The 114,436-nt window shown below is 53.3% G+C and overlaps 5 protein-coding genes across 8 annotated transcripts; 4 read left to right on the top strand and 1 right to left on the bottom strand.

The window, feature by feature from the left end:
• The first annotated feature begins 31,062 nt into the window (after window positions 1–31,062).
• Window positions 31,063–34,158, top strand: FXYD3 (FXYD domain containing ion transport regulator 3). Its single transcript, XM_056136569.1, has 7 exons — window positions 31,063–31,102; window positions 32,090–32,122; window positions 32,226–32,249; window positions 32,870–32,944; window positions 33,023–33,059; window positions 33,319–33,356; window positions 34,051–34,158. The coding sequence occupies exons 1-7, from the start codon at window positions 31,063–31,065 to the stop codon at window positions 34,068–34,070; spliced, it is 267 nt and encodes an 88-aa protein (XP_055992544.1). The 3' UTR covers window positions 34,071–34,158.
• A 1,611-nt stretch (window positions 34,159–35,769) lies between these two features.
• LGI4 (leucine rich repeat LGI family member 4) lies at window positions 35,770–43,007 on the bottom strand. Of its 2 annotated transcripts, none has more exons than XM_056136492.1 (9): window positions 42,650–43,007; window positions 42,232–42,363; window positions 41,821–41,892; window positions 40,362–40,433; window positions 40,187–40,258; window positions 39,793–39,962; window positions 37,768–37,932; window positions 37,153–37,658; window positions 35,770–36,381 (listed from the first exon to the last, which is right to left on the bottom strand). In XM_056136492.1, exons 1-9 carry the CDS (start codon window positions 42,811–42,813, stop codon window positions 36,067–36,069), a joined length of 1,668 nt encoding a protein of 555 aa, XP_055992467.1. In that variant the 5' UTR covers window positions 42,814–43,007; the 3' UTR covers window positions 35,770–36,066. The 2 variants fall into 2 exon arrangements, with proteins under 2 accessions (XP_055992467.1, XP_055992468.1); XM_056136493.1 differs by having other exon boundaries at window positions 42,232–42,303; window positions 42,650–43,005.
• A 3,409-nt stretch (window positions 43,008–46,416) lies between these two features.
• FXYD1 (FXYD domain containing ion transport regulator 1) lies at window positions 46,417–51,010 on the top strand. Of its 2 annotated transcripts, none has more exons than XM_056136565.1 (7): window positions 46,417–46,518; window positions 48,097–48,158; window positions 48,530–48,562; window positions 49,170–49,244; window positions 49,589–49,625; window positions 50,524–50,573; window positions 50,763–51,010. In XM_056136565.1, the coding sequence occupies exons 2-7, from the start codon at window positions 48,101–48,103 to the stop codon at window positions 50,783–50,785; spliced, it is 276 nt and encodes a 91-aa protein (XP_055992540.1). In that variant the 5' UTR covers window positions 46,417–46,518; window positions 48,097–48,100; the 3' UTR covers window positions 50,786–51,010. The 2 variants fall into 2 exon arrangements, with proteins under 2 accessions (XP_055992540.1, XP_055992539.1); XM_056136564.1 differs by lacking the exon at window positions 46,417–46,518 and adding an exon at window positions 47,621–47,711.
• A 127-nt stretch (window positions 51,011–51,137) lies between these two features.
• Window positions 51,138–61,243, top strand: FXYD7 (FXYD domain containing ion transport regulator 7). 2 transcript variants are annotated; one of them, XM_056136572.1, is made up of 6 exons: window positions 51,138–51,326; window positions 56,357–56,386; window positions 58,561–58,635; window positions 58,757–58,790; window positions 58,945–58,985; window positions 61,034–61,243. In XM_056136572.1, the coding sequence occupies exons 1-6, from the start codon at window positions 51,296–51,298 to the stop codon at window positions 61,054–61,056; spliced, it is 234 nt and encodes a 77-aa protein (XP_055992547.1). In that variant the 5' UTR covers window positions 51,138–51,295; the 3' UTR covers window positions 61,057–61,243. The 2 variants fall into 2 exon arrangements, with proteins under 2 accessions (XP_055992547.1, XP_055992546.1); XM_056136571.1 differs by having other exon boundaries at window positions 58,757–58,799.
• Window positions 61,244–61,685: 442 nt separating this feature from the next.
• On the top strand, window positions 61,686–77,417 carry FXYD5 (FXYD domain containing ion transport regulator 5). The gene is made up of 9 exons (XM_056136558.1): window positions 61,686–61,778; window positions 62,432–62,492; window positions 64,591–64,668; window positions 65,328–65,384; window positions 68,485–68,565; window positions 71,895–71,963; window positions 73,174–73,212; window positions 73,322–73,396; window positions 77,115–77,417. Exons 2-9 carry the CDS (start codon window positions 62,432–62,434, stop codon window positions 77,162–77,164), a joined length of 510 nt encoding a protein of 169 aa, XP_055992533.1. The 5' UTR covers window positions 61,686–61,778; the 3' UTR covers window positions 77,165–77,417.
• The last annotated feature ends 37,019 nt before the right edge of the window (window positions 77,418–114,436 follow it).

Genomic DNA, 114,436 nt, shown 5'->3' with positions numbered 1-114,436 from the left:
GCGTTCACCTTACAAGCGGCCAACATGGCCGACCCGAGTTCGATTCCTCCGCCCCTCTCGGAGAGCCCGCAAGCTACCAAGAGTATTCGATATGCCAGACACAGTAACAACAAAGTCTCCAATGGAGACGTTACTGGGCCCGCTCGAGCAAATCTACGATCAACGGGAGGGCCTTTACCTTTTCTTTACCTTTTTGGGGCCACACTTGGCGATGCTTCAGGGTTACATCTGGCTCTGCACTCAGGAATCACTCCTGGTGGTGTTCAGGGAACCATAGGGAATGCCAGGGATCGAACCCTGGTGCACCACATACAAGGCAAGCGCCCTACCACACATCTCTCAGGTCCTGATGTACCAGAAGTTAAAGCCAATTGGGAACACCAGGGGGCGCCTTGATGTTGTTTTTACTTTCGGGGTGACACCCGGCAATGCTCAGAGATTACTCCTGGCAGTGCTCAGGGACCATATGAGATGCCAGAGATTGAACCCGGGTCGGCTGTGTGCAAGGCAAACGCCCTCCCTGCCGTACTATTGCTCCAACCCAGGGGGATTGCCTTGAGTTCTGACGGCGTCATTCCCTCTTGGAGAAGGAGGAATGGAGAGTTCACCAGGTTCTCCTGTTGGCAAGAGCTGGGTCAGCCTCACTTTCTCCTCCACCAGCCTTGCCCCCACTTCCCCAAGAAGCTGCCTGCATTAGAGAAACCCTAGTACCGCTCACCAAGTTGCTTTGGAGACCAGCTGGGTACTGGGGCATCAGAAAGGCTGAATAGAAAAGCTGAACTTGGACCCACTGCATTTCCACTACTGGGTTTCATCCAAGTCTCACCCCCCCCCCCCCCCGGCTGGGACACAGATTCTGGCCCATAGCGAGTTGTCGATATTGGGGCTGTCACTCTGTCACAGAGAAGCCTTGGGGGGTGTTTGGAAGGGAATGCCCCGTGGGGGGCGGTCAGCACCCCTGTCCCATGTGGATAAAGGGCTCTCTTCCATCACACTAGTTGTGCTACGGGTGGGAGACCACAGGGACGGTGAGGCCCTTCACTTCCTATTCAGAAATAGGATGGGGAATGTTCAAAGGGAAAAGGCAGACAATGGGGTTTGGGTCCTGCAGGCAAAAGCACTCTGGCCATGAGTGGGTAGCAGTTTGGTGGCATCTACTGCCCAGCGAGCTGCCCTGAGCCTGGTCTGAGAACTGGCACATGACTTAATGGTGAAGCTGCAGGGAGGTGCAGCTCTGGGCCACGTGTCTGCCTTGGGTTAGGGGGAGCCAGAACAGAGCCTTGGGGACCCCCACGTTGAAGATGGAGCCTCCTCTGCCTCATGTGCATCTCCTCTGCCAGGGAGCCCCCCTCAACGCCACAGTGCTCAGTCAGCCCTCTGGTCTAATTCCTCCAGAAGCTCTCTGCCTGGTCCTGCTCCCTAGCGGCCCTTCCAAGTCCACCTCTTCCCTATGCGGGGACACCCGCAGCCATCCATTCAGCATCCCTCTGCCCGTGCTGACTGAGGCCCAGGAGACTGGAAATTCATCTCAGGCAGCAGGGAGCCAAGGGACAGAACCAAGGACAGGCCCTGTCACCGGCCCCTGCCCTGCCTGTGAGAGGCCCCTCCCACCCAGACACAACTCCACCCACTGTAGGCATGTCCCGCCCACCTCATGTACTGCCCCGCCCACCACAGGTATGACCCTGCCCCCGCAGGCCTTGCACAGATGGTTGACTGTGAGCAAGCCAAGCGCCTTCCCCACAGTACTAGCCCTCTAGCCCTCCTGTGGACCCTCCTTTTTTTTAATTATTATTTTATTTTATTTTTATGAAGTTGTTCACAATAGTTCATTACAGCTAATATTCAAACACCAATCCCACCACCATGCACCTTCCCACCACCATAAGAGGAAAGTGTGTGGAGATTGTTGTGTTTCATCCTGGAGCCACTTAAGCCCTTACAGAAGAGATTACAAGTGTGTATGTTAAAACCAAATATGTGCTATTTTTGGTACATCAGTGGGATAGAGTGTAAGAGGTTGTGTGCTCCAGGATGTTCTATGTTGCTCTCTTCCGGAAGCTTTATTTCTGAGTCTCTGGATCTTGGTATTGATGAGATTACATGGCGCCTGGGGAAGTTTGTGGGTGTGATTGCCAAGCTACTGGAAAACTGGAGTGCTGGCGGGGAGGCCCATTCCCTCCCCAAACGAGCTTGGAGATCTCAGTAATGGGTCCCACATACCTGGGTTTTTCTGCAGGTTCCCTCACAGGTGAGGCTCGTCCCAGCCTGTGGAGAGCAGCCTTGAGCGTGGCTGCGTGGTTGGGTTCTGGAGGTTTTCAGCTGTGGCATTCTGCTGGGGCAGGGAGGGAAACTCAACCTGCATCCCCCCTCCAAGTTGCCCTGGTAAAGACAACCTGGCATGGGGTCAGGGTATTCTATATCTGCAGGCCCTCTTGTTAGGCTTTTGTTCCCATTCATGCCACCACATTCATTCTTTTTTCAGAAGGGGTGTGGGTTGGGCCATGACCTATGGTGGTGCTCAGGGATCACCCCTGGTGGGGCTCAAGGGAACATATTGGGTGCTGGAGATCCAACCAGGATTGGTCATGGGCAAGGCAAGTGCCCATCTGCTACACTATCTCTCGGGGCCCCAAACTTACTCTTGATGAGGTTCGCGTCACGGACCCTCACCCCCTGCAGATTATGGCTGCTCTGATTCCGCCCCTGCGCCAGGCCCTTTCTCTCAGGCCCTTGATCTTCCTCCCTCCTCACCAGCCCACCCCCAGATCCAGCCACCAGATCTCCCCCATGTCTGGCCTCCTGTCGGGCTCCCCGCCTCACTACCATGAACAACACCCCAGGCCCATCAGAGCTGAGCCTCTCGGACCCACAGTCAGCCCACAGCCTCCCCGTCTGCAGGCCTGTCCTGTCCCCACAGGCTTCCCTCTACTCCTGAGACCAGACTGGGCATCTGGAACTCACAGTACCAGAAGTGGGCATCACCAGGGGCCCTTGTGGGCCTGAGGCCTGGGCCCACACAGGAGTTCCAGCCTTTCCCGAGCAACTGTCACCCAGAATAGCCTCTGGGGCACAGGCTGGGAGCCCAGGGACTGTGAGAGGATCTCAGACCCCTTTGGGGGTGTCCTGTGCCAGATCCACCCTGTGGGCACATGCTGGGGATCTGGGAGGCCTGTGGCTGCCTTTGCTGGCCTCTGAACAATGATGTGCTAGGGGTCACGGGGTGTGCGCTGGATTCTTTGGGGGTTACTGAGAGAAAGTAGCAAGGAATCAGGGCCCTGTCTCCCTGTGGGGCCTGTGGACCCCCAAGTGGGCTGCCCTGGTGATGACAGGATGAGTCTCAGGGCTCAGACATTGCTCCACCCCTTCCCCCCACAACTCACTGGGAGCCTGGTCAACTCACTGCTTAGCTGCCGTGATGAATGGCTTCAGAGCCCAGACTGTGCTACCTGCCTGGCTCCAAAGTCCTGTCCAGAAAGATTCACCCAGGAGGCCCACAGAGCCTGGGTGAGTGCGTGCCAGAAACCCCCTCTAGGACTGTGACTTTCCTTGAAAAGTCACACTCCATGTCCTCAGCTCGTGTGCAGGATCTTGCCCTGGCTGGCTCGGCTCAGATTGTCAACCCCCACTCCAGGTGTGATCTCGGGTGACTAATGCATCACCAGCCCCTGGGAGGGACATGGCCATAGCAGATGCTCAAAGAGGACCCCAGCAGTGCTTGGGTGGGGGCCCAGTGCATGTTCATGTTCTTTCCGCAGTGCTCCCCGAGGATTGAGGGTCTCGTGTGCAGGGCACCGCAGGCAGTGGGGAAGGAAACGGCCCCAGCTCCTCCCACAGCCGCTGTGTGCTCTGACTCCTGTCCCGGCCACACTGCAGGGGGTCAAGAGGCTCCCTGGGAGACAGGTCCGTGCTGCTGACTGTCACCCCTTGAAGCGTGGTCACACTGGCCTGGGAGGATTTCTGGGCTGGGAGTACTGAAGCAATTCGGTCCTGTGAGTCTTCATGGCACAAATGCACTCCTCCTCCCACAGTGCTCCCCCTCCCACACGTGCTCCCCTCCTCCTACACGTGCTCCCCTCCTCCCACAATGCACCTCTCCTCCCACATGTCCTCTCCTCCTCCCATAATGCTCCCCTCCTCCTACAATGCTCCCCTCCTCCAAGTCGTGGTCCCTTCCTCCCACCCGTGCCCCTCTGCTCCAGAACAGGACAGAGGTGTCGGATCCAGACATACACCTTTAGGAGCTGCTCACTCTGCTCTGCCCTGGTACTTGCTCCTCAGACCTCAGTGTAGGGCAGAGAGTTCTCAGGTGAAGTCCAGGCCCTTCGGTCCTCTGACTTTTTGCAAGGAAGAGGGGCAAAGCAGGCAGGGCCATCATCTCAAAGGTACCAGGTAAGGAAATCAGAGTCCACCGGGTGGAGCTTTGAAGATGTGAAGCTTTGGGGTCATGGGGCCTCAGGAATGTTAGTCCCTCACTGAAACCCACAGCACTAAGAGAAAACTGTTGGGGTCAGAGGGATTGTATAGAGGGAGGGCGTTTGTCTTGCATGTGGTCAACCATCAAGCTGGGTTTAATCCCCAGCATCCCATATGGTCCCCTGAGCACTTCCAGGAGTGATTCCTGAATGCAGACCCAGGAGTAACCCCTGAGTATCGCAGGGTGTTACACGCCCTCCTCAGCAAAAAAAAAAAAAAAGTAATGTTTTCCCTCTTGTGTCCACACTTTTACCTTAATTTCCTGATTATGGAATTCTGATTCCTGCCTATAGCTATTGGAACACTTCGACGTAAAATAGCAGAAACGTGTATTGATCCAGTTTAAGGAATAAAGAGAAATATTCAACTTTGTGAACATCAATATTTAGGATCCTACTGAATGGGGCAAGGAGGCCAGAGAGAGGTGAGCTCAGACCAGCGGGCTGCGTTATAGGGTGAGGCTGTTTTCTACTCCAACAGAATGGGGTCCTGCAGAGGTTATCTTGGGTTTGTTAGAATCGGATTAGGAGAGGTGCACCCGGATAGCCTCATGAACTCATGTTCCAATCTAGAGTCTTTTCTGCTGGGGCTGGAGCGATAGCACAGCGGGTAGGGCGTCTGCCTTGCATGCAGCCAACATGGCCGACCCGAGTTCGATTCCTCCGCCCCTCTCGGAGAGCCCGGCAAGCTACCGAGAGTATTCGATATGCCAGACACAGTAACAACAAAAGTCTCCAATGGAGACGTTACTGGGCCCGCTTGAGCAAATCGATGATCAACAGGAGGGCCTTTACTTTTACTTTACTGATTAGACCCGTGTTGTTATTGGGATAGCTGATAGCTTTTGTTTGTAGTCAAGTTTATATGATAAATGTAAAGTCTCTAGCTTCAGGTATAGCTGGGTCCAGGTGCTCAAGCAAGATGTCCAGAATTTGTCCCCCTTTGTGAGCTATTTGTTCTTACCTGGCGACTTCCTGCATAATGAAGAAAGTGATGACTGCCCACTTAGCAAATATACTAGACAGAGAGCCCTTCCTGAGAGGTCCCAGGCTGTCTGTCAGTGGCCCACCTTGCATTCTTCCCATGACTAAAGCCAGCATCAGAGCTCATTAACTGGCTGCCCCAGGGAGGACACACTTCAAACTCTTAGGAAGCAGGAAGACTGAGATTGGAGAAGAAAGAAATCCCAAGCGAGATAAATAAGAAATATTTGCTATTCTAATAGTCTTCACTTATCGCTTTAAAATGTATATATGGAGGTGGAATGATAGCACAGCTGGTAGGGAGTTTGCCTTGCATGTGGCTGACCTTGGTTCGATCCCCAGAATCCCATATGGTCCCCCGAGCACCTCCAGGAGTAATTCCTGAGTGAGGAGCCAGGAGTAACTCTTATGCATCCCTGGGTGTGACCCAAAAAGCAAACAAAAATAAAGAAATAAAATAAAATATAATATACATTTGGTTTTTGGACCACCCCCTGCAGTGCTCAGAGGTTACACCTGGTTCTGTGTTCAGGAATTACTCCTGAAGGTGACCAGGGGACCACACAGGATGCTGGAGATCAAACCCAGCTCAGCTGCACGTAAGACAACCCCTAACTCCTGTGCTATCTTCTCAGCCCCGTCAAAATATTTTACACGGGGCCAAAGTAATAGTACCGTAAGCAGGGCATTTGCCTTGCATTAGGCTGACCTGAGTTTGGTCCTCGGCATCCCATATGATCCTCTCGGGCCACCAGAAGTGATCCCTGAGCACAGAGCCAGGAGTAAGCCCTGAGCACTGCCAGGTATGGCCACAAAAATTAATTAAGTAATATATATGTACATATATATATATATATACAATTTTTTACAGGAAGTTGAACACCTGCTATGTGCCGAGCAGTGCTGAGCCGAACATGGGCTCCTTCTCCTGTTCCCTGCTTTATTCTCTCTGCAGCTTACGTGGCTGCAAGCCAGGAGTCCTTCGTGCGAGCTTGACTGGGCAGACCCAGCCTGTCTGTGAGCTGCAGTTGGCTCTGGCTTGGGACGGCCCCGCCTGCACCAGCCCTGACGAGTCTCACCCCCGAGGGCTCTGCCTTCAGCATCGGGCACAGGCTGTTACCCTGTGACAAAGAAGCTCAAAGCTCGTGGGGTGCACAGCCTGTAGTGACCCAGGGCAGCCGGTCAGGGGTGCTGGTACCATCAGGACCCCCCAGGCAGGGTGAAATCCACCTAGACCCATCCGTATCCAGCTGTATGTGTTTGGAGATATGTCACAGACATGTCTTGCCTGGGAACAGTGGCCCTGTCCTTTTCTTGGCCCCCCCAAAATATGCCCCAGTCTGCCAGAGGCAAACAGCAGCCCTGGGCACTGGTAGAATCCTCCTTCGGCAGTGAGTCATGGTTGAGCAGGGCAGGCCTCACCCGGAGCTCCAGGGACAGACATGGGCTCTGTACTGCTGTGCACCCCGCCCCCCCCCCCCCCCCCCCAGTCTGCCAGGGAGAGGCTCCGGCGGTGCGTGCCGACTGGCCCGCAGTCTTCATTCTCCCGCTGCCATGCTGCCATGTTTACCGCCACCCGAGGCCTCTGGCTCCTGGTGCCGTTCCCTGCTCCCTGCCAAGTGGACTGGCTGTCCTCTCCTTGCCCAGAGCTTGGCCCGAGATGCCCAACTCTCTTTTCTTTCTTTCTTTCTTTCTTTCTTTCTTTCTTTCTTTCTTCCTTCCTTCCTTCCTTCCTTCCTTTCTTCCTTCCTTCCTCCCTTTCTTTCCTTCTTTCTTTTTCTCTTTCTTTTTTTCATTTCTTCCTTCCTTTCTCTTTTTTCCTCCTCTCATTCCTTCACTCTTTTCGTTCTCTCCTTCCTTCCTTCCTTCCTTCCTTCCTTCCTTCCTTTCTTCCTTCCTTTCTCTCCTTCCTTCCTTCCTTCATTCCTTCCTTTCTTACTTTCTTTTCTTCTCTCCTTCCTTCCTTTACTCCTTTCTTTCTCTCTTCCTTCCTCCCTCCCTCCCTTCCTCCCTCCCTCCTTCCCCCTTCCTTCCTTCTTTCCTTCCTTCCTTCTTTCCTTTCTCTCTCTCTCTCTCTTTCTTTTTCTTTCTCCTTTTTTTCTTCATAAGCTGTGCTCATAAGACCTGGGGAGCCCCTGTCGGCAATTCTCCATGAACCGGGTCAGCGACTCAGTACCCTGAGAATGCGGTGCTGTACAGGCTCTGCAGTGCCACGAATACCTGATGCTTTGGGCCCTATACAGGCACACCCAGTGGTGCCCAAAGGCCTCAGGACTGCATCCAGAGATGTTCAGGGGGAACATGTAGTGGGAGTTTGAACTGAGCCCAGGAACCAGACAGGCAAGTGCCTTCACCCTTGCACTAGCTCTCTGCCTGCACCCCCCCCCCACCCTCACCACTACCCAGTTTCCATCTTCAGGAGATGCCAGCATACCCATCCCCACAACTGCCCATACTCACTGAGCACCCACACTGTGCTGACCCGCGGCTCTGGGATCTCCACATCTATTAGACGATCTCTCTAGAGTGAGAGACATGACTATTTCATCCCCATTTTGCAGCTGGGAAAACAGACTCATAGACACTCGACCACAGCTAAGACAGGGCAGAGTTGAGACCTGCACCCACAATTTTCTTTCTCTGAGTACGTAAGAAACTTCATGATAGCATTATTATTTCATTCTTTCTTATTTATTTATTGAGGGTGTCCATACCCAGGGTGCTTAGGGCGTACTCTTGGCTCTGTGTTCAGGGATCAGTCTTGGTGGACTCGGGAGACCATATGAGGTGCAGGGATCAAACCCAGGTTGGCCGTGTGCAAGGTAAACACTCTACTCTCCTGTACTATTGCTCCGACCCCTCATTCTCTCTCTCTCTCTTTTTTTTTTTTTTTTGCTTTTTGGGTCACACCTGATGGTATACTCAGGGGTTATTCCTGGCTTTGTACTCAGGAATTACTCCTGGCAATGCTCGGGGGACCATATGGGATGCTGGGGATCAAACCCAGGTTGGCCACGTGCAAGGCAAATGCCCTATCCGCTGTATTATAGCTCCAGCCCTCCCATTCTTATTTAAACTCTTTATTATAGGACATTTCAAACCTAAACAAAAGTAATTAAAGAGTCTGGCGGCTACTCTTGTACCCAGAATACGATCTGATCTTACGGTGGGGCACTGAGGTCCGCCTGGTTTTAGCCTCCCCTTAAAGGGAATGACTATGGGGATAACAAGGATTATTAATAAATAAATACTTTGTGGGCCAGAACACAGATCAACAAGCTGGAGCAGATGCTTTGAGTCTCTGCCCTGCATGGTCCCCTGGGCACCACCAGGAGAAACCCCGAGCATTGATCTGGAAGTCCCAATCCACTGCAGAATGTGCTCCCCGCCCCAATAAATACTCAGTTACCTTTTTGTGGGGAGAGGCACAACAGGTGGTACTCAGGAGTCCACACAGTGCGAGAGCTGGAATGTGGGGTCTAGTATGCAAAACATACACTCCTGCCCTCTGACATCTCCCCAGCCCTTACTGTGTTACTTTTAGATTACTTATAAAATAGCAATATTCACAGATTACTTAATAACTCCTTTTGTTTTCTTTCTGTAAAGGAAATCCAGGCACCCTGGATTTCCTTTACAAACCCGTAAGTTTTCTTTACAAACCTATAAATGCTTTGGCAGACTCCCTAACAGGACTTTAAACAAACAAAACAAGCCATGATGTGTTAACCCTGAACAATTCTAGGACAGCCTGGAAAACCCAGTGACTGTCCCCACAAATGTTCTGCTCTCATCTCTGCACCCCATCTTTTTTGGCCACACCCAAGAGATGCTCAAGGGATACTCCTAGCTCTGCACTCAGGAATTATTCCTGGCATTGCCTGGGGATACCAGATGGGATACTGGGGATCGAATCCGGGTATCTGTGTGCCAGGCAAGCACCCTCTGGGCTGAGCTGTCTCTCTGGCTCCTGCACCCCTTTCTTTGGTGGTTCCCAGTTGCTGGGATGTCACAGAATCTGAACATGCTCTCCCAGGTCCTTGCTGCAGGCACTAGAAGCTCCAGGGCATGAGAACCCCTTGACACCAGCCTGGTCTCCACTGTCTGTCTGTCTGTCTGTCCAAAAGTGCATGGACTTGCAGGCAGCAGGGGGCCCTCAAAGACTGGACTCAGAGCCGAGTCGGCAATGGTGGCGGCTAGAGGCAGGGCCTGAAGTCAAACGCTCAGAATCCCCAGAAACGGAGCCCCTTTTAGGGCAGGAGGGAGCTGAACGGTCTGGGGATCGTGTTCTGCCTGCGGCTACTCCCTTCCCAGGAGCATTGCATGGGCTGCCTAGCACCGCCCGGAGCAAGCCCAGAGCACTAGGTCACGAGCCGTCCCTGCTTGGCTACTCGGGTGTGGCCAAAACACAGTGGAGGCAAGAGCCTGGACCCAGTGCTCTGGTGTGGGAGTGGAACCCCCGGTGTGCACGCCCTAGACCTCCTTCCACCCCCTTTTCTCTGCCCTACTCAGCCAGGACCCACACCCCAGCACAGCAGTTACCTGCATGTTACAGCAGTGCCATGCTGTGCCAGCCAGGTGCCAGGGCCCACTGAGGCTGTAGGGCAGCCCAATCTAGCAAGGTGTGTGGGAGGGGGCCCGGCCAGGCGGGGTGCCCCTTAGGTAGGGTGCTGGGGATCAGGAATCCCCAAATTTGCCAAGGTCTCCAGCCTAGGCTACTGTCTTCAACTGCACATTAGGGGTTTCTAACGTCCTAAGCCTAGAATTCTGCAATCACCCATCTGTGTGACGAGCTAATATTATTAATTGTTGTTCCTAGTTATTGGTAGTCGCGGTTCTATTTTTATTTGCCATCTTTTATTGAGTGCCTACCAGGCCACAGTTAAACATTCTGGTAATTATATCACTAATAACGATAATTGAAGTTGAATTATTTAGCTTTAATAAAATCAAGTCTCTGTATCATGCCCTATCACTATTGCTTTCATTTTAATTAAAGCTTATTTAATTTTGGTTTACGGCTGGCAGCGCTCAGGACTTTCTATTCCTTGGCTCTGTGCTCAGAGATCACACCTGGCAGTGCTCAGGGGGACTATATGTAGTGCTGGGGGGGCTGGGGCCACACCAGGGTCCATCATGTGCAAGGCAAGCGCCTTGCCTTCTGGATTATTTCCCAGTCTGTTTTCATGTTGTTTTAATGGCCAGTATCTGAGCCCTAGCCATATGCCAGGTTCTACGCTCCGACTAAAAATGATCAGAAGATATTAGGCACTTTCTGTGGGGGAGTTTGGGCCACACCCAGCTAGGCTTACTTTTGGCTCTGCACTCAGGAGTTACTCCTGGCAGTGCTCAGAAGACCACTGAGGATGCTGGGGATAAAACTTGTGTCGGCCACGTGCAAGGCAAATGCCCTTGCTGAACCACCCCTTGGCCCTGGGTATTTGTGATTTTTTTGTGTTTTTTTTCTTTTTTTGTGGGGGGGGTCACACCTGGCGATGCTCAGGGGTTACTCCTGGCTTTGCACTCAGGAATCAGTCCTGGCAGTGCTCGGGGGACCGTAAGGGATGCTGGGAATCGAATCCGGGTAGGCCACATGCAAGGCAAATGCCTTACCTGCTGTGCTATTGCTCCAGCCCCTTTGGATATTTTTTTTTAAAGTCTAATCCAAGCTTAAGGGTTTTAATAATAACAGTAAATATTGCTTAGTTATGTAATATTAGGTTCTAACCAGAACTAGAAACATTTTAAAGCAAGGTCATATCAATATGACTGATAAATGCTAATAGTTACTGTGTGATCAATAGCAGCATGGGCAACGTATTTGGGCCATTTGCTGTGTGCTGTGTGTGAGATGGTGAAGACCCTACAGTGCTCGTGCTCGAGGCGTGTGGGGCGCTTGCTGTGTCCCTGGGCTAAGGGTCTCACGGTACGTCATAATAGCATTGGTGGGCCTGTGCGGTGGTCGACACTGTGTAAGAACAGGAGCGGGCAATATCTGTGGAGCTCTCATTCTGCGCGAAGCACCGCTTTGAGAGCACCTTCATGCGTGCTCTATCTTGAGCGTCTTTGGAGAAGCTGGGCACTGTGGTGCTGTGGTGGTCAGCCAGGTATCACCCACCTAGAGTGAGCTGAGGCACAGACAAGGTACACACGGAAAGAACCATTGCGACTTCATTTTGGAAAGTCAGAATACTTTTTTTTGGGGGGGGGGTCACACTCGGCGATGCACAGGAGTTACTCCTGGCTCATGCACTCAGGAATGACTCCTGGTGATGCTCAGGGGACCATATGGGATGTTGGGAATTGAACCCCGGTCAGCCACATGCAAGGCAAACGCCCTACCCGCTGTGCTATTGTTCCAGCCCCCAGACTCCATTTTGTGCCTCAGAGTCATGAGTTTACAACCTTGGAAGAAAAAACATGCCAGACCCCAAGAGCCTACCTAGACATAAAGGCCCTGACATCTGACCGCAGATAACAAGGATGATTCCAGTCCGTGTAAGAAGACGTGGAAACCGCTCTGTTTCACTTCTTACTCCATTTGCGGGCTCAAGGCTGTGAGAATGCGCCTGGCAGGGGGCATCCAGACACGCAGGCAGGCACCAGGGCACAGAGACAGGAAGGCATAGGGCATCGGGCCTTAAAATCCTCCCGCTGAGGGCAATCAGAACTCTCTTGGGCTTGTGAACCCTCAGCGCTGAGTCCCGTGTGTAAGTGTGTTTCAGTGTGTGAATAAAACTTAGAAATATCTGTCCTGTCTCTGTGTGTCTCAGTCAGCGGTTGAGCTCAGGCTTGTGGCCACTTAACACAGACAAGGTTCCCAGGGCTCTCAAGGGACAGAGCTCAGTCTGGATCCTGGGGCTCACCTACCCCGAAATGTGCTTGTACTTATATGGGTGAGCCCAGCCCCTGTGCTCTTCTCCCCCACCCTTGTTGAGTCTGAGCTGGAACCTGGCCTTTGGGGACTCCCTTATGCTGAGCTGACGCGTGGCCTTGTCTGGCCTCCAACACTGCTCTGGCTGGGCTGGGCTTAGTGACCAATGACTCTGCACCCCCGGCCTTGCTTCCTAGGGGGATGCCTGGTGGGACTAAACTGAGGCGCTGCTCCAGATGGGACAACTGGGGCATTTTTTGCAGAGGCCTCTCCGCTGGACACCCCAGGAAACTGTGTCCCTACACACACTCCAAAAATCCTCCTCAGGTAACACAAAGGCCCCTCAAGAGGCCCGTTTGTCAAGAGGTAAAGTGAAATGGGTCTCAAAGAAGCCAAGAGCCGCCTTAAAAATGTAAAACAGGCAGCTCTGGGGAGGGGATGGGCTTCCTCCTTGTCTTGTCCTTCTCCCCAAAGCCCAAGATAAGGTTGTTCTGAGCCATGACTCAGAAACCTTTGTGCAGGTGTGCAGATAAGGTGGGGGTCAGCCCGAGGGGTTGGAGAGATAGTACAGCAGGTAGGGTGCTTGCCTTGCATGCGGCCCATCCCTGGCACTACATAGAGGGTCTCAAGCAACACCCCTGAGCACAGAGGCAGGAGTCAGCCCTGAGCACCGCTGGGTGTGGCCAAAAAACAAACTGAAAAAAAAAAAACAATGGGATCACCAACCCCATAAAAAGAAAAGACAAATATTGGGGACTAGAGCCATAGTACCACAGGTAAAGTGCTTGTCTTGCATGCAGCTGACCTGGGTTCAATCCCCAGCATCCCACAGGGTCCCCTAAGCACTGCCAGGAGTGATTCCTGAGTGCACAGGCAGGAGTAAGCCCTGGCTGCTGCTGGGTCTGGCCCCAGAACAAAACCAAAATAAAAAAATCAGTGGGGTTCAACTCTTAAGGGACGATATAGTCCACTCTGTCACGCATCATTCTGCAAGAACCCCTGCCACCAAAAATGTGTGTGTGCTGTTTATCCCCATCCTGTGGACTCCACCGGCACTCCGCGTATTACCGGAGACCGTGACTACCCAGACTACATTTGAGCATCCTTGGGGGGACATTACTGTTACCAGAGCACATTGATCATGTCTGGTTGGAAGCAGGAAGCCTGGGGGGCGGGAGGGGGACCACCTTGATCCAGCAGGTGGCTGGCAGCTGTCAAATCTGGCGGGATAGGGGCCAGAGTGATAGTACAGCAGGTAGAGCGTTTGTCTTGCATGTGGCCGACCTGGGTTCAATCCCCGGCATCCCATATGGTCCCCCAAGCACCTGAATGTAGAGCCAGGAGTAACCTCTGAGCATCGCTGGGTATGACCCCAGAAGAGAAAAAAAAACATGGTATAGATTGGGGTGCCTCTCTAGCCTCTTTCAGTTCTGGTCCTGGGGTTCAGGCAACCCTTCACACTACCAGCCACAGCTGCCCCCTCAGCAGCGGGCACTGTTCCTTAGGGTGGCAGAGCTCCCTGCCAGCCTGCACAGGCAGCAGCAAACTCCCCTATGCCCCCTCCCATGGCTGCAGAGTCTGAGGCAGTGCCCAGCCTCGGGGCCTGCATTGCTCCAAATCCTCTCCTGGGTCCTTGCAGGAGCCGGGACCCCTGTAGAGGCCCTGTCTAAGCCACCCTGTGGTCTGGACCTGTCCCAGCTTTGCTCTCATGGAAGCGGCCCCATGACATATGTACCCCAGCCTCGTTGCTGGGGGGGGCATGCAGACCCCTGGTGAGTGGACCTGAAAATACAGGGGTGCTTCTCTCTGTGCCTCACTTTTTGTCCAGGAACTCTGAGGAGGCTCAGGACCCTCTGGGTGTTAGGAAGGTTTAGGTCAGAGCATCAGAACGAACTCATGGGCAGGTTGAGCTCGGACTCTTAGACAGGGGGCTTCTGAGGTGTGTGTGTGTGTGTGTGTGTGTGTGTGTGTGTGTGTGTGTGTGTGTGTGTGTGTGAGTGAATGTTTTGGGGGGATACTCCCAGGGATGCTCAGGGCTTACTCCTGGCTCTGCACTCAGGGATCACTCCTGGCAGTGCTCAGGGGACCATATGGGGGGTTCTGGAGATCGAGCCCGGGTTGCCTGTGCAAGGCAAATCATTCCTGGAGGGCTTCAGGGGGGTCCCATGGGGTACAAGGGATCAACCCTGGGTTGCTCGTGTGCAAGGCTCAGCCGGTGGTACTCACTCTGGCAACCCCCATTTGTACTTTTGCCTGTGCCCTCGAGTGGGGGGGACAAATCAGTGTGTGCCACTGGGGTGCCAGGTGGGTGAGCAATGTGGTGAGGCTATAATGTGGGCCCCGAGGCAAGGGGTTGAATCCCGTGGGATATTTCCTGGCTGCTGGCCATGGCCACTAGGCCGTGGCCGTGGGTCTGACTCGACTCCTCCACCTGTAAAATGAGGCTTAGAGGTGGGGTTTTTATATTTTGTGGGAGGGGAAGGGTCTTTGTCTTCCTTCTGCTGTTCTCTGCTTGAGGTACTTCTGGGGGTCTAAGGTGTGGGATTTCTGCTCCTGACCCCCTCCCAGTTCTCAGGGGGCGCCTTCCAGTTCCGCTCATTGTTGTCCTGTGCACCCCGGCAGCATCCCAGCCCTTGGAAGGTGTCAGTTCCTCAAGGCCACCCCCACAACAGATGTCAGTCTTGGTTACCTACATTTCTTTCTTTCTTTTTTTTTCCCTGTTTTTTTGCACCACACCAGGTGCTCAGGGCTTAGTCTTGGTTTTGCACTCCTGGATCACTCTTGGGGAGCTCAGGGCAGCAGTTAGGTTGCTGGGAATCAAACCCAGGTGGGCCACATTCAGGGCAAGCCCCCTACCCATGGTACTATTGTTCTGGTCCCAGCAGTGACTAATTTTTCTATCTGATGGGGACATCAGCAGCCCCCACAGCCACTCACAGAGCTCAGGTGGCCCCTCAGGGGCTGGTTCCAACACTCTGACAAGGAGGTCTGTGAGCAGCCGGCTGAGGGGTACCCCGCTATTAGAGTCAGGTGCAATGGCTCCCAGCCGTGGAGGTGCTCACCAGCCTGAGGCGGGGCGTGTGTTTGTGGGGTCCCTCACACAGGCATGCCTGTTGTACACTTGGCTTCCCGGAGCCTACAGGCGGAATGGAAAGTTCCAGGCTTCTCCGGAGTGCGGGGAACAGCCCTCACTCAGAGGCGCCTTGTCACAGGAAATTCCGAGGGTTTTAGGAGCTCCGTGTCCCAGGCCTTGGGTCAAGGTTCACAGGCTGGAGCCAAAGAAGCTCCTGGGTGTCCTTCACTTAACACTCCTGGGGTCACTGGGGAAATTCCAGGGTTCAGGAGTTGTGTGCTGGAAACGGCTGAAACGGAGTGTCTGTTTCTCCCTGTGAGTGAGGATTAGGGTCACAATAGCCAGGCAAGGCTTGTAAAAAGGGCAGAGGAGGGTTGGCTTAAGAACAAAGCAAGTGGGACTGGAGCGATAGGATAGTGGGGAGGGTGTTTGCCTTGCACGCGGCCAACCTGAGTTTGCTCCTCAGCACCCCATAGGGTCCCTCGAGCACCGCCAGGAGTCTTTCCTGAGCGCAGAGCCAGGAGTCACCCCTGAGCATCGCCAAGTATGACGATAAAAAGCAAAAAAAAAAAAGAAAGAAAGAAAGTGACCACAAAGTCAAACTGCTGTGACCCTTCAAGCAGGCAGCGTACAGTCACTGTTTTTATTTATTCCGTTATTTTTATTATTTATTTGTTTGGGGCCCTAACCTGGCAGTACTTAGGGGTTACTCTTGGCTCTGCACTCAGGGATCACTTCTGGCAGCAGTGGTTGGGGGACCGACCACATGGGATGCCGGGGATTGAATTTAGGTTGGCCCGTGCAAAGCAAATAAAAACCCTCCCCTCTGCATTACTGCTCTGGCCCACATGCCATTGTGAAAGACCCTCCTCTGCACACAGTGCTCCTAGCTCAAAGCCCTACTATGGCCCCATTTTCTCTATAGAAAACTGTGACCCACAAAACAAGTCTCTACCTTCCCACCCACTTCCTCACTCCTCTCCTCCACCCCCTTCTGTTCCCACAAAGCCCCACGCTGGCTCCCACCCAGGGCCTTTATACCAGCCGTTCTCCCTTCAGCCTGGAAGGGAGCTGGTCTCATAACTGAGGACACCCACTTATTGTTTGGATCTCAGCCCAGGGGTCACCGCCTCTGTGAAGCCCTCCCTGAACACCCCTCCCAGCCTCTTTATTTCCAGCCCCTTTTTCCTTTTCCCCTTCAAAGCATTTGCTAGCATCTTAAATCCTCTTCGAGTCACGCCTGTGTCTTGTCTGTCTGCCTCTCGACAGAATAGTTCCCCAGCATGAGGGACTTAAATTGTACTGGCCAACAGACAAAACCTCCTTTTGGAGAAAGACCGTCAGCCCTTGCTGAAGCACGCCTCTGCCAGCAGATGGGACAGTGTGTTCTGGAGAAGAGTAAAGCAGGAAGGAGGCAAGGAAGGGTGGCGGCAGCATCGCACCTGGGACAAGAGAACAGGCAGGTGTGGGCATGAGGCCCGGGGGCGGGTGGAGGCCCCACAGAAGGGAGCCTCTGGGCTGAGGCATGTGGCAGGAGCCAGGAGGGATGGCGTTGGCGGGAGAAGGGGAGGGGGGGGGGGTAGGAGGGGAAGACAGAGAGGGGAGGAAGGCCGATTTGGAGGGGCTCCTCAGGCTGGGGTGGGAATCCGGACTTTACCCGGGTGTGCCAAAGCAGCATTTCCTAAATAGATATTCCAAGCTGGCCACAGGCAATAAAACTCACATCCGGGTCTGGAGCAATAGTACAGTGGGTATGGCGTTTGCCTTGCACGCGGCCGACTCAGATTCAACTCCCAGCATCCCATATGGTCCCCCCAGCATGCCAGGAGTAATTCCTGAGTGTAGAGCCAGGAGGAACCCCTGTGCATCGCCGGGTATGACCCAAAGAGAAAAAAAACCTCACATCCATGGGAGCCATGGTAGGCATAGGATTAGGGCTCCATGCAGGAGAGGGGGATGGGCGGGAAAGAGGCAGGGGTGCAGCTCTCGGGAGCCCCAGGGGGAGTCTGGGGCCAAGGAGAGGGGCTGGTTGGCAAGAGAGGCTCAGGGTACAGGCCTGTGGGTCTCCTGCCACAGCCGGGGCGTCTGGAGTCCAGGCCGGCCTGCCCCACCCCACCTGTCACAGCTGGGGACATGTTCCAGGGTCTCTGGTCTCCTTAGTCAGCTCAGTTCAGACAGCTCCTGGCATCTGAAAGAACTCATGGACCGACCCTGTGTCCTCTGGTGGTAGTTCCAAGGCCTTCGTGCCCATGCCCAGCCTTGTCCCCATCATCACTGTGACCCAGTGTCACCATCCCTGCCACCACCATCTCCATCACCTTGTATCCTTGTCACCGTGACCCACCGTCACCACCTTGGGCACGGCATTCTTCACCGTGTCCACCACCACCGTCTCCATCACCATCACCCCCGTCACCATGGTGACACCCTCCTCCCGTCCCCACGACCACCATCTCGCTTTCTGCCATCACCGTCAAGCCGCCTTCCTACACCTCCTTCCTACACCTCCCCCTTTCCCCCTCTGGCCTACCATTGGGTCCTTTGGCCCCTTGTTCCTCCTCTGGTTGGGAACGCTCCAAGAGTCCCACTTGCCTAATGCCTAAGCCCCTCAGTCTGTCCCCTAGGCTGGTCTGCCTGGGATAGCCCTCTGGGAGCTCTGTGGCACTTTGGGTTCCAGTTTCCATGCCAGACCTGCCCTGCCCCTTGGCTATGCCAGGCCATGCCGGGGGCTGCCAGTGCCCCCTCAGCTCCATGACTGCCTGCATCTTGTCCAGTGTGCTGATAGGAGGTTGGTGGGGGGCAGATGCCAACTAGGCAGGGAGGCCTTCTGGGCTGAGAGCACTCAAGCAATTAGTATTATTATTATCTCCTGTCCCTGCGCCTGGCTGTCCTCACCGGGGCCCCTTGGAGGGGATGGGTTGAGTTTCCCTCCCCCCACCCCCCAGCAGAGCCCCAGCATCTGAGGACCTCCAGACTCCGGAGCCAGCCACGGCCATGCTGGGACCACTCTCCACACGTACAGACAAGACTCATGCATGAAAGAACTGGCAGAGGAACCCAGGCATGCGGGTCCCGGGGCTGAGATCTCCAAGCCTGCTCGGATTGGTACTGGGCCTTCTCCACCGAGACCCCCATCTTCCAGTAGGTAGGTGTCACACCCACCAGCTGCTGCCAGCGCCAGGTTGGTCCCATCAATGGCCAAGACACAGAGACTATAAAACCCAGCTCCCGGAAGACATCTTATTATCTCATTTTTCCTTTGGAGAACCTGGCAGGCTACCAAAAGTATCCTGCCCGCACGGCAGAGTCTGGCAAACTTCCCGTGTCATATTCAATATGCCAAATACCGGTAACAATGATGGGTTTCATTCTCCTAACCCTGAAAGAGCCTTGAAATGGTTCTTTTAAAATCTCAGGGCTAGGAAGAAGGAGACGTTACTGGTGCCTGCTCAAGGCAATCAACGAACAACAGGATGATCGTGATCATGATCGTAATCGTGATTATTATTAACTTTTTATTGAGTCACCATAAGATACAGAGTTACAAAGGTGATCATGGTCAGGTTTCAGTCATAGAAACTGTCAGTCAGTCAGGTTTCAGTCATGGTCAGGTTTTCAGTCCCAGCACCCATCCCTCCACCAGTGCACATTGCCCACCACTAATGTACCCAGCTTCCCTCCTGCCACCATCCCACCAGCCTGTCTCTATGGCAGACACTTTTCTTCTATCTCTCTTTGTGTGTCTATCTGTCTGTCTCTCTGTCTCTGTCTCTCTCTGTCTCTCTGTCTCTCTGTCTCTCTCTCTCTCTCTCTCTTTCTCCCTCCCTCCCTCTTTCTCTCTCCCCTTTGGGGCATTATGGCTTGCAGTACTGGTTATGCAATATATAATCATGTTTGATCCTTTTCCTATTTTCAGCATTCAGCTCTTCTCCAGAGTGATAATTTCCCACCATCTTTGTCATGGTGGCCCCTTCTCTATCCCAACTGTCTTCTCCTACAGCGTTTGAGGTAGACACGGAAGCAATTTTGCCACTTCTCATCTTCCTTCCGTCCAGTCCACATTCTGCCCCTCCTCCAGCACACCTTGGCACAAGTGCAGGTAGGATCCTGTCTTTGAGTGCCCCCCCTCACTCTCCCTTGGCACCTGCCAGGCAGCTGGGCACTCACACACCAGCACCTTCGGTGGGAAGGCAGTTCTCAAGTCCTATTTGTTTGTCTTGGCTGCGTGCGATGGCTTCCCTGGCTCATGACCTTTCTAAGGTGGAGCTTCAGAAGGAGACAGGACCCAGATTTGTCCACCCGGATTGGGCCTCGGCTGTGCAGAGGTGAGCACTCCTGAACCTCTGAGATTCTTGGACAGAGCGACGCTAAAAGAAATGCAGTGACGGAGCCAGAGAAAATAGTACAGCCGGTTAGGGGCTTGTCTGTGACCCCGCACATGGCCTGACCCAGGTTTGATCCCCTGAGCACTACCAGCAGTAATTCCTGAGTGCAGAGCCAAGAATAACCCCTGAACATTGCCAGGTGTGGCCAAAAAAACCAACAAAACAACACAAGAAATGTATTGACTGGAAGTAAGTGAAAATGAGGTGACATTATTCCCATCAAAATGCAGTGATTCTGGGTCGACAAAATTTCTCGGTGCACCAGCTTAGTTGTTCTTGGTTACAAATAACAAGCGACTTTGTTAAAAGTAATTCTAATAGATCAGGTTTTTAGATAACATAACTAGAAATGTCAGAGGGAGATCAGGAATGGGTTGGTTAGGTGCTGACTCTCTCAGCCTTCCTCTTGGTCCCTACAAGGGTTTACTTTGTCTTCAATTTGATTTTTTTTTTTCTGGTGGAAAAATGACTGCCACTTCCAGGCATAAAAAGTGCATTTCTTGGGGCCAGAGTGATAGTACAGTGGGTAGGGTGTTTGCCTTACATGCATGCAGCCCACCCGGGTTCAATCTCCGGCCTCCCATAGGGTCCCCCAAGCACTGCCAGGAGTAATTCCTGAGTGCAGAATCAGGAGTAACCTGTGAGCATCGCTGGGTTAAAAAAAAAAAAGACATTTCCCACCATCCGGAGCACAACCTATACCTTTCCTTCCCCACTTTTGTTTTGTACAAAATTCCTGTGCACTGCTTGGATTACTCCCCAGTGAACCAGTTGCTGTGGCCCAGAGATTAGCATCGCCTTATCTGGTCCTCACCTCTGGAACAGAGTGGGGAAACTCCCTCATCATCTGGATGTAGGGAGATGCTGCAGCCACCCCCCCACCCCCCACCCCCACCCAGTGAACTCTCCATCCCCAAACTAGTATATCTTCTTGCAACAATCTTCAAAGACTATAAGCGCATGGAAAGCGTCTCCTCTGAGACCTGAGACGTTTGTGTGGCTGCCACAGGAGTGGGTGTGTTTTCCCCGCCCGAGGGCCCCTGCCCACAGAGTCCCATTGTTGGCAGTTGGAAAACACACAGCCAGCCCTTCCCTTCCAGGAAGGGAAGCAGCTTTCAGAATTAGTCACGCTGTCAACATCCCACACAACAACCCCATTGAATCCAAAGGGCAGAGTGAGAGCTATTCTTATCTCCGTTGTACAGATGGAGAAACTGAGGCCTGAGGAGGAGGGAGCCTTGTTTGCCTGAAGTCACACAGTGGAGCTAGGATTCGAACCTGGGCTTGCTTCTCTTGCATGAGCCCCTAAGGGAACCCAACAGACTTATGGAGCTTGGGGTCAGGGCTTGGTTTGTGACAGAGTCTGAACCATAGTAACTCCTAGCAGAGTTTGCTCCTTTCTTTAATTGAGTATTTCCTGAGCACCTACTATGTGCCAGGAGGGGAGGAGCACAGACTTCTCCTTCTGGAGCTGCCATCCTGGAAGGAAGGTGCAGAACCTCCAGGTGCGAAATTGCCCCGATGTCTGGGAGGGATGGGACTGGGGTTGGAATAACCGGGGCAGCGGGAGGGGGCTCCTGCAGGGGCGGGGGGTGGAGAGAGGGGCATTTCCAGGTGGAGGATGTGGTTTGGAAGCGGCTGGCCTGGGTGACTGGTTTAGAAGGGGACGTGCCAGGCCAGCAGTGCCGGTGCAGCCCTGGCACCTGTTTTGCGAGTTGCAATGTGGGCAGGAGGGACTCCTGAGGAGGAAGAGGTGAGGGGTGAGCAAAGCCCTGGGGGAGCTGGGAAGAGTGCACGGGTGGGAGGGGGCATGCAGAGGGGACCCCCAGAGGAGTGCCCAGAGGTCTGAGTCAGGAGGGTAGAGGGATGGGTGGGGACAAGGATGGAGGAAGGGGTGGCAGGGTCTGTGGGGACAGAGGGCACCTGCTGGTGCTGAGGCTGTGAGCTGGAGAGAGGAGGATCTCAGGGACCGTCTCGGAGTCCCCCAAAGTCCTGGTCTGACTCAGGGGCTCACAGGCTCTGAGGGCGGGCGGGAGAGGTGAGGGTTGGGTGGGTGTGATGTGGTCAGCTCTGGAAATGCTCTCAGAAGGGGGCTGGGAGGAGGGGTCTCCATTCCCAGGATCTCCATGTGGACCTTAGAATTTCAATTCTGACCCTTCTCATTGTGACGCTTGTGGAGGTAGCACCCCTGAGGGTCCCCAAGTCCTCCCCACACCCCCACCCACCCCCTCCACATGCTCTGCTCTGTCTTAGCTGAACCCAGAGACCCTTAGCGTGGAGGGAAAGAAAGGGGTCGTGCCAGCTGCAGGAGGCACAGGAGGAAAGGGACCAGCGCCGCGAGCCAGGGAGCAGCCAGCAACGGCTGCTGGTCGGCGCCTCCCCGGCCTGCCTGCCAGGCTCTTAGAACTGCAGACTCATGCCCCTGCCATAGCCGCCAGGCCAGGCTGGAGTCTGCCAGTCCTGCACCACTATGCCCCTCCCCCAGTCCCCCCCCCCCCCCGGGAGTGAGACACCAACACCCCAGCAAGGGTGGAGCAGAGCTGGGCACCTTGGGGCCAGGGACCGTGAACCCATCCACGAGGAAGGAAAGGAGGATGGGACGTGCAAGAAAACATGGGCTTTTAATAGGTGCCTCACCCAAGTGCTCGGGGGCGGGGGCCGCCCCATCCCTCCTGGCGACCCTCCCCCCACCCCCACCAGCACGCATACCTGACGGTGAGAACACTGGCTTTTACATAAGAACACGTGCTGTGTGGACTTCCACATAGATTGTCTTTATATGCACATCTGTGTGTGAACGTTCCATAAATACACAATTTCCTCGGTTCTGACTGAACTCATCAGCCCATCCTGAATGTACTTCTTCCCCATTCTTTTTTTTTTTTTCTGTAGTTATCTTGTGCTTGGTTATTTTGTGTTGACTGGCGTTTAGAAATTTCTTCTAAGCTTTCCCCAACTTTCAGTGCCATTTGTTTTTACAGAAAAGTTATGTAAATGGTATGGAGAACTTTCTCGGGGCTACCCCAGTTCTTTGATTTGTTTTGTTTGGGGATATTGCTGGTGGCATTTAGGGAACCACATGGGGTGCCGGGTATCTAACTGGGGTCCAAGCACCTTCACCCCTGTATTATCTCCCTGACCTTTCTTAACCTTTCCCTGCTGGCTTGATCTCTCTGCTGCCCTACAGTTAGCCTTGTAAGAGCTCTGACCTCCCAGGAAGCCACTCTTCCTGCGGGTCTGTGGAGACTCTCCACTAGCTGCCCCTGAAGGTCAAGCTCATCCGTCCTGGTGCCCTTGCCCCTGACGTTTGGCCCAAGGAGGATGCAGCCCCAGGATCCTCCTGCAAAAAACCGCGTTCTTCCCTCCCTGCCATGGGCTCCTTCAGGGAAGAGGGGTGGGGTCTGACTGTCTGCGAGGGTCAGTGATCACAGTGCCCTGCGGAGGGCAAGGGTCTGCCTCTCCTTCCACCCCCATAAAGCCTCACGCCAAGGCACTGGGGTTCACCGCCCAACAACGCCCCGTGGGCCAGGCCCTGTCTTCCAAGCTACGCTGGAAATGCAGCTTGAGGTGGGAAACGGGCCGGGTTTAAACGCTCTGTCTCTTCATCTCAGCTTCACTTCAGAACCAAAGGGGACATGCTCGACAGTTGGGTTTGTACCGGGGCTGAGAATCTCCTCTTAGGGCCTCGAGCCGGCTGGGAGAAAGCTTGACCCCCCCTCTCCCCACCTGACCTCTCCTGCTGCCCACTCGGCCCTCAGCTAGTCCAGGCCAGTCCCCAGACCTGGTCCTCTGGGCCCAGCCATCCCCTTCAGGTGGCACTGCCCACACCACCCCACACACACTGCTGACCCTTTCAGGCCTCAGGACCTGGCCTTGTCTTCCTCGGCAGAAGCATCCAGGGCTTGGCTCTAGTTCTGTCGGAGACCTCAGGTTCCAGCCCCGCGGCACCTCTGAGCCCCAAATTCTTGGGAGGAGCTGACACGATGATGAGGGGGGCAGTGGGAAGTAATTTCCAACAGCAGAGAGAATTTTCTAGAACGTGCTCTGAAGAGCGTGGTCACGGGGGAAAGAAGGGGTGAAGGGCGGGGTGTGACTGTCAGCAGGGAGGTCTGAGAGAGCCACAGAGTAGGGCCCTGGGAGCCAGGCCGTGAAGAAGGCAGGCTGGGTGCTGCCTGTGCAGGAAAGACTCCCCAAGGCAAATAGCCACACCACGGGTGCAAGACAGTGGGCCAGGAGGTGAGGGAGAGGGAGGCCCAGGGTGGAGCAGAATGACAGCGGACACTCTGTTTGGTCTTATGTTGGGGCCACACCCAGAGGCACTTGGGGGCTCTGCCAAGCTCTTTGCTCAGGGACTCAGTCCTGGTGGTGCTTGGGGGACCATGGGCTGCTTGGGATGTTCAAACCAGAGTTGGCTGCACTCACTCAAGGCAAGGGCCTTAACCCCGAAACTCTCTCTCTGACCCGTTATGTGAAAATGATTTTTATTTATTTTTTGATGGTGGATCACTTTTTTTTTTAATTCGGAGGCCCTACCCAGCAGTGCTCAGGAGTGACCCTTGGTGCTGCTCAGAGGGATCCTACGTGGTGCCAGGGATTCAAACCAGGGTTGGTGGGACACAAAACAAGTGCTTTACCCCTGTACTAACACTCCAGCCAGGCAATGAGTCACTCTCCAAGGGCTTAAACACCCCGCCAGCCTGCCCAGGCCCTGAGAGGGGGGATCCCAGCGGGGTTTCCAGGCCTTCTCCGACCTGGGACACACTTCATTTGCTCCACACTGTCATGAAGTCATGACAGTGAGGACACATGAGAGATGGGAGTTCTCTTCAGAAGAATCAACGTTCCCATCCCTCCTTGTGGGTGGCAACATCAGAGCAGCACAGCAGGCAGATGGGGGTTGGGGGCTGGGACCCCCTCAGTCTCCCTTTGTGGTATGTCCCAGCATTCCTAGGAACCAGGCAGACAGCGACAACAATGTGCCAAAGGGGCCCATCACCCAGCGTGGCAGGAGAGGGGGAGGGCTGCTGCCAGCTCCCCGACTCACCTCACTTTCAGTTCTGCGCCCCTGGGTGCCCCGGGGGACCGTGAGGAGCAGCAACTCTCAGCTGTCAGCCCCTCAGGCCCACCACAGGCCTCTGGAGGGGCCAGTGTCGGGAGCCTGTGGAAACAGTGGACAGACCGGCCCCTGGACAGCAGAGCCAAAGCTGTCAGTGGTGCCTGAGTGTCCCGGGACACTCTCCATGTCCTGAAGACTGTGCGGCGATGCTCAGAGAGCAACCCGTGAGTTTGCCTTTCCTCACCATGAGATCCCCAGGACTCTTCAGGGACAAAGGATTTCAAGCGTGAAACATAAGGGGGGCAATGCAAGGGACGCATTGTCTTTATCAAATAAAGAATCCATGGCCCCGAGAGATAGTACTGGGGGTATGGCGCTTGTTGGATCCCCGGCACCCCATATGGTTCCCCAAGCCCCACCAGGAGTGACCCCGAACACAGAGCTAGGAATAAGCCCTGAGCACTGCTGGGTGTGGCCCCCTCCCCAAAACGAATCTTGTGACATACTTTATTTGTCACTGTCACTGTCACTGTCCTCCCATTGTTCATCGATTTGCTTGCGCTGGCCCAGTAACGTCTCCATTGGAGACTTTGTTGTTACTGTGTTTGGCATATTGAATATATCACGGGGAGCTTGCCAGGCTCTGCCGTGCGGGCGAGATACTCTCGGTAGCTTGCCGGGCTCTCCGTGAGGGGCGGAGGAATCGAACTCGGGTCGGCCATGTTGGCTGCGTGCAAGGCAAACGCCCTACCGCTGTGCTATCGCTCCAGCCCCATACTTTATTTATTGACCACAATACATACATATGGAAATATAACACAATGTATAAGTTAATATAAGTAGCTAAGTTATGGAGTAAATTAATGATACATCTGCATCTTTAAAAATACCTATGTGTTAGTGAGCACACTTTACATCTGACTAAAGTCAAACTTGGCCTGGGAGAGTCACCCAAAAGAGCCGCACCCACCCCGGAGAGGAGGTGAGGTAGACCCCCTGCCCCCACAGAGGTCCCCCAGGCCCCTGTCCCACAGAGAGGTCTGGACCCCTGATGGCCTCTCCTGCTCACCACACCGTTGTTCAGGTGCTTTCTCTCCAGCTTCCGGCATCCGTACCCACGTGCCCTCCATTGCACCCCCCACGTGCCCTCCATTGCCTGCTCCCCGTCCAGCATCCAGCCAGAAGTAGCCCCCGAGCATGGAGCTGGGTATGGCCCTAAAAGAAAAAATCCCCAAAGAGTCTGCGCTGCTCGGTATAGCCAATTCCACAGAATGATTTGAGTTTCTGACAGCAGCTGAAAATGCAGCAGCACTGGTGGAGAGCTTATTTCTTAATCTTTGGATTAACTATATTCATCAAGGTAGGATATTTTCAGGATAGAAAATGAGAGAGGGGGGCCAGAGCGATAGCACAGCGGGTAGGGTGTTTGCCTTGCACACGACTGACCTGGATTCAATTCCCGGCATCCCATATGGTTCCCTGAGCACCACCAGGAGTAATTCCTGAGTGAAGAGTCAGGAGTAATTCCTGAGCATCGGTGGATGTGACTCAAAAAGCAGAAGCAGAAAAAAAAAAGAGAGAGAGAGATTGCCAGAGAGACAGGAGAGGGGTTAAGACTCTTGCCTTGCACAATGCAGAGCCCAGTTTGATCCCTGGAAACACACGGGGTCTCCTGAGCACCAGCAGGAGTGATCCCTGAGAGCAGAATCTAGAGTAAGCCCTGAGCACTGCTGGGTGAGACCCAAAATCCAGAGAAGGAGAGGAGAGAGGGGAGGGTGGTAGGGAGAGAGAGAAAGAGAGGGAAAGAGAAAGAGAGAGAGAGGGAGGGAAGGGAGAGGAGGGGAGAGAAAGAGGAGAGAAGAGAGAGAAGAGGGGTGTATGGTGACAAATGAGCCCCTGTCCTCCTGAAAGTGCCCTTGGGAAGCCAACACGGGGCCAGTCCCCAGGCTCCCACTCCTGGTGAGGCCGTGCACACACATTCCTACCCTCGCTTCTCTCTGTCTTGCTCGTTTCCTATAGCGAGGCCCCTGGCAGAAGCTTTCTGCCCACCGCGTGGATCCGTTGCAGGGTTCGGATTCTTCGGCTCATGGAAGTACTGTCCATCCCAGCTCCCGCCCAACTCGCTGTGGTCAGCGGGGCGAGGTGTCCCCAGAGGTGAGAGCAGGCTTCTCCCCAGGGCTCCAGTGGACCAGGGGACTGATGTGTGGAGGCCAGTGGGCTTCCGGAGGCTCGGGACACCACTGCCTTGGAGAGCGAAGACCTCTGGGCTTTGGGGCAGCCCCAGCTGTCACCTCTCCCTTGGAGAAAGCTGTCACATGAAAAGTGCATGGTGGCCCAGAGTCCAGCGTCTCCGTGTTTGTCCCGAGTCATCTTTTCCTCAGCACGTGAGACCCTGTCCTCTCTCCTGGACACCGGTGTCCCCTCGTCCATTCACTGGCCCAAGAGTACACAGACTTGGGGCTGGAGAGTCAGCAGGTCGGGCATTTGCCTTGCACACAGCCACCCCAGCTTCGATCCCCGGCATCCCATGAAGCCTTCCAAGCACGAATGCAGACAGGAGCGTCCTTGAGTACTGCCCAAACCAGCACCACCACCACCAACAACAACAATGACAACAACAACCGCTAAACCCAGCCCCTCAGCCTGTCCCAGGCACTCTAGAACTTCTAACCATGGAATCCCTCCACACACATATGGTCCAATTGGGTCTTTTGGTTCTTACTGTAGCTTGATCCACCCACCACAGAGACCCCAGAGAAGCACCCCCCACGTGCCCTCCATTTGCCCCTTTGACCCCTAGTGGCAGACTCAGTCCGGTGAAGGTCAGAACAAACCCTCTTCCTGGACACATGGCTTCCTCTCCGATGCATGTAATTCCTGGACCACGCACCAGGGGGCGACACCACCCCATTCCCAAGACCACCAAAGGGGCTTCCCAAGGGCTTGGCTCTCTGGAAGTCTGGGCTAGAGATGCTACCTGCCTAGAAAGGGAGGCTCCCAAGACCCCCGGGGCTGGACAGCCACCATCCTCTCCTCCCCAGGCCTCTCCTTCCGCTGTTTCTGTGTTCCCCTCCTCATCCTGAGTGCCGCACCATTGCGAGGAGGGAGGCGGTGTTGTCTCAGTCTGGGGCCTAGATGAAGAGTGGCCCCCGGGGCCGCATAGAGAAGCACGTCTCCGGGCCAACATAGGGGTTCCCTGTGCGGCCCTGCTATGAAATGGGGGTCCTTTCTCCCTGCTCCCTGCTGGCCGCCCAGCAGAGCCTGGACCCCTCGAACCTCCTGGCCCCGTCCAAGTGAAACCCTGGCCCTCTCCTGCATCCTGCACCCCCTACGGTGTTGGGGGTCGCCTGGAGAGCAGCTGGTGGCCCGCGCACAGCCACCTCTTTCTGGCCCTGCCCCTCCCCGTGACCCCAATCCTCCGCCAGCCGCTCAAAGGCGCCTTGTTCTGCATCCAGCCCCCAGACAAAAGTCCCTCTGTCTAAAACGGCGGAATTGGGGGGAGGGGGCACCCCAAGGGGAACCATGTGGGGGCCTGCACAGACCCCGGCCGGAAGGAATGTCATGAGGAGGAGGGGCAGGGGGAGGGGAGGACGGAGGTTTGCACGGGGCCTTATCCTTACTGGGGGTGGGGGCCACCCCCCCACATGCCCAGGGCAGGGCCAGGAGCTCCGACTCTCTAGGGTCCATGGTGTTGGGCTAAGGTTCAGCACCACCACCAGGATCCCAACTTTTGGCCTGAGGGGGGGGTGCTTCCAGCAGATCCTGAGGAGCATGTCCTCCACAGCCCCTGGTCCCGAAGGGCCCGAAGGGCCCGAGTCACTGAAATCCGTGTCCTGTCCCCAGCTCAGATACAGTTGGGACGTGGAGGCACAGGCCTGCCCCACAAGAGGGAACTCTTTCCCTCACGAGAGAACCCGAGTTCCTACTTGTCCTGCTCCCCGCCGCTATTCACTTTACCTGTGCACCCCCTCCTCTTCTTCACTCCGTCTGTCCCCCTCCTCCCCCCAGCTTGGAAGTCCCCAGCAAGCTCCTGCCATGAGAGGCTGGGCTGAGGAGCTGTCTCTTTAAGAGCAGACCTGGCGAGGGAGCCCCCAGCTTCGGGAGGGAGGGAGACTTGCTCTCTACCTGCCCAGGTTTGCACAGGGCGTGGCCCTGCCGGATAAAGACAGGCCCCGGGCCCAGCAGCCCACTCGCTCTGGAACCTCCCGACAGCTCAGTGAGCCACACAGGTGAGTGGCTGGGACCCTCTCGTTGGGACCCTGAACTGTCCCTGCCTCTCTGCTGTGGATGTGAAAGGCTCTAGAACCCTCCACTCTAAAGCGGCGCCCCCTCCCCCGCTGGGTGAGTCACTGGGTGCCTGGTGAAAGGCAGGGCCGAGGAACAGGGTGTCTGCAGAGGCTGGCTACAGGGAGACCAGGGCTGTGGGAAGGACGTGGGGTTCCACCTAGGTCTGGGGGTTCACCATATGCAAAACGTGGGGTGTCAAAGGATTGGCCATATGTGGGTCCTGGGAGCCTCAAGGGAAGTGGGGCCGGAAGCTTCCAGGGGGGAAGCTGTGAAATGGGGAGTCAGGAGGCCGCAGGGGAGGCGGAGGCGGGCAGTGTGGGTAGGCCGGGGGCTGTGCTGGTACTCAGGGCCAGGAAGGAACGGGGCGGGGTGGCAGACTCTCCCCCCCCCCCCCCATCCCGGCTGTCCCCTTACCCAGGGGAGCAGGTAGGGGTGCAGCCAAGACCTGGCTGTGGAGACCTGGCTGTCAGTGCCTGGACAGAGGCTGCGGGGGGTGGGGGCGGGGGTGGAGGTGCAGCCCCAGGGACGGGGGGCCAGAGCCGCAGCACAGAGTGGGGAGCTCATCCTCAGCCGACTCCACTAGGAGCCACGATTCCCTCAGCGGCCAGGCTGGGGGCTGAGGACAGGCGAGAGCTGCTCCTCTGGGTGGGGGGTCCCGTGCCTCTGCCATCCTGCCTACACCTCCTCATTCGGACTGTGGGATCCCTCTGCCCCGGGGCCCGGCCCTGCCCAGTGGCAGCCCGCTCTGGCTGTGGGGACTGACTGGGTGGTGGCCCCCAGCATACGAGCCCAGCATGCGGCCTCCGAAGGGAGGATCTGGGGGCCCAGGGAGGCGAGGGGGATCTGTGAGAATGTGTAAGGAACAAAGCTGGGGTGTGGATCCCATGGAAGACAGGAGAAACAGACCAGGCACGCTCCCGGCTGCTGGCAGGAGGGATGCAGAGGAGGAGGGGGCATGGATTCTGTTAGCCGTGAGATAAACCGGGGTGCAGCAGATGGCCTTCGGCCCAGGTGGGGGTGACTCAAGGAAGTAGTGTCCAGCACGGTGGGGGCGGGTGTGCCCGCTCTCACTATCGGGGCTGGGAGAGGACGTGGTGGCACGGACGGAGGCTGGAGCAGGCGGAGGACGGAGGTTCTCCATGGAGTCGGCGGTCGCGGGCAGGAGTGTGGCATGGCTCGGGGTATGGGGAGGAGATGCCCCAACAGCTGGCGCCAGACCCTCGTTCCTCCTCTCCCAGGTCTGACCACCCCGGCCGGCCCTGGAGGAGGGTGGAGGCCTGGGGCTAAGCCCGGGTCAGCTATGCCTAGGCAGGTCTTGGCAGAGCGGGCAGGCCAGGAGCTGCTGAGGGGAGACACTCCCAGACTCCCAGACCTCCTGCCACCTGGCTCCCAGCACCCCTTTTCAAAACACCCCGAGGCTCCGAGAGGCCTGAGTTAGGAGCAGACATGGCAAATCCTGGCGCCGACCTGGCTTGCTGGCAAGGTGACCCCGGGCCCCTGCATTGGCCTCTCAGAGCCTCAGTGTCCCCATCTGTAAGAGGTGGTGTCCTGGAGCTGGAACAATAGCACAGTGGGTAGGGCGTTTGCCTTGCATGTCGCCGACCCGGGTTCGATTCCCAGCATCCCATATGGTCCCCTGAACACCGCCAGGAGTAATTCCTGATGCATGAGCCAGGAGTAACCCCTGTGCATCGCTGGGTGTGACCCAAAAACCAAAAAAAAAAGAGGGGGTGTTCTCCTGGGGCTGCCAGGGAGATCTACTGGATGCCCATGGGGAGTGACCAGTCAATCTCTCAGCATCCCTTCCCCATGCTTCTTCCATCTGCCCCTTTCTTCTCCTGCCCTGGGGCGGGCCGTGTCCTGGGTGGTGTGGGAGTGGGAGGGACCTGGGAACTGAGGCCTCCCCTTCCTCCAGGCCCTGCTCCAACATGCAAGAGGTCGCTCTGCCCCTGCTGGTGCTCCTGGTGGGTGAGTGTTGCCCCAGACCACCCCGTGCCTGCAGCCCCCCTCGCTGAGTGGTAGCACCCAAACCGGGCAGGGTTCCTCTTGCTCCCTAATTGCTGCCTCCTCCTGGGGTGGTGAGTACCTAAGTGTAGGCAGTGTCACCCTGGCTGTTCCGGGACACACTTAACAGTGGTCACATGCGGTTACACATCTTGATGTCCTCAATGACATCAAGGAGAAGGTCGGGTCTTGAACTACCCTCCTACCCCCCAGGGAAATGAGGGTGATTAGGAAGCAAGTTATGCACCCCCTGTGCTCAGTTTCCCCACCTGTCAATCGAAGACAATAGCTCTGGTCCGGGTAGAGTAGTTATGAGGGTTAAACTAATGGATCTGGATCTGCAAAGCTTTTTAGAACAGAGCCCGGTGCCGAGTAAGCGGGCTATGCGTGGGCTTGACGTTTAATTAAAAATTATTAATCTCCCTCGAACCGGGAAAGAACAGAGCTAAAGCGCCCCCAGCTGAGACAGCCCCGGCTTCCAGCCAGGCTTTAATCCTCATCTCTCTGGTGGATTAAATCCCTCATCAATTCTTCTCGAGGCCGGGATTCCTTCCACGAGGCATAGACTCAAAGCACGGGGGTGCAGCGCGCAGGTGAGGTGGGGTGGGGTGTGGCTGCAGCAAGCCACAAGCGGGAACATCCGTCTTCTTGGGCACCCCTGTGCCATGGGAAATGCCAACGGCTCCTCCGCCAGTCTGGATCTGCCAGGTCCCTAGACACAATGGGACTCAGTTCACCCAAACTGAAACCACCTCCAAGTGTCACAATGCTGGCGGGGCTCCAAGTTGTGGGGCTGAGCGGGTGTGCGTAGAGGCAGCGAGGCTGGGTGCCCCGGTCGGAAGGAATGAGGAGCAATATTAGGGGCCCTCGGGAGTCCCCGAGATTACATACCCCTGTCTGCCATCTGGCTCAGGTGCCCCAATCCTCTTTCTCCCCCACCCTCCCCACCAGGCCTTCCTGCCTTGAACGCCAACGATCCTGAAGGTAAGTTGAGCCGGGTGCCCCTGCACCCCTCCCGTTCCCTAGCCCTGCCTCCCAGCTGTTGTCCCATCTGACTCACATCCTTCTTTCTTTCCTCTGTTTGCAGATAAAAACAGTCCTTTCTACTACGGTGAGAACTGCACCCCCCATCCTTTGCGTGTCTCTATGCCCCCATGTGCCATTTTGTGCCTGGGCTCCAAGCAGGGCAGGATGAGACAGGAAGGGGCTAGATGAGGGCTCTCGCCAGGCAAGGCAGTGAGTCAAATCATCGAGTCCCACGCCCATCAGGCACAAGGGAAGCCAGTAAGGGCACATTGGCAGAAGCCCTGTTGACAAGGTTCAGGCCATCATCTGCTGGAGAAGGCTCCCCTGGGGGCAGGAGCTTTTTGGGCCCAAATCCTCCTGCCACACGTCTGCCCCTGCTCTCCCCGCCTTCCCGGCCGCCCTGCTTCAGGACCTGAGGGTCCTTGCACCTTTCGATTCCCCTGCCATCCTCACTCCTCCTCTCCATTCCCCTCCCACTTCAGGCCCTTCCCAAATCCCCCCACCCCCACTCCATCCCCTGACTCTCTGCCCCGGGACCCTTGCTCTCCACCAGCCCTGTTAAGTCTTACACAGACTAGAAAGCTCAGAGACACGGGGGGGGGGGCGGGGGGGGGGGCGGGTAGGGGGTTGGGGGATGCTCCTAACCCCGAAACCCCAACGCTGGAGGGCACAGGCTGGTACTGAGGGCCTCTGGCTTTCTCCTAGACTGGCACAGCCTCCGGGTCGGCGGGCTCATCTGCGCAGGGGTCCTGTGCGCCGTGGGCATTATCGTCCTCCTGAGTGAGTGGAGGGGCAGGTGGGGTGCGGCGGGGTGGGGCGGTGGGTCGCACCTCTGACCTTTCCCCTCTCCTCCCTCAGGTGGGAAATGCAAATGCAGGTTCAACCAGAAGCACAGGTGCGAGGGGATGGGCAAGGGGGTCCCAGCTACATGGAAGGGAGGGCGGGGGGCAGGGATATTCAGTCACTGGGAGTCCCAGGTTCACTCCAGAGCTGATTGGTCTCAGAGCCCCAAATCCTGGAGTGCTCTGGTTCCCGGGAAGCTTCGGTCCTTTCAAGGATGGAGAACTAGTGGGGCAGCTTGCTGGGCAGGCTGAGAATCCTCTAGCCGGGAGAGGGGAGACGGAGCATCAGGCTCACTACCTCTGTTTTCCCAGCCACCGTCCAGGGGAAGCCCCGCCACTCATCACTCCAGGTAAGAGGGGGCAGAGTGGGCCCAAGGGGGGACACAGGGGGACACAGATGTGCAGTGCTATGGTGTGTGTGTACGTGTGTGTATGTGGAAGATGTGGCCCATGGTGTGTATGTAGTGGTGAGTGTGGTATATGCTATGTACGTGGTGAGTTTGCTGTGGGAGTGTGGTCTGTGTATGTGGTGTGTATGATGTATATGCGGTTCGTGTGTAGTGTGTACAAAGAATGTATGTGGTGTGTGGTGCATGTGTGGTGTGTGCGGGTGTGGTATGTGTGGAATATGTGTTTGATGTATATGTGGCATGTATATGGTACGTGTGTGTTATGTATGTGACATGTATGGCATATACATGGTGGCCGTGGAATGTATGTAGAGTGTGTGTGGTGTATATATGGTATGTGTCGCATGTGTGTGGTGTGTATGTGATGTGTATATGCTGTGTGTGGCATATGTGTGGTGTGGGGCATGTCTGTGCTGTGTATGTGTGGTGTGTATGTGCTCTGTGCTGTTTGTGGCATGTGTGGTGTATGGCACACATGTGATGTGTTGTGGTGTGTGTGAGCTGTGTCTGTGGTTTGCACGTGGCATGTATGTGGTGTGTATGCGGTGATGTGGGAAGTGCCTATGTGTGCAAACCCGTGCCCTGGAGAGACAGAGCTTGATCTAGTCTAACCAGCCGATCTCATCTCCTCCAGGCTCTGCTCATAACTGTTGAGAACCGAACAAGGGGCAGAGCACATAGCTCCTCCCTCTCCCCAAGCCCCAAGCTCGTGAGAAGCCCTGACCCCAGCACAGCCTCTCCCACCGCGCCTCTGACTGCCAAGCTGGGCCCTCAACACCTTGCATTTCTGGGAGTCTCTGTTTTACTTTGACCCTAAAACGGCCTGGCCTCCTTCCTGAAGAGTCTTAAGACTTCCTCTGTGTATGCTGGGCTGGGATTGGGGGGGTGAGGAGGCTGTGCTCCGGGGCTGCCACAGAAGCTGCCAGCTGGATCTCCATTGGGACTCCCCACCCCCCCGCCCCGCCTCGACTCTCATTACATGGTATGTATCGTGAGATCTTCCCTCAGCCTCCCTGATCACCATGGTCACCAGGAGGAACCACCAATGAATAAATTTAAAACTGTGTAAAAGGGCCAGAGCAATAGTACAGCGGGGAGGGCATTTGCCTTGCACGCGGCAGGCCCGGGTTCAATTTCCGGCTTCCCATATGGTCCCCTGAGTACCTCCAGGAGTAATTTCTGAGTGCAGCACCAGGAGTAACCCCTGAGCATTGCTGGGTGTTCCCTGAACATTGCTGGGTGTGACCCCAAAAGCAAACAAACAAAAATGAAAACTGTAACAGCCATGGCCACAAGGAAAATATGTCTTTGAGTGAACACTGTGAGCAGGTGGGTTGCTGGAACCCTGGGGCCGATTCAGGAAAAAAGGAAGGTGTAATCATTTCACCCTGACATGAGTGCCCAGATAGTTTGAATGTACAGTGACACCCTCCCGCTCACCCCATGACTCCGTTTTATTATAGAAGGTCCCTTCTAAAACTCAAATGTCCTGGTGTTGGGCCAGAGAAGTAGTTCCGCGGGCAGGGTGCTTGTCTTGCATACAGTAAACCTTGGTTGGATTTCCGGCACCATGGATGACACCCAGCCCTGCCAGGAGTGGTCCCCTGAGTGCTGAGCCAGGAATAAACCCTGAGCATGACTGGGTGTGGGCCCCCAAACAAAACAAAACAAAACAAAATTCCAAAAGTCCTAGTGGGACCTTTAAGTAAACAGACTTAGACTTCCTTGAAATTTTCCCAATATTCCATAAAGCCTCCCAAGTATTCTCATGAGTCACTCCATAAAATACCCGAAATTCTTCAAAATATCTCTGCGTGCAAGGACAAGACACCCCTCCCCGCCAAGAGACCCGCAAGAAATCTGTGTCCTGTCCCTGAATGATGCTTGTGCATGCCTGGAACAGCCCGTTCGGCACCCCATACTCCTGAGACCCCGCACCCCGCTGCCCCCACCCTCCACCTCCCAGTGATCCCACAGAAGTAGTGGGCGGCTCCTTTATTGAACTCAGACACTCTCAGCCGCGGCCCAGCCCTCCGTGGGCTCCTCACAACACATGCGCTTTTCTCGCCTCGTCCCTTGCACAATCGCCTCACACGGGAGGAAAGGAAGGGTCCCCCAGTCTGTGCAGCAAGCACACATGCGCACAAAGCATCCTCACGCGCTGGGAAACCGGCCCAGCCACTGGTGACGTCATGGGGCGGGCCCCGAAGGTGATTGGCCCGACTGATTGGAGCATGGAATTGTCTCTGCTCAGAATTTTCATTGCAAGCCAGAGGGGAAGGAGCTGGCCCGGGGGTGGTGGGACCAAGGTGGGGTGATGGGGTGAGAGATGGGGAGGAGGGGCAGAGAGGGGCGGAGGGAGTGTGGAGAGGGGAGACGGGAGCTTCTGTGCATCACACACCCCCCGTGACTTGTGCATCTGGGCACTGGACAGTGTCCCAGCCTGAGTCACCCTTGGTGGGGACATCTGCTCCAGCCAAGATGTTGCTTAAGACCGGAAGGGACGTTCTTGTCCGGGGCTTGTCCAGTGGCCAGTATCTCGCCCAACCACCTGTCACCGCTCGGGGTCAGGCGGCCGTTAAGGCGACAGCCAGAGACCCAGGCCTCCCTGCCAGCCCCGTGCCCTCAGTGCCCAGGGTCCCCACTGGTCTCAGGCGCTGAGATCTAACTCGTGGTGCTGGTAGATCTGGGTGGGGCCCTTGAAGCAAGCAGCAAAGAGGAAGCGTCTGCCCGCCACTGCAATGTGGGCGAACGCTCTGGGGGCCACCAAGGCCGGAGGCCCCAGCTCCTGCAGCGGTTCTAGGAGGCCCTTGTCGGGCTCCAGGCGGTAGATCCGGCTGAAGGCGAAGTCACTGCCCAGAATAGCTAGCTGGTCCCGGGCGATGAGCAGCGGCTGGAAGACGTGCGTGCCGCGGGAGCGGAGCTGCTGCAGTGGGCGGAACATAGAGCCATCCCAGCGCATGACCTGCAAAGTGGCCACCGGTCAGCTGGGGCCAGGCCTCCCTGGGCTCCAGGCCACCTGAGTGGCTTGGAAACTGCAGCCCCTAAGTCCCCAAAACACCGCAGATCTGTACCTCCGTGAACGTCACCTCCCACCAGCACATAAACTTGGAAGCTATTCTTGTTATTTTTTGTTTGGCTTGTGTTTTGGGCCACATCTGGCAGTGCTCAGGGGTTGCTCCCAGTTCTGCATGCAGGAATCCCCCCTGGCGGTGCTCAGGGAACCAGGTGGGATGTCAGGAATTGAACCCGGGGTTGGCTGCATGTAAAGCCCAGGCTCTCCTGCTGGAGTATTGCTCTGGCCAGGAGTTATTTTGACTCTCCTTTCTCCTCAGGTAGTCAGTGTGGCCTCGGGAAGTAAACCTTCACCCCCTCTCTGGCTCACCATGACAAACACACACACACACACACACACACACACACGCTGTGAACCTGAGTCAGTGATTTTTGGCTCAGAACGCCCAGCCCCCCCACATACACACATCTCCCGCAGGAAAGTGGGTATCAGAGCGGCAAGCAGGACCAGTGCTGGGGTTAGAGCCAGAATCTGGGAGCCAGTATCGGGAGACGGGGAGTTGGGGAGGGTCCCCCTTACACAGCGAGGCCAAAGTGCAAAGAGCGGCACATGAGGCAGCGTTCTGAGGCCAGTGTGCTGGCAGGGTCTGCGTGGAAAGGGGTTCCCGTGGGAGGCACAACTATCCCCGCGTGCCCGTCCCCACCTGGGTCCTAGCCTCACCATGGAGTCCCCAATGTAGCGCGTCAGGCACAGAAACACGTCCCCGGCCGCCTGGAAGTGGTGGGTGGCGTAGACGTCCTCGGCCTCAGGGATGTCGGTGCGCCTCTCGAAGTGGCCCCCTACCCACTGGAAGAGCACGGGGCGCTGCGAGGCTGAGGCCAGCAGCAGGTGTGGCCGGCCGTCCAGCTCCAGGGCCTCGGCGTCCGTGTCTCGGTGCCAGGCGTGCAGGCTCTGGCGCGGGTAGAAGCCGGGGCCCTCGCGGCACAGCAGCGTGGTGCTGCCCGCCTTGGATGCGTCGGCCACCACGAAGCAGGGCTGCCCGTCCAGCCACAGCAGCTCGGCGTCGTTGGGCCTCAGCAGCTGCCGTGGGGCCAGGGTCTGCGTGGCGGCCAGGCGCAGGCCGGGGCTGGGCCGTGCCCACAGCTGCGAGCCCCCCCACAGCCGGGCAGCCAGCACAAAGAGGCTGGGGCCCAGCACCAGGGGCTGGCAAGACACCACCGAGGGCGCTGAGGAGAGGCGGGACCACAGGGCAGGTCAGGTTCACGCACGAGGCAGACCGCACGAGGGGGGTCCCGGGGGGCCAGCAGTGGGGTCCGGGATGGGTCTGGTGCTCACCCGCCAGCTCCTCCTCAGGCCGGAAGCGCTGCAGGCTGTAGTCCCAGGCGAGGATCAGGCATCGTCCAGCGAAGGGCTGGGCCAGGACCATGTAGGGCTCCCCCTGGTAGGAGAAAGACTCCACATCCAGCGCTGACTCCCCAACAGTCTGGAACCAGGACAGTTCTGGTGGTGGGGGCGATAGGGGAGACTCAGGCAGGCCTGGGGCACCCCGGGCCGCCCCAACCCCCCCCACCTCCACTCTGAGCCTCAGTCTGCCAGTCTCTGAAAGGAGAGCCACTCTGCCGTTCACTCAGACACGCTGAACCCCGGCTTTACCACAGAAACCTCTCTTCCCTCCACATCATCCTCTCGGGGCCAGGAAGTCTCCCTCCCCGTCCAGCCAGCCCTGACGTGCGCCCTGGGCGGGGTACTGTCCCTGCAGGGGACTAAGGCTAAGCAGGAGTCAGTACCCTTCCCGCTTTCCACGCTGACCAAGCAGACTGGGCACAAAGGTCCCCAGCTCCAAGTCCAAGTCACATTACTACAGCCCCAGGTCCCGGCCTGCCGCCACCCGGAGTCAGGGGTGGCGTGTGCAGACTGTGTTCCAAAGAGGGGTCCACCATGCTCTGCCGGCTGGGCCCCAGTGGGTTCCTGACTTCCTCTCGCTTCCCTCCTTTCCAGAAATCTTCTTGCCTGGCTGCCCCGCACTTTCGGGAGATGGGGGGAAGCTACTAGAAGGCTGCTGAGCCCCAGGACACTTGTTTGACCATCTTTGCAGGTGGCAGAGTTGAAGCAGGAGCCCAACCACCAAGATTTCCCCTTGTCCCCTGCCCTCCCCCCGCCCCCCCAAAAAAGGTGAGCATTTGAGAAATGCCATCCAGGGGCTGGAACAATAGTACAGTGGGTAGGGCATTTGGGCGTTTGCCTTGCACGCGACCCAGGTTCGGTTCCCAGCATCCCATATGGTCCCCCATGTACCACCAGGAGTAATTCCTGAGTGCAGAGCCAGGAGGTAACCCCTGTGCACTGCCAGGTGTGACCCAAAAAGGAAAGAGAGAGAGAGAGAGAGAGAGAGAGAGAGAGAGAGAGAGAGAGAGAGAGAGAGAAATGCTATCCAGTCTTGTCTCTTCCCTGCTCAGACCCCACCCCAGCTCCCATCCTGAGCTCTCAGGTCTGGCCACCCCTACCTCACCTGTCCTTCCTTACACCCTCCACCTGCTCTGCACTGGTCTCCTCTGAGTGGCACGTCCTTGGGGCTACAGGATGCCCCCCCCCCCGAGTCCTTCAGCTGATTCCATCCAGTTCAGAAATGGGGAGCCTCTTCAGAGATATCTCCCCTGATGGGCAGGACCCAACCCAGCCTCCCCCATCCCTCCCTGTCTCTCCAGAACAACCACTACACCTTAGTCACTCGCCCAGGGCAGACTGGATCCCCGGGAATGATGGATAAAGAGGGTGTCCTCAGTTAAACGCCCTGTTCCAGGAGCCGGTGATGACAGCGATGATGGTGGTGACTATGCTCCAATGTTCTCCTGTCCAGGAGCCTGTCCAGTCCCTCTCTGACTCTGGGCTCCCCGCCCTTGTCCCCCTCTTTCTGGGCATCGCTGTCTGAGCCGTCATTCCCTGCTGTCCGCTGGACGGCAGGATCTGTGAGGGCGAGGTACCCGCCGCCCCAAACACTGTCTGCCTGCATGGCTCTATGCCCGCAGAGCACTGCCAAGACTGATGCACGAAGAAGCAAAATGCGGGCGGAAGCCTCAGCCGCCAGGGCCACAGCGAGTGTGAGTGTGGACAAGGCGTGGCCACATCACGGAATTCTCACACAAGCCTCTGTGACTGTTTATTGTGCTCATTTTACAGATGAGAAAACGGAGGCTCGGGGGAGGTGCTGCTGGCTCCGGTTCTCAGAGCCCAGAGGAGGCAGGTCGGTCAGGGTGCTGAGGGAGAAGCCTCTCAGCCCTGCTCTCCATTCTCCCCCACCCCGATCTCCCACCTTCTCCTGAGAACCCCGCATCCCTCCCCTCCCACCAGGAAAGCCCCCACCTGTGGCTCTGCACTTGAATATCTTGGGGTCCAGGTGGTGAAGCTGCATGTGGGCCAGGGCAGCTGGGTCAGCACAGGCCCCGGTGCCCACACTGGCATTCACGGTGGGCAGCCACTGCAGCAGCCAGAGGACACGGCAGTCACACTGGAATGGGTTCCCTCGGAGGTCCCTGGGACAAGAGGTCGGAGCCGCTGTGACAGGCGTCCCGGCCCCGAAGGCCACACTCTCCCTGCCGCCTCCCCAGGCCGGCAGCGCAGTGCCCCAGGGTGGGTGGAAAACGTGTGCGAACTTTGCAGCTGCACTCGCTGGGCGGAGCCGTAGTGGGCACAGGTCCCTTGCAAATATATCCAAGTTCTATCCCCCTCCCCCACCGGTCCCCCAGTAGAGCCTCACACGTGAGTCAGAGTCTCCAGGCCTCGGAACAGGAACCTGGGGAGGGTCTCGAGGTGGTTATTGGCCAGGCTCCTGGTGGAGGGAGAGGGGGCATCAGGCTCTGGGGGGGAGGGGGAGGAGGGTGCCTGTGGGGAGGGCTGAGATGGGCCAGGGCCTGGCCCTCCCGGTCACGCACAGGTGTGTGAGAGAGCGCAGTCCGCGAAGGGCGTTCTTAGAGATGGAGCCGATCTTATTGTCCTCGATGAAGCTGCAGAGAGAAAGGGGGAGTGAGGGGGCCCTGGCTTCCTGCGGAGGTCCCCTCGACATGAGGGACCTCACACCACAGGTGCCAGGGGCCCGCTAGATCTCTCCCCTTCCAACATCTGTCCAACCCCTGTGAAGATTCCCCAGAATCCTCTCCTGGCCAAGGTCCCCGTCTGAAGTCACAGGAGCCAAGAACGTGGCCCAGTGGCCAACTGTCACCCTCCTCCTGAGCGCCATGAGCGCCACTCGCAGCATCACCCATCCCCCCCCCACACACACACAGTCCCTCTAAGCAGTGTCCACTCTGGATCTGCACCATCACCAATGACATCAAAGCCCCAATCACCACCCACAGTATTCCCGCTGCCATCGCTCACCCTGCAACACGGACATGTGTCACCAACGAACAAGGCCCTCGTAGTGGACACCCCCTCCCCCCACCTCCGCTGGTATCACCAGCAGCGGCGCCAGCCCCAGCACGGCCCACGCTTTCCTCCTCATCCAGCCCCTGCCTCTACCCACAGCACCACCTGCACTGTCCCAGCCAAACCCCATCCTCACGACCCCGCCACGACCCCGACATTCACATCCTACCCGCATCCATCACCACCATCAACGCCAACCCTGCCATCAGCCACACCCACAACTCTGACATTATCACAGACAGAGACCGCCATTCCCACTGCGGACCAGGAGCACCAACTTGGGCTTTGTTATCCGTAATACTAACGGCACCGTCACCGTTGGGTCCTCTGTGAATTTAGGATCGTCATCCCAGTCCGTTGTTCTCAATATTGCCACTTCCCTCCCTGTGAGCATCAGCAGTGGGACTCCTGCCACCATGGTTCTCAGCACCTATGCCGGAGGCTGCTGGAGGCTCATCACCTAACTTGTTCAAAATCTTTCTGCCTCTGAGGTGCGAGCCATAGTACAGCGGGTGGGACATTGCCTTGCATGCTGCTGACCTGGGTTCGATGCCTGGTCCTCCATATGGTTCCCCCAAGTGATCTCTGAGTACAGAGCCAGGTTACTAAACCCTGATCACCAATGGGTGTGGCCCCCAAACCAAAACTAACATTCTTGTTCCCTTGCTCCCCACCCTGAGCTCTACAGGGCAGGGAAGGTTTGAGCACTCTGGGCTGTCCAGGCCCTTTGTGGGGGGGAGGGGTCAAAGTACGGCGAGGTGAAGTGAGCAGGCTGCCATCAGGAACCCAGACTCCGAGGGTTCTTGCCTCACCAGGAGAGAGTCTTGTCCGGTGCAACCAAGTCCCTCCCCGCGTACTCAGTGAAAGAGTTGGTTCCCTCTTTCTCCTCCCAGGACCCCCACTTCCTGCCCCGGGTCACCACCTCCCCCCCACCCCCCACCTCCGCCAGCTCCTGGCCTCACTCACAGGTACTGCAGGTGGGACAAGCCGGCAAATGCATCATCCTCGATCACAGAGAAGGAGTTGGACGTGAAGAGGCTGGCGAGGGAGTGACAATGAGACGCCTGCAGAGTCCCTGGCCCTGTCTGAGATGGGCACACCCCACCCCGCTGCCGATCCCAGGAGCATGTGCCCCGGGAGGGGGAGTGTGCACGTGGCGCGTGAACGGAGGGTCGCGCGCATGTGAATGGAGGGTCACGTGTGCATGAACAGGGGGGTCGCGTGCGCGTGCACAGGAGGGTCACGTGCGCAAGAATAGAAGGTCGCGTGCGCATAAACAGAGGGTCGTGCGCGTGAACGGAGGGTCCAGTGCACGTGCACAGGAGAGTCGCCTGCGCACCCCACCCTCCCTCCCTCTTTTCCCACGGCTCCACTCACAGCAGGTGCAGCGAGGGCAGCTTCAGGAAGCCCCCGGCCTTCAGCTGGGTGACTCCAGTCCTGACCAGCGAGCTGGGGACACACGCAGGGGTGGCTGGGAGCAAGCCACCAGAACCCACGCCAGAGCCACTCCTGTCTGGGAGGCCTTGGCTTGTCACCCCCACCCTGGGTGCATTTCCCCACACCCCAGGGGGCCCAGGCCTTTGCCCTCCTGGTGGTAAGGATCCTGGCATCCCTCAGCCCACCTGTGGGGGCGGGGGTCCCCGCCTCTCACTCCTTTTTGAATCCCAGGGCTCCCAGCATCCTTTGCTGCCCACCTCTCCAGCTGTGGCCGGCCCCTACCCCCAGTCCCAGGGCCCCCCTTCCCCCCCCACTTCCCCGCCCCCTTCCCCAGGCCCAGGGAGGGCCTGACACTCACAGTGACAGCAGAGTTGGGGAGAAGCTCTCTGGCAGGTCTGGGGACCCCTCGCACAGGGCACTGTCCTTGGAGCAGGAGCAGCTGGGAGGACACTTCCCCTTCGGGGGTCTCCAGGCGGTGGCCCCGGCCAGCAGCAGCAGCAGCAGCATGCCTGCCCCTCCCATGCCCCCTCACCCCCGGCGGAGGCACCCGCTTCGCTCTGCCCACCCAGCTCGGCAACCTGCTGCCGCTACATGGCCCATGCCAGGCGGCCCTCCATCCCGCCAGCTGGCACGCGCCCCCCGGGCTCTCGCCTCCTTGCCGGCTCCCTTTCAGCCTGTCCTTCCGCTCGGGGCGCTCGGCTTGTGTCTCGCTCCCTGTCTCGCCGTCTCTGGTCTCTCTCTCCCGTCTCTCTCCGTCTCTTTGTCTGTCTCGGTCTGTTTCTCGGGTTCCCGGGGCTGCCAGCCTCGCTTTCTGAGTGTGCCCCTCTGCCTGCGTCTCCCTCTGTTCTGGTGTCTTTATTTCTTGCCTCCCTACCCCCCTCCCCAGCTCCTTGTCAGTTTCTTCCCCTCCTCCCACGCCCCTTTTCCCCGGAGGTTTGGGAAAGGGGCTCACTGGGCACCGGCTGGGCCCAGTGACACAGGGGTCAGAGGCCATATAGGGAGAGTGTCCTGGGCAGAGGCATGGAGGGCCACAGGGGAGGGGAGGGTCCGCCCCCCCGTCCCCCCCCCCCGTCCCCGTGGACCCCCCTCCCTCCATTCCCCACACCACCCCATTCACTGCTTCAGAGGAGGCTGTCACTAGGGTGGGGACCGGATGACTCTGCGGGCAGGAGGGGGGAGGGGAGGACAGACCACTGGAGGCTGGGGCCCATCTGGCCACTCCCCAGCCGGCCCCCTCCTCTGCCCCCAGGAGGGTGTGGTGGGCGCCAACTCAGACTTGGAGGGGGCCAGCTCAGATGCAGCTGCTCCCTCTGGTGGCGGGACTCCGCACGCCAGGCCTGCCCCGAACCCACACCCTTCCTCGACACCCCGGAAGTTAACCCTTTGTGAGCCTCCCATCCACTGGGGCTAGGGAGTCAACCCAAGAAATAATGACCATGGGGTGCCACTCCCTTCTTCCATGCTGGCTCTGCCCCCAGAGTGTCCTAGAATTGGCGCCGTCGATGAGCTCATCCTGACCTCACCCCAGCCCCTGCAGCCTGCGCTCTGCTGCGGCTGTTTTACAGATGGAGGGGCGCTGAGGGGAAAGGTCAAGTAATTTGAGGTCTAGGTTATGCAGCTGGGCAAAGGCAGGGCTCTGACTCCAGAGCCTCTCTCTGATTTTGCATTTTCTCACTGGAGATCTAAAGCCACGGATATTGATCATTTTCATTTGGACTAGGAGTTTGGCAATTTGGATGGATTCTGGCCATGAAATAAGATAAATCATACCCCCTCATCCCAGACATACATGCGCATGCGCGCGCGCACACACACACACACAGAGTGTTTGTTCCCCTGCCTGAAATAGTAGCATCAGGCACACTGAGCACTCCCTGTGGGTCAGCCTTTATGTGGCCCTGCTCAGTCCTCACAATAATCCCCTAAAGGGAACAGAATCACTGACCTCCACAAGCAGGAAAACTGAGGCATGGGAAGGTGCAGTGATTTGTTTCCTGGTTCCAGGCAGATCAGAACACAGTCACTGGTCTGTACTACTGCAGCAGAAGCCAGCCGGACACGTGGATGGGAGAACAAGAGGCTTCCCAGCCCTACATGGGCAGACAGGGTCCTGCGGAGCTGAGCTCCACGGCCTTCTGCTACCCCAACCCTCAGTTTCCCATAAGCCAAGTGGAGCCAGGGCAGCGCCACTTGCCAGGGCTGCAGGCTGCTCAGTGAGCCGATGGGGGCAACCTCCCCTGAGGTGCAGGCTCTTGTCCTGTCTTTGTCACGGAAGGGAACCCCAGCCTGGGGGACTGGCCAGTGTCAGACTGACCAACATCATTCACAGGAAAGTGACTGAGTCACTTGCTCTGCAGGTGCCTGGAGCTGTCCCATGAGGGAGGAAGCTGGGGACAGAGTAAAACAGGCCTGGGGGGCTGCTCCGTCAGCTCCCTCTGCCTCCCTTTGCCCCACTTCCTGGCACTGCATAAACACAGGGGTTATCATTAACTTGGGCCTGCTGGTGGCCCTGGGGTGCAGAGACTCTAGCGCAAACAGGCCTCCGGGAGCCTTTTGCAGGTGTCTGCATCCTTTGAGGCTACGGGCATGCTTGTGCGTGCATACACTCACGTGTGCGCCCATGAGCATACCTGCCTGTATCAATGCACGGGTGGGGTGTGTGCAAATGAGGGTGTTTTTCCCTGAGGGTGTGTCCGCTGCACTCCTCTCTGGTCCCTCAGAGCTGGCCCTGGGCTCTTGCCTCTGATGGTTGACATTTTCTGCCCCTGACCACCAGGGGGACCTGGGGCAACGGCCACTCCACTTCCCCCTTCCTCCCTCTGTTTTCCTGTCTCTAAAATGGAATTGATAAGACAAGCAGGGTCAGAGGCCCAGTCCAGTAGTCCCATGACCTAGTGATTTATCCTTTTTATAGGATGGGAACTGGGTGCTGAGAGGCTGCCCCAGATCACAACCGGCAAAGCCCACACCTGGTGCCAGGCTTCTGTGGCACTGGAGCCTCTGAACCAGGCCTGACCGTGAGGACAGCAATATGATGGCCTCTGGAGAGAAGGGGACACGGAGGTCATGGGAGGCCAGGGAGGAGAGGCTGGTGAGGGCCTGGGCCTGTGTGTCATGACTGGGTTCCTAGACATAGGGGTCTCTGCCGTGGCTGAATGGGGCTGTGTCCTGAGCGTTCAGCCTCAGTGTGTGCCCATAAACTCGAGCAGGGTCTGAGGGCGCCATGAGGCCTTCGTGTGTGGGTCTGTGTGTTTGTGCCTCTGAGTGGATTTCTGGGCGATTCAGGGATTTCATGTGCACATTCGTGAGTATGGGAGCACACCTCTTTGTGGCCGCCCGTAACGGTGGAAAGTCTCAGCGTCTCCATTAGTCATCTGAAGGGGTGGTTTGTCTCTGTTTTGCGATGGGCTGAGAGTGTTGGTTGCAGGGCCGGAGTGATAGTACAGCAGGCAGGACATTTGCCTTGCACGCAGCCAACTTGGGTTCGATCCCTGGCATTCCATAAGGTCCCTTGAGCCCTCATGACGATCCCTGAGTGCAGAGCCAGAAATAAGCCTTGAGTGCCACCGGGTGTGGCCCTAGAACAACAATAACAACAGAGAATGCTGGTTGCATCCCTCTTTGGGTCTCCTGAGACTTATATGTGCATCAGATGTGAGCTTGGGCCTGTCTCTACCTGGGTTTTCATGTATTCCCCTCGGCCCCCTCACTTGCAGCAGACCCTACACATGCCCCCGCCTCCCAACCAGCCTGGGGTGCTAGAGCTCCATGGATACTGGGGTCGGAGGTCAGTGAGCCCCTAGGCACTGAGTGAACACAGATCCTGGGCCTGATTCCTAGGGAGCAGAGGCAGGTCCCTGACACTCCTCTCTGACCTCACTTCTCCGGGGGCTCTCGGAAGCAGACCCAAGGGGCACAGGCCTGTACCGGCATACGTATGTCTACAATCCATCTCTCCTTTCTACCAAGCCAGCTGCCTTCTGCGCTGAGAGAGTTAACCTAGCGGGCCAGGGCAGTCTGGGCTGGGGGCCGCCCCCTGGCCCCCCTCCAGCCCCGGCTCCAGTTACAGCTGCTGGTTGGGGCGGGCAAGGCTGGGTGGGGCTGGAAGGGGAGACCGCGGGGGGCGGGGCATCCAGCTCTGGGCCAGGGGGTCCAAAGTGCCTGGCCAGGGGCACAGCAGACGTTTGGGGGGCCCGCTTTCTTTCAGCAGGGGACTACTTGATTGGGGTGAGCGTCCCCGCCCGTCCTTTCCAGGCCTTAGCCCTTGCCTGGCTGGGCTGCCTATTCTGGGAGCAGGAGTGGCCAGCCCAGGCAGGCCAGACCCGAGGGGAAAAGACGCTGTGGGGTGGGGACAGCCGGGTTCCCTCTGGGGTGGGAATGTGGGTGCCACTCCTCCACCCCCCGTGGCTGCGTGTGTACCCTGGCTAGGTGTGGGTGTGGGACACGCACAAGTGTAGGCTGGGTTTCATCACTGTTTGCGGGTACCGGAAGCCCAGAGAGAAGTGAAGTGGCTGAGCCCCGTCTGACTCCAAACCAAAAGCAGAAGTTTGGGTGTTGTCTCCAGCCCAGTCCCACATCTTGCATGTGTGCATGCGTGCATGCGTGCATGCGTGTCTGTGAGAGTGTGTGTGTGTGTGTGTGTGTGTCTGTGTGTGTTTCTGTGTGTCTCTGTGAGTCTGTGTGTGATTGTGTGTATGAATCTGTGTGTGTTTGTGTATGTGTCTCTGTGTGTGGTCTGTGAGTCTGTGTATGTTTGTGTGTGTCTGTGTGAATCTGTGTGTGTGTTTGTGTATGTTCTGTATTTGTGTGTGTTTGTGTATCTCTGTGTGGGTCTGTGAGAGTCTGTGTGTGTTTGTGCGTGTCTGTATGTATTTGTGTGTGTGAATCTGTGTGTGTTTGTGTGTGTGTGATCTGTGTGTGTGTCTTTGTGTGTGGGTCTGTGCGTCTGTGTGTGTCTGTGTGTGAATCTGTGTGTTTGTGTATGTGTATCTGTGTGTATTTGTGTGTGTGAATCTGTTTGTGTGTGTCTGTGTGTATTTGTGTATGTGTGTGTGTGTGTGTGTGTTTGCACTTGCGCCTGCCACACCGGCCTGGCCTTCAGGTCACCCCCAGGCAAACATGTCCCCCAGCCAAGGGCAGAGGGGATGCTTTTCTTTTCTCTCCTGGCCTGGAGGGCAGAGAGGGGGTGGCCTTTTGGTGAGAGGGTGCTGTGGGGCTCCAGCCGCTGGCCCTCACTGGGCTGTGCTTGACCCCCGAGGGGGGAGGAAGGCTGTTTCCATGGCGGCCTGTGGAGGCAAATTCCTCCAGGGTGAAGTGGGAGATATTTATACCCAGGGTCAGGCGAGAGCGGGCCGGCTGCCGAGGGCAAGCGAGCGGGGCTGCTCCGACGAAGGGAGGCCGAGGCTGTGGCGTGTGGGCAGGTGGGCCCTGGGGCGTGTCCTGCCAAGGTCTCGAGTGGGTGGCTGTGTCTGCTCTCTTGGGGTGGGCCAAGCATCCTGCTCTCCTGCAAGGTAGGGGTGGGGGACCTGGGGCCGCCTTTGGGGAGCCTGCGGCCTGCGGACGGCATCTCCTCCTGCCTTCTGTGCTGCTTTGCTCTGGGACCTTCCTCCCCACCCCACCCCCCACACACCGTGTGGGTTGTTTTGTTGCCACTGTGACCCCAGGAAGCAGGGGGTGCTCCTGGTTTCCCCAGGGTGGCCACACTGGCGCTTGGGGAATCAAGTCTCTGGATTTAACCACTTAGGTTCAGGTTCACCAGGTGGGGGGCACAAGGGTCCATGTTCGCTGACTCTTGGTGCCCCCCAGGACAATGGCATCGCTGGGCCACATCTTGGTTCTCTGTGTGGGGCTCACCGTGGCCAGTGCAGGTGAGTCTTGGGAGGCAGCCCCTCCTAGCTCACCTCGCCCTGGGGAGGAGCTGGGGAGGTTGTTCATGAGGACCCGGCTGCAGGAGCGAGACAGAACTAAATTAGTTGGGGCGCCAGGAAAATGGGTCTTATGTGAGTCAGGCGGCACAGGCTGGCATTCTGGCAGGGGAGAAGATGCCCCAGGTCAGACAAAGGGTGTTTAGGGGTGCTTCCGGTGGACAGTGGCCCCACCCAGCACAGTACCAGGATGGGGCTGGAGTCCAGAGAGCTCAGGGTCCAGCTGATCCCAGACTCAGAGCAGGAAGACAAAGGCCCCAAAGGGTCCAGGGCCCGGGGAAGCACCATAAGCTGAATTCTCTATCTCTTTCCAGAAGCTCCCCCGGAACATGACCCATTCACATATGGTGAGGCAGAGAGAGGCATCTGCCTTGGGAAGGGGGTCCGGGTTTGCCTGTCCTCACTTCTCCCGCTGTCTCTTTAGCTCTCTGACTTCCGCGCTGACTCGTCTCTGCAATGTATTTCTCTTGGTCTGGCTCGCAGGCTTGGTCTTCATTTCCCTGGCTGCTTCTCTCTCTCCATTAACTCTCTCCGACACTTTTTTGGCTTGTTTATTGGGGGGCAGGGGTGTGCAGAGTACCAGTGGTACTCTGGGCAGTGATGGGGATTGGGTGGTGACTGGTTCTGACCTGGGCCTTGCATGCAAAACATGTACTCTATCCCTCTGAGTCATCTCTCCACCCTGCCTGTCAGCATCTGAGCCCACCCTCTGCTGCCGGGTGCCCATTCTCCCCTCTCCTGTTCCCCTCATCCTCCTTCCTCCCTGCTCTCAACCCTGCCCCCACCCCTCCTTTAGACACTCATCTCTTCCGAATCACGCTCCTTCCCTCACTGCTCCTTCCTCCCCTCTCATTCATCTTTCGCCTTTCCTTTCCTACCTCCCACCCCCTCCTCCCAATTCTGCCTCTCTCCTATCTGTCCATCTTCCCTCCCTGCCTTCCCCGCGGCCCGCAGACTACCAATCGCTGAGAATCGGGGGCCTCACTATCGCCGGGATCCTCTTTACCTTGGGCATCTTCATCATCCTGAGTGAGTACCCGGCCCCACCTTCAGTCGCGCTACTGCGAATTTTGCACTCCAGGCTCGAGTTCTGGGTCCGCCTCCCGTCCACCCTCGGCCCTGCCCCTGTTCTTACCCCGTCCATGCCCCGCCTTCCCCGGCCATGCCCCGCCCCCGCCGTCTTTGCCACGCCCCCGCTTCGCCTCGGCCACGCCCTCTCCAGTCATACCACGCCCCCACCGACCCTGCCACGCCCATGCCACGCCCCCGCCGGCTCTGCCACGCCCTCACTCCCCGCCCCGCCCCGCCCCGCGCCCTCCTCCATCGGCATCTCAGCCCACCCTCGCTCTTCCCCATCCCTCCCCCTCCTGCAGGCCGAAGGTGCCGGTGCAAATTCAACCAGCAGCAGAGGTAAGAGGCCTCATTCATCCACTCCCGTTCTAGAGGTGCGCGGGGAGCGAGGCTGGAAGTCCACCCAAGCCGCAGCCCGTGTTAAGCACTTACTCCGGCCAAGCCCCAAGTCCGTCCCTGGGGACCAAGCGGTGAAGCAACGGTCCTCCCTGCCTGGCAGAGCTCCCAGCCCGGTGCGGGAGGCGGCAGTTGTGTTCCCAGAGCCCCATAAATGTAAAATCGCAAAGCGTGGAGAGTGTGTTTGTGTGTGTGTGTGTGTGTGTGTGTGTGAGAGAGAGAGAGAGAGAGAGAGAGAGAGAGAGAGAGAGAGAGAGAGAGAGAGAGAGATGCTGCGAAATGAGATCACCTCTGGGCGGCCCACTTTAGCGGCGGGTCCCGGTTCCTGGCTCTTGGCTTCATCTTTACATAAAGACTACGGCGCAGGCAGCACCTTCTCCTGCTTCCCGGGAGAGCTCGTCTCGTCAGCCCTTATTATAAATAATAGCTCGTGTTCACTGGGCGTGTCCCATGTGCCGCGTTACCTTTGGTGGTATTTGTCCCTCATCTCTGTCCGGGGGAGGGGGAGGCCCCCCGCTGTTCTCAGCCCTCCTTTTGCAGAGGAGGAAACGGAGGCTCGGGGAGGTAAGCCCCCTTGCCCACACCGACCCTCCTGGAGATGGAGGTTCGCCCTGCGCTTCGTTCAGGTTCTCTGAGCCAGACCTCGCGCACCGATACTCGGGGAGCTCCTCACTGGCCCCCCCGCTTTGCAGCGCCTCCAGACAAACTGCTCCTGGGGGCGCCCGTCTTGCCTCCGGGGCTCCTACACCCCGCCATGAAATGAGGGGCTGCAGGCGTTCCTGGGAGCGCTCTCTCCCTGCATGTCCCCCGCCCCACGTTCCTCCTGCCTTTCCTTTCCCAGGACCGGGGAGCCTGATGAGGAAGAGGGAACTTTCCGCAGCTCCATCCGTCGTGAGTTCGGGGAGTGTGTGGGGTGCTGGTTCCAAGAACCCCTTTCCTGGACGGGTGGAGGAAGGGACTTGACTTAAACAACCCCCTCCCACCTCCCGGGCGAAGAGCTCTCCTACCGCCATCCCCTACCCCCCTCTTTGCCGGAGCCAGAGGCGCTCCTGACCCCAGACTCTGTGTGTCCACCCCCAGGCCTGTCGAGTCGCCGGCGATAGAAGCACCTGGCGCGCTGGAGCCGGCCGGGGGCTGCGGCCGCACTGGCTGCGGGCGCAGGTGCCGGGCTGGGGGGCTCTCCCGCTCCTCGGCCCCCAGTCTCCTGCGCGCAGGATTCGCCAGCACCTGACACCGCCCACCCGCGCCCCGCGCCCACCGCCAACCCAGCCGCCTCCTGCCCGTTTCCTGCCCCCCGACTCCCAATAAAACGAGCTCTTCTCTCTTGACCGCGCTTGGTGGCTCCACCAGTCCCTCGGCGTGCGCCGGGCGCCCCCTCGGCCGGCAGGAGGCGCCCCCACCCTTGGGGAAGGGGCGGGACGTCGGCAGTGGGCGGGGGCGGGGTGGGGGTGGCCTGCACGGGGGCGGGCTCTCCGGGCCCCCATTGGCTACGGGGCCCCCCCAACACCAGGGCTCTCCCCCATCTCCCCCCGACACCAGTCCGTCCGCTTCCAGCTGCTGCGGCCGCGCCTGCACCATCTCGGCATCTAGTCGCCCCCCTGCTCCAGCCCAGCATGGCGACCCCGACCCAGGTCCCCACAATGGGTGAGCGTCGCCTGGGGAGAGGGCCTGGGGGTGGGGATGCTCTGGGATTTAGGTCTTAGGTGCGAGCATCTGGGCAGATTCCAGCATTGGAAAGAGAGAGGTGCGGGGAGGCGGGGGTGGGGGTGGGGGTGGGCTATTTCACCTATGGGCAGAGGCTAGGCAGGGCACCCCTTGGTGGCCCTCGGGGACTCTTGGACACCCCCTCCCGGTGGTACGGTTCCTCAGCCCGGGGTTGGAGAGCAGCAGTCCCGGGAGGAAGGATGCGCCGACAGTAGCTATGGCAACCGGGTGACTGGTCCATCGCCGCGGTGGCAGCAGCAGGAGAGGGGCTTGCAGGGTGGGAGGTGGGACTGCGCCAAAGAGGGTCTCCAGCCCCTAGGGTGGGCGTGGGGAGGGGGTATAGCACCGCCCCCGTTTTTCCTCCTGTTCCCGCTCCCAGGGTGGGTATTTCCTGAAATCACTGTCAGTTTCAGCAGGAAGGGGGTGAAACAGGGAAGGGAAACCCAGCAGGGAAACGCTAGAAAGATGGAGAGAATAAGACAGAAGCAGACAGATAGCGATGTCGAGAACCAGAGGGATGGAGACAGGGTGTCCGATCCTGGCGGGGAGAGAACCCGAGACGTAGAGAGCGAGGATCTGAGGTGGGGAGCGCAAATGCAGACACCCAGAGAAAATCAGAGCCACCAACCCAGCCCGGGAGGAGAGTGACGGAGAGAGACACCAGGGGGAGATATGGCCCCACGGAGAGAGGGAAGAGAGCTGGGGAGAAGGTGGCTTGGGGTGGGGCAGCCACTGCAGTGAGCCCCTTGGCTGGCAGCCGAGCAATGGCTGGACCCACCTTCCCAGCCACCTCCTGGGACTGGGCTGGTTCAGGAGGCTGTGTTGGGTGCACCCACCCCCCTTCCCCTGAAGCCTCACATCGATTTACATTTCATACCTATTAACCTAGTTATGCACCCACTTACACGCTCACCCCCCGCATAGCCCCCTTTCCTAAAACGGTCCCAGCAGAGGAGCAAAGAGGAGGGTATCTAATGTGTAAGGCAGGTGGGGGAGTGGGCAGGCCGGGGGGTGGGGGGCGGCTCCCAGCACTGAGAGAGGGCAGAGCTGGGGAGAGAGAGGAGCTGCTGGTGGCGAAGAAGACCCCACTTCCACCAGAGCCCTCCTTCCCTGCCCCCTTTCCCGGCAGGCAGACGGGGCGCAGCACTGAGCCATATCTGCAGAATTCAAAGCAGGGCGGGGGGGGGGGGGGGGGGGAGGGGGGGGGGCTGCAGAGGCTGGAAGCCACCCTAGGGAGGGGGGCAGGGCTGAGGCAGCAGGCCTGGCGGGAGCCCAGTGCTTCTTTTTGCAGAGATGATGGTTAGCAGGATCGATGGCAGCAGACGGGAAGAGGCGGGAGGACAGATGCCTCCGCCCCTCCCCCACCCTCCCCCAGCGCCATCCGGGCTGGAGAGGAGACCTCGGGTCTGGGGGAATCCCCAGAGGGAAAAGCAACTTGTGCTTTGCAGCAGGATTTAAGGAAATGAATTAAAAAGAAATTGTGGGGCAGAGAAGGAGGAGGGAGAGAAAGGGGCGAAAAGGGGCCAGGGCCCATACAACATAGGCCTGGGTCCCTGTCCCAAAGAAGGTTCCCGACTTCTTGGCCTTCCTGGTCAGTTCTGCAGGGGCAAAGGAAACTGAAGAGCCCAGATGGGTCCAGAAGCGCCATTTCCCAGACCCCTCACAAGACACCGCTCAGCCTCAGTGGGGATGCTCGCCACTTTTAATTTTTTTTAAAGCCTCTCATGATGCCCTAATTACCATAGCAACCACCACCTTGCTGAGGTCCTCCTGGCAACTGGCCAGCACTGGGGCACGTTCCTTTTCCTGCCCGGAGGCACCACTCTTAGCCTGACCTCACCTCACCACCAAAACTGCTGGGGCAGCAGGTTCAGAAGAGGCGCGTGTGTGTATGGGGCGGGGTGCAGAGGGCCACCGCAGCAGGAGGTGTGTGAGCACAGGTGAGCCCCAGAGCGGCACCTCTGGGGCCACCTCAGCAGCCTTGCAAGGGGCTCGCAGCCACCTTCCATTCATTTCAGAAAACTTCTTTGAGAGACTTTGGTAAATGCCAGCGTGAACAGTTGCAATGAGTCAAACAAATGTGCTCCCCATCTGCTGGGGGAGCTTAGACAGAGCACAGATGACTAAAATAATGTTTCCCCATCTTGAGGCCTTTGAGTTGAAAACCACCTTGGTAATTTTCACCCGATCCAAATGTCCCTCACACTGCTATTTCTTGAATATTTCCCCTTTAAGAAATTGACTTCTTAAAAAAAAATTCCTTTCGATCACCACCACAAATAGGAAAAGCAGAGGTATTGGCCTTAAATTGGAGGCAAGTAGAAAAACAGTCTTACAGAGACCCAGGGAAACAGCCCACACGGTTGGAGCACATGCCTGGCCGGCACAAGGCCTCGGGTTCGATCCCAGGCTGCACACAGCCTCCCTGTACTGCTGGATAGCATCCTGATGGCAGAGGGCCCCCAAATAATAATCTTTTTTTTTGGGGGGGGTGCACATCCAGTTGTGCTCAGGGCTTACTCCTGGCTCTGTGCTCAGGGAGATTCACTCCTGGAAGGATTTGGAGACCATATGTGGTGCTAAGGATTGAACCTAAGGGCTGCATGCAAGGCAAACGCTTTACCCACTGAACGACCCACACCCTCCCCCGTAATAATCTTAACAAGTGACTTCACTCTTCTGGCTCAGTGAGCGCGCGCTCCTTTTTCGTGAACTGAAGTGAAGATAGCACCTCTATCAGGGACCTGCCACGGGTCTGAGATGTGGTCATAGCCACACGGCCACTTAGAAGAGAGTGTGGGCTCAGGGCCAGTGCTGTCAGCTGGTGAGATAAACAAATAAGGAAGCAAACCAAACCATGTCGTGGAATTCAACCCGGTTATCATCACCAACCGCAGAAGGTTTGGAGCCCAGGGCCTGTTTTCTACCTTGGGGAAAAGGTGGAGCTTAGCAAGGATTGGGAGGCGTGAAACACACATGGGGGCTGGCACCACCCACACTTCCTCTTTGAAGACAGTGTGAGGGTCCTGTTATTCCAGGCCTTGTCTGCTAGCAATCAGTCTAGGCAAGAGTCTGCTAGGGTAATCAGCGCACTCCCTAGGATCACCCTCAGCGTTACCAGTCTCTCGCCCTCTGTCCATCACACATCAGCCAGGGGACTCTTCTTACCAAGGAAAAGTGACGTGGTCACCAGCTCATGTGTGCCTGTCCCAAAGCAAAGGTGAAGGAGAGTTTGGCATGTGTACTTACTTCTCTAATCAGAAAGTGCAGTGACACATCTCTTTACAGTTCATTGGCCAGAATTGATCACCTGGCCCTACTCAAAAGCAACTCTCCATTCGTGAGCCCAGAGGAGTGCCACCTGATGGCCACTCTTGCCACCCCTCTGGTTCTCCTGGTGTGCTCACCTAGTGGCTCTGGCTTTGCAAAATTCTGCTCTGGACAAGAGAGAATGTTCTAGAGTTATTGAAAGCATCAGGGAGTCATCAGGATGGGCTTCGGAAGGCTAGTGGATAAAGCTGTCCTGAAGAGCATAATTGGGGGTACGAGGACAAGTGACTCCATACATGTGCTAACGTGTGACATCGGGGTGAGCTTTCTACTAGAGGGGTGTGCTTCACATGGAAGAGCTGAGTACATGCAGACCCATGTACTGAAAAGCACAACAGCAATTTTGAAATCTTAAATTTGGAAATATCTTTTAAAACCCCCTCAGAGAGCCCGGCAAACTACCGAAAGTATCCTGCCTGCACGGCAGAGCCTGGCAAGTTACCCGTGGCGTACTTGATATGCCAAAAACAATAATAGTGATGGTCCTCATTCCCTTGACCCTGAAAGAGCCCCCAAGATGCCATTGGGCTACACTAGCATGCGACAGGGACGAATGGATATGTTACTGGTGCCCACTCGAGCAAATCAATAAACAATGGGATGAGAGTGATATAAGTAAGTAAAGTAAGTAAAGGCCCTCCCGTTGATCATCGATTTGCTCGAGCGGGGCCCAGTAACGTCTCTATTGGAGACTTTGTTGTTACTGTGTCTGGCATATCGAATACGTCACGGGGAGCTTGCCAGGCTCTGCCGTGGGGGCGAGATACTCTCGGTAGCTTGCCGGGTTCTCCGAGAAGGGCGGAGGAATCGAACTCGGGTCGGCCATGTCGGCTGCATGCAAGGCAAACGCCCTACCGCTGTGCTGTAGGGAGTTTGCCTTGCGCGCAGCCAGCCTGGCCAAGCCAGGTTCGATTCCTCCGCCCCTCTCGGACAGCCTGGCAAGCTACCGAGAGTATTCAATATGCCAAACACAGTAACAAGAAGTCTCATAATGGAGACGTTACTGGGCCTGCTAGAGAGTGATATAGTGATCTTTTAAAAAATCAATGTATTAGAAATAATAATGGTTTTATGCAACATAAGATGGTGTTTATCATATATAATAAAGTTAAAGGAGGGCGCCTCTGTGTTGGAATTGTGGTAGGTAGGAGTGAGTAGGTGAGAGGAACAGACATATCTACAGCTTTTGGGGAAAAGAAAAGGCAAAATGTGCCTTTTAGAACATTCAGATGATGAGAAGTTTTAGGGGGGAGATGATACACTTAGCAGTCTACTAGTGAAACTGGAGTCTCTTAACCCCTGGCAACATTTGCAAATGTACATATTTTTGCAGGAACTGAGTCCTTGGGTTGCCTCAGACCCAAACTGTCATGCACAGATGGATTGGTTGTGCACTGCACAAAGTAAGGTACCAAGCTGTGGAGAGCGGGAGGTGGGGTTGGAATCTAGACTCTGGGCTACTCTTCACTCCTGTGCCCGCCAAGAGGCAGGGTCATCTGGATTCTAGCTGCTAGAGCAAAGGGCTTCTTTATCTAACTTTTCCTCAGAAACCATTGGTACGGCGGCCCCATCTGGGACCCTCATTAAGAAACCAGTACTGAAATCTTTTACTTTCTCTTTCTCTGCCTGCCTTCCCACAGTTTCTCAGGAGACCGACCCATTTCACTATGGTAAGTGGTGAGTTTTGTGATGAGAAATTGGGGTTTAGTGGCGGCCGGCTGCAGATCCCTGTGTCCCAGCTGAAGGGGCCTGGGACTATGGGCAGAGGAGACCTTGCGGATACAGTTCCCATCAGCCGGGCCTGAGGAGGGTGGAGTTAGATTTGGGGGTGGAGGGGTTACCCTTCAGGGTGCCAGGACTCTGGGCTGTTATATAGGGGTGATCAAAGAATTAGTCTAGTACACGACAGGGATGATTGGAGACATTGCTGGCACCTGCTTGAGCAAATGGATGAGCAATGGGATGACAAGTGATACAAGTGACAAGTGAGCCCGGGCAGCCTGGATTTGAATCCTGTCTGACCATGCTGTAGCTGGCTTGGGCAAGCAACAGCTTCTCGGAATCCTGGAAATAAGAGAGAGCTAACAGCTTCCACCTACGAGAATTGTGGAGGCAACTTATCTAGAAAATGCCATTCAATTGGCTTCACAGTTCTGATGCTCCAAGAAACTGGTCCTTTTCCAGTGTTCTGTCCCCCACAAGCCACCCCAGTTCCTCCTGTTAACATTCCTGATTCAATCACACTGTTCCTCAATGGACTGGGTCCTGTCCTACCCCAGGGCCTTTGTGTCTGCCGCTTCTGCCAAGAAGACCCTCCTCTAGTTCCCCACACAGCCAATCCAGGTTCCTTTTCTCCTTCTGGCCTCAAATCAAATACCAGCAGCCAAAACAATAGAGTGAAGCAGGTAGAGCGTTTATTTGTCTTGTGCATGGCCGACCTGGGTTTGATCACTGGCACCCCATATGGTCCCCCATACCCCGCCAGGAGTGATTCCTGAGTGCAGAGCCAGGGCTAATTCCTGAGTGTCACTGAGCAGGGGGCCCCAACTCCCCCCCCAAAAAAAAGAAAGAAAAGAAAAAGAAACAAATTAAATCAAATACCAACCACTCTGCTCTGTTAGGAGAGGCCTTCCCATGGGGTCCAAGGGATGTACAGCAGGTAAGGCAGCTGATGAAGGTTCAATCCTCACCATCCCATATGGTCCCCCAAGCCTGCCAGGAGTGATCCTTGAGCACAGGGGCAGGAAAGAGTAAGTTCTGAGCACCATAGGGTGTGACCCTGAAACAAAGAACACACACACACACAGAAGGAGGGAGGGGGAGTGAGGGGGGAGGAGGAAGAGTGGAGGGGGAGAGAGAGAGAGAGAAAGGGGAGAGAGAGGAGGGAGAGAGAGAAGGAGGGAGGGAGGGAGAGAGAGTGTATGTATGTGAGAGAGAGAGAGAGAGAGTGAGAGAGCTCTTCCCTGATTCCCAGTGGGAGGAGTTCACCCACAGACATGGACATATGACTTTGATTGGTTTTAGGTTTTATTTTGCTTAGTTCTTCTTCAGGTATGGGTGCTGGGTATGGGGGACCATATGGGGTGCTGGAGATCAAACCCAGGTTGGCCATGCACAATGCAAATTCAGCTCTATCAGGGCAGAGGCCTTTGTTGGTGCAGAGCAAATGCTCCAAAATTTGCATTTCAACAAATATTCCCCATAGGGCACTAGACACTAGACGAGATTCTGAGGAAGGAAAATGAAGGGGAAAAAATGAGATTAGAAAATGTTGAGAAAAGAGGAAAAGTCCAAATAGGACATCCAGAGAAGGTGTAGGGAGGGACGGGGATGTTTAGGGGAAGGGCTGTCAGGCAGAGAGAAGAGCCAGTGCAAAGGCCCTGTGGCAGAACCAGCTCCTCACAGGCTCCAGGAGCAACAGGAGAGAACATGGCTAAAAGGCAGGTGCTGAGCGGGAAAGGGGAGGGATGTGTGTGTAGAGACTTTGCGGCTTTGTGGGCTTATGCTGGGGACCTTGGCTTTTACTCTGATTATAATCAGATGCTGGGGTATCTCTGAGGGATCACAGACTTGGCTGGGCAACATGGGAGGGTCCAGATGATCCGCTGTGGGGGTAGGAGCAGGGACACAGAAAGGGGGGTCCTGGGTCTCCTCCAGGGTGGAGATGATGGTAGTGAGAGAGGCCCGGGGGGCTTGTAAGTAGTCATCCACAGAGGGGGGTCACTTCAGCCCTGCAGCATCCCTGAATCCTGGACCCCCGCAGTGTGGAAGTCAGACAGAGGCTGGGGGATGGGCAGAGGGGCAGAGGTGTACCCCACCATGGTGCCCCCTGTTCTCCCCCCAGACTATGACACCGTGCAGACTATAGGCCTGACCCTGGCTACCATAATGTTCGTGCTGGGCATCATCATCATCCTCAGTAAGTGTCACCCCTCGGGGGAAAAGAGGGTGGCCCAGGGCCCCAAATCACCCACAGATCCCCCGTGGCCTGGTGTCCAGACCCTCAAGTCCTGTGTCCTTGTGTCTCTCTCTGCTGACAGGCAAGAAGGTGAAGTGCAGGAAGGCTGACTCCAGGTCTGAGAGGTGCGGCGGCAGCAGTGGGAGGATGGGGCGGGGGGTGGGATGCTGGGATGCAGGGGGGAGGGGGGCCTAACAGAAGGGCATCCATCCCCCCAGGGTCCTATAAAGCCCGGGGAACTTCTGTGCTATCTCTGTCTTTGTTCCACAGCCCGACGTGCAAATCCTGTAAGTCAGAGCTTCCCTCCTCAGGTGAGAGAAAACTAGAAGTTTTCGGGGGAGACAGTGAGGACAGAGAGGGGGTCCTTAGAGGGGAGACCACCAGGGGGTCCTTAGAGCAGGACCACCATGATGGCGGACACGGGAGGTACCGGGACAACCCCAAAGAATTCAGAGAGTCTGTGGCCTGTGAGAGCACTGGAAGCTTCTGGAAGCTGGGACATAGCTGAGGAAAGGCAGAAGAGAGGCAATAGGAGGGTATCACAGAGGAGATAGTCACAGCCCCTGAGTGGGCCCCAGAAAGATGCCTGCCCCTCCCCTCAGCCTGGGAGAGAAGGCAGCTGGGTGGCCACACTTCCCGGGGTGGGGGGTGGGGGGGGCGAGGGAACCAAAGAAAAGATGCACAGAAGACAGGTGTGACAGGCAGGAAAGGGTGAGAGGGGTGTCTGTGAGGAGGGGTGTGGGGAGAAAGGGGTGTGGGGTGAGGAGGGATGTGGGTGAGGAGGGTGTGAGGTGAGGAGGGGTGAGGGGTGAGGAGGGGTATGGGTGAGAGGAGTGTGGGGTGAGGAGGGGTGGGTTGAGGAGGTGTGGGGGGTGAGAAGGGATGTGGGTGAGGAGGGTGTGAGGTGAGCAGGGATGAGGGGTGAGGAGGGTTATGGGTGAGAGGGGTGTGGGGTGAGGAGGGGTGGGTGAGGAGGTGTGGGGGGGTGAGAAGGGATGTGGGTGAGGAGGGATATGAGATGAGGAGGGGTGTGGGGTGAGAAGGGGTATAAGGTGAGGAGAGGTGTGGGTGAAGAGGGTGTGAGGTGAGAAAGGTGTGGCAGGAGGAGGGTGTGGAGTGAGGAGATAGTGTGGGGGAGGATATGGGTGAGGAGGGATGTGGGGTGAGGAGGGTGTGAGGTGAGGAGGGTTGTGGGTAAGGAGGGATGTGGATGTGGGTGAGGAGGGTTGTGGGTGAGGAGGGGTGAGGGGTGAGGATTGTAGGTGAGGAGGGGTGTGGGTAAGGAAGGGTGAGGAATGAGGAGGATTGTGGGTGAGGAGGGTTGTGGGTGAGGAGGGGTGAGGAGGATTGTGGGTAAGGAAGGGTGTGGGGTGGGGAGGGTGTGGGGGGAAGAAGGATGCGGGTGAGGAGGGTGTGATGGGGTGTAAGAGGGGGTTGGACTAGAATGAATAGTTGGTGCAGGCGGAGGAAAGGTCGAGGGGAGTAGAGGAGAGATGGAGATTTTGGGGGCAAGCTGACCCTTGGGGCGTCCTTTTCACTGTGTAAATATGTCTCCACCTGTTTGGGGTGGAGCTATGGCCTTGCTGGGCTTTAGTTCTCTAATGCCCAGGGCTGGGAATGTCCCTTACTAGAGCAGCGGGCCAGGGCTTCTCAGCAGTGGGTGTTTGGGTGGGATTTCAGGCCCTGTGTTATTTCTCTTTTCGACATGTACAGTGGTTAGTGGCCTAGGGCTGATGCGCCCAGCCAGGCCCCACCCAGACCCTCACCCACCCGCCAGGCCAGGTCCCACCCAAGCTGCAGCTCCACATATGGGGTGGGGGAGATCAGGAGGGGGCTGGGGGGCATCAGGAGGGGGCTGGGGTGCCAGGAGAGGTCTGGGGGTACCAGAAGGGGACTGGGGGCATCAGGGGAGGGGCTGGGGGCATCAGGAGGGGCCTTGGCGTGGCGGGCCCGGGCCCTCCACAGTCGGGGGGGCTGCGGGACATCATAAGCCCCAGGGTCGGCAGCGGCCTGGAGCAGGGCCGAGGGACTTTCTGAAGGAGGATGTCTTCCCGAAAGGGTCTCCGGTTTAATCAGGGTGTGTTCTCTACCAGGTCAAAGCCCTGGGCCCCCCAAACACTCAGATACACACACACAGATAAACACACATACACACACACCCCTACAGACACACAGATACACTCACAGACATACACACACCCACAGACACACAGACTGACACACATACACACACAGGACACACACATCCCTTGTTCCAAGGTGGGGCCTCAGCAGTTACTGGCTGTGACCCTCCAGGGAGCTACCCACCGGGCTTCTCTGCCTCTGTCTCCCCTTCCTCTTCTGCCCCCTCTCCCCACAGCTCCCGGAGGCGGCGGCGTCTAAGACCATCCTGGGCACCAGCTCCACTGCAGTCCCTGCCTGAGTTTGGGAGCCTGATGAACGGGCGGAGGCATTGGGGACCCCCACCCTGGCAGCGCTCCCCCAAATGAGCCACCCCTCCCCAAGGCTGGAGCCACTGCACCCTCCTCCCCGCCCTCCCTAGGCCTTGGCAACTACCGATCCCCTCAAAGCGCCCGCACCCCCCTTACCCCCGCATCCCGGATTCAGGCCTCCAGCTCCTGGGTTCTGGGGGCGCCCCCAGGCTCCCTGCCCCTGCACCCGGTGTCTCTGTCATGAGCTTAATAAATGTGCATTTGTTTTTTCCCCCCTGTTCTGTCTGTGTGTTCTCATCTGTGGGGACAAAATGGGGGTGGGTGGGCACAGCAAACCCCCAGCCCCTGCGAGCGCCCCCTCCCTCTCCCTCCCCATCCCTCCGCGACCACCTCCTCCGGCGGGCCCCACCCAGGCAGACCTGCGGGCCGAGGGGGTCCGCCCTCGCCCCGCCCCGCCGCCCGGGGTGTCCCCCCCCCTGCTCCCACCGGCCAGGAAAGGAAACCCGAGAGGAAATGACTGAGCCTGGCCGGCCCGCCCGCGCGCCCCTGGCCACACCCTCGGCCCGGCCGCGGCGCTGCACGAGGCTCGAACGCCCCGCGCCCCACGCCCGCCGCCCCTGCCCGCCGCGCCCACCGTCCGCTGCCCGCCCGCCCGGCGCCGCCCCTGCTCAGGTGGGTCCACACCTCGGGGGTCCGCGCGCCTCCTGGGGGCTCCCCGTGTGCGCGCGCGCTCCTGCCGGCCGCTCCGCGGGGGTCCCCGCCACCGCGCGCGGGCTCCCACCTGCCTCAGTCTCCCCGCTCGCCCCGGCCCGGCTCGGGGCAGCGCGACCCGGATCTCCCCAGCCCCCTCGGCTGGCCGGGACTCGGCTGAGCACCCCAGTCACTTTTTCCTCTGCATCAGGAGCCTATTACTCACTCTTCCTCTCCGCCCCTCCTTTGCCGCCTCCTCCAGCTCCCCGGGACGGGCCGCCGAAGCACCCCCCTAATTCGGGGCTCCGGAGGGGCCCGGGGTGGTGGTGGTAGTGGTGGTGGTGGTGGGGAAAGTGCCTGCCGGGGTCGGGGGAGCAGGGGCCGCTTTTATTTATTTTGCCTCTCTGGATGGTCAGTGGTTGCTGCCGGAACCCCAATTTCAACTGAGGCTTCTCCTTTTGGGGGAGACCTGGAGAGAGAAGTGAGGAGCGCTTGGACCTCCCCAGTTCTGGGACCCTCTCCGGACCTTTAGCCAGCTGTCTGCCTTGCTGGGTGGTGGGGTGTGACCTTGAAGCTGGGGGGTGGCTTGGCAGGGGGGCTGCCTTGGCCGACCCCAGTTCCTGCTGCCCCCACAGATGTCTCCCTTCCGCCGGCTGTGTCTGCTGACCCTCGTGGGCCTGATTGTCCCGGCTGAAGGTAAGGTCCACCCCTGCCCCACCCTGTCCACAGCCCCTCCTCCAGGCCACCGGGTGGGTACAGGTGACTGGCTGCCCCCTTGGCGTCCCCAGCTTCCGCCCAGCAGCCCCAGGAGGCGGCTGCCGTTAGACCCTCTTTGGGCCTCTCAGAGCAGGGCGGCTGCTTCCACAGAGTCTGGCCAGCGCCTGTCCTGCTGGGCAGCCTCCGCCTCACCCCCGGGAAGAGCTCACGGCGTTTGGCTTGGCAGGGCTGTGGCTGTTGGTTTTCTGCTTTACCGCCAGAAACCTGGGCTCCCTGGATCCCCGGGGTAGGAATGGGGGGGATGGTGGGGCGGGCTAGGCATCGAGGAGACCCAGCTGAGGCCAGTCAGCCCCCTCAGAGAGGCTGCCCCGCTGCCCGTCCCGACAGAATTTTCTTCTTGAAAGCAAGAGCTGTGGTTGAGGGCACGCGTGCCCCCTTGCCAGGTGCTGCCTTTGCTCAGTTTGGCTTCAGAGCAGCTCTCTATGGTTCAGCTCGTTGTATGGATGAGGAAACTGAGGCTCTGTGAAGGGAAGTAGCCTGTGCCAGAAGTTAGTCAGCAGAGCGGCTGGGATTCCATTCATCCCGCCTGAACCCCACACAGAGAGTGTACATGCCATTGAAATCCCACACACCCCGTTTCTCTTGATAAGATGCTTCTCATGAGTCATTCAGCAGTGTTGGTCAAGCAGCTATTTTGTGCTGGATCTGACTGGGTCTGCAAAAACAAAAACAAACAAACAAACAAACAAACAAAAACCCAGTGATTAGAATGGGTCGACGCGTTCTAGCTGGGAAAGACGCCACATGCCACCTGTGAGTCCATGACCTGGAGTGCTGGGAGGTGGTGAGCGTTGTGGAGAGAGAGAGGAGTAGGACCCGAGGGTAGCTTCCACAGGAGGGTCAGGGGGCCCAGGAGAGTTCAGACATCACCTACTTTGTCAGTGTGAGGCCCCTGAGGCCTTGAGTTTTATCCCACATGCCAGGGTGCTAATCCTAGTTGCTCAGCCCTGCAAGCAGCTCCCGTCAGTATAGAAACATTGGCCACAAAGGGAAGGAAGGGGAACAAACAGGGAATCCCGGAAGCACCCGTCGGAGGCAAACTTCCACAGCTGCCCCCGGAAGGGCCAAGAGGATAAGGCAGGCAGGTCGTGTAGGTCTGGGGTGAGTGCGGGAGAACCACCGGCAGGGCCAGGGGCTGAGGAGGGGGTCAGCTGGGGGGACGCCAAAGCGGTACGCAGGGCTCCGATGGCGGGGGACTGATGAGCAAGGTGAGGACTTTGCTTTTACTGGGATGAAGATGGAGACACAGAGTGGGAGAGAGCAGGGTGCTGCCTGCCTTGGGTTCATGGTTTCCCCTCTGACTGTGGCGGGCCACGGGGCTGGGACCAGCCAGGGGCAGGGGATGTGTGGGCCAGGCTGGGCAGTGGGTCTCTCCAGCAATGACTACAGGTTAAGCAGTGTGGGGGAGACTCTTTCCCCTCCTTCCATCTCCTTTCTCTCTCCACAACCCAGAGGTGTGAGTTGATTATTTACCCCCACTCAGCAGATAAGCCCACGGAGCCTCAGAGAGTAGATTTCACTCGCTCCATTTCCGCAGTGAGGGAGAGGTGGGGAGAAGCATCCAAAACTAGGTTCCTGAATGACTCTCGAGGTGGAACTGACTCCCTCATCCCACAGAGACGGCATGGCTAGAGTGCAGGGGTTCGGCATTTTTTTTTCTTTTTGGGTCACACCCAGCAATGCTCAGGGGTTACTCCTGGCTCTGAACTCAGGAATCACTCCTGGGGGTGCTTGGGGGACCATATGGAATGCTGGGAATCGAACCCGGGGCAACCGCGTGCAAGGCAAACGCCCTACCCACTGTGCTATACCTGCTCCAGCCCTGGGTATCCACATTTTTGAGACTAGTTCCTGAATCTCAGATGGATGCCGCCAAAGCATGTGGGTCAAACAGCCGCTTGCTGCCCCACCAGCAACAACACGTCCTAAGTTAACCCCGAGATCACAGAAGGGTGGGGAATGTGGGAGTGTGGGTGAGAGGACATTCTCCTCTGACTTCACATCCTTGACTTCCCAGGACAAACACTGAAGGACACAATCATTTCTCCTGGAGACCCAGCCCCTGTCAGCATTCACTCCCAAACTCAAGTTCAAGGTAAAGTCCGTCGTGTGCCTGTCATTGCAAGTAGCAGCAGCAAGAAAAATCTCAAGTGTGAACCAAAGAGTGATTTTTTTTTTTTTTGGAGCTGTGTAGCTGAAGAATAATGAAAGAGCATTAGGCCTGGCGTGATCTAGGTGCTGAAATGTTGCTGCGGAAAACTTGTTGCTTTTTCTGGGGAGGCTTAATTCTCAGGCACGTTCTCTGGGTCCAGTGATGCTTGGGCATTCTGTTTTATTTGCTAAGAAAAAAAAATTCCCTTTCCATCATGACATCCAGTGAATGTCCCAGGGCTGACTATCATTGGTTAGGCTCAGTCACGTGCCTGCCTGTGATTGGTCATTGTGGCGCAGAACGCTGATTGGCCAGATTCCAGGCTTGGGTTCAGTGCCCTCTAGGGCTGTTTCATCAAAGGTGATCCAGGTGCTCTTACCAGAGGCAGGTGGGCGCAGAGTAGGGGAGTGGGCATCACTGGGATGGAAGTTCCGAGACAGGAGAGATACTGGCAACGCATTTGGGCAATTGACACAAGGCCAGATTGTTTACATCATTTTCATTGCATCAAAACTGGGCTCTCATTGGCTCTGCTGGGGACCTCCAAGAGTGACCTCCACACCTTCTCTCTTTTCTCCCCAATGTCCTGTCCCGGACTTCAGACACTGACGTCCCAGAATTGCAGTCCAGACCTCCAACCCCCGCCCGGCAGCCTGGTGGTGAGTGGACAGGGGTGGGCTCAGGGAGGTGGGCCCGGGGCAGACATGCTCCCTGTTTCCCTCCGACACACCGCCACCCCCAGCTTTGACCCGCCTGGTTTACTTTATGGTGAGGCAACCAGAGAACTCCATTCACTTATTAAAACAAACAGAACATCTCTGAAATTGTGAAATGTAACGTGCATATGGAGAAGTACCAACCGTCAGAAATGGATGATTTAACAAACTGCTCTACACCGAACCCAGGCTAACCACCCCCATCACCGGCTGCCCTTCCTGTGGCTTCCTTTCATCTTTTCATCTTTTTCTGTTCTTGATTTCTTTTTTAACTATCCCAGGCATTGAATTACCAGAACTGTGTGAGCAACACCAATGCATCATTATCCTAAGGAACACCAAAGTTAACCATCTAAACTTTGCTTCTCTGACCAAAGATTTAAACATTTTAAAACAATTCAGCTGCTTTTCTCTTTGGAAGGGAAAAAAGGTATCCTTAATTCTTACACCTTCTCCACCCCCACCATAGCTACTTATTAATGTTTTTTCCTTGACAGTTTTGCTATGACAAAACTGGGTTTTCATGTCTCCTCCCTCTCTCCCTGACTTCTTCTTTCATTCCTTCTTTCCTTGTTCCTTTGTTCCTTCCTTTCTTTCCCCCCTTCTTCATTTATATTTTTTAGTTTTGTCTATTTTCTTTTTGGTTTTGAGCCACAAGTGGCTATGCTCAGGACTTACTTTTGGTTCTGTGCTCAGGATCACTTGGACAGTAACCAGGTCATATGTGGTACCAGGGATTAAATCTAGGTCAACCACATTGAGAAGCACCCTACCTATTATACTATCAGTCCGGGCCCCTGTTTCTTTCCTTAATACCATTTTTATATTCCCCCCTCATTGCAGTAATGCTGCATTATAACACATAAGCTTCAGTTGTGCACAATTTAAAATCCACATGTGTCTAAATTGTTCAATTTAGGGGCCGGAGCGAGTGGGTCAGGCTTGATTCCTGACATGGCATGGTCCCCTGAGCACTGCCAGTAGTGACCTATGAGCACAGAACTGGGAGTAGCCCCTGATAACAGACAGGTGTGCACGGTAGCACTGTCCTCCTGTTGTTCATCGATTTGCTTGAGCGGGCCCAGTAACGTCTTCATTGTGACACTTGTTACTGTGTTTGGCATATTGAATACGTCACGGGTAGCTTGCCAGGCTTTGCCATGTGGGTGAGATACTCTCAGTAGCTTGCCGGTATCTCCGAGAGGGGCGGAGGAATCGAACCCAGGTCGGCTAGCCGGCTGCGTGCAAGGCAAATGCCCTACCCGCTGTGCTGTCACTCCAGACCCAGGCAGGTGTGACTCCAAAATAAATTTTGTTTAAAAGTGCTTTTCAATTTTCCTTTATTGTGCTAGAGCAGTGCGTATGTTCCCCATGAAAATAATATAGCTATTGCAGGTGAGACTAAGTTCTTTTGTTCCCATCCTATTCTCTCCCCAGTCTTTGAGGCCGGAACTGGGGTGGGGTGTGGGTGATGCTATAACTCACGGGAATTATTGAAGAAAATGCACTGGCTGGACGTGCATTTGTATGAGTGCAATGACGTGCTTTGTTTTGTTTTATTTGTATTTTTTCTTTTTGTTCTGCCTTATTTTTCTGACCACACCTGGTGATGCATAGGGTTTACTCCTGGCTCTGGGCCCAGGAATCACTCCTGGCAGAACTTGGAGGATCACATGGGGCCCTGGGGAATTGAGCCTGGTTTGGCCATGTTCAAGACAAATGCCCTCCCCATGATACATTTCTTCAGACCCTGCTTAACTTTTTTATAGAACAAACATTTGGAAGCAGGAACTTGGAGGGCTGGAGCGATAGTACAGTGGGTAGGGCGTTTGCTTTGTACGCGGCCGACCCAGGTTCGATCCCCAGCATCCCATATGGTCCCCTGAGCACCGCCGGGAGTAATTCCTGAGTACAAAGCCAGGAGTAACCCCTTTGCATCGCTAAGTGTGACCCAAAGAGTAAAAAAAAATTTAAAAAAAAAGAAAGAAAATAAAATAAAAGAAAGAAAGCAGGAACTTGACTTGCTCTCTCTGATAGCCCGTGGTTTTCTGTGGAGGGGTTGGGGTGGGATTCCTGAAGCCAGTCCCTCTCCACGAGCATCAGAGAGCTTGCAGTTCTTTCTGCTATACACAGTGCCACCAAGTGCCTTTCTTCCACCTCCTGGGCAAACAGCTCTTAAATGCCCATCAAACTCAAATCTCTAACCTGCGTTCACCCATTTGATTCCCACGCACACACACCACTATACCTACTCTACAGAGAAGGAAATGGGAGCTCAGAGGATCTCCTGGGGGGCAAGGCAGAGATACAGCTGGTCAGAGTCCCGGATGCTGGCTCTAGTCCCCAGCTTTTAGCCCTATGACACAGGGGCTCGAGCGATAGTACAGTGGGGAGAGCATTTGCCTTGCATGCAACCTGGGTTCAATCCCAGAATCCCATGTGGTCTTCTGAGCTCACTAGGAATGATCCACAAGCTCAGAGCTAGGAATAAGCTCTGAGCACTGCTGGTTGTGGACCCCAAAACAAGACCAAATCAAAAACCAAAACGCCAGATCAACACTGTGGCACAGGGGACACCAACATTTATTATTTATTTTTTAAATAAAATGAAAAAAGAAGTTTCCCTTCCTTTTTCTCTGTGGCTGCTGTTGAAATGTCTGCAGGGTGGGGTTTGGCACACGCCTGGCCATATTCGGGAGACCACAGACTCTGGGGGTTGAGTCTCTGGGGTCCCAGACATAGAGCCGAGAGGACAACTTTGTGCAAGTGGGCAATGCTGGGATCACACTCATGGTTTTATGCTTGCAGGGCAAATGCGTTTAGACACTGAGCTATGCCTCAGGGCTCTGACGTTTGTTTTCTAAACCACTTGGGCAATGGGGTGCCCAGTTACGAGACAGCTCTGCCTCCTTTCCCAGACTCACTGATACTTGGAGGTCTTGTCTGACCTATGGGGGAGGAGGGCCGGGGGTGTTTGCTGTTGTGTGGGGCTGCCTGTCACCCATCCTCTATTTTTCTCTCCTGGTTCTTATGACCTGTGCAGAAACCACCCAGAAGCAGAGTCCGACTGGAGACGATGTCCTTCGAGCAACACCTGCAGGCTCAGACCAGAGACACGTGGAAGGTATGGAAGGTAGCGTTTGTCACTGGGAACAGCCTCCTGGGAAAATCGTTGGACTTTCCATCTGGGGCTGCATTTCCCCACAGCGTGTTTCTCAGAGCACCCGACAGGGGAACTGTTAGCAGATTTTCAGAAACGTGTTTTGTTTTGTGGTCGATGGCGCTTGGGAAATAGTGAAACACAGCTGCCAGTTTAATAACTGTTGTTTGTGGTGAGTGTCCTTAAGAAGAATGTCTAGTTTGGAGCCCTTCACAGGGCGGGTGCTAGTGGGTAAGTTCTCCTGAGACCAGAAGCTTTACTCTTTCTTTCTTTCTTTCTTTCTTTCTTTCTTTCTTTCTTTCTTTCTTTCTTTCTTTCTTTCTTTCCTTCCTTCCTTCCGCCTTCCTTCCTTCCTTCCTTCCTTCCTTCCTTCCTTCCTTCCTTCCTTCCTTTCTTATCTTTTTTGGGTCACACCCAGCAATGCTCAGAGGTTACTCCTGGCTCTGCACTCAGGAATTACTCCTGGCGGTGCTTGGGGGACCATATGGGATGCTGGGGATCGAACCCAGGTCAGCCGTGTACAAGGCAAATGCCCTACCTCCTATACTATCACTCCGACTCCAGGAGCTCTGCTCTTGCAGAATGCAGAAAAATCAATTTAAGCAAGAACAGCAACAGGTGCTGCCTGTTCTGCAAAGGCCAGAGGACTGCTTTCAGGCATGGCTGGATCAAGGAGCACAAACCCTGCTACTATCGTTGACTTGCTGATCTGCTCCCTGTCTTAGCCCTGTTGGCCCTATTCTCAAGCAGCTCCCCCCTCCTGGTGCTAGTGATGGTCTCCTACTTCCAAGTTCAGCCCAGGACTTGAACAGTGAGATAACATCTCTTTATCTACAGCCCTGAGGCCTTACCCTAATTCGAATGGGTCCAGCTAGAGTCACACGGCCATGTCTGGCCCCTGGGAAGCTGGAAAATTGACTGCTGACTGGTCAGACCCAAGCCTCATGCCCTACCTCACCCGGTCCCACCCCACCCAGGGTTGGAGAGTGGGGATCCACCCTGCTTGGACCACACAGATGAAGACCTCCTGGGGGAGGTCACTGTCTGGAGAGAGACGTAGGAGAGGGGCAGGCGTGAAATGAGCCCAGCTAATGGCAGTGAGACCATCCATCTCCTTGTTTGTTTTGTTTTTGTTTGGCGGCCACACCCAGCGGTGCTCAGGGCTTACTCCTGGCTCGGTGCTCAGGGATCACTCCTGGGGGATTTGGGGGGACCCTCTGAGGTGGTAGGGATCAAACTCAGGTCAACTGCGTGAAAGGCAAGCACCCTCCCCGCTTTACTATCACTCTAGTCCTGAGAGGATCCATTTCTGGGGAGCGGCCCCCACTTCAGTGTCCTGTGACTTCGCTTCTCACAGGCTGAAATGCAGGCACGGTTGCACAGTCTGGGTGCTGTACAAGAACACTGACGTCATCACCACTTTCTCATTCTGATGGAATCAATGAAACCCGTTTTACAGCACACAGGAATAGTGTCATGGGGTCAAGGTTACGGGAGGGAGGGTCTGTACTTCCCCACTGAAAATTTTTCTAAATTCACTTGCCCTACATTCACTATGAATTACTCAGAATTCACTTACCCAGCGCCCGTACCCAAGTCACTTAGTGTTGCTTAGTAATACTCCCTGTGGTACATGGCAGAAGGGTGGTGGGGACCGTGGAGCCTTGAGGTCACTGGGAGTCACAGCTCCCAGGCCCCACAGCCTCTCTCCCGCCTCCATGCTTGCTTCTCCCCTCCTGGAGTTGTGGCCCCACCATCTCCCTCCACCCCTGCACCCCATCACTGGTCTGCTCAGGGTCCCAGAGTAGGGTGAGACTGATCATGTGCGCCCCCTGGTGGCTGGGTTATTGGGAGACACTGAGGGCGCAGTGAAGCTGGAGCAGAAAGTGGGGGGCTGCTCTCGGAAGAGAGGGTGCCAGTCAGTCATAATAACAGCAAACAACAACAGCGACTGCTGTGTTTCATCCCGTGCAGGACCCTGGTCTGCGTTTGCATGGATTCGAAGCGTGCAGTGCTCACGAGCACTCCTGAGATTGGGAAACAGCTGTTTTTCCATTTTATTTTGTTTTTGCTCTTGGGTCACACCCAGTAATGTTCAGGGGTTACTCCTGGTTCTGTGGGAGTAATTCGGGAGACCATATGTGATGCCGGGGATCGAACCCGATTTGGCTATGTGCAATCAAGTGCCCTGTCCACTGTACTAGCTCTCCAGCCCTCTGTTTTATGTTGTTTTACTTTTTGAGCCTCACCTGGTGGTGCTCAAGGCTTACTCCTGGCTCTGCGTTCAGGACTATAGGGGATGCCTGGAATAGAACCCGGGGGGCTGTGTGCAAGGCAAGTGACTTACCTGGTGTAGTATCCCTCTGTTCTGTATCCCCGTGTTTTAGAGAAGGAAACGGAGGCTCAGAGAGGTCACTCAGCTAGTCCTGTGCCACACAGCCTAACGTAGGAGAGCTGGGATGTGAGCCACCCAACATTGGGCCCCTCTTTGCCCCCTCTCTGTTGATGGTGCTGAGTGCAGTCCCTTTGGGATAAGGCTTTCCTGGGTCTCTTCTAATCACTGGCTGTCGGTTCCATCAGGTTTGAGGTGCTGGGAGGCCTGGGAGCTTGGGGTTCCACTTGTTGGCTTTTCATGGGGGTTACTGTAGGGGGTAATTTGCTGGGGACACATCTGCCTGTGTTTTCTTCGGACTGGACCATGGACTTTGAGGGGGGCAAGAACGGGAAATATGCTGTTTTTTTTTTTCTTTTTGGGTCATACCTGGCAATGCACAGGGCTCACTCCTGGCTCTGCACTCAGGAATTATTCCGGGCGGTGCTCGGGGGACCATATGGGATGCTGGGAATCGAACCCGGGTCAGCCGCGTGCAAGGCAAACACCCTACCTGCTGTGCTTTCCTCCAGCCCTACACTGGTATTTTTGGTCTGGGGGAGAGGTGACATTCCATGTTTGATAACAACTCTCTCCACTCTGCAGGCCCTCTGGCAGATGTGACCTTTCATTTCCTAGATTGATTCTGGGGTGGTCTCAGAAGTCCTAAGAGAGGGGCCAGGGGCTCCTCAGAGGTTGGGTAGTGGGTTTTAACTTAAGAGAGCAGGCTTTTTTCAATATAGTCGCACCTGCTGTTCCTGCTGCTTTGGGGGGAGTGACCCCTCACCCCTTATCTCTGCCCACACATGGACTGGATGGGGGTGCGCAAGAGGCTTCTCCCAGGCACCCAGTGTTCATTGATTCTCTTTGTTCTGTTCCCACTGCTCTTCCCGGCCCCTCATCATCTGCTGCTCCACCGAAGGCCCCACACGCTCCCCGACACGAGTCCCATTCAGGATCATCCTGAAGGACCGTGACGACAGGCCAACCGGTCAGTAAGTCCCTTCCCAGACTTGAAGCAGACAATCCCCTACCCCCTGTGCATTTCTAGCACCTGGAATACTGCCCAGCCCTGCACCGTCCTCAGTGAATGTGTGCTAAGTGGATGCATGGCTTAATGCTTGGGAGAGGCTGGGTGCTGGGTCAACTGCGAAATCAATGACAGAATTGATGAATTGATGCCTAAGTGAGACTGCTGGTACCAAGCAGTGGCTTAGGATGACAACCGTTTATTTAGCTCTCGGCTCTGTAGTTTGGAAGTCTGCAGTTCATCTGGGCTCAGCTGGGCGGTTCTCCTATTCTCAGCTTGACTTGCCCTGGCATCTCAGATTAGTTTGGTGTCAGCAGAGACCTTCGCATGTAGGAGTCCCTGGATCTCCCCATCACATGCTTATATTCCACCCTGGCCATCAGTGAACAGATAGCAATGACATCCCCGGGGGCCGCATAGAGAATTCAGTTACTCATTCATTCAGAACAGTTATGGTGGGGGCTGGAGCAATAGCACAGCGGGTAGGGCGTTTGCTTTGCACGTGGCCAACCCGGGTTTGATTCCCAGCATACCATATGGTCCCCCGAGCTCGACTAGGAGTAATTCTTGAGTGCATGAGCCAGGAGTAACCCCTGTGCATCACCGGGTGTGATGCAAAAAAAAAAAAAAAAGAATAGTTATGGAGTACCTGCTGTGTGCCAGGCACATGGTATTAGGAATACAGCAGTGAACTAGAAAGAAGGCTCTTCCCTGGAACAAAGCGAGGGGAGAAAGATAGCAAATAAGAATCGTGGTCACTGTCCCTCAGCTGTAATACATTGCTATGGAGAAAGAGGAATCTTGATTTAGGGTGAGAGAGTAGCCGAGAGCTTTTCTGCCAAGGAGGGCTTCCTGGGAAGGAGAGGAGAGGACCATTGTGTGGCAGTCTGAGAAAGGATGCCGCAGCCCGAGGATGTAGCCAGGGCCAAGGTCCTGCGGTGTGACTGGTCTGATATGTCACCAGCAGGACAGCTCGTGGGCCAGAGGCACCGTAGGTGAGCGAGAGTGAGAAGGTGAGGGGAGCCAGCTTGCATGCCAGGGGAGGACTTGGGGCTTTATTCCATCTGCACTGAAGCCAAGACGCAGGTTTTCCTTCCTTCTCCCCCCGACTCTGCTGTTCTGTGATTTCCCCCGAAAACTTCTGCTCAATTCCACCTCACCCCACGTCTAGGCCCTCCGACTCCCAGGGAGAACACTCCCTTCTACTACGGTAAGTCACCTCGGGCAGGATGTGGTGGGTGGAGGTGGGTAGGTAGGGGGCGAGGGGGTGGGAGGGTGCTGGTTCCTCTCATCAACTTCCTCTGGTTTCCTCCCTGCAGATGAGTATACTCTCCGGAAGCGGGGTTTGTTGATCGCAGCTGTGCTCTTCATCACGGGCATCGTCATTCTCACCAGTGAGAAGGGGCGCTGGGCAGGAGGGGCACCCAGACAGAGGGAGGCGGGGACAAACCTTGGCTTGCTCTCCTCAGAGGAATGGCTTCTCAAGGCCTCTGGGCAAGGTTGCTTCAGCGAAGCAGGGCTGGATTCAGAAAGATTAGCCAGGGGCTGGAGCCACAGCACGGCGGGTAGGGCGTTTGCCTTGCTTGTGGCCGACTCGGGTTTGATTCCCACATTCCCTGTGGTCACTTGAGCATTGCCAGGAGTAATTTCTGAGTGCAGAGCCAGGAGTAATCCCTGTGCATTGCCAGGTGTGACCCAAAAAGGGGAAAAAAAAAAAGATTAGCCAGCCTCAGCAGGGTGGTTGTTCTGTTCACTGTTGGGCTTATTCTTGTATCCGAGGTCAGATTCTGGTCACTGGGCTTTGGGGGGGTGTTGCTGCTTCTAGGGCACGTGGGGTCTTCACCTGATGGTCTTATCCCACAGTAGGCTCCCCTGAGCTTGTTCCAGTGTGGGTGGGGGCAGGGGGTCTGTGAGACAGTGAAAGGAGGTCTCGAAATTGGCTGGTGGCATTTTTTTAAAATTTAATTTTATTTTTATAAAGTTGTTCATGGTGGTTTATTCCATTCAGTATTCCCATAGCAATTCCGCCGCCGTGATACCTTCCCACTACCATTATTTTGGCTGTTGGCATTTCTGTCTTGTTCTGTTGGCCAAGCCAGTCATTTAGTGGGAGTAGGAAGTGGATGGAGAGAGAAAAATTACCTTGTGGGGAGGCCTGAGTCACACTGTCATGTTCAAAGGGCATGGGGTAGAGAAAGGGGGGCATTTCTGAGTTAATATCACACCAGATGGGGACGTGAGAAGTGTCTGAGACTGAGGGTGAAAGAGGTGACCTTACCCAGAGAGAAACCTCCCCCAGACACACGTGCCTCAGTTGTGCAAGCTCTGGGCCTGGGCTAGCAGCGGCCTCTCTTCCCAGAGTTCTCCTGGGGTTGGGAGGTGCATGGCAGGATCAGAGCTGTGGCAGGTGGCAGAGGGGCCCTCAAAGGCTTATCAAGATTTTCTTCTCTTGGGGGGCTGGAGCAATAGCACAGTGGGTAGGGCGTTTGCCTTGCATGTGGCTGACCCGGGTTCGATTCCCGGCATCCCACATGGTGCCCTGAACACCGCCAGGGGTGATTCCTGAGTGCAGAGCCAGGAGCAACCCCTGTGTATCTTTGGGTGTGACACACAAACAAACAAAAAAAAAAAGATTTTCTTTTCTTTTTTAATTGAATCATCATGAGCTACAGTTACAAAACTTTCATATTTGAGTTTCAGTCATACAACAATTGAACATCCATCCCTCCATCAATGTACGTTTTCCATCACCAATGTTCCCAGTATCCCTCGCATTCCCCCCATCCCCCAATCCGATCCCTCTCTCTGCCTCCATGTCAGACAATTTCCCTCTGACTCTCTCTCTCCTTCTGGGCACTGTGGTTTGCAGATACTGAGAGGCCATCACGCTTGGTCCTTTATCCACTTTCAGCACATATCCCCCATCCCGAGCGATCCCCCACTTACTTAGTGGTCCCTTCTCTATCCCAGCTGCCTTCTCTCTCCCCCCACTCATGAGACAGGCTTCCAACTGTGGAGCAATCTTCCTGGCCCTTGTCTCTACTGTCCTTGTCATCTGAGATTTTCTGAGGGACTTTTCGGTGATGGGGTGATGCAGCACCCGAGACTAGCAATAACGGGGCCCTGAAGGGGTGGGCGGGCAATGTGGGGGCCTGATGAGAGAAGAGACGGGCAGGGTCGGGTGAGGGTGCTCCTGGGCAGGAATAGTGTTCCCAGGGAGGTTTGCTGCTGCTGCTTCCTTGTAACCCCACCAGCAGGGACTCTCCTCTGCTCTTTCCTCCCTGTCAGGGGCCCGAGGTGTGGCCTCTCGGGTCAGCCTCTGGGGGACATGGCATGCTAAGAAGGCAGCTGAATGGGGATAAGAAGTAGAGTCCCTGATTTATAATGGCTTGTTTGTTTATTTGCGGGGGGAGGGGGGAGCACACTCAGTGGTGCCCAGGGCTTACTCCTGGCTCTGTGCTCAGGATTTGCTTCCTGTTGGCTGGTAGCGGGATGGGGGGGGTGATATCATAGGGGGTGCAGGGGTTGACCCTAAATCGGGCACGTGCAAGGCAATTCCCCTCCCCACTGTCCTATCTCTCCAGGCCCCAGAGCAGCTTTTAAAATGCAGGCTGAGGGGGGCTGGAGCAATAGCATAGTGGATAGGGCGTTTGCCTTGCACACAGCTAACCCGGGTTTGATTCCCAGCATCCCATATGGTCCCCTGAGCACTGCTAGGAGTACATCGCTGTGTGTGACCCAAAAAGAAAAAGGAAAAAGCAGACTGAGAGAAGCAAGGCCCAAGGGGTAGCACGCAGGCCCTGCATGGCTTCTGCATGGCCCCACACTGAAGGGTGTGAACTGCACAGGAAAAGATACTTTTTTTTTTTTAGTGCTGTGATTAAGTCAAACGCAGGTTCCTTGCCCAGTTTCAAGCTCAGCTGGGCTGGGTCACTGACAGTTTCATTGCTCTCGTCCTGCGCCTTCCTCAGGCCTTCTTTTCCACCTCAGCTGTTGCTAACTTGAGCAGGCTTGAGGGGGGCCCAGCACTGCGGCTGCACTCTTCGGTGGTCCCATTCCCGGTGGGGATAGTGAGGCTCAGAGACCCAAGAGACTCCCCAGGCTCACACAGAACCTAAGGTCCAGGGAAGGCCCAGCCCCAGGTCTGGTGAGGGCAGAGACTGAAGATCAACTGTGGGGCTTTTAAGTGACAGACCCTTGGGAGTGCCAGCTCTGTGCCCTGCTGAGTGTGTGAGGCTGGGCTCAGGTCCTTGGGGAGTTGACCATTGTGAGGGAAACGCACCAAAGTGCAGAGCGGAGGGAGAGCCAGAGCCAGGTGCACTGGGTGGAGAACAAAGGGGAAATGCGAACTGGGGAGGGTTGACGGGATGTGCTTCCTCAGAAGAGGTAAAATTGAGGTGATGCCTGCTGATGGGGGGAGTAGAGAGCAGCTGGAGGGAGCAGAGGGGTGCAGCCCCCAGCCAGGAAAGAGGGAAGCTTGTGGTGGCAACAGTGGGGTGAGGGTGGCATGGCTGGTGGAGAACAGAGGTGATGAGACTGGAGAAGTAGAGGGGGCAGCACAAGGGTACCCAGGAATCAGTGGGTGCTGTACTCTGAAGTCCCCCTCCTCATTATCCAGTTCAGCCTCTCTGCTGGCCTGAGAGCTGACCCTTCTGCCTCAGGGCCTTTGCACAGGCTGTTCCCTCTGCCTGCTATGGGAGTTCCAGATGCCCATGAGGTGCCCTTCAGCTCTTTGCTCCAATGGGGCCTCGATGAGGCCCCTCCTTGCTTCTCCTTTGCATGCAGCCTTTGCCTGAGCCCTCCCCCCCGACCCCCATGCTGGTCTGAGTTGACTCCTTTCTTATCCCTGGGCCCAGGGCACACAGGAGGTACATAATAAGTGCTTGTCTGTTGAACAGTAAACCATGCAGACGAGGCTAAGGGGTTGACAAAGGCACCTGCGGGGGGGGGTATGATTCAGGGAGGTCCTGGGGAGGGTTGACCCCACCCTGGCTCCCCATTTTCTGCCTCTGGTCACTGGCCAGGAGTGGAGCTTCTGGAAGGCGGGATCCATGGGTGTCCCACAGTACCCCACAATCTGCGCCATCCAGCTTCACACTGATGCCCCCACAGGTGGCAAGTGTAGACGTCTGCCCCAGCTGTGCCGGAAGAACCGCAGGTGAGTCCATCCACTGGCATCGAGGACCGACCATCCAATGGGCACCCCCAGAGCAACTGGGCCCTGCCAGTTCACCATGCCCAGCTCCCAGCTCCCCCTGCCCGCCTGAGACCCCCGTGGTCAGTGAAGCCCTGCCCACCTGGGAAGACATGGATGGATCCTGAGGCAGGGCCAGAGACCCGAGGAACCCCGTCCCCACAAGTCTGCTCTGCACCCTGGGCCTGGCCCCTCCCCCAAGTTATTCTGTAGAGACAAAAAATAAATAAATAAATAAAACTCTGTGGACTCTAATCCTTTCTGATGGAAGAAAGTGGCAGGATCTGGAGAGAGGGTCCCTAAGGAATAAGGGGAGGAAGTCACACACTCAAGAACCCAGGTGGGAAGGGGGTGTGTGGAGCCATAGCACAGTGGAGAGGGCATTTGCCTTGCATGCAGCCAACCTGGGTTCAATCCCCAGCATCCCATATGGTCCCCTGAGCACTGCCAGGGGTGATTCCTGAGTGCAGAGCCAGGAGTAACCCCTGAGCATCTCCAGGTGTGACCCCAAAAGAAAAAAAACCCAGGTGGGGGTACCTGTGAACAAGGCCCTCTGGGCTGAGTGGGTGAGTTTGGAGGGGGGACACTGAGAGGGCCTGGGCTAGCCCTGGGGCAGTTGTAGAAGCACTAGCCTTGCTGGGGACCGAGGGACCCCCACCAGCTCGCCTAACATGGAGGTAGCATTGGGAACTGGGCAAGTGCAAAGAGTGTTCCCTGGACCATATTCCCCGCTTTCGTTCCCACTCTAGGTTCCCCAGCATTGCCAGGGACCTCACATACATGAAGGGGGAGAGGCGCCTGCATAGCCAAACACCATCCACACCCTGTAGGTGCCACAAATCTTGGAGATACCCGTGGGCTAAGGTGCACCCACCAGAACCACGTGGGCCCTCAGTGGACTCAGGAATTCCAGGGACCCAAGTGCCCAGATCATGGTCTAGAAGGGCCGTGGGCCTCAGGGTTATTTCCTGTAGGCCCCGGGGCTTCCAACCCACTGGCAGATTAGACCTGAGCAGCCCCCACCGTGGAGGGCTCAGGACAGGGCCTCAGTCCAGGGTTGAGGGTCATTGTCCCTAAGCAAAGGACAAAGTCTTGTTCCCAAGTGGTTGCATAACAGTTTCACAAACTCCTGGCTTCTCAGCTCATTCACAGGTTACAAAGCAGTTCAAGGGACTGTGGGTGGCGTAAATGATTCCAACCATAAGTCATGAAACAGAAATGAAAGTATCACAATAACCCGGTCACTAACTAATACATGTGCTCTTCCGAGGTTCGGTCACATTTTTGTTCCACCAAAATAATATTTTGCTTTTATGAGAGATCAACTCCCTTGTTTATTTAGGTACAGAGTTTTACAGGGCTGTTAAAGTAACGTTTCAGGCATTCCCTGTTCCTGTGCCACACCCACCACCAGAGTGTCAGTGTCCCTCCGCCACTGTCCAAGGTCCCTCCACCACTGTCCCCTCCGCAAATGTTTGTTAGCCTCAGCCATTTTTGTTCCCTGGCTTTATACTCTGTGTATTAGAGTCATTGTTCCAGATTTGTTCTCTTTGACTCTGCCCCAGTTCCATCCACATAGTGGCAAAGTATAGAATTTCATGTTTTTGTATTCAGCTTCTTTTAAAATTATATATACTTAGTAATTCTGTACATATTTCTTTTTTGTTTTTAATTATGCCAAACACAGTAACAACAAAGTCTCCAATGGAGACGTTACTGGGCCCGCTCGAGCAAATCGACGAACCACGGGAGGGCCTTTGTTTTTAATTAATTAATTAATTTATTGGTCAGAAGGGGTCTCCTAAGCAATGGTCAGAGGGCATGGATGGGGTTCCCTCCTGGCTATTTTTGGCCAACTGAGCCAGCAGTTTTCACAAGGGCCCAAGGATGCAGTGAGGCTCCGGGCCTGTGGAACCCAGTACCACCCAAGCCACACAGGCAGTGCTCAGGGCACTCTGGAGTCACACTGATGCTTGGACACCCCAGAGTCCTGAGGATCGAATTAGGGTCTGCTCAGATGGGGCATGTGCCTTAACCCCCGTTACTCTCTCTTCAGCCCATAAATAGGTTTATTTGAAAAGCAGAACATATGGCAAGCCAGTACTGCTTGGTATAAATAGGAAAGAGACATAAAGATAAGTCTAAAGACAACAGAGAAAAAGGCATATTGTGTTCTGGCTAATTTGAGTTGTTGACCAAGGGCTCGGAGCCAGAGGCCAGAGTCCGCTCTGGGAGATGAGTCCAAGTGTCTGACACGTGATAGTGTCAGGGTGTGACGTTCGTCTGCCCAGAGACACAGCAGGGCAGGGAAAGCCAAGGGCACATCTTACCCCAACTACAAGAGTGGGGTTCCTCACCCCCAGGTTCAATACTCACAAAATGGTCCTCAGGTCACCGACAGCTGCTAAACTCACAGTCATGGCTTATTAGGGTGAAGGAACCATATTTTTCACCCAGGGAAGAAACACGTGACACTGCCACGGGTCTTCTCCAATGGAGTCAAGGACAGTGACTATGTTTCTTATGGATATTTTTGGCCACACCCAGCTGTGCTCAGAGCTTACTCCTGACTCTGTGCTCAGGGATCCCTCCTGACAGGGCCTGGGAACCATATGGAGTGCCCGAATGGAATCCAGATTGGCTGCATGCAAGGAAAGTGCCCTATCTGCCGTACAATCGCTCCAGTCCCTGTGTGTCAACTTCTGGCATCAGTGAGAGGCAACACACACAGAGTACTGGGGATCAGGGGGGCTCCTCTGAAACCTAGGAGTTGAGGCTTATTAGAGATCAGCCAAAAAGACCCAACTGACCACCATGAGGCACCTCAGCTTCCAGTACCTGCAGAGATGGAGCAGATCAACCTCTGGCCAAACCCTGCCCCCCGCCCCCACCTGACTGCTCCTCTGTATCCTTGATGACTTTTGTTCTGAAAGGGGGAAGATGTGAGCGCTCGTCAGCAAATCAGTGAATTCAAGGCAGGGGAAGTCTGGGGAGCGGAGCTAGGCATCTACTCCTTCCAATGGGTGTTTGCATTAGGGGACAGGTTTGTGGAAAGAGCCCGTAGAAACTGGAGTCTCAGCTCACGCGGGTCAGTGCTATCAATGGGTTGAATTGTAGGATACCCTGTTGATATCCTGGGGGGGGGAAACACACATCTTCTGTCAGAACTATGAATGAGAGCAAAGGAGCGACATGGAAGAGGAGGAGGAGGAGGAGGAAGAGGAGGAGGAGGAGGAGGATGAGGAGGAGGAAGAGAATGAAGTGGAGGAGGAGGAGGAGGAAGAAGAGAAGAAAAGGAAGAGGGGGAGGAGGAGGAAGAAGAGAAGAAAAGGAAGAGGAGGAGGAGGAGGAAAAGGGGGAGGAGGAGGAGGAGGAGGAGAATGAGGAAAAGGAGGAGGAAGAGGAAGAGGATAAGAGGAGGAAGTGGAGGAGGAGGAGGAGGAAGATGAGAAGAGGAGGAAGAGGAGGAGGAGGAGGAGAAGGAGGAGGAGTGATCTTCCTTTCAACCATGTGCTAGGAGCCATTGCAAAGTCTTTTGTTTTGGTTTTTGAGCCACACCAAAGATGCTTGGAGGGGAGGCTTACTCCTCCTGCCTCTGAGCTGAGGGAACAGTATGTGGGATTGAGCCTGGGTCAGGCACCTACAAGGCAAGCACCCTACCTGTTGTACTCACGTCTCCATTGGCAAAGTCTTAGCCAAGGCCAAAGAGCTTCTTAGCCTCCAACCTCCCCTCCCCCCCACCAAACACCCCCAGCAAAACAGCCCTCTTCTTGGTTTGAAATTGGTAGTCAGGAGCAATCTCAACGCTGTGATTTACAACAATGGTCACGTGGCATGTCCAGTGTGGGTCAACAGGAACTATGGTACAATCTGAGCTGAGGGAGAAGACTGGGCCAGAAGCACTTGTGATTATTATTGGCAGAAGAGAAGAGAGTAGACACAGTACATGCTGGCTCTCATGGCTGGGCTAGCAACAGGCATACATACATTACTTCTGCTCACACGTCATTGGCCAAAGCAAATCACATTTGAGGTCAAAGAATAGGAAATGATCATGTTGTTAGGAGGGAACTGGATATTGGTGGACAGCAGTGCCGTTTGCACAAAGGATGTTTATTATCTCACATAGCAAGAATTCTGGAGGCAGAAACAGAATTTAACTCTAGGAGACATAAGCCAGAAACAGCAAAGGAGTTTCAACACATTCTCTCTCTCTCTCTCTCTCTCTCTCTCTCTCTCTCTCTCTCTCTTGTAAAGTATCAGGTTGGAGAAAGGGTTCCTTGATGTTATAAGGAATTGAATTCCCACTGACTTACTGCTCTACCATTCTTAGCACATGACTCTAATCTTCAAGATTACAATATGGCTGCAGGATTCCCTGCCATTATGCCACAGTCCGGCGGGTGAGGAATGGAGAAAAAAAAATAGGCGAGAATAACTCACCATTAGGTGAATTAGGTTCCTTTTTAAAGAGACTTTTGGGGAATCTCTCCCAAAGACATGTGGTTCTGATGGACTACGTTTATCTACAAAAAGGACAGTGAGATGTGGGTCGTGATATCCTGAATACCATCATAAAAGATATTAGCTCAGGGAATTTGCCTATATGATAAGAAGGATCCTGAGATTCTCCCAAGTCAAGAGGACTTGACTCAAGCCCTTTTAATTCAACTATGAAAGGAAAAGTTAATCTTAAGAATTGTTTCTTATTGAGTAATTCTGTCTCTCTTTTCTCTCTCTCTCTCTCTCTCTCTCTCTCTCTCTCTCTCTCTCTCTTTCTTTCTTTGGAACTCTTGAATTTCTTTTGAGACTTTCAGGGGACAGAGACACTGGCGCCCAGACTTGGAAAAGGCGTCCAAAAATCTCTTCCAGAGCACCTCCAATTACATCCAAAAGGCTGTTCACGATCTTTGCCTTCCCTTTCTGGTGGGGGTCATCTCTTTCTGTTGTGTGGTATCTGAGTGAAACCTCCTCCTCTGCCCTTCCATCAGGGCGGAGATTTCTTGCCAAGAGCTAATGGAATGGACCTGATAATGCAGCCAGGCTTTGAGTGTGTTGTTGACGAGATTCTCATTCTGGAAAGGATTAAGGCCAAATCACTGTCATTGGAAGGAATCTGCTTTCCTCTAGGAGCCTGGCTGGTGCTTTTCTTGGGGGTGTTGAGAATGTCTGCTTGGGTGAGTTGTGTTTGCTTCTCAGGAGGGAGCTCCAGCCTCTGTTTCCCGGGAGATTAAACAAAACTTGAAATACCCAATGAGGTGGCTCTGCACTGGGTTGGACAGAGGAGGTCAAAGTCCACTTCCCAGGTTTCTCCCTCTAGTTTTGCCTGTGGTGCTGCTGTGTAGGGTCAGAGGTCAGAGATGTTTCTGCAGCTTATTTGCTGTTTGGAGGGTAAAGCAGCAGCATCAGGTAGCCTGCACCAGTTGTTCCTTATCTGCCAATTCATCTATTTGACCGGAGTCAACCACTGGGTTCTCATTGCTGCATCTTTCCTGCTGGTGTCTGAGAACTCCTGTTAGAATGGAGAACCCGCCCTCCTCCATTAGATTCAAGACCCCCATACAGGTTGTCTTTATTATTGATATGAGTCCTTTCTTTTCACTTTCCCCCCCTTTCTTATATTCTAGATAATTCTAGATATAAGCCCCTTTATCAGACACATGATGTATGAATATTTTCTTCCAATATGTCATTGTTTTTTATTTGATTTTGGGCCATCTCTGGCAATGCTCAGGGCTTTCTCTTGGCTCTGTGCTTTGGGGTAACTCCTGATGGGACTCGGGGGATCAGACGGGGTACTGGGGAATGAACCAGGGTCTGCCACATGCAAGGCAAGTGCCTTACTGGCTGTACTGTCTTGATGGATACAATCACAAAAGTGTTTTAATCTGATGAAGTCCTATTCATCTTTTTTTCCCCTTCGTTATGTGTTTTGGTGCCTGTGATGTTTTAAGAGAATAAGAAATATCTATTAGGCCTTTATCCCAGTTCTTGGCATAGAATTCCTAAAATGCTTGTTTTTTCTTCTGAGGGTTTAAATGAGATATAAGTTTATGTTAATATGGTGACTCTTGTGGACCCCATTCCAGAGAGCTTCAGAATGGAGCTGGTGCCCACAGGGCCACTCATGAAATTTCATTTCCTCCCAGCCCACTTCTGGATATTGAATTCATCACCAACAATCAGTGATTTAATTAGTTGTGCCTACTTAATGGAGTCTCCATAAGAACCCTCAACAACAGTCTCTGGAGTATCTCCAGACTGGTGAAAATGTCTCCTTCGGGAAAGCTTATATGCTCAGACCTTTCCAGATCTCACTCTAGGTATCCCTTCATCTGGCTGCTCATTTACAAATAATTTATAATATACTTTTTATTAAACCCGTAATAACCAGTGTGTCAAGTGTTTTCTTGAGTTCTTTTAGCCACCCTAGCAAATTACTGTACTCAAGAGGGATGGTTATCAGAACTTTCAATTTGTTGCCAAGTCAGACAGAAGTTGGGTAACCTGGGCACCCCAAACTTGAAACTGACACTCTCAGTGGGAAGAAGTCTTGCAAAATTAACCTGAAAGATTATACTAACTTCGGGTAGTATTGTCAGAGTTGTATTAAATTGTACGACATCCCAATTATGTCTGCAGAGATTTAGAGAATTGCTCAATGTGGAGAATCCAAACCTTTGATGGTGGAAGTGCTCTTGGTGTTGTAAGCAGAAGAAACAGCACCATTCTGTTAGAGTTCAGAATTAATGGTTACATCCAAGTCCATGAAGCTTTTTCTCTTAAGAGTTTTAGATCTGACATTTAGGTTTGTGATTCTTTTTTTTTTTTGCTTATTTTTGGGTCACACCCGGCGATGCTCAGAGGTTACTCCTGAGGCTGCACTCAGGAATGACTCCTGACATTGCTTGGGGGACCATATGGAATGCCAGGGATCAAACCAGGTTGGCCACGTGCAAGGCAAATACCCTACCCACTGTACTATTGTTCCAGCCCCTGTGATCCATTTTTCATCCATTCTGCTCATATTAGGAGTTAAGGATCCTATTTCTTCATGTGTCTATCCAGATATCCCAACACCATTTGTTGAAAATACTGTTTGTGGGGTCGAGCGATAGCACAGTGGGTAAGGCATTTGCCTTGTGCTTGGCTGACCCAGGTTTGATTCCATGGCACCCCATATGGTTCCCCAAACCCATTAGGAGTGATCTTCAATTGCAGAGCCAGTAGTAATCCCTACAAGGAGTGACTTCAAAACAATTTTTTAAAAATACTGTTTGTTCTCTACTCAGTGGTATTTGACTCTTGCTGAAGATCTTAGACACAGACGTTGCTTCTGGACTTCTTTAAGTCTCTATGGGAATTCTTCAGTAAACCACCAGTGTCTAGAGATTTCTGTACTGAGTGGCTTAAACTTCGGATGCAATTTATTTAATATGCCAATTTCTTTAGCATACCATTCACAGGATCTATTACTTGAGGTTTGAGTTTTGAGTCTTGAGTTTTGGCAATTAATGACTTTTGGGGAATTGGTTTATTTTATCTGAGTCATTTCCTTATTATCTTTTGAATACTTGTGGGGTCTATAGCAATATTTCTTAATATCTCTTTACTGCATATGTTTGGTCATTTCTGTCTAATCTCTCTCCCTAGCTCTCCTTCTCTATTTCCCTACCATCTCTCACACATAAGACACACAGAGTTTTGCTAGAGGTTTATTCACTGTGCTGATCTGGTTGAAGAACCAGTTTTTGGTTTCATTGATTTCTCTATTATGTTTCCATTTTTTTAATTTTTTCTTTATTGTCTTTCTTGTGCTTGGTTGACCTTATGTTTTATTCTGTCTCTGTCTCTGTCTCTGTCTCTGTCTCTCTGTCTCTCTCTGTCTCTCTCTTTCTCTTTCTCTCTCTGCAGTGATGGGACATGATCCCAGGGCCCAACACAGCCAAATCTCTAACCCCTTACTTTTTTTTTTTTAAAGTTACACTTATTTTTTTCCCTTTATTTTATTTTATTTTTTTTTACAGTTGTAGATTTACAATTTTTTGTGCTTTGGTTTCAATTATACAATGATCAGATACCCATCCCTCCACCAGTGCCCATTTTCCACCACCATGGATAATATCCCTCCCACCCCCATCCCCCCATCCCCCCTGTCTCTGTGGCAGGGCAATCCCCTGTGTTCTCTCTCTCCTTTTGGGTGTTGTGGTCTGCAAAAGAGGCATTGAGTGGCAAACATATTCAGTCCATAGTCTACTTTCGACATGCATCTCCCCTCCTGGGAGGATCCTCCAAACATCCTTTATTTGGTGCTCCCTTCTCTATCTGAACTGCCCTTTCCTCTAGGACACCCGGCTGGCCTCTAAGTTATGGAGTAATCCTCCTGGTGCTGATCTCAGCTATTCTTGGGTATTAATCTCATACTTTGTTACTTTATATCCCCCAGATGAATGCAATCTTTCTATGTCTATCCCTCTCTTTCTGACTCATTTCGCTTAGCATGATACTTTCCATATTGTACCACTTGTATGTAAATTTCATGACTTCATCTTTTCTAACAGCTACATAGTACTCCATTGTGTAGATGTACCAAAGTTTCTTTAACCAGTCATCTGTTCTTGGGCATTCAGGTTTCTTCCAGTTTCTGGCTATTGTAGAGAGTGCTGCAATGAACAAACAAGTGCAGATGTCACTTCAACTATACATTTTTGCCTCTCTGGGATATATTCCCAGGAGTGGTATTGCTGTAACCCCTTACTTTTTAAGTCTGTTTTTATACTTTATTCTTCCCAGATTTGTTGACATATAGGTAAAGGTAAAAGGTAAAGGCCCTCCCGTTGATCGTCGATTTGCTCGAGCGGGCCCAGTAACGTCTCCATTGGAGACTTTGTTGTTACTGTGTCTGGCATATGTTGACATATAATATTCTGTAAGTTTAAGGTGTTCAATACAATAAGTTGATACATGTATTGAGAAATATTATCAAAATCACTGTCATTGTCCTCCCATTGTTCATCGATTTGCTCGAGCGGGCCGAGCAACCTCTCCATTGTGACACTTGTTACTGTGTTTGGCATATCCAATACGTCACAGGTAGCTTGCCAGGCTTTGCTGTGCAGGTGAGATACTCTCGGTAGCTTGCCAGGCTCTCCGAGGGGGCGGAAGAATCGAACTCGAGTCAGCCATGTTGACTGTGTGCAAGGCAAACACCCTACCCACTGTGTTATCACTCCAGCCCATTATCAAAATAGGGTGAGTTAACTAAACCATACCTCATTAACCACAAAGTTTTTGTGATGAGAACATTGAAGACATATATACTCAAAGAAGTTTCAGGGAAATGAGGAAATATTTTGAATTGAGATTAAAAACAGATAGACATTTGTGTCATGTACTTAAAGTATTTCAGTGGAAATGTGTAGTCTTAAATGTTTATTAGGTTAGAAGAGAAAGGTCTAAAATCAGCAAACTTAACTTCCACATTATATTTTGATTTCTTACTTCAAAATATTTCTTTAATTTTCTTGATATTTCTCCTCTGACCCATGGATGATTTCAGGATATCTCATTTCCTTTGAAACTGGTTGAAACTTTGAAACTTTCTGTTCCTGATTTTAGGTTTAATTCCATTACTTCAAAGCACATGCTTTATATGATTTTATTTCTTATAATTCCATGAAAAGGTCTAGTATGAGAAGGATTGATGAAAAGGTCTAGTATGGTGAATTGAATACGTCATACAACAGTTAGAGGACAATGTTAGAACATAAGATTGTTGGTACTTAAAAATATGTTATTCAGGGGCAGGAGGGCTAGTCCAGGGATTAAAGCATTTGCTTTGCAAACAGTTGACCTTGGTTCAAGTCCCTGGTGCCACAGATGGTCCCCGAAGCACTGCCAGGACATATTCCTGAGCACAGAGCCAGGAGCTTACTCCTTTGAGCACTGTCTGGTGTGGCTCATGAACCAAATGTGGGGTAGGAGAGCTTACTCTGTGAAATCTATGCTTTCTTTGAAGTATTCCCTGCCCAGACCTCATTGTCTCCTTCTTTCCAGATGCTTGTTATATGCTTAGACAAAAAACACGGTTGTGCCTTGGTGTCCAAAAGAGACCCAAGCCTCCAGATGTTTAAGAATGCCTCTTCCTGAGCCAGCATGATACAGTGGGTAGTGTGCTTGCTTTGCAAACAGTTGACCTGGGTTTAATTCACAGCATCCCATATGGTCCCCATAGCACTTCCAGGAGTTACCCCTGAGTGCCGAGCCAGGAGTAAGAATCATTGAATGTGGGACTGTCCCCGAAGGATAGAAAGGTTGCAGCCCGGGTCATCTCAGCAGAGATCAGCTAGTTCTGGGCTACTGGTGGTTCCTGGTGAGATTGTAGTTATCCCAGTAGGGGCATCTGGGAGTTGGGGTCACACTGCAGGTGGCCAAATAGATTAGTAACTTCCTTTTGAACCTGATTCAGTTTTAATCTCTTCTTTGGGACCCTGATACCTGGTTACTCATTGAGTAGTGCTTGGGAGACCATCTGTGGCACCAGGGATTTGAACTAAGATCAACTGTTTGCAAAACAAATGCTTTAATCCCTGGACTAGCCCTCCTGCCCCTGAAAAAACATATTTTTAAGTACCAACAATCTTATGTTCTAACATTGTCCTCTAACTGTTGTTGTTTATGGAATGGTCACTTTTCACTATTGGCTGTGCTCGGGGACTGTATGGGATGCTGGGTGTGAGTTTCAAGGAAAAGCGTGGGCATGAGAGGGACATGATGTTTGGTGGCTGAGAACAATTCCCCTGGCTGGCCCTTGGCGATGGATGGATGAAGGACTGGGGAAAGGAGAAACAGGGCCCCAGGCTTGCTGGTAGTCAGTTTATTTCTCTCCTCCCCAACGTAGTCTTACAGCACAATTGAAGTCGTAGTTTTGGTCGTAGTCCCAATCATCACAATTCCACCATCCTAGTCCTAGTCTTTTCTAGTCCCCCCTTCCCCCTTACAGCATAGTTATATAGAAATCATGAAGGGTGGAGGTAGACATAGGTGGGACTGAACATTGTCATAACAACAGAGGTAAAGCCACTCCTTCAGAGTAAGATCTAAGAGATTAACTCAGGACAAAATCTCATCTGAGGGTTCAGCACTCTAGATTACTAGGAGATCCACTCAAGGGCGGGATTCTATCTAGGGTGTATTGCTTTTTCCTTTTCTCAGCTAGTAATCCACTTAAGCAATCATAGTAAATTTACTTCTTACTAATATTTCTGGTCATTTTATATAAACACAGTAAGAGATATATTAAGCTTAAAGGTTGGCTCTTCCTGGGGATGTGAGGGTGAAACTGACGCCATGACAAGCTGCTGCTAACATTAAGCCTCAATTAGGCCTCAGTTTCTGTTTTCCTGAGGCTGGACTTGCAGTTTCTGGTAAACTTCCAATTGAGTAATTCACCTAGATAAGAAACTGAACAGTTGGATCTGGTCAGTCATGAGGGGTTGCCGCACCCTTCTTGGAAAGAACACCAAACTGTTCCTGGTACCTGCTGTCTAATTGCTGACCACTGATGTAATAAGGCCAAAGCTAAAAATAAACCAGTATATAAACTGCTCTTAACTCTGAACCCTATATAAACGGCTTGTGATTTGAAGTCAGGGTCCTTGACAAGACTCCACTGCTTTGGATGAGACTTGGATCCTAATTCGAGCTAGCCAATACAAACCCTTTGCTTATTGCATCACTACTTGTCTTTGTGTGATTCCTCTGGGGAGATCTTGGCCCAGTTTAATGGGCAATTGATCACTTGACATCCCGTTACTCATCGATTTGCTCAAGCGGGTGCCAGTAATGTCTCCATTCATGCCTGTCACATGCTGGTGTAGCCCAATAGCGTCTGCTCGCTCCAGGAACACAAAGAGTCTCAAACTGATCGTTCAGGGTCTTGACAAATAAGTCTGACCATCTCATAGGTGGGCGGTCACGTGATCTTTTTGACGTCCTGTGGAATCCAGTCGATAATGGCTCTAGTCCAGCGGTTGTCTCCAAATTGCATTACGTGTCCAGCCCGTCTTATTTTCGACACCTTGGCAAACGAGACAGCGTCCCTGATTCTCAGTCATCATCATCATTCTCAATCAGGTTGGAACTCCGGATTCTTTTTCTCACTTGAGTGAAGCGTGATACTCCAAGCATAGCTCTTTCGATTCCTCTTTGGGAGACTCGAATAGCGTTCTCATCCTGTTTTCATAGGGCCCAGGTCTCTGAGGCGTATGTTAATGCAGGAAGAAGAGTGAAATCAAAGAGATGTGCCCGGAGTCAGAGGTTTTTTGCCCTCTTAGCTATTTCTTTGATGCTCTTGAAGGCGTTCCAAGCCGCTCTCTTCCTCCTGCATAACTCAGGTGCCAGGTTATTCGTCATGTTGAGTTCTCGACCTCGGTACACAGAACTGTTGCATTCGGAGATGTTCATTCCGTTGAAAGTGAATTGAATGTCAGGAACGAGTCTGTTTCTCATGAACACTGTCTTAGTGAGATTCAGCTGTAGTCCGACCTTTCCACACTCACGGTCAAAGTCGGCCAGCATTTGTGCCGCTTGGCTAATGTTTGGTGTTGTTAGAACAATGTCATCAGCAAAGCGGAGGTGGACATCTCGCTATATATCCTGAGGACTGTAGTCCTCAGGCCAGGTTAGTCTTTCCTAACCCGGCAGGGTCCTTATTCAGTTGCTTCTTTTTGAGTCCTGACAGAGTTTGTTCCAGGACCATGCTCTTATACTTCTTATGGCACTTTACTTTCCCTTTTTGATGCCAGAGTAGCTTACAGCTTTCCTCAGGTACATCCAGTCCCTTCATTGGGACCCTCCTTCTGGGGGTATTAGGAAGTAAGGGCAATGAAAGTTTAAGTGAAGTAAATATGATGGATGCCCAGGAGTAAATATTATTTGGAGTCATTAACTCCCATGTTACAAAAGCATAGCATCAACTGTCTTCCGGTATCTATACCAAAAGGACATTGCTAAACCATGAAAATGACATAAAGGAAAGAGAAAAACAACATAGTATTATTAGTGCTTGATGGAATTGGGTGTGCCACAGGGGCACTGTTGTGGGAGTAGCTCAATAAACCTAAGCTCCCTGTGGGAAGAGCAGGGACAACCCAATGTTATCCAACAGCCAGGGATTGAATCCACGTTGGTCGGTCGTGCAAGGTAACTGCCCTAACCATCGTACCAGCTCTCCAGCCCCACATCCAGTGATTCTTTCCCTTCCGTGTGTGTGTGTGTGTAGCTGCTTCCTCTAATTCTTCCCAAATTCATTTTCCCGATGTGCTGCCTCATGGCGTTCACCTTCTGAGGAGCCATAGGGAAGCAAAAATTGGCCAGGGCAGTCTGAAGGCGGAGACAGGTCAGCCTTTCTTCTGTCCTTCCCCGGACATAGGCTCTTCCTCCTGCTTCAGTTACAAAAGACTGAAGAAGATACATGGCAAGAGAGCAACAAAAGCCCAAAGGTACCATGATGGGGAGCTGGCCCACATAACTGAGTTGTGTCTGTGGGGTGGGGGAATGTTGAGAGAGAGATGGTCAAAGTTGGGGCCCTTGAGAGAGGGAGATGGGGAGACTGGTGATGGGTTTGGTATTGGAATTACTTGCATGAGAAACCATTATTTATTTATTTATTTATTTATTGCTTTTTGGGTCACACCCGGTGATGCTCAGGGGTTACTCCTGGCTCATGCACTCAGGAATTGCTCCTGGCGGTGCTCAGGGGACCATATGGGGTGCTGGGAATCGAACCTGTGTCAGCCATGTTGGCTGCATGCAAGGCAAACACCCTACCCGCTGTGCTATCGCTCCAGCCCTGAGAAACCATTATTAATAGTATTGCAAACCACCGAATCTCAATCAATAAAAAAAATAAAAAATTAAAGAGGGCCAGAGAGATAATACAGTGGGCTGGGTTCTTGCCTTGCCTGCCATTTGATCCCTGATACCACCAGGAGTGATCCCTGAGCACAGAACAAGGAGTAAACCTTGAGCACTTCCAGGTGTACTGTGTCCTGCTTCCCAAATAAGATAAAGTCTTTCCAAACACCTGGCTCAGGTTTCTGAAAGCCTTCACTAGACTTGTCTGGGTCATTTGAAAATTTCCATGGATGGAATTTTGTTTGCTGTGACATGAATCTTTTTCTCTACTTTTTTCCTCTTTCTTTCTTTCTTTCTTTCTTTCTTTCTTTCTTTCTTTCTTTTTTTCTTTCTTTCTCTCTCTCTGATTTTTGGGTCACATTCAGTGCTTCTCAGGGGTTACTCCTGGATCTGCACTTCTGGCAGTGCTCGGGGGACTATATGGGATGCCGGGGATTGAATCCGGTTGGCCGAGTGCAGGGCAAATGCCCTCCCCTCCTCCCACATACAAGTGTCCTACAGAAGGAAATAGTACATAGCAATGTACTATCGCTCCGGCCCTGTGACATGAGTCTTGAACATATCAAACTTACCTGGAGTTCTTGTGGGGAAGACAAAAATGCATTGTAGGGGCTGGAGCGATAGCACAGCGGGTAGGGCATTTGCCTTGCACGCAGCCAACATGGACGACCCAGGTTCGAGTCCCAGCATCCCGTATGGTCCCCCGAGCACCGCCAGGAGTAATTCCTGAGTGCATGAGCCAGGAGTAACCCCTGAGCATCTCCAGGAGTGACCCAAAAAGCAAAAAAAAAAAATGCATTGCATGAGGACCTGGAGGTTTGGGAGCTGCTGGTGGCCCCAGGCAAGGAGAGAAAGACTCCCTTTCTCACGGGGCAGAGAGAAGTGGGACTGAAGGTCTCAAAGAGGGACTGGTCTTTGGGGGAGATGTCAGTCAGTTCATAGAACAACCACCAGCAAAACCTATTCCAGCCAACAACTTTGGCAGAGGTTGGAACTTTCTTGAAAAGCAGACTTGAATATACAGGAACTTCGGCGCCCTTTCCCATCCTCCGGCCAAGCTGGTCTAGTTCTATGCTGGCATTGTAATTTATACTTCCCTCACATGTCCTGGTTTCCTTGTTTGTGTTGTGGCCAGGAGGTGGTCCAGAAGAATAGAAGACATTTCTCTTTCAAACTTGTATTTTATTTCTGTTTCAAATCTCAGAAATATAGGACATTTCTTTTTTCAAACAAAATTTCTTTTCAAATCTTTGAAACACACAAGCCCAAGAGGTATGTTGGTGGTGAAGCAAAGCTTAGTATGTGAGCCAGGTGACTCAGTGGTGTGGCTTTGCTGGGGGAAGAATCCCTGCATTCTTGCATTGCAAACCAAAGTCACCAAGTCCCTGGGAAATGAGCCTGGAGGATGAGACCAAAGACTGGGCGAGTGTCCCTGAGCTCGGCTGACATAAGTTTCCTCCTATGGAAAACAGACCAACTGTCTGCTGTGGTCTAGGTCAGCTATGCTATTTATGGCTCACATACAAGTGTCCTACAGAAGGGAATAATCTAAGAAGCCCATGTCTAGTGATCCTGCACAGGGAGGTGTGAATACCATAGAATTTAGAAAAGGTTAATGAGGCTGGTTAAGATGGACTTTCCATTATCCAGTCTCCCATCTGGCTAGGTAAGAAGGGTTGGAGAGTAGCACAAGGGATAGGGTGTTTTCTTTGCAAGCAGTTGGTCATGGTTTGCTCTCTAGCTCCATCAGGAATGATCCCTGAGCACAGAGCCAGGAGCCAAGAGTAAGTCCTGAGCACTGCTGAGTTGGTCACACACTCCCAAAGGAAGAGAAGGAAAAAAAAATCCTTTTCTTTTACTCCAATGAAATGAATGAGTGGATATTGGTGGAAGGTGGTTGTGTTTACAAATAGAGGATCTGACAAAGGAGGATGGATAGGAGAGTCCAGTCAGATATATAAGGCTTCTCCAAAATGGAACGATGAAGTGGGGAACAAAATAAAAAAAAAGAGAGAAGTCCAAGACTCTGAATGTATGGGGCGGGGATGCGATGGTGGAGAAGGGCTCCCCAGAGAGAAGGGAAAGAATGGCTGCTAGGTGGCATGATCTGACAGGATAAGAGAGAAAGGGCTTGATCTGAGAGCAACCCTCATGTCACAGGTGTGAAGAGGGATTTAACTGGACTGGATCACCCACCATGAGCAGTGGCAGCCAGGTTGTTGCTGAGCACCGAAGACAGGAAGCTCTCTGTGACTACTTGGAGGGCAAGAGACCAAGGGGGTGAGTGGAAGGGTTTCTCCAAATGAATGAGAAGGGGAAGATGAAGGAATCCTTGATCGCACTGCTCATGGTGGGGGATTCAGTCCAGGTAAGTCCTTCTTCACTCATGTGACATGGAGGGTCACTGTCCAATCAAGCTTCATATCAAAGACTAAGGGGTCAAGGACAAACCCCGTATTAAGAAGCCTCATTTCTGGGTGCTTCGTGGGACTAGATACGTGACCCCAAAAGATCAGTAAGCACCACGTAAAGCCAGATCCTACAATGTCATTGTCACAACCTTGGGAAAGAAACTTCTGTTCCATCTTACTGTAGAGTGTTTGTCTGTCCTGGTTGGTTCACCACTAAGAATTTGAACCTGGATCCCTGGTGGCTCAGTCGCTGCCGCCATCTTCCAGAGGCCTCCGGACAGCCAGGGAGGGGTCCACAGTGATGAGGTATGCGGTGCCTCACAGGATGGGGGCGGAACTGGCCCTCCCCGCCCCCATCTCCTGCCTCTACAAGACCCTGAGTTGCCGCCCACGAACGAGCCCTCTGACTGCTAATCAAGCTGCTTATTGGCCATGATCCCAGAGACTCAGAAACAAACCTCGGAACACAGCAGCTTTGGGCAGAAATCCCTGCAGATTTAATTATTGAAACTTCAGAATTGGGGTAAAATCCCAATTAATAATGTTGGGTTTGGTGTTGAAATATTGAATGTAATCAAAGGAGAGAGAGAGAGAGAGAGAGAGAGAGAGTAATGTGGAAATTGTCTGCCACACAGGTAGGGGAAGGGTGTGGGATGTGAGGGATACTGGGGTTTTTGGTGGTGGAAAATGTGCACTGGTGAAGGGTTGGGTGTTTCATCATTGTATGACCGAGACTTTAACTGAAAACTTTGTAACTGCTCTCATGGTGTTTTAATTTAAAAAAAAATGAATTTGAACCTGGGGTTACAAGGCTAGCCCTCGGAAGTGGGGCTCAGCCTGAGAATGAGGTTGATGGAGTCAACATGAGCTGGTAGAAGGAACAATGCTGTGCTCTTCACTTTTCATGTTGTCCTTTGAGATCCTAGATCCAACTAAATCTAAATCTACCAAGAAATTTCTGGATACTTCTGTTCCTGTGGTCCAAGTCTATTAGAAATTAGGGTCCAGATACTTATAATAGAGCCAAAACGAATCCATTGACCCCCTCAGTAAAAGTCGATTGCTGTGTTTGATTTGGAGAAGAAGGAAGGAGGCTGGAAGTACTATCAATTAACTTTTTTTGCACTTACTATTGTGCCAGGTACTTTTGAAGATAATCCGTGTAGTTTTCCCCATAATCCTCAGAATAAGTCCATGAAGCTGCTGCCAAAAATTGTTCTATGGTCAATGTGCCCCAGAGAGCTTAGGTACTACCTCAAGGTTGCAAAACAAGCAAGAAGCATGAAGGGGAAAGAAAGACAAGAGTGACTAAGCCGAAGTAGGAGACAAGACATCCCAGATGTAGGAGACAAGACACTACATCTGCTTAGTTCACTGATAGGTGGATATGTGTGTTTCCTCTCCACCTCTAACCACTCTCCCCCCTAGTCCCCAGCAATGTCATGTCTGTTCTCTCCTTGAGATGCAGGATGGGAAAAGAAAGACCAATCTCTGTGGGTGAAAGCTGCCCCTTTATAACCTTTGCTTTGGATATATTCAGTAAAAGTGTACTTTCTGTGGACATGATCTGCTCTCAACCATCCTTGCATGAATGAGTGTTTAGCAAACTGAAAGGTGTGACTTGTTAGTGGCTCATAAGATCAATTTAGAAGGTTAAACCAAGCTTCTTTTTTTTTAATGAATGAAATTGAGCAGAAAAGAGAAATTTTAGTGTCAGAACTTATCTCAGGCCTTCAGAAAGTATTGCTTTGTCATGAGTGTATGTCCAAACTGATTTATATAGAAGTGACTTAGCATTAGAACTCTCTGGATGCCTTTGTGGCTGATGGTGCTGTGTTTGTGTTTGTTTTGGAGATTGTTTGTTTTGTTTGTTTGCGTTTTGTTTTTAGTGTGTGTGAAGTAAGACAGTTTTTATTGAACAAAATTTACTTGGAAAGATGTGAGGAGAGAGAAATAGAAGAAATACATATGCAAGGGAGATCAAGGCCTTGAGAGAGCAAGTGTGTTTTGTTTAAGCAATTTTTTTAAGAGCAGTTTTAGGCTCACATTAAATTCAGTGGAAAAGCACAGAGAGTTTTTCTCTCCTATTCCCTTCCCTCCCCAAAGACACAACTTCCTCACCACCACTAACAGAGAGGTGAAGATTTTTTACATTCATAAACCAACATTCTCTGTATCACCACCCAGAGTCCATAGCTTAAAATAAGGTTTGTGTTGTGCCTTCTATGGGTTGTGACAAATGAATCATCATTGTAGGGTCCTACAGAACAGTTCACTGCAACAAAGGTTCTCTGTCCTGTGGCTCAGCTCTCTCTTTTAATCCTTGGCAACTTTTGATTTCTCTGTCTCCCTAGTTTTGTCTTCTATAGACTGTCATAATATTGGCATCTTAGATCATGTCACCTTTTATTTAGGCTCATTTCTTTTACCAAGCAAAATGCATGGAAATTTTCCCCATGTCTTTTCATGGCTTGATAGCCTGTTCCCTTTCAGTGTTGCAAAACACCCATTGTCAGGATGGACCCTACTTTATTCTTTCATCTAGAGAAGGACTTGTTAGTTGCTTCCGAATTTAAGCAATTATGAATGAAGCTGCTATACATGCCGTGTGCAGGTTTGGAGTGAAAATGTTTTTAATCCATTTAGGCAAATACCAAGAAGTATTTGTTGCATCAGTGAACTTTTGCAAAACAAACAAACAATCCATGAGACTGTCTTCCAAAGTTCCTAGTATTTTGTATTCCCCACAGTGACTGAGACTTTCTTTGGCTCTAGCATCCTGACTAACACTTTGGTAATATTGGTGTTTCGGATTTGTGCCATTTTTTTTTAATTTATTTATTGAATCACTGTGGGAAAGGTTACAAAGCTTTCAGGTTTATGTCTCAGTCATGCAAATATCAACCACATTTCCCTTTACCAATACTTATTTTTTACCATGAAGAACCCCAATAAAACCCCACCCCCCACCCCTCCCCGTCCCTGTGAGGCAGATGAATTCTAGTTAACACTCTATCTGCTTTGATTAGATTCATTGTTTCAATAAAAGATTCACCACTATTTTTTAGAGTTTACCCCCCCCCCCCCCAAATCAGACATGCTGAAAAAGCATTGTGAAGTGATTTGCTTTCTACAGCTGGGTTCAAGAATTATATGTTGGTTTTGGATTTAGGCTATTTTACCTATTGACCCTGGAGGTATTTCTACTGAAAGTCAGATAGTTAAGAAATTGGTTTCTGTGTTCTGGATTCATGGCCGTGCTGGAGAGCCGCTCGCGGGGGGCAACCGGTGGCCTCGGTAGGGCGTGAAGGGCGGAGCGAAACGCCCCCCTTCCCATGAGGTTTTAGTCGCCCCCACACTCCCGGCTCATACCTGCTGTCCACAAGGCTATCATGTGGCCGCCATCTTTCTTTCCAGAGAGGGGAGGGCGAATGGGGCAACACCCTTTCCCCTCCGGCAGACTTGATGGCCTGGATCAACGCATAGTCCGTTCACTTTTCTGCTCCAAGCTGCTGGGTTCTGCATTAAGTCCTTGTGCTTCTGGGGCCATGGCCGTGCTGGAGAGCCGCTCGCGGGGGGCGACTGGTGACCTCGGTAGGGCGTGAAGGACGGACCGGAACGCCCCCCTTCCCATGAGGTTTTAGTCGCCCCCACTCCCCCGGCTCATACCTGCTGTCCACAAGGCTCCCATGTGGCCGCCATCTTTCTTTCCAGAGGGAGGAGGGCGGAAGGGAGCAACACCCTTTCCCCTCTGGGCAGAAATGATTGCCTGGATTAACGCATAGTCCTTTCACTTTTCTGCTCCAAGCTGCTGGGTTCTGCATTAAGTCCTTGTGCTTCTGGGGCTGTGGCCGTGCTGGAGAGCCGCTCGTGGGGGGCAACTGGTGACCTCGGTAGGGCGTGAAGGACGGACCGGAACGCCCCCCTTCCCATGAGGTTTTAGTCGCCCCCACACCCCCGGCTCATACCTGCTGTCCACAAGGCTCCCATGTGGCCGCCATCTTTCTTTCCAGAGACGAGAGGGCGAATGGGGCAACACCCTTTCCCCTCCGGCAGACTTGATGGCCTGGATCAACGCATAGTCCGTTCACTTTTCTGCTCCAAGCTGCTGGGTTCTGCATTAAGTCCTTATGCTTCTGGGGCCGTGGCTGTGCTGGAGAGCCGCTCGTGGGGGGCGACTGGTGACCTCGGTAGGGCGTGAAGGACGACCGGAACGCCCCCCTTCCCATGAGGTTCTAGTCGCCCCCACACCCCCGGCTCATACCTGCTGTCCACAAGGCTCCCATGTGGCCGCCATCTTTCTTTCCAGAGGGAGGAGGGCGGAAGGGAGCAACACCCTTTCCCCTCTGGGCAGAAATGATTGCCTGGATTAACGCATAGTCCTTTCACTTTTCTGCTCCAAGCTGCTGGGTTCTGCATTAAGTCCTTGTGCTTCTGGGGCTGTGGCCGTGCTGGAGAGCCGCTCGTGGGGGGCAACTGGTGACCTTGGTAGGGCGTGAAGGACGGACCGGAACGCCCCCCTTCCCATGAGGTTTTAGTCGCCCCCACATCCCCGGCTCATACCTGCTGTCCACAAGGCTCCCATGCGGCCGCCATCCTTCTTTCCAGAGAAGAGAGGGCGAATGGGGCAACACCCTTTCCCCTCCGGCAGACTTGATGGCCTGGATCAACGCATAGTCCGTTCACTTTTCTGCTCCAAGCTGCTGGGTTCTGCATTAAGTCCTTGTGCTTCTGGGGCCGTGGCTGTGCTGGAGAGCCGCTCGTGGGGGGCGACTGGTGACCTCGGTAGGGCGTGAAGGACGGACCGGAACGCCCCCCTTCCCATGAGGTTCTAGTCGCCCCCACACCCCCGGCTCATACCTGCTGTCCACAAGGCTCCCATGTGGCCGCCATCTTTCTTTCCAGAGGGAGGAGGGCGGAAGGGAGCAACACCCTTTCCCCTCTGGGCAGAAATGATTGCCTGGATTAACGCATAGTCCTTTCACTTTTCTGCTCCAAGCTGCTGGGTTCTGCATTAAGTCCTTGTGCTTCTGGGGCTGTGGCCGTGCTGGAGAGCTGCTCGTGGGGGGCAACTGGTGACCTCGGTAGGGCGTGAAGGACGGACCGGAACGCCCCCCTTCCCATGAGGTTTTAGTCGCCCCCACATCCCCGGCTCATACCTGCTGTCCACAAGGCTCCCATGTGGCCGCCATCCTTCTTTCCAGAGAAGAGAGGGCGAATGGGGCAACACCCTTTCCCCTCTGGGCAGAAATGATGGCCTGGGTTAACGCATCGTCCATTCACTTTTCTGCTCTAAGCTGCTGGGTTCTGCATTAAGTCCTTGTGTTTCTGGGGCTGTGGCCGTGCTCCAAACTTAACTCTGATTTTCAGGGAGAAAGATTAGGTGGTTTACTTCTCATTGATCACTTTGTATATAGAAAGATGGCGGCCGCGCGGTTTTGAGAAAAAGTCCTCGTTCCCACATACTCGAGCTGTGTTTGTAGAGGCTTCTGGTCACCAGGGTTCCATCTGGGGGAGGCGGGATGCGGCACCTACTCCATCTAGAACTTGCCGGTGATCTCGGCTCTTTTTGGAACCTGTTTTTTTTTTTTTTCCTCCGGGATCTGTGGTTCCCGCACCCTCCATGTGGTCCTTCTCTTAGACTCGGATTTGTGCCATTTTTGCAGTCGTTTAAAGCAGTCATTTTCAACTGTGGGTTTGCAGGTATAAAATGACTTAAAACCATTGATCTAGTAGTATCTCACTATTGTTTCGATTTGTATTTTCCTGATGGTATACAATGTGGAGCATTTTTTCACATGAGTATTTCCTATCTCTGTGCCTTTGTTGAGTTGTGTTTGTTTGTTGGGGATCATACTAGCAGTGTACAGGGATGCACTCCTAGCAGGCTCGGGGGAACATATGGGATGTCTGGGATCGAACCAGGATGAGCTGTGTGTAAGACAAACACCCTACCTGCTGTGCTCTCTCTGGTCCCCTGATGAGTTGTTTTTGTAGATCTCTGAGCCATTTTAAAATAGGATAGCAGGGGCTGGAGTGATAGCACAGAGGGTAGGGTGTTTGCCTGTGACTGACTCAGTTTTGATTCCCAGCATCCCATATGATCCCCGATCACCATCAGGAGTAATTCCTGAGTGCATGAGCCAGGAGTAAACCCTGTGCATCGCCGGTGTGACCCAAAAAGCAAAAACATAAAAAATAAAATAGAATAGCAATTTCCACAAGGGTGTGTGTGTGTATGTGTGTGTGTGTGTGTGTGTGTGTGTGTGTGTGTGTGGTGGGGGTGGGAGGGCAGTGGTGAAGAGGGTAGTTAAGATAGAGGAGTTTCTATTACTATTATTATTAGTTGTAGTAGTAGTATTTAATTTTTTATTGAATCACTGTGTGAGATAGACTCTTACAAAGTTGTTCATGATTAGATTTCAGTCATACACTGTTCCAGCACAGGAGGGTCCATTATGACAACATTAGTTGCAAATGACCACTCTAGAAAAGAACTGGGTGTTGAAAGTAGGTAAAGGGATATATATGATAATCTTTCAGCATCTGTATCATAAACCATAATACCTAAAATGAGAGAGCAAAAAAGACAGAGAAGAGGGATGCCTGTGTTAGAGGCAGGTTGGGATAAAGGGGGGTTTGGGAGTGGTGGTGCCTGTGGACATTGGTGCTGAGAAATTACACTGGTGGACAGATGGGTGTTGGAACATTGCATTTCTGAAAGCCAATCATGAGCAGCTTTGTAATGCTCTATCTCTTGGTGATTCAACAAAATAAAAAATTAATATTAAAATAATAAGATAGCAATGCTTCACTGCTTAGTAGCTTTGTTTTCCACATCCTTATCTGGATTTTTTCCCCATACTAGACTGGTATTTTTGTTGTGCCTATTAGCACAATCTGGAAAAACCAAACAAAAACTAAAACAATTTTCCCAAGTCTTTCCCATTCCTCAGGGACAGAAAGGCAGGAGGACCACAAACCTTTGAGATGCAAATAGTGAACTCTTTCAAAATGGAGAGACTGAGTTCCTGGGTAGATCAGAGAAGGGTGGGTCTCCTGAAAAAAGGAGAACCTGATGGAGATTATAAGAATATTTTTCAAGTGGGGCTGTAAAAGTATATTTTACAAAGAATGCTTTAAAAGTGTTATTAATGACAGGTGAGACATGATTATTACCATGATGAGGTGATGGTATAAAATATAAAATAAAATTTTATGCATAAAATAAAAGTATAAAATTATTTTATAATAATAAAAAAGTATAAAATAAAATTTTATGTAATATAACTTGATTATGTGTATGACTATATGTATTTATATGACTGTATATGACTGTAATATGACTTGGAATAATTTGATTTCAGAGTTGAAAATGTATATATGTAAAAGGGAGTATGCATTTTATTATCACTGTCACTGTCACTGTATTCTGTTGTTCATGGATTTACTCGAGTGGGTGCCAATAACATCTCCATTCGTCCCAGCCCTGAGATTTTAGCAGCCTCCCCTTACTCATCCTTCCCAACCCTGCCATATTGGAGGCTCTTTCAGGGTCAGGGGAATGAACCCGTTATTGTTACTATTTTTGGCATATCGAATACATCACGGGTAGCTTTCCAGGCTCTGCTGTGCAGGCGAGATAATCTCAGTAGCTTTCCGGGTTCTCCAAGAGGGAACGAGGCTTTTGGGGTAGCCTCTAATCACTTTTACAGGTGCTCGCAGTCTACCGGATGCAAGCTTTTTGTTGGCTGGCTTATTGTAATGATCTGCACATTGACGAACATGCACCTGCTTGCATCTCTGGGCAGCAACTGGGACGTCTTCGGCCTCAGGTTGATCTCCTTGAGGTTGATGGAGTGTGCCCCAATATTATTGAGCACCTGGCAGAGTAATAATACAATATTATATTGTAGCACAGCGGGTAGGGCGTTCGCCTTACAAGCGGCCAACATGGCCGACCCGAGTTCGATTCCTCCACCCCTCTCGGAGAGCCCGGCAAGCTACCGAGAGTATTCAATATGCCAGACACAGTAACAACAAAGTCCCCAATGGAGACGTTACTGGGCCCGCTCGAGCAAATCGACGATCAACGGGAGGGCCTTTCCCCTTTCCCCCTAATAAAATGGTTTTAATTTTCTTATTTGCACAGGTCAAATCATGTAGTAATCACTAATTGACCCTTACTGATTTATTTTCTGATCATTCTACTTGTCAGTTTTTAAATTTTTGTTGGAATAAGCAATATAAAGCAAATTTGTTATGTGATGGTTGGGATTGGGAAGGAAACTGGGATACTGGTGGAGGGAAGATCACAATGGTGATGTTGGAACACTAAATGCTTGAAACAACTGTATAGTGAACAACTTTGCAAATCATGGTGCTTTTAATAAAAATTAATTAAAAAAATAAAAGGGGTGAAGAGATGGTATAGCAGTAAGGTGCTTGTCTTACATGCAGCCTACCTGGGTTTGATCCCTAGTTTTCCTTAAAGTCTCCCATGATCGCCAGGAATGATTCCTGAGTGCAGAGCCAAGAATAACCCTTGAGCACCACTGGGGTGTAATGTCCGTGTCGCTTAAGTGTTTGTCACTGACTTTTCCAGTCCTGACCCACTCCAGGAGTTTCCCTGGGTAGTTGGGGGGTGGAACAGAGGTGAAAGCAGTTGTTTTCTTTTTCTTTTTTATTGAATCACTGTGAGATACAGTTACAAAACTTTCATGTTTGAGTTTCAGTCATACAGTGATTGAACACCCATCCCTCCACCAATGCACATTCTCCACCACCAATGTCCCCAGCATTATCCCCTCCCCCTTTCTAACCCTCCCCCTGCCTTGGTGGCAGACAATTTCCCCCATACTCTCTCTCTCTACTTTTGGGAATTATGTTTTGCAATACAGATACTGAGAGGCTATCATGTTTGGTCCTTTATCTACTTTTAGCACGTATCTCCCATCCCGAATGATTCCTCCAACCATCATTGATTTAGTGATCTCTTCTCAATTCCAGCTGCCTTCTCCCTCAGCTCATGAGACAGGCTTCCAACTATGGAGCAATATTCCTGGCCCTTGTCTCTACTGTTCTTGGGTGTCAGTCTCCTTTTATGTTACTTTATATTCCACAAATGAGTGCAGTCATTCTATGCCTGTCCCTCCCTTTCTGACTCATTTCACTTAGCATGATACTCTTCATGACCATCCACTTAGAAGCAAATTTCATGACTTCATCTTTTTTTAACAGCTGCATAGGATTCCATTGTGCAGAGGTACCGAATTTTCTTTAACCAGTTGTCTGTTCTCAGGCACTTGGGGTTGTTTCCATATTCTGGCTATTGTGAACAGAAAGCACTGTTTTATTGAGGCTGCTCCCTGCCCTCCATTTTACCCAAGTCTCCCAGCAACATTCTCAATGTGTGGAAAACAGACCGCGTCTGACCCCTAAGAGTTGAGATGAGGGTGAGAGTGAAAGGAGAAGGGTTGGGGGTGATGTCCAGACCACGCTGGGGCTCATCACTAACATTCATCAGTCCTAGACTTCCCCAGCCACTTCCCAGTGACCCAGGTGGGTAGAGGGGTGTGGCAGATTCCTTCTCTCCTGTCTCCCACTTGACATAAGTCACCTGCAACAATTAAAAAACAAGATTGTTGGTTTTTTAAAAAATCGTTTCTGCTTTATAAAGGTAAAGGTAAAGGCCCTCCCGTTGATCGTCGATTTACTCGAGCGGGCCCAGTAACGTCTCCATTGGAGACTTTGTTGTTACTGTGTCTGGCATATCGAATACTCTCGGTAGCTTGCCGGGCTCTCCGAGAGGGGCGGAGGAATCGAACTCGGGTCGGCCATGTTGGCCGCTTGTAAGGCGAACGCCCTATCCGCTGTGCTATCGCTCCAGCCCTATCTGCTTTATAAAAAAGAGAAAAATAAGCTGCCCCACCGGGTGAGAGTCTGTTGATAGAGTGCTATACAGGAGGAAAGCTTTCTATTCTTTTTTTTTCTTTTTGAGTCACACCCAGTGATGCTTATGGGTTCCTTTTGGATCTGTGCTCAGGAATTACTCCTGGTGGTGCTCAGGGGACCATGTGGGATGCTGGGGATTGAAGCCGGGTCGGCCGCATACAAGGTAAATGCCCTAACCTCTGTACTATCGCTCAGGCCCCAAGTTTTGTATTCTTGATGGTTCTTTCATACTCTTTGATTTAAAAAAAATTCAGAGTGAGACCACACCTAGCAGTGCTCAGGGGTTACTTCTGGTTCTGCATGCAAGGGATTACCCCTGGCATACTCAGGGGACCATATGGAATGCCAAAGATCAAACCGTGGTTGGCTACTTGACCTTTAGATTATCTTAAAACTTCTACTTTTCTGAGTGGTATCCACCTTTCTCTGGTTGGTGCCTTGTTTAAGGAGCTGAGTATCTGCATCTCAAAGGGATGTGGTTGACCTGTCTTTGAACTGCTTTAGGGATGGTGACTAGTCAGCATCCCAGAAAGCTCTTTACCAGTACTACTCCTCCCCCATCCTCCCCCAATTATCTGTAACACCTCCAATAGTTGACTTGGAGGATATAGCTAAAGCAGTGCTCCTTTCCCAGAGGACAAAACTGAGGCTCCAAGAGGGCCCTGTTGCATTGGGAAGGACAGACAGGACAGAAGAACAGACAGGCTGCTGGGTGAAGTTAGGTCCCTGGCTAACTGAGGCACTCTGAGCTCCAGCCCTTTGCCCTTGTTCTATGCCAGGGTTTGTGCTGAGCCCATGGTGATGGCTCCAAACACAGAAGTTGCAGAAGTTGCAGAGGGAGGAAGCAAAGCAGGGTGGCACGATGTGCGGGGGGCGGGGGGGGGGAGCTATGGGAGTGTGGGGGTGTGTAATCCAGACAGGCGGTCAGGGAGGGCTGCTCTGAGGAGGATAGTGAGAGCTAAGAAAAAAGCAGGAATTGCAAAGTTCTTGGGGCGAAGAGTGTTCCAGGCAGAGGGAACTGTGAGCACAAGGAAGTCGGGTGAGAACATGCTTTGTGGGTTTGAAGAGCAGAAGAGAGGAAGTGTGAATGAGGGCGAAGACAGAGTGAGAGAAGAGAGAGAAAACCTGATGGTCTCCAGAGCCTCTTGGGGTGTGGAGGAGGGGAGGGACGGGTGGTCTCCCAGGAAGGGTCCATTGTCAACTCCTTTTTCTGGCTTCCGGGAAGTCCAAGTTCCCTTCCCCTTCTCCTAGGCAGGGCTGCCCTGACCACTTCCCCTGCCAGGGCTCTGATTTACCCTCAGCTCCCTCTAACTAGGAGAGTGTGTGAGCGGGAAGATGGGGCTCATCTGTGGGCCTCTTCCTTCTGAAGAGTCAGTTATGCCCTTAGCAACTCATCCAGCAAATGCTGGTTTACTTCAGGTTTATTTTTGTTCAAGGCAAGTGCCCCACCCGCTGTACCATCACTCTGGCCCTGCCTCGGGGGGGGGGGGGTTGCCCTTATAAATCTGGGCACCTTTCCCCACTGAATGTTCAGCTTGTTTATTTTTGGTTTGGGGGCCACATTCTGGTGATGCTCAGGGGTTACTCCTGGCTTTGTGCTTAGAAATTACTGCTGGCAGTGTTTGGGGGACCATATGGGGTGCCAGGAATTGAACCTGGGTTGGCAGTGTACACGGTAAGCACCCTACCTACTATACTGTATCTCCAGACCCTGTTCAGCTCATTTCGCCCCTAATGCTTCTGTTAACTGCTCATTGTGACAAATCAGGGTAAGCTAGGATGCAGGGTTTAAGTGCTAGCTAAGCACTGCCAGATGCCGTTGTAGAAAACAGAGGGGAGTAAGGGAGAGACAAAGTCCTAAATGTAATATTGGGGTACCCAGATTTTAGCCAAACTTGAAAATCAAACAACTCTTGACTTTTGCGTGCTAAGAATCAACATTTTCTCTTTGTGCTAAAGCTTCTGCTAGAGTTCCTTGTAGTAGATGACCTGGTGGAGAAGAAGAACCTCAAAGATGTGCTTGCAGCCAAGCTTAGGTACTTTCCTCAGTAAGGATGTGGGCAGTTGCCACCCTCACTTTGAAATCACTCCTCCTCAAGAAACTCCTGTCCTAAGAAATGAAACCCAGGAGTTTGGATTTTGTTCAAGCTAAGACAGGAAAGCAAAACCAAAGTGCAGGCTATAGGCAGTTGTGACTATAGAAGCCACAGGACTGGGAATCTGCAACGCTAACAAGCAAATCAGTTTTCCTTCCCTCTCCTCCATAGGCTGGGCCAGGTTTGACTAGTCAATGTGAGCATGTCCATATGTTCAGGTTGTCAAGGCCGGGGTTGACTCTCTCGTGCCCTGGACAGCACCTGAGTCTGAAGGAGGCTATGCATACTCTCTGCTGAGGGGCCAAAGGGAAATCTGCTTGGATGTGGTTAGTGGGAAGTTTCTGGGTAAAATGTTTTCGCTCTGGGGCTGGGGATGTGGGTCAGTGGCAGCGCAAAAGCCTCACTAGCATGAAGCCCCAGGTTCCATCCATGCGTTTGACCCCCAGTTGTGATGCTGGGTGAATTCCCCAGCTGCTGTGCAAGTGCTTTTGCTCTTAAAATGCAAGGCAGAGGAAAGACGCTTCCCTTCTCTGCCTCCCACACCTTTGCAAAGTGACACAGAATTTGACTCTCACACAACATCATTACAGAGTCTATGTTTATTTCCCCCTTCATCCACACTCGGAGAGGAGGTAGAATGAACAAACATTCTCTGGTTTAACAAAGGAAAAAAAAAATCCCAACCCAACAAATGTTTACCCTTTCCCAGGCCAATTAATTATTAAGTAAGAGGATAAATCGGAATTATAGATTTTGGAAGGGATGTGTTCCCTTTCACAAAGGCACCAATCATATCTTAGGTCTCTGGGGAAAAAGATTTGCAAGGAAGGTTTTCTGATACTGAGGAGTATCTGATTTTCTATAGCTGAAGAGAAAATGGTCCTTTCTGCAATTTCCCCCACCCACCAGAATATAGAAGAGTCTTTGACTCTTAAACTCAAAGAGATGGAATTCCATGAGCACTGAGAGTCAAATGAAAGAAGTCAAACCCTTGTAAAGGAAAAGGGCAGGGTAGGATTTTAGCAAAAGGAAGGATAAGGTTGTAAAGTTTTGCGTCTAAAGGAAGGATAACTGGCGCTGTGGCAGCCAGGTTGCCACGTTGAGGGACAAAAACTGCTGACACACTGAGGAATCTCAGTCCCAGGGACACCGTTCCACTGAATGCTCCTACTTTGGGGGCCCTGATTCCCTTGACAAACCATAAAAGGCTCTATTTCCCAAGATGTTCATACTTTGTTCATACAGGCACTCTCAGTGATCCATCTCGGATGAGAGAGACATGCAGAACGACACAGGGGCTTAAACATCCTGGCCCCCTTCAATCCTCCAATCACTGGCCTCATTGGGCTGTCAGCACTGAGAGTCCTTTATCCACATCCAGGCCCACTATCGCTGACATCAGCATTGACTACAGTTCCCAGGTTTTTTGTAGAAGGTTCAAATTTCTTTTTTTTTGCAACTTGGCCCCTTCTCTCTACACCCTTCACCTCCCTGGAAATTGAGGTCTCTTTGGGGTTAGAAAAAGCAAAATTGGTGGGGTTGGAGCAATAGCACAGCAGGTAGGGCATTTGCCTTGCACATGGTCAACCCGGGTTCGATTCCCAGCATCTCATATAGTCCCCTGAGCACCACCAGGAGTAATTCCTGAGTGCATGAACCAGGAGTAACCCCTGTGCATCGCCGGGTGTGACCAAAAAGAAAAACAAAACCAAACAAACAAAAAGTTAAATCGGACTGGCTGAGGCGTGTAGTTTGGAGGATGTGACGATCTGTCTCTGGGAGAAGCCCCATTGGATGCTATTATCTCTGATCAGGCCGAAGCAAACTTTAATACCACTTTGGCCCTGATAAAGGTCCCCAGGACTGTGTGGTCAGGCTCTACTTTCTTGACCTTTAGTTCCCAGTGCTCCGTTAACATCCTAAAAATCACACCCTGCTCGTGTTTCTCTGCCACTCTGTTCATGTGAAGTATGTTTATTCCATGGTCCTCAAGTGCTTGTGCTAGACTTCCTGCCTCAGGATTATGTGTGAGTCTCCCGGGAAACTGCTGGAATGTGGCTCAGCTGCTACATCACACTCTCTCTGCTGGGCATGAAACCAGCCCCTCACTTTGAAACTGTTCTCCAGCCCTGCTGGGGGACATCTGCCTCAGCTCCAAGTTGCTTTGTCGCCAAGGAAGTCTCTGTTTTCTATTCCGTTGTTCCTGTGCTTTTTCTAGGACGACAAAGGGGACATTGAATTTATTTTCAACTTCATTCATCAACCCACAAAAATTAATTAAGGTCACTCCCAGAAAGCACATGTCACCAAACCTAGTAATGGAAAAGTAAAGGTATAAAAATATCACAACAGTGATTGCCTTTGGGGTTGAAGTGGAGTGAGAGATTACCTGGGAAGGGGTAAAAGGAATGTGAGGGGATGATGGAAATGCTCTTTATCTTTTGTGTTACGTAGTGTATGCTCTCTAGTCAAAACTCAGCATGTTTGGGGCCAGAGCTAGAGTACAGTGAAGTAAGGTATTTGCCTTGCGTGTGGCTGACCTGGGTTCTATTCCCAGCACCACATATGGTTCCCCAAGCCTCACCAGGAGTGATCACTGAGCTCAGAGTCATGAATAAGCCCTGAGCATCCCTGGGTGTGGCCCCCACCTCAAGAAAACTCGACACGTTTAAGATGTGTGCAATGTATTGCATTCAACTTTTCCTCAAAACCCAACTGTAAACATTAACTCTGGACAGTGACATGAAATTGAAGTGTTTAGGGACTAAGGGTACTGGTCTGCTTTATAACACTACACTGATTTCTGAAATTAATGAAGGATTGCAGGAGCCAGAGTAATAGTACAGTGGAAAGGGCATTTGTCTTGCATCTGGCCAATCTGGGTTTGATCTCCCGGTATACCATATGGTCACCAAGGCACTGCCAGGAGCAATTCCTGAGTGCAGAGCCACGAGTAACCCCTGAGCTGCTAGGTGTGACCCAAAAAGCCAACAAATAAATAAATTAAATAAAGGATTGCAAACCCATGGCAAGTCAATAGTAAATTTAATTAAAAATAAAACATGAGGATAAATGGCTCATCTCCACAATTGAACCTCAATAAACCACCAAACCACAAAATTGTTCCAGGTAGATTGCTCTCCCGGCTGAGAACTCTGTGTCCTCCTTGGAATGGGAGAGGCCAGATTCCTTTCCTTTTTGGCTAGACCCAGCAGCTGCCATATCTGACCTTGCCCACCATAAAAACAGGCCCAGCTTCACAGCTGCTGAAGTGACACCTCCTCTAAATTCACGGTCCTGGCAGTCCAATAGGAACACAGCAAATTTGATGGGAAAGTTGTGTAGAAGCCCACCAAGCTCAGTGAGCAAAAACAGTAACACAGAAGACACGGCCAGCTCTAGCCAGCTTGGTGAGTCCTCAATGACTTTAGAAACACCTAGCACAGCGGGTAGGGCGTTCGCCTTACACGCGGCCAACATGGCCGACCAGAGTTCGATTCCTCCGCCCCTCTCGGAGAGCCCGGCAAGCTACCGAGAGTATTCGATATGCCAGACACAGTAACAACAAAGTCTCCAATGGAGACGTTACTGGGCCCGCTCGAGCAAATCGACGATCAACGGGAGGGCCTTTACCTTTACCTTGTGAGATACAACAATTGTCACAAATGGACTCTTGCCAATTTATTTTCTGATAATTCCACTTGCTGCTTTATTGTATCAAGCAATACAAACTAAATTTGTTTTGTGTCTCCTAAGGGGGCAGGCCTGGGGGGGGGGGGTGGGAGGGAAATGGGAAACATCGGTGGAGGCAAAGTCACACTGGTGGTGGGACTGGTATTAAAATATTGTATGCTTGAAACAACTTTAGTATGAACAACTTTGAAAATCATTGTATTTTAATTTAAGAAATTAAAAACAACCCCCCCCAAAAAAACCATAAGGAACTGGAGAGTATAGAGGGAATTTGGCCAGTCTGGCTTGATCTCTGGGTCTCTGCCCCTCTTGGAGAGCCCGGCAAGCTACTGAGAGTATCTCGCCTGCACGGCAAAGCCTAGCAAGCTACCCGTGACATATTCAATATGCCAAACACAGTAACAAGAAGTCTCATGATGGAGACGTTACTGGGCCTGCTGGAGCAAATCAATGGACAACGGGAGGACAGTGCTACAGTGCAGTGCTACCCCAGATGGTCTCCCCAACCCCCACAAGTGTGACCCCTGAGCACAGAGCCAAGGAAGAAACCCCAAGCATGGCTGGGTATGTTCCAAAAAGAAAAACACAAAACAATGAAATAGAAAATAAAAATAAAATACTTCACTTGAGAATCTTAAAAAATTCACCAGAGAAATCTCATGGATGGAGGGAAGGACTCAGATAGGTATGTGAGAAAAAAAATCAGAACGATGTTTTCTGTGGAACGTTGAGGATTCAGAGATGGGTGGGATGATAAAAGACACTCAATTGTTTTTTATTTATTTTTATTTTTTAATTTTTTTTTTCTTTTTGGGTCACACCTGATGATGCACAGGGGTTACTCCTGGCTCTGCACTCAGGAGTTACTCTTGGCGGTGCTCAGGGGACCATATGGGATGCTGGGAATCGAACCCAGGTCAGCCGCGTGCAAGGCCTACCCACTGTGCTATCTCTCCAGCCCCACTCAACTGCTTTTTAGGCTTGAAATATTTCATTATTAAATATTCAGGGGAAGGATCCGTTTAGTTCGGAAATTGGCAAATACCCCAAATAACATTGCTCCCACCAAGTAGAGGTCATCTTTGCCATCAAGTACCACCTAAGGGTGTTAACTTAGTGCCTAACCATTGCTTCACCCACATAATTTATTTATTTATTTATTTACGGGTTTGGGGTCACACCTGGCAGTGCTCAGGTGTTACTCCTGTCTTTGCACTCAGGAGTACTCCTGGTAGTGTTTGGGGGCCCATATGGGATGCTGGGGGTTGAACTGTGCTCGGCGGTGTGCGCGGCAAATGCCCTACCTGCTGTACTGTGGCTCTGACCCCTGTACCCACATTCTAAGCTGAGGGTAAGAGAGGTAAGAGATGATGCAGATCTGTCTGTGAGTCACTGACCATTACCAAGAGAAGTGCAAGAGAAACCAAGAATGTGGCTAACCTCATGGCAACACCCACGACCGTGGCAGAGTCTGGCTGGAAGACATTTCTGTGCACCGTGCATTTCCTCCTCACCACTGCCTTGGGAGGTAGGCTGCTATTGTTCTCAGGGACAGTGAGGTCTGGACAGGTCATGGGGGTCTCTTGGGAGGGGCCTTGTGGGATTGGAATTCTCCTGTTCCAAGGGCAAAGAATAATGCCCCGATTATTTATGTGGGTAATAACCCTGATGAATCAAACACCAGCTTGTGAATCAAACAGGGCTTGTCAGGACACAGGAAAACTGTGAAAGAAGAAAGCAGTGACCACTGCTTGCCTCTGGAGGGAGGAAGTGGTGGAAGGGGAAGAAAGGGGGTGGCAGGGCTCTGGGCTGCCTGTCAGACTCTCAGGAAATGAGGCCATGGCCTTGTGAACACCCAGGTGTCTCCCGACTGTGTGTGTCCATGCTTGGTTCCTCATTTCTGTGGAAGGGGCGAGAATCAGAGCCAAGGATGAGGGTCTGGGGGCCCTGTTGGAGCTGGCCCTGCCGCCTGCAGAGAAGACCCCACCAAGGAGCATGGGGCAGGGACTAGTGCACCCACCCAGCTCTCTAGGGGGAGCGCCAGTGTCTGGTGCTGGATTAAGTACTCCCTGGGTGTGAATCAATGGATTCCCCCCAAAGTAGTGTACAGCAGGAAAACTGAAGCCAAGAAAATGAATCAAACATTGGTTTCAATATACATGCTTGTAATCTCTTATATAAGGGCTTAATATAGGGCTTAATTCCAGGGTGAAATACAACAATCTTTTAACACACTTTCCTCTTATGGTGGTGGGAAGTTGTATGGTGGTGGAATTGGTGTTTGAACATTATTTGTAATGAACTATTGTGAAAAACTATAAAAATAAAAATAGAAGAAATCAGACATCAGGTCTGTCCCCCTATCCCTCCAAACCCAAGGAAGCTCTCTGGAACCCTGACTAGTGTTTCAGTTGCAGCCGGGACTGTGTCCAGGACATTGGTGATAGGAGTGATACACATCCTGAAGCTGCAGGTGCCACCTTGGCACATTCCTGTCTGAGCTCTGTAAAATGAAGACCATACAGGCACTCAGTGGACCCCTGGGCTGGGCCAGTGTCTGTAGGAGGTACTTAGAGCAGATCCAGGCGCCCTCTCAGATTAGCTGTGCGTTAGTGTTAGAATCACGGTCTCCCCTGAGGAGATCCCACGGGAGGAAAGAAAAAAGGAGCAATGAAGAAAAGAGAGATAGAGAGAAGAAAACACTTTGCTATCAAAGGGGAAGGAAGTAGAAGGTGTGGCGGAAGGGGTGGGAGTGGGAGAAGTAGGAAGTTGAGGACATTTCAGAAGACCCTCCCCCAGGACCACCCCACAAAGTTGTTCTGTTCTTGAAAGAGCAGGTGGAAAGGTGCTGGGTCCCACCCGGGCTACCCCTGCAGTGTGCTGGTGGGCTGAGTCCCCCCAGGTCCCAGCCACGAGGCCAGGATCACGCCCCAGGTACTTGGCCCCTGTTTGCCCTCATGTTGCCGCAGGAAGCAGAGACGCCCATGGGGCGAGGCCCTCTTCACTCAGCCCCAGCAGCGAGGCAGCCATTCTGCTCGTGAGTTGTCATTCCATTTACCCAGTTCTCACTTGGCAGGCAAATCGAGAGGCTATAAATAACCTCTTCTTGGTTTCACAGAGGCGCGTTAAATACAACTTGGCATGTGGCCCAGGCTTCCTGTCAGGACAGCGGGCAAGGTCTGTTTTGGAGAGATTGAGCCGGTGCCAAGGCCATGCAAGGAAGCCCTGCTCTGCCCTGTGGCTCAGGTGGCGTCCCCACCCGCTGCGCCCTCCTGGGCAGACACAGTGACTCAGGCTTGCTGCTGCCTCCTGGCCCCGCCTCGCCGTCTGGGCCAGCAGCAGGTCAGTCTGTTCACAAATGGGTTCTGGGAAGGCTGTGCCAGGTGGCAGCGGGGGAGGGAGAGGGCGAAACAGAGAGATATGGACGGAGAGAGGGAGGTGGAGACACTTATGAGAACGCTGGGTGGGCTGGGGCCTCCCTCCATCTCTTTCCAGAAAATTCTGAGAGGCTGACTTCACCCCTGGCTCAGGAGTGGGGCCTCTAGAACAGCAGAGTCAGATTCTGGATTCCCCTTGTCTGGGCGTGACTGGCCTGCACGTGATCTCAGCTTCCAGCCCCTGCTCACTGCCTCAGTTTCCCCAGGTATGAGATGGAGATAGTACCAATGCCTACCCAGTCGAATTGCTGGAAGGATACAATGACTGTCATCTGTCATCACATCACTATCACTGTAACCATCATCATCATCATCACCATCACCATCACCATCACCATCATCATCACTATCCCATCACCATCATCATCATCACCACCATTATCACTATTATCACCATCATCACCACCACCACCACCACCACCATCATCATCATAATCATCATCATCATCATCATCATCTGTCATCACCATCACCATGACTACCATCGTCACTATTATCCCATCATCACCATCACCACTACCACCACCGCAACCACCACCACCAACATCATCATCATCATCTCTCATCACCATCATCATGACCACTATCATTACTGTTATCACCATCATCACCATCTCACCATCACCACTACCACCACCATAACCATCACCATCACGATCACAGTCACCATCACCATCATTATCACTGTCACCATCATCATCACCATCACCATCACCATTGCCATCACCACAATCATCATCCTCATCTCTCATCACCGTCACCATCAACATCAACATCATATCTTGCTACCCCAAACAGAGTTGGTGGATAGAGCTGTCCTGAATAGGATTTGGCTCCTCACTGCATTTATTTATTTATTCATTTATTTATTTTTAAATTTGATTTCAGGCCAACCTAGTTGCTCAGGGCAACTCCTGGCTCTGTGCACAGGAATCACTCCTGATATCACTCCTGGCAGTGCTCAGGAGACCCTATGAGATGCTGGAGATTAGACCTGGGTCAGCTGTGTGCAAAGCAAATGTCCTGCCTGCTGTACTATGGCTCTAGCCCCTCCTTACTGCATTTCTGCCAGAACTCAGTTACAAGCAAAGGCTCTGGAGCCAGCCTGGTTGGGTTCAGCCACCAGCCCCATGGCTTCTCATTACCCATGAAGCCTCACCTGGGGATCTGAAGTGTCTGTGCTGCACCTCCCTCACCTGTAGAACAGGGGTGATGGCTGCTTAGACCTCAAAGGGGATGGCGAGGACAGGACCTGGCCACTTGCTGAGGTTTGGCATGCCCTTCTTTGTTGTCACTGTTGCTGTTGTCCTTAAAAGAGGTGTGGGTACTTTCTGCACCAGGGCTGCTGGGCTGTTGGCTGTCACCTTGACACTCCCCTCGGCTCCTCTAGGGAAGCGTCTGCTTGAGGATTAAGAGCACACATGTGGGGCTGGAGTGATAGCAAGGCGGGTAGGACGTTTGCCTTGCACACGGCCAACCCAGGTTTGATTCCCAGCATCCCATATGGTCCCCTGAGCACCACCAGGAGTAATTCCTGAGTGCATGAGCCAGGAGTAACCCCTATGTGTTGCCAGGTGTGACCCAAAAAGCAAAAAAAAAAAAAAAAAAAAGAGCACACATGTGCGTGCGTGCACACACACACACACACACACTCACACACACACGACAAATGGAGCAGAGAGATGAGAAAGGAGACAACTGTGGAGGACAGCACATGAGTCATGAGTGTCTG

Source organism: Sorex fumeus, unplaced genomic scaffold, assembly GCF_029834395.1.
Source record: "Sorex fumeus unplaced genomic scaffold, SorFum_2.1 ptg000122l, whole genome shotgun sequence".
Classification (NCBI taxonomy): Eukaryota; Metazoa; Chordata; class Mammalia; order Eulipotyphla; family Soricidae; genus Sorex; species Sorex fumeus.
The sequence above is the reverse complement of the archived record's forward strand: the minus strand, read 5'-3'. Positions and strand labels throughout refer to the sequence as shown.

What these genes read in the sequence shown, in the direction of transcription:
- LGI4 (XM_056136492.1), bottom strand. Translation starts at nt 42,813, where the DNA reads ATGGGAGGGGCAGGCATGCTGCTGCTGCTGCTGCTGGCCGGGGCCACC. An exon ending in CTGGAGACTCTGACTCACGT is followed by an intron (nt 39,963 to 40,186) that starts GTGAGGCTCTAC and finishes CTCTTGTCCCAG; the next exon opens with GGACCTCCGAGGGAACCCAT. An exon ending in GCCTGAGGAGGAGCTGGCGG is followed by an intron (nt 37,659 to 37,767) that starts GTGAGCACCAGA and finishes GCCTCTCCTCAG; the next exon opens with CGCCCTCGGTGGTGTCTTGC.
- FXYD5 (XM_056136558.1), top strand. Translation starts at nt 62,432, where the DNA reads ATGTCTCCCTTCCGCCGGCTGTGTCTGCTGACCCTCGTGGGCCTGATT. An exon ending in CCCCGCCCGGCAGCCTGGTG is followed by an intron (nt 65,385 to 68,484) that starts GTGAGTGGACAG and finishes TGACCTGTGCAG; the next exon opens with AAACCACCCAGAAGCAGAGT. An exon ending in GGGCATCGTCATTCTCACCA is followed by an intron (nt 73,397 to 77,114) that starts GTGAGAAGGGGC and finishes ATGCCCCCACAG; the next exon opens with GTGGCAAGTGTAGACGTCTG.
- FXYD3 (XM_056136569.1), top strand. Translation starts at nt 31,063, where the DNA reads ATGCAAGAGGTCGCTCTGCCCCTGCTGGTGCTCCTGGTGG. An exon ending in GGGCATTATCGTCCTCCTGA is followed by an intron (nt 32,945 to 33,022) that starts GTGAGTGGAGGG and finishes CTCCTCCCTCAG; the next exon opens with GTGGGAAATGCAAATGCAGG. An exon ending in CCCGCCACTCATCACTCCAG is followed by an intron (nt 33,357 to 34,050) that starts GTAAGAGGGGGC and finishes CATCTCCTCCAG; the next exon opens with GCTCTGCTCATAACTGTTGA.
- FXYD7 (XM_056136571.1), top strand. Translation starts at nt 51,296, where the DNA reads ATGGCGACCCCGACCCAGGTCCCCACAATGG. An exon ending in GACCCAGGTCCCCACAATGG is followed by an intron (nt 51,327 to 56,356) that starts GTGAGCGTCGCC and finishes GCCTTCCCACAG; the next exon opens with TTTCTCAGGAGACCGACCCA. An exon ending in GACCGACCCATTTCACTATG is followed by an intron (nt 56,387 to 58,560) that starts GTAAGTGGTGAG and finishes TTCTCCCCCCAG; the next exon opens with ACTATGACACCGTGCAGACT.
- FXYD1 (XM_056136565.1), top strand. Translation starts at nt 48,101, where the DNA reads ATGGCATCGCTGGGCCACATCTTGGTTCTCTGTGTGGGGCTCACCGTG. An exon ending in GCTCACCGTGGCCAGTGCAG is followed by an intron (nt 48,159 to 48,529) that starts GTGAGTCTTGGG and finishes ATCTCTTTCCAG; the next exon opens with AAGCTCCCCCGGAACATGAC. An exon ending in TTTCCGCAGCTCCATCCGTC is followed by an intron (nt 50,574 to 50,762) that starts GTGAGTTCGGGG and finishes GTCCACCCCCAG; the next exon opens with GCCTGTCGAGTCGCCGGCGA.